This window comes from Calypte anna, chromosome 4B (assembly GCF_003957555.1).
Source record: "Calypte anna isolate BGI_N300 chromosome 4B, bCalAnn1_v1.p, whole genome shotgun sequence".
Taxonomy (NCBI): domain Eukaryota; kingdom Metazoa; phylum Chordata; class Aves; order Apodiformes; family Trochilidae; genus Calypte; species Calypte anna.
The window spans coordinates 21573173-21699067 of NC_044249.1; the positions used below are offsets into that span (position 1 = coordinate 21573173).

The following is a 125895-nucleotide window of genomic DNA, read 5'->3' on the forward strand; positions in this document are numbered from 1 at the left end:
ATACAAATGCAGTCACATTCAAATCCAGTTAAAATAAGGAATATCTCAACATTTTCCTCTTAAAAGACTCTCTTGGTGGAAAGAGAACTCTCTCTGTAACCAAAATGTTATTCTCAGCTTTTACAGCCTTTTTTATTCTTTCTGTGGCATGGATTTCCCTGGCAGTGTTGAAGGTTGGATGGGGCTTGGAGCAACCTGGGCTGGTTGGAGGTGTCCCTGACCATGGCAGGGGATTGGAACTGGATGATGTTTATTGAGGTTTTTGAAGAAGTCTCCCCTTTTTTGTCAGCAGTGGAAAATGTGCAGTTTTCTTTCTTTATATTTTTACCAAGGGATTTTATTTCATTGGGCTTTTTTTTCCCAGCTGAATTTCTCTTCAAGGAGTAAATTCCTTACCTGTGTTTCATTTAATAAGCCAGGCCTTTGAGCAAAGAGGTTTTTTCCTTCAGTTGAACATCTGAAATAGAAATGACATGAAGGTTTTTGTGCTGTGCTTGAGGAAGGTACCATTGCTTGGAGGCTGTGGGATTAAAAAAGGCAGCATCCAGGATTGCTCCAAGAATCCCTTTTCAAGTGATTTCACCCAAACCTATAGCTCAGTCTTCAAAGTGAGATGTGGACAAAAGTTTACAAGCAACAAGAAATCCCTTCTTGGGTAAAAAAAAAAACCCACTTTGGAAGAGAGAGTTGTTTTGGGGCAGTAGCACTGTGACAAAATAGCTCTTTTTTAGACTTTTCCTTTTGAATTCCAAGCATAAAGTTTGCATTCAAAGGTTTGCAGCTGGACATCTTGCCAATATTTAGATTTGGAGGGGCCAAGGGTAAGTAAAGATTTTTGTCTGCAGGCATTATGTGAGGTTGGGAGAGTCTTGACAGTTCGATTCTGGTTTTAAACCCTGAATATAGTTTAAAGGAGCTTCTTTTCTATGACTGATTTCCGTGGAGCTTTTTACAGCTAGAAGTGATTAATGTTGCTAGCCTTTGTCTCCAATTGATGACAGTAATTTGCCTGAGCTTAACTGCTTTTATCATGAAATAGCCTGGTTTTAACTTTTGTCTGAAGAGTGAGTTTTCATCTAAAAATTCACCAGAATTCAAGAAGTTGAGGAAAAACTGAACAGCCAGTTCCAATGTTTGCAAGAAGCCAAGTGAAGCAGAATTATTTGTGTGCTGTTTCTACCTGAAGCTGGGAGGAATTGAAATGCACCTTGGAGTTCTTCTTCCCATAAAAATGCCCCTTCCTGACTTGTGAGTTATGATTTGGCCCTCCCAGCTTGTTGGATCTTTCCTCATCCTCCTCAGTGCTGCCTCTCCATTGAAGGTTCACTCAAACCTTACAAAGCCTACAGGGATTTTTGCTGAAGTTATGTCAGAAGTTGCCACCTGAATTTGGACCTTAAGAAAGTCAACTGCATGGAGAACTTCTGTGCTGCAATGGAAAACTCAGGACTTGGGTGGAAAGCCAAGTGGAACTTGGATGGAAATAGGGTGGAAAGCTCATAGATCAACCTGAGAACTGCACTTGCCATTGCTGGGGCAGAATTACAAGTGGGAATTCCTTCTCTAACCTTCTGTGGAGGCTCTTTTGTCCGTGATTGAGAGGAGAGTTGGGACAGGACATCAAGATTTGTCAGAAATCATCTTTCTCCATCCTTTCATCCCAACCTCAAGCATGTCCCAGGTGGAGCAGGAGCTGTCAGGAAGGAGCATTCAGCAGCTCACCCCAAACTCCTCTGTGGAAAGAGAATCTATTGGGCCTTGAGTTCTTGCCTCTCTTTTCCTTTAGCCCAGCACCACCTTCAGTGCCTGCACAACTTTCTGAAGACCATGAAGGTGATCAGAAGGCTGTAGCAGCTCTCCTGTGAATACAGGCTGGGAGAATTCAGCCTGGAGAAGAGAAGGATCCTATGGGGAGACCTTAGAGCATCTCCCAGTGCCTGAAGGGGCTCCAGGAAAACTGGGGAGGGACCTGGGATAAGAAAATGGAGAGATGGGAAAAGAGAGAAAGGTTTCAAGCTGCAAAAGGGGAGATGGAGATGAGATACTGGGGAGAAATTGTTTGGGATGAGGGTGCTGAGCCCCTGGTTGCACCCAGAAGCTGTGGCTGCCCCATCCCTGGCAGTGTTGAAGGTTGGATGGGGCTTGGAGCACCCTGGGCTGTGGGAGGTGTCCCTGCCCATGGCAGGGGGTTGGAACTGGATGAACTTTCAGGTCCCTTCCAACCCAAACCAGTCTGGGATTCATCCCCACCACAGCCCTGCTTTGCTGTTCCTCTTGGTGCCATTTGCAAGCAAGAGCTGGGGCTGGTTTGTTTTATTTTGGCTTGGATTTGTATCTCTGTATTTTGTCTTTATTTTTCTCCTGCAAAATTGCTCCAATAATCTCCAGTTCTCTTACCACCCTTCCCTTCAGTGAGCACTGGCACCTTCAGTGTAGGGACAGAGCTGAGGATGGATGTGGCAGAGGTCTGGGGGAAGAGCTGATCTTTAGTTTTAAGGTGTTTGTCTGACATTCAGAAAAACTCAGCTGTTTTCTGGACCTGACATTTGGGAGTGTGTCACTGTAATGAGTAGGTGTGTGGGGTCTGATCAGAGATTGCTGTTCCAATTACTGGACCTTGCAGCACATCCTTTGCCTGGGCACTTCCAATGAAGATGAGCATCACTATTCAGCACCTGGCTGTTTATTGAACAAACACTTCCAACTTGCCAGATTTGTGTGGTGATTTTTCTGATGCAGAGAAAGAGGAGGGGACTAAATCTTAAGCACTCTTTGGAATTTAGAGGCACCTCTGCCCATGTTTGCTCTGCACAGCAATCTGGGAGCTCACATGGGGAGACAAAGCATTTATAATTGGCATTTCTGAGCCAACTGCTGACTGCAGCCAATTAGCTGAGAAGTGACAATTTGTGACTGCTGCAGGAGGGTGGCACAGGATTGGAATATAAATCGATTTTCCATCCCAGTAAAAGTTGAGAAGTGAACTTGGTTTTTATATTTGCACAGTGTCAAATATTTGGGCCATAAAACTCAGTGGCTTCGTGAGTATTGCAGCAAGTGAGGTGTTGGTAATTTATCTGTTCCATTGGTGCATCACCCAGGAGCAATGTAGTTCGTAGTAGAAGGTGTGAAAATCAAATTTTAGTGGAGATTTTCTTTTCACTTGTTGGCAAATGTAAATCTGAGCACGTGAAACCTCTTCAGCTGCACCGAGATGGCCAGAAGTACTGTGTCCAGTTCTGTGTTCGAGTCCTGTGTCCAGTTCTGGGCCCCTCAGCTCAGGAAGGAGCTTGAGGTGCTGGAGCAGGTGCAGAGAAGAGCAAGGAGGCTGTGAAGGGATCCAGCAGAATTGCTGTGAGGAAGGGCTGAGGGAGCTGGGGGTGTTGAGGCTGGAGAAGAGGAGGCTCAGGGGAGACCTCATCACTCTCTCCAACTCCCTGAAAGGAGGTTGGAGCCAGGGGGGGTTGGGCTCTTTTCCCAGGCAACTCTCAGCAAGACAAGAGGGCAGGGTCTCAAGTTGTGCCAGGGGAGGTTTAGGTTGGAGATTAGAAAGAATTTCTTTCTGGAGAGGGTGATCAGGCATTGGAATGGGCTGCCCAGGGAAGTAGTGGATTCTCCGTGTCTGGAGATCTTTCCAAAGAGCCTGGATGTGGCACTGAGTGCCATGGGCTGGGAACTGCAGTGGGAGTGGATCAAGGGTTGGACTTGATGAGCTCTGAGGTCCCTTCCAACCCAGCCCATCCTATGATTCTATGATTCTAAGTTTTTATTCTGTGAAACAGAAAGCAGTTTATTGGATCTGCTTGGGTGCTGGTTGGTTTTGGGAGCTTCTCATGCACAAAGTAATTAATTTAATCAAGGAGGAATAGCTCAATCTGGATTTACATCTGGGACTGCTCTGTGATCCACCTCTCCTGCACCTTTAGCTGTTGTAGTGGTTGTTTCCTACTCCAATTTGTCAGCTTTTAGTTGAGCATCACAACTCCTGATGTCTCCACCTACACCACCAGGTGTGTTGCTGACTCCCTGCTGTCAGTTTTTCAAGTTACAATTCATAGCTCTGAGACCTTTTTTCTCTCAAGCTTGTGGTTTAATTTTTCCATCTAGAAAGTTTTTCCCTGTGCTGTTCTTGCAGCTTTTGAAGGTTTACAGGGAACAAGGCAGCTTAAGTTTTCTTCCTAACCTCAAAATGTGAAGTGGAATTTTGCTGTTCATTTCAAATAGATCCATGGCGCCTCTGCAAGTGAAAGGCCCCATTGCCTTTGTGGTTTTGCATGGTGATGCAGTGCCTGGGAGCTTAATTTTATTTGTACAAATATATCTTTTTTTTTTAGTGTAAATGCCTTGTTTGCACTTAACTGGACACTTCACCCAACACAGAGCAAGGAGTTGTAATGCTTTCCTTCCCTTTTGGACATTCAGCATCCATCAAATAGCTTCATTCACTGAAATTCCTTCTTAAATCACCAAACTGTAAGTGGTGCATGTTGATGCAGTTAGTTTGGGTCTTAATTGAGACAGGGCATAGTGCTTATCAGCCCCTTCCCTGGTGAGGATGGACTGAGGGCAGGTGATCCCCTTGCATCCCAAAAGGATATCCTGCAGGATACTGGGACAGGATGCTCCTGAAGCAAAGCTGGTGTGTGGTGTTCTGGAGCACCAGAAAAGGGTTTTTTATGTTATTTTTGGTGTTTTTTCAGCAATCCATCATCCTACTGCATCTGTCTGTTACCTCTTAGGTTCAAAAGATGATCAGTGTCTATTTAATGTGTTTATTCTCTAACATTTTGTGATGCCTTAACCCCCATTGTCTGTGATGTAAATGCAGAGCAGGGATTAATGAACTTGTCCTTTCCAGGTGTGTTACACAGAGTTAAAATAGAGGGTGAGTAGTCTTTATTTAACCTGCTCTTCTCTACTTTGTGGTTTGCTCCATGGCCTAATTTGAAAGGAAATAGAAATAATGATAATAATAAGGCATTCCCATTCTGCCTCTATCCTGATGTGGGACATGCTGGTCAGGTCTCTGACTGCTTTTAGTTACTTTTCAAGGCTCCTCCATCCTGAATTCACCTAATTCAGCTTAGTCAGGTTTGTAGATTTGTATTTTGGGGTGAGGAGGAGGGGGATGCATGCTCTTTAAGCTGCTTACCAGGTTTCTAGAGTGAGCTTTTTGTAGAACCACAGAATGGTTTGGGTTGGAAGGGACCTTTAAAGATCATCTGGTTCCAATCCCCCTGTGTGGGCAGGGACACCTCCTGCTCAGCCAGGTTGCTCAAAGCCCCCCTGCCCCCATGTTTTGCTGCTCTGCATGAGGCTTACAAAGATTAAGGTCTTTTCCTCTCATCTGTGACTGGATCCCATGAATCACATCTGCAGAATTAAACAGATGCTTCCTCTGAAAAGTCATCCTGAAACCTAAAAGGACAGAGGCAATTTGAGACCCAAAAAGGGTCACTTTGCCCTGCTCCTTCCTGGGGTTGCTGCAGGGCTTCTCCCATCCCTCCATGAGCTCAAAAATACCAACACAAAGCCCTGAATTCCTACAGCCCCCTCTCTGCTGCCTTCATGAAAGCTTTGGCTCCTGAAAGATGCTCACAGAGCCCATGGAACAACAGCATGGGGCAGAGCTGGGCCACACTTTTAGGATGTGGAGCTGGCTTGCTAGATGGATTCAGCTTGGCCCAAGGCTGTTGGCTTTGGCTCTCCAAGAGCAATCTGAGTTTTTCTGCTGTGTTTCCCTCAGCCACATTTGTGTTTCAAGGAGAGCAAAGAGCAGGAACGAGGTTTCTCTTGAGCAGGGGAGCTGTTTTTCCCCCGTTGCTATCACAGAGGGCAAAAATGATGTTTTGATGACTCTGGCATGGCTCAAGACTACTTAGAAACCATTTGTTTTTCAGCTGGGCTTTTGACAGGAGTGCAGGCACTCAGCATTCAGGCCACAGCATCCCATTGCTGTGTCCTCGCAAGGTCAGATTGAATCCTTGCCTCTAACCATAAAAGATAAAAAAAAAAAAGAGCAAGCAGAGGAAGAAAGAGAGGAAGATGTACACAAATGTCATCTGCAGCTTGTTTGGCTGTTGGCTTTGTCTTTTTGGGAAGCCCTTGAAGCTCTCAGCCTCCCAGCCTTGCACGTGGGTTTTTGTTGTTGTTGTTGTTAACTCCTGGTGCTGGGGCTGTATTTAAATCAGAAGCAAAGCAGCCTCAAATCTCTGACATTTCCCTGGGTTTTGGTGCTGTTGTGGTCCTGTAGGCTTTCAAACCAGCAATGCTGGAGTGTTCTCCCACCTGCCAGCTGAGGTTAATGGATCTCACAGCAGAGACCCTTTTGATGCCTCCTGAATTCACAGCAAGCACCCAACTCCAGCAGCCTCCTTCTCCTTGCACCTTGTGTTCTACTTCCCTGGCTTCAGAAGTTAATTAGACTTCATTTTTTCCCTCTCCTTTATAATCCTCTTCTAGGATTGAGTCCTGTTCAGAATATCATTTCCAATTTCCCTTTTTTTTACAGCCCTAACATGGGGTAGGGTTGAATAGAAAGGCAGGACTGATGGGAATTGAGTCACTTGATACCACAGTGGAGAAAGGAAAAAATGCAGCATGGAAATAATCCTGAATTGTTAGCAGGGAAATCAAGTTACAGAAATAGTATTTTCTCTGATCATTTGTGTTTTCAAATGTATAAGATACTCAAAATGTTCCAAATTGTTATGCAAATGCTATACTGGAAATGTTCTTCAGTCCAGTAGCAGTTCTTCAGTTCCTATCAGTACTTGTAGTCTAAATGAGTTATGTGTAAGAAGTTACTTGAGTCTGGAGAGAGATTTGCCCCATCCCTCCTGGAGCTAATAGTTTGACTTTTATTTGTATAAAATAAGCAATAACTTTCAGGAGTTACGTTGTGCTGGTTTATCTGGACCTCTGTTAATTACAGATAAGTGAGAGGAGTGACTCAAATGTGTTTCTTGCTATTTTTAATAAAAAAAAAATTCTGTAGAGTTTCCCACTGGTTTGGTGATACTCTTTTTTCTTTATGTTATGTGAAATTCAGGTACTTTTTAATGAGTTCAAAGCAGCTGTAAACAAAAAGAGTGGATTTAGATATGGTTGCACTTAAAGTTGTTTCAGAATAAGAAGCTGACTAAGCATCAGCTGGACCTGCTTTTGCACAGAATTATTCTCTTTAAATTATTCTCAAGTTTCTTTTCTCTTGGAACACAAGCTGGGAACTAATGCAAACCAATTCCTGGTCCATAATCATCCCAATTTGTTTGTCAGGATTGATATCACTCCCAGGCTGTAGTTTAACTCCAGAAGTGTTCTGAGTTTGCAATACCAACTGGTACTGAGATGTCAATTGGGTTCAAATTGCTTTTCCTTTACACAAAGTATTTTGTGGCCAAATACTTTGTCATTAACTCCTTTGAAATCCTCGTGTACTGCTTTCAAAACTGTTGAACCTTTCAGATGTTGTTGGGAGAGTGAGAGGCAGCTGAATCTTTTTTCCTCAGCTTAGTGTTAATCCAGGGAAAGAGTAAAGCTTTTAATTAGGAATTTTTATCAGTCCATATAGCCAGTGATTTTTTATTTATCTGAAGAGCAGCCAGTTGTGGGGTTTTTTTTTTTTTTTGATGTTCCAAAGGATGTAGCATCAGAAAAAGCATGATAAGCTGCTGTGCTTTTTCAGGTACCTCTTCAGATCAGAAAACCACCACAGCTTTGTAATATTCTCTGGGATGAATGTAAATAATTTTCTGACCTGTTTCGATCTTACCTATTTAAAGAAAGTGCATTATTCATAAGACCATAGCATAAAACATCTTTAAAGGCCACATATGTTATGAAAATAGCAAGTTTTAAAGCTGAAGTTCTTCTCAGTACCTGGAGGAGGCTCTCCCAGTCCCCAGCCTGAGATAAATGGTGTTTTCCTACAGTTACACTGCTTATTCCTTTGGTACAAAATTAGTTTTTTGAGACTGGATAAATGAATCCTCTACTGTCATTTCAACTTAATTAAAAATCCATACTGCTAAGAAGTTTATGCCATATTTTCCCTGGATTCAGAATGAACAGTCTGCTCTTAACAGCTATTTCTAACCAAACTTTTAATATAACTGAATTAATTAAGCTCTAGAAACAGATGATATTAGAGGAAATTAAGGTCTAAGTAAGCAAACCATTAACAATTATGATACTAAATTGGCTGTGACACAGATTGGTCAGGTTTAATAGCATAAAATGTTTTCAGCTTGTGAGAAAGCAATTGCAGAAACCAACCTTGGTTGGTTTGGGTTTTTTTAAATCCATGTTTGAGGTCCTTGTATTGCTCCTTGGTTGATCTGTAGAGGAGAAGAGCTCCAACAGGTTATGAAGAACCAAAATCCCTGGGAAAGCATTCCAGGGCTCCTGTGTGAAAGAAATCCAACTTCCCTGTGTTATTCTTTTCCCACATTTGTTACCAAACAATGAGAAGCTCTCCTCTGGTACCAGTTTAGAGCTGACTTCAGTCTCATTAATCCTTCATAGAACATGGATTTTATTTATTTTGTTTTTTAAATTAGCAGGTACTTTTTTCTTCTTCTAATTGGAACAAGCTGTGGTTTCCATCCCAGAAGCTGCTCCTAATGATCCTCTGCAGGTTTCTTTGTTGATTCCTTTGTGCTTTTCATGTTCTTTTTTCTACAGAAGGCTTTCAAAAGATGAGCTGTTGATACGTAATAAAGGCTGTGTTTAGAAATGCATCTTTGCCAGCCTGTCAGCATCACAGTGATTTTCAGGCCATATTTCAGTGTATTAGATGGTTGCATTTTGGATTGTGGTATTTTGGGTAGGAATCTTTGCCTTCAAGCACTGCAAGAGTTGTGTGAATACAAAACCACCTCGGTTACCAGGCACTCAGTTTGAAAATAAAAAGTGAAATCATGCTCACTCTCCTTTTCTCATCAGGAAACAGTTGGGAAGCACTTTATAAGGAAAAAAATCAGCAAGAAACTATGTGGGGTTTTGTCTGTTGCAGGCAGGGATATTGAGGTCACAAGCATCTGGTCTGCAGGTTTTGAGTTAACTTTCCAGCAAAATAACTTATGCACTCTAAAGGAGCTTTGAACTTTGGAATGTTTCAATATATTTATAAGAAAATTATTTTTGTCAGCTTCTGTTCCACGTTCCAATGGCTGTTTGGAGCAAATGTGACAATAGAAGGTGTTCTGGAGCAACAGGAATCCAAGCAATAACATGTTCTGCATTTATTCATGGTTTTTGGGTTGTGACTGTTGCCAGGAGGAGAGATTTGTGTTTGTGTTAATGGTACCATGATGTGTAATTTATTAAGGAAAAAAAGCCAACAAATGATGCCTTGAGTGAACTTAATATCCGTGGAATGCTTTTGTAACAGAGGTGGAGGTTGCAGCTTCGTTTTGAAATAAATTCAGTTCCTTCAGGAAAGGGTTAATACCCTGTTGTGGTGCTGAGATTGATAAGCAGAGGAAATAGGAGGTACCTGGAAAGAACTCCTGATTCCTAATATTGCCCAAGTTGCCTTTCCCTTGGCTTCCCTCCCCTCTGCTTTGTTATTTTTAACCAGGCTCCCTAATCTTTCTTTTTGCCTCTAACCACCTCCCAATTTCCTGCTTGCTTCTTCCCTCTGGTTTTTGTCCAAAATATTCCCTTGTTTTCCACTTTCCTTTGCAATTGGAGAGGGTTGCAGGGAAGTGAGTCAAGATGAATGCCATGGCTGTTTTTACAGTATCTATTATTTTCTGTATCTCCTGCCTTTTTGCTGCTCTTGCTGTAAGTTGCTCAGCCAGGGAGATTTTGATGTAAGAATATTATTTGAATAGGAAGGTGGAGTTTGGGACTGGTTAATGATGCACTGGGGGTCGTTGTGTCTCTGATAATTAAAACTGCTCCACTTCAGCTCTTTGGAAAGAATGAGGTTTAATTTTTTGAGCTGGTGCTTTGTGCATTGGACTCAATTCCTTCAGCGTTGCTGGGAGAGGTGTTACTGGTTTGGGTTCATTTTTGGGATGTGTGATTGCAAAATAATGTGAATTTTTAGTTTGTTTTCTTTTCCCTCAGAATATTTCCGTTTCAAAACAGTGTTTAAAGATGCTCGTTGACTTAAAGACAGATTTCACTCTCATTTCTTGATCCCAGCAGCAACACGTTTTAAAAATGAGTTTTATTTTCAGGAACTAATAGAAAGCATTTGCTTTTCTTTTGCAGATTGCATTCTCACAGCACAGCAACTTTATGGACCTGGTACAGTTCTTTGTGACATTTTTCAGGTACTTTTAATTTAAAACAGCTTTTTCTTCAGGAAAGAATTTGGGGTTTTGTTTTCCAGGATAAGTGTTTGGGGTTTTGTTGTTTTATTTTTTTTTTTTTTTAATCAAGCATCCTGCTTACATCACAGCCTAGAAAATTCAAATCTCTACTGTGTTTAAAGTATTTAATTAGGAAATATATTAAGGAAATTGTCTGCTTATCTTTGCAAATGAATCTTGTCCTGTGCATGCAGGGAAAGGGAGGCTGGGGAAGAAAGAGGCTTTTTGGAATGGAAAAGTTACTTTTAAAGTGGTGTATGGAGTTGTCATACAAGTACTGAATGACTTGGGGAAATTCATCATTGTCAGACACAAATCCTAAATTAAGGAAGTGATTTGGAAAGGGTTAAGTTCAGACTCTTTAGGTAGCCCCTTAAAATTTTCAACTAAACTCTGAAAATAAGTCATTTGAAACAGAAACATAGGTTTCAACAAAGTTGAAGCTAAACACCCTTCTGTCAATCATGAGCTGTTAAGTAAAGTTCATTTCTTAGTGTGAAGGATTCCCTGGGAACCAACAGAAGCAATTTCAAGATTTGTTTCCTCTTCCAGCCTCCAAAAAAAGTAAAACCCTAACAAAGAGGTTAAATGTCTCTCACAGGATCCCAGGCCAGCTCTTCAAGTCTCAAAACCTCCCCTGTTAGAATTGAGAAACTGTTTTAGAAACTATTAATATTCCATAAATATAAATCAACACTTGATGAATAAAGAGAACTCCCACGAGGGAGGGATCATGGAGTAAACACTCCTCCAAGTCTTACAACCTCTCTTAGCATAGGCTACATTATGCCCCTTTTCAGATGAGCAGTGGGAATAATATCCTGCTTTAGATTCCAGGCTAAATTAATTAAAGCAAGGAGCTCCAGGTGGGTCCTTCAGATAAGTGGTTTCTATCAGTTTATTTATTGATTTATTTTTAGGAGGTTGATTGGACAGAGTGTGCTTTAATACAACCCCAGGTAAACAGCAGGCTTGAACCCCTCCCCTTGCTTCCAGGGATATGAAGTGTTTACTCCTACATCAAACCTCAACATTTGCTCTTCTGAATCCATCTCAGTCAAAATCTTTGTGGCAGGAGAATGACTTAGAGGGAGAGAGAGCAGAACTGGCTCCCTAGTTCCTTTTCAATGGCATAAGATCAATCCACACATTAAATATCCATCAAGTCATAACAGACCCAGATCCACCTGAGTTTGGATCTCTCCAAGATGAGGGTTTCCTCCAGCTCCATCACTGGCAGAGCATCAGGGTGTGGGGCAGAAGATGTGTGCATGAAATAGCTCAGTGAATCTGAAAATACATGGCCAAGCATTGGGCAAAGGTTGGAGACAGCCAGGAGTGATTTTCCTTCCCTCCATCACTGCTCTCACATGGATCTCCTTGAGAAGACACAATATTATTGAACATCCTAAGATGCCAGCAGAGCAGGAACCTGTGTCTCTGGGAGAAGGGAATTCACTGGTGTTTTCCAACCAACCTTCCATGATGCATTAAAAAAATCTTTGATTCTTTAACTGTAAATTCTGCTGAGCCCCTCTTCCAGGGTTAGATTGTACAGTCACTGTAACTTCCTAAATTACCTGTGGTTGAGTTTGTGATTCATCTCTGCTGTTTGTAGGGGAAATGCTTGAAACCCTTGTATTCCCAGTGCTCTAGGGTGGGTTTCATAATTCTGGTTAAACCCAAGTTAGACCACGCATAGGTAACATCTGACATCTGCCTGGATGGGAATGGGAAGGATTTGGCTGACAGTTTGCACACTGAGGCAATGAAAAGGCTTTCTGCAAAGCATGAGGACATTTGGTAAAACCATCTTGGAGACACAGGACACCAACCCTCAGTCAAAAAGTGGGCTGGAGCATCAGGGGGTGTTCAGCCTGGAGAAGGCTCCAGGGAGACCTTAGAGCACCTTCCAGTGCCTGAAGGGGCTCCAGGAAAGCTGGGGAGGGACTTGGGACAAGGGAATGGAGTGATGGGGAAGGGTTTCGAGCTGCAAAAGGGGAGATGGAGATCCTGGGGAGAGATTGTTTGGGGTGAGGGTGCTGAGCCCCAGGGTGCCCCCAGAAGCTGTGGCTGCCCCATCCCTGGAGGTGTTGAAGGTTGGATGGGGCTTGGAGCACCCTGGGCTGGTGGGAGGTGTCCCTGCCCATGGCAGGGGGTTGGGAATGGGTGAGCTTGAAGGTCCCATCCAAACCATTCTGGGGATCTCAATTCTTTGAATATAATGGAGGCAAAAAATGATTTTACTCTGGAAAATGACTGTTTAGAATGACTTTCTCTTGTCCTGGTCAGGGGTCTTGCTTCATATTGCCATTCTGAGAGAAAATTTGGAAAAGTTTTCTGTGCAGGTGATGTTGTGGCCCATTTCCATCTTCTAGAGGTCACTCTTTCCACTTGGCTGTAACCCCATCCTAAACGTGCTCTGCTGCTGGAAGCAGCAGCTTTACATTCAGCTGCCTGAGGAAAAGAGGAGGGAAAGATTCTTCATTTCATTCCTGATATTCATGATGCCTTAGGTCAAGTACTCAGCCCTGGTGAGGCCACAGCTTGAGTCCTGTGTCCAGTTCTGGGCCCCTCAGCCCCTCAGGAAGGAGCTTGAGGTGCTGGAGCAGGTCCAGAGAAGAGCAAGGAGGCTGTGAAGGGATCCAGCAGAATTGCTGTGAGGAAGGGCTGAGGGAGCTGGGGGTGTTGAGGCTGGAGAAGAGGAGGCTCAGGGGAGACCTCATCACTCTCTGCAACTCCCTGAAAGGAGGTTGGAGCCAGGGGGGGGTTGGGCTCTTTTCCCAGGCAACTCTCAGCAAGACAAGAGGGCAGGGTCTCAAGTTGTGCCAGGGGAGGTTTAGGTTGGAGATGAGAAAGAATTTCTTTCTGGAGAGGGTGATCAGGCATTGGAATGGGCTGCCCAGGGAAGTAGTGGATTCTCCGTGTCTGGAGATCTTTCCAAAGAGCCTGGATGTGGCACTGAGTGCCATGGGCTGGGAACTGCAGTGGGAGTGGATCAAGGGTTGGACTTGATGATCTCTGAGGTCCCTTCCAACCCAGCCCATTCTGTGATTCTAAGTAAATCCCTCCAAGAGGCACTGGAGAACAAGCTGGGTGGCCAAACCCCCAGGTGCATCTCCATTTCAGGAGTATCAGAGGCTCTGAGTGTGGCTCTCCATGGGACTCACAGAGCTCCAGGGACCCCAGGAACATGGCCCTGCATTTAAATAACATCAGGCACAGTGCAGCAGGACCAAATCTGACTCCTGGCTTTGATTTCCAGTTCATTTCTGGGCTACTTTGGGTGAGAGAAGGATGTGCCTCACATTTAGAGGTGCTTGGAGCTCCAGTGTTGAGCACCAGGTCAGGTGTGTGGCTGGATTTTACCCTTATTTTATTTAGCAAGACGTTAACATTTTATTTGCAGCTCAGAAAATGTCAGTGGATAAAGGTTGGGTAGAAGGGTGAAGTGATGGGGGTTTTAATTCTGCATTATAATTGGAGCCACAGGAGAAATGATGTTCTAACCATTGGTAACCTTTGCAAAGCTAAATGCACTGCAAGCAAACTGAGGGGTTTTTTCTCTGTTTCCTCCTCTGCTGTTCACAAAATAGGTCTTTAATTTACAAATCTTGCTGTCGTCCTTCAGCAGATAGTTAGAGCTATTTTGGTAAGCTCTAATCAACATTTTTTAGTATTATTTGTGCTTCCTTCTCTTGCAAAAAGAAAATCTGCCTATGCCACCACCCCTGTCTCTAATATGTATTTCTCCCCAGTGTACTTTTTGTACTATTGAATACAGGAGATGTGAAAATCTTTGTTGTTTTGAGTATTTGGCCTTCTAAACTCTGTTGAGTGATCCTACAGATATTTTATTTTCTCTTTTTGCTTATTAAATATTGAATTTCTTACTGCAACAGAATAACCTTACTAAATATGTGCCTAAAATACAGTCTAATCACTTTGGTTTTTTCTGAGGAAAAGAGGTTGGGAATATCTTCACATTATTTCTAGAAAGATGAACAAGTTTAGCAGTTCACATCTGGGACTTCTTTTTTGTGTTCTCCTCTTCACTCCTTCCTTCATCCATCACAATGGTCGCATCCAGACCCCAGCACAGAATCCCAGACTGGTTTGGGTTGGAAGGGACCTTCAGGACCATCCAATGTCCAACCAAGTCCAAACTCAGCTGCCTCTGGTTTACAGGGTGTCAGATCAGTTCTTCTTGCCAAAAAACAGGTTTTTAAGAGAGCCAGAAAAGAGAAATAAATGTTCTCACCTGCCACAGATAAGGTGGCTTTGTGGCTTGTTAAACCTTGGTGCCATCTTCAGCTGAAATATTGGGTCATTCATGTGTAGATCAGCTCTCCTGGCTGGCTGTAGGCTGCAGATGGGTGTTTGGCAAAGGCCAACTCTCTGCATTCCTTCAGCATTATTATCTACTTTGTTCCAATTATTTTGAGGTTTAATGCATCGAGGGCTTTAAAGATGTCCTATAACTCTCCAACATATTAATTTTTACTTCTAAATTGCCCTTAAATAGCTTCCAATTCATCAAAAGAATTTGGAATATGCTTCTAGTAATCATTGCAGTGTTTTCTGGAATTATTAGGTCACCTATATATGTTAAAGCTTATTAGTGGTGAAGCTGCTGTATTTTCCAGCATTTAAAGCTGCCATTCTTTACTAGCAATTGGGATGCTGAAAAACATTGGAGGGGAGTTTAATAATTGAGCCATAATGTGCCAAATGGATTTTCTTCTTTTCTCATGATAATTCATCCCATCAAAGTGCTGAGGAAGTTTTCTAGCCATTTCAAAATGAAAGCATGCTTGTCTGAAGAGCTTTAAGGATACCTGGGGTGGAGAGAATATCCTCTCTGCTCTGCAAAGGAGCTTAGAGCACAGAATAAAACCAGACAGGGTGTTTAAGTTCAGATCTTTGTGTCAGGGTGGGAATACCCTGTGGTACAGAATGCTGAAAGCTTATCAACTAACAATTAATGCATGTGTTGAGGCCAGCTAAGGGGAGATTACTTATAACCTCCTTGCTCATTTATTTTGCTTAAAGAATCTAATAAATAATTATTTCATTAAGCTATTTATCAAGTAGAATATTGCCCATAAAATGGAAATTTCACTTATGCCACTACTGCAATATTCATGCTTTAAAAGCATAAACTTCTATAACTTGTGGAAGCTGCACTTGGCAGAACCTGACCCAAAGGAGGAGTCAAGTTCAAGTTTCCATGGGTTAAAAAAATCTCCAGAGGTGCTGGATGCCCTTAGGTGACTTTTTTTCCTTGCAGTTTGGTTTCACATCTGAGTTTTCTGGTTTCCTCTTTCTGTGGGAGCTGCTCCCACACCCAACTCATCCCTGGCCTTAGGAAAATGAAGACCCAGCAGGTGATAAATGAGGTTCAGCTCCTGGATGTGCTGCTTTGCCTCTGGCTGACACCTGAACCTCTGCATCCAGGCTGCTCTGGGTTGCTAAAACCTGAGAACATTTCTCTCCTTTTTCCCTTGTTTTTTTGAGAGGATGGATGAGAACCAGTGATACCAAAGCATGGTGTGAGGTGGGAGGAGGTGTAGAGAGGGAATGAAGGGTGGATGGGAGGGTTGAAGGAGGCTTTTGGTGTAGGCTGTGGATTTTGGAGGAGAAAGCAACAGAAGGAGTTTATTTTTAAAGCAATTTGGAAATGGTTGAGTAGAATTCAGAGCTGGCAGAGAGCTGGCTGAGGCTGTTCAGGAGAAAGCAAGGCTTGACCAGGACCCTGCCAACCTTGGGCTTTCCTTCCAAACCATTTTCCAACGTGGCTCTCGTTCCACACAGCTGTTTCTTTCTGCTCCTTCCATAGTTCCACAGTTGCTTTCCAAGAGAAAGCATGGAGAACAACAAAAAAAGCCTCTTTAAAGCTACTGACAGGAGGAACAGGTCTTTTCAACATCCTTCAGGATGGTTTAGGCTGAGTAAGCCCAATAGATGCACCTTGACATCCCTCTACCCTCAGGGCCCTTCCAGCAGGTGATGGACTGAAGCCCAGACACTGATTTTTCTTTCTCCCTGAGTGCTGCCAAGGGAAGGTAGCAAAAGGGGGGAAAAATTCCTAAATGGCTTGATAGCTTTTGTGGGTATTTGCTGCCTCCTTGTGACAGTACCAAGTGGTATGGTGGTGCTTTGAAATGCAGGGGACTGTGGTGGGTGGTTTTAAAGGAGTTATTAGTCTTTAAATGTTAATTCCTCTCTTCTGAAAGACTTGCCTGTGGTGCCAGAAGTCAGGCAAGACAAAGAAACTCATTAAATACTCTGGCACATGAAGTTTGTGGAATGGTGGATTTCAGGAAGGGGATTTAATACAAGGATAAAGGTGATCCTCTTAGTTCTCTACCCCAGCTTTCTTCTCTAAGAGAATAATTGGATATGTAGGTAGGCACTGTGCTCAAATCAACCAAAAATAAGAAATCCATGCCTGACATTTGCAGCTCAGGAGTTAAATCTCCCATAAAGAGGAGCCATCCTCATAGGAACCCACCATGGTTTGATACGGATCTTCAGCCTGGGGTGGATATTCCTGGTGCTGTCTGACAGACATGAGGGAATGGGGCACATAGGTCTTGTAAGGGTCACCTGAAGAAGGGAGGAGATCTTAAAGACTTCCCTGGCTGTGCACAGCTTCATTTGTTAGCTTGACCTCCTAGAAACTCCTCCTGGAGGTCATTCTCCAAGATATGTCTATATAACACAGAAGGACTCGAGGTTGATGAAGCAGGTGGCACGTTTTCTCTGCTCTTGAGATTTCCATCCCTTTTCCCTAAATAAAAGGGGTGTTGAGGAGATAGACCCAGAAGAACCATGGCAATAGCATCTAAAAAGCTTTATCCTGAGCTGAGGCTTCTCAGTGGAGTCAGGAGGTGGAGGCGATCGATGGCCTGGCAGGAGCTGTGCCTTGGCAGCCTGGCCTGGGGACTCCTGCAGATGTTGGGAATATTGTTGTTTTCATGAAGCCAGGAATTAAATGTGGAGCCAGGAACACTTTTCCCTGCTGCCTTGAAGGTTTTGGTTTATTGCCACCCTCCCTTTTTGTCCAATGGTGGTAAAATGCTACTGAAAACAAAGCAGCTCCTGGGGTTGGCTCTGCTGGTTTTGCTTGGATGCATTTTGAATTTTTACTCTTCAGGGAGCACTGTCCTCTTTGAGCCTCTGAGATAAAGCAAACATTGCACCTTAGGCTTTGGAAATGGATTTTTTTTTTTTTTTTTTTTGAGAAAACTGGACCTTAAAAGAGGACCAAAAAAGATTCCCAAGGCCATTGAGTCAATGTGGTGGCAGTCATGCCACGGGGAGCTTAGAGGAGCCCAAAACAAATGTGGACACTGAAAAATTTTGCTTATCCATCATCCACTTGTGCTTTTTCAGGTGTGGCAAACGTGAAAATCCATCTAGTCCAAAACATGGTCTTGTGCAGGAGATAAATACTGTTTGCAGGTGGTAGAGAGACTCTGCTCCACCATTAAATAAAGCAGTGGGGAGCTGGGGAAAGAAAAGGAAAGCTGGAGATCCCAAATCCTCAGTTATCAATAATGCATGTGTAGCTTCTTTATCAAAACAGCAATTAAAGATTTAATGGATCTGCCTTCCTAGTTAATGAGAGCATGTTGTTTTTTGATTGTAAAAGTCAGTAGTAATCCAGCACCTCTCAAAAAGGAAATAAAAATACAGAATTGCTCCCCGAGCCCATTGGTGTTTGCAGAAAAATGGCCAGGCTTTTGCAGTGAACTAATGTCAGATTTTAATACTTAGAGGAAACGTGGGGGAAGTGATTTGGGATACAGACCTTTGAAAATGAAAAAGGCCAAACAAATCTCTCTGTGATCCTGCTTAAATTTATAAAGAAATAGGCACTGTAGGAGTCTCTAAAAGCCGTGCAGGCTGTTTAAAGCTGAAGCCACACGAGTGCCAATTTTTTAATATCATGTATGATGTGAGAGTAAAAAGTATTTCTGAAATATCTAAGCTTGAAAAATGTTATCAGGTTGCCCACTGGCTGCCCCTTGGATGCTCAGTCCCTTTTCACACACAGTTTTTATAATATATAAGCTATGGATAGTGACATGGAACCAGGAATGGATCCTCCTCCTTCTGCATCTCAGGGCATGGTTCCTGCTGGCTCTCCTTTTCCTAATGATAAATATTTCCAAGTCTTTGCACTCTGCTGGAGAATTTGATGTGGGAGAGTAGGATTCCCTCAGAGATGGGACAAAGTATTTCTGAAGAGAGGGGGTACTGGTGGGATGAGGTACCATCCCATCACCATCACCTGCATTTCTGGAAAAATCTGGTCTATGCAAAAGGTTGCATAATAAATAGAATTCTGTTTCCTGTAATTTATCTCTGAAAAAATCTGGTCTTTCTCATTAAATATGATTAGTGGCAATTGAACCAAATTCAAATAGTTCATCGAATTATCATTGTTTAAGTTGGTGACAATAAGAATAATATTTATATTTATGAATTAAGAGTGATTTTCTTCATTAGAATTGATCCTCAATATTTAGTCAGGGGTGCAATGGTGGCTTCACATCCAAGGAGAAGCTGTCAGGGTCATGGATGTTGGTGTGAGTAAGGGTGGGAGAGCACAGTGCAAACCACAGCGTTGCCTGGAAAGAGGAGGTTTGAGGCTCTGCAGAAAGGATGGATCTGGGAAGCAGAGACCTGAGGTTTTTTTCCAAGGGCAGGGATTACTGAGTGGTCACAGCCTTTTTCTGACCATGATCTTTCCTATGTGGATTCATAGAATGGTTTGGGTTGAAAGAGACCTTAAAGATCATTTAGTTCCAACCCCACCAGCCCAGGTTGCTCCAAGCCTCATCCAACCTTCAGCACTGCCAGGGATGGGGCAGCCACAGCTTCTGGGGGCACCCTGGGGCTCAGCACCCTCACACCAAACAGTTTCTTCTTAATAACTCAGTGTCTCCTCTTTCAGCTTGACACCATCCTCCCTTGTCCTCTCACTCCACACCTTATAAAAATGATAAAATGATAAAATTATTATAAAATTATAAAATGTCCCTCCCCAGCTTCCCTGGTAATGGAAGGTGCTCTAAGGTCTCCCCATTGGATCCTGCTCTTCTCCAGGCTGAACACCCCCAACTCTCAGCATGGCTCAGAGCTGCTCCAGCTCTCTGATCATCTTTGGATTTGGATCTCCACCTTTTTCCTGTGTTGGGGACAAACTGTCTTGGGTGTGGGTTTCCTTTGAGAGCCCCAGGATGACCAGAACCAAAGCATGCCCAGAGGTGGGGATAGGAGCACGTTGGTTCCCCCTTCCCCAGGAATCTCTGTTCACACATAAAGAGACCAGTGGGAGGTGTAAATAGTGCACTGTAGGAAATAAATCCTCTACTCTGGTTAATCTTCCTTTAAGCATTGCCTTTTAATACACACTGGGACCTGGAGAAGAAGATTTGGAGATGTTTTCTCCTGCCCATAAGTGCAATGCTTGCAGAGAGTTCACTGAGGTTTAGATAAACAAAAGGAGAAATTTTCCTGTTGGAAAGCTGGTGTGCCTTGAAGTTGCTCATTAGGTATTCAGTGTGATAAGATCATAACTGTCAATAAAGTCAGCTTTTATTATACTTGTTATTATTCTAACTGCTTTCTGTTGGATCTGCTGCTTTGCATTTTCCCTAGAAGCTGATAACTCTATTCATCTTCTCTTTAGAGTTAAGAAAAGCAATCTAGATTTGGGGAAATCAAGAAATGCCCCAAAGTTCTGCAACAGCCAGTTATAAAGAATCTGATGGCTATAAGCTCTGTCTTATTTTTGTAATTTGGGAAAGAAAAATACCTATTTTCTTTGCTTCTTTGGAGGCTTTTCTTTGTTGGGTTATCCTCTTGCTTTAAATATCACCACAGATAGTCAATACTGGCTTTTCCAATGTGATTAAATCTTTCAGCCTTACTGTTTTGATTTCCTAGTGAAAATTGGTGGGTGTCACACAAAGAGGTCAAATGGGGACCTTTGGAACAACAGTTTTCTCTGAAAATAAATGTACATTGTCCCTCACCAGGTGTCACAAGCAGTGAACCCTAGGAGACACTTTTCACTGCTGTATTATCTTCCATCAGAGTACCTCTAAGTATGATATGAACTTTTGAGCCTATTTTGGTTTTATTTGCTGGAGTTTTTCAGCTGCTTTTATGTTCTGAACGAGGACAATAAGAGATGTGTTTTGTTTTGTTTTTTCCTTTGCAGTTGTTTCCTGTCTTTGCTCCTGGTGGCAGCTGTGGTTTGGAAGATTAAGCAGAGTTGCTGGGCATCCCGACGAAGAGAGGTTGAAATGCCAACACTGAATGCTATCTCTGAAATGACTTTTTTTATACTTCTTCTCTCTTCTATTTGTTCACATATGCATAGCATTAACCTTCAGTTGGGGATAAGCTCCACTAATCTAGAAATGCTTCTGTTTAGGGATTTAATAGTGTACTTTTGATTACACTTGCAGTGACAAATGATGCCCTTTTAGTATCCTGATGCTGCACTTTCTGCAGAGCACATGAAATTGGGGTGAAATGTGCTGAGTTCCAGAACTCACATTCTAGACAGCATAGCTACAAAATGACCACAAAAGAAGCACTGAACCACATGAACTTCTGTTTTAATCTCTTAAAAAAAGGCTAATCCCCATTTTCAAATTAAAAGCTTGTCTGAAGGTGCTTTTTTTGGTTTGTTTTTTTTTAAATTATTTTGTTTTGTTTTTTCTCCAACATGGCAGCATAAGAAAAAGATAGGAGAAACCACCCCAATGTGGCAAGCTTGTGTCCTACTTCAAAAGGCAACTTTTAGTGCCAAGGTTTTATCCTTGTCACCAAGCCATGGACCACACCAGCTTCCCAGCTTTTGCTTGTTTGCAGCATGTCAAAACATTTCTGCTTTATAAAATACATTTCCTCCTTGTTTATCCTTGATGCATTTGGTGATGGATTCAGTTTTTTCACCAGCTGCTTCTCAATTGAAACTAATTTCATGTTATGCCCAATGCACTCAAGGTGACCCAGGGAGGATGGGCAACACGTTGTCACTCTGTAGCATACAGAATGGGTCTTTATTTTTCCTTTTTAAGCACAGATGCAGAAATATTTAGTAAGAGCAGCAAGCCCTGTGTGCTGCAAGGCAGATGATGCCACATTCCTGGGGTTTTCTTGCTGTGCTAAGCACTAAAACCACAGCAAGCAGAGCCCTGGACAGTGGACAGATATAGCAGAGGTCAGGCTGGGCTGTGCCTGGGATTATTTTTAGGAGTTTTGTCTTGTGGGATCTGTTTATTTGTGTGCAGAATGAGAGAAACCAGACTTGATTTAAGTGACTCCATCTCTGTGGAAGTGTCTTTAGGTTGTCACCCAAAAGGAGGTATCTTTTCCTAAGGAGTGTGCTGTGCTTCTTCCCCTGCTTTGGGATTTTTAGGGGGAATTCTGCCCATTCCCACAGATTTTCCTCTTATCTGTCCTGCAGGGATGAAGCTCTTGGCAGCTGGAGGGACCCAGACATGGAACTGTTCTATTCAAGGGTGTTTTATTCCTGTGTAGTAGTTGAGCAGGAGTATTCTGGGGATTAATTTTTACAGGGCTTCAATTCTGTGCCACTGCTTCTTTCCTGCATATCTTCTAAAATTTGTCTCTGGTTCTGCTTTCCAGTGGGAATAGTATAAATTTATTCAATCTGAGGATCTGCTTTCATATAATAAAGTAGGATTATGTCTGATAATTCTTTTCCTCCTCTTCTTCTTTCTGCTTCAGATGTTTTTACTCTTGCTAGTGAACTCAAATGCATAATACAGTCAGTGGTTTTCACACAGATAACCCTTAATCTTTGAAATAATTTAAGTCTTGGAGGTTTTTCTGTATTCTCTGAAGGTAGATAAATTTTTACTAGGGCAGCTGGGTTTTTTCCTTCTTGCTTTCTTGGCAAGAATGGAAGCTGGAGTCAGCATAATGTTCCCTGTTGGCTCCTGGGGTGAAATGTTATCTAGGAATGTATAAGGAACATGGACTGAGAAGTAAATACTCTGCTTGGGAGCTCAGCTGAGATATCTTAGCAGTGGCCTAAATGAAAGATGTCTCCATAAATGAGGTTACTCTGAGGCTGATGGAGGTTTTAAGGGAAAAAAGCTGTCACATTAGCAGCATAATTGTGTGTTTTACTCTAAATTCAGTTTACACGTGTGGCTCTTTGATGGGCAGGTAATCAGTCTGTTCTTTTCCTGGCAGGTTCCTGCCTTTTGCTGTTAATTTATCTTCCTCCTTCTTTCCATCTACTGATTCCATCTTGTAGTTCACAATCTCTGCTATTCCATCTGTCTGGTGTTAAAAATACTTGTAAAACTTGAGGAAGCTCTTTTAAATCTCTTGTCATGCCATTATTAGATAGATTAATAAGAATTATCTCCAGAAACAAAAGTCTGCCCCAAAATTCTTTGACTTTTTGGTATTATCTGGGATAATTTTATAGCTTGCAGGGGGCTTTTTATACAGACTCAATAAATCCTGTCAAGGTCCCCTTTAAACCTTAGTAGTTAAAATAATTAAGAGCAATTTGCTACACTGCAAGTTTTAAGTGTAACACAAGCTTACCCCTGTGTTGTGCTGAGGATGTTTTTGAAGTGTGGGGGTTTTAGATTTACCATTTTCCCTTCTTTTCCAAGTGGCTGCTCTCTGGGATTTTCTCCATTATCCTGACACAAGTCTTGGGTCAAAGAACTTGAGTCTGGACTGGGACAAATATTTTGGGGTTTATTGGGGTTTTTTTCCCCCTCTAAATTACTGACAAAGTCAATTGAGACCAAATTCAGTTCCTTCTCCATTATCCTGACACAAGTCTTGGGTCACAGAACGTGGAGTCTGGACTGGGACAAATATTTTGGGTTTGGTTTGGTTTTTTTTCCTCTATAAATTACTGACACTGTCAATTGAGACCAAATACACTTCCTTCTCCCACCATATTATAATTCAGAGCAGGGTGAAAGGCAAGGTGATGAAGCAGGACACTGATTCAGACAGCATGTTGGAAAGTGTAAGGTAATAAATGCAGTCCTGGAGGAAGGGATTTCTCTGGCTTGGGCTGTGTTTTTAAAAGTAGTCAGGTTACAGTCCTGTGTATCTTGTGGGTTGTGCTGCAGGAGTTCTCTGCTTGTTCTGGAATCTTAACTCAGAAATAAATAAAAATATAATGCAGTCTGCAGGTAATTCCCAGCTATCAATCAGTGCTTCCAGTGGAAGGATTGAGAGGGCTGAACTTCTTATCACAGTGCAGGGTGAAAACCAAGATAGCTGAAGGTTAATCTGAGATGTGCATAGGACAGGAAAAAGGGGAGTGTGTTGAAAGGTCTGGGAGTCAGAATTACTCAGACAAGTGTTCCTTGGCAAGTGTGCTGGGAGAAGCTGTACAGTAATGCTTGGTGTGTCAGGTAATGGAACAGAGCAGCATCATTTGGGTGAAACTGGATTTCCATTCCTCCTTACTGAGGAAGCAGTGTGCTACACATCCAGAATCTGCATCAGGATCCTGGAAAATGCTCCTGATTTTTTTTTCCTTGCTTTTCTGCAGCATTTTGTCCTGCTGCTTGCACGTGGCAGTGCTGATGTTCCTCAGCCTGAAGGCCAAAGGCTCTTCTGGTGTGCAAACCTGGTGTAGGAAACGTGGAGCTGTAGGAAAATGGGTTTGGAGCACTGAGCAAAAGTTCAGGCCTTGCAGAGTATAAAACTTGACCCAAAGTGAAAAATGGGAGCAATTTGTGTCATATCAGGCATGGAGGAGATGGGACTGTAAAATGTGTGTTTATTCCCTCTCCAGTGAGCATCAAGTTTAAGTATCCTCAGACATCCTAAAGAGGGAAAATGGAAATAAAAAGGCAGCTTTTATAGGAGGCTTAGGATGAGGTGAACGACATGAGGAAACAGGGATAGGAAACCTTTCTAGCTTGTCTCTAGGAAATGACACATTAAATCTATTAAGGTGGTAATAGTGAATAATGCACAAAATACAAGAGTGGCATTAGAAATTTAATATGCTCATCTGCTGCCCTGGATTTTCTGTCCTATTTTGTTTTATTTTAGCATCCAGCTCCTACTCTGTTCACCCTCAGTCTGTTCTGTCTCTTCCACTCTGAGCAAGAAATAATATTTCCAGCACGTGCAGTGGGGATAAGAGTTTGGCCAGGCTGGTGTAACTCTGTGTGAGGGTCAGCTGGATTGCCCTTCAGGATGCATTGGGAGCAGCCACACCAAGCACATATAGAGATAACTAGATTTGGGTGTCTAGTGCTCAATTACACCCTTTAACATCCATAAGATTGTCTCCATTTTGCCTCTTTTCTTGCCAAGGCTATGCAGGACTGAGCATATTTACTCTGTGCAGTTCCCAACTTATTCAGGGTGGGTTTTGTGTATTGATTTACTGCAGGGATTATCCTGCTCTTCTCTGACCTCATTGCTGAGACCTTTTTTTCCTCCCAAGTGTATTCAAAATGCAGCAGCTCTCCTTTTTTTCTCCAGTACCCTCTGTTGCAATGCCTGGGAACATTGAATACCATTCAGGCAGGTGGGTTTCTGTGCTCATTTTTACAGCAAAGCCTTTCCAAGGGATGTGGGCTGGGTATTATTTATTGCCCTGCCTTCCTTTGCTCCCCCTTCCTGTTAGTATTTCCTCCATCTCTTCTATCTCCTCTTTTAGGCTGTGATTTAGGGTATCCTTTGTCAAAGGAAAGGAGTCAGGATTGGAGTCTTTTCAAATTGCCACTGTAAATCCAGGTCTGCAGCAGTCTCTCCTTGGAAGGAGCTGGTATTGGCCTTCTGCAGGGACATTAAAAAGTCAGGTGACAAATGTCCCTGGGTTTGGGCAGCCCCAGGTGCTTCAGAAGGCTTCTAAGAAATGAGATGTGCTGGTGCCAGACTTTGCTGCTCATCTCTCCAAGCTCCCAGCAGTCATTTGGCATGTGGAACTTCTTGGTTGACAGCACCAAGAGTGCTGGGCAGTGTCTGTCAAGCCAGGAATTAAATATTAACTGCTTGGTGGTGTAGTTTGTAAAGGAAACAGGAATTGGAGGAGTCAGAAATCAGCACAACCAGGTTATTTTAGCAGGGCTTGTTGTGGCAGGCCAAGGAGTAATGGTTTTAAACTAAAAAAGGGGAGATTCAGACTGGATATAAGACTTTTTTTCCAATGAGGGTGTCAAACCCCTGGCTCAGGTTGCCCAGAGAGGTGGGAGATGCTCTCCCATCCCTGGAATATTCAAGGGTAGGTTGGACAGGGCTCTGAGCAACCTGATCCAGTTGGAAATGTCCCTGCTCAGTGCAGGGGTTTGGACTGGATGACCTTCCAAGGTCCCTTCCAACCCAAACTATGCTGTGATTCTATAATTCTGTGGTCAGCTCACTCAGTTGTCTCATTACAGGCTGGAACAAAAACTTGTGTCTTTATTTTAGGATGGGTTCACTTTGCAGAATACCTGTTCCCTGAAAACTAGACTGGGATGGTGATGACCATGTTGAATTAATAACTACATAAATTCCCAGTGCCTCCATTTGTGAGTAATAAAGCAGCAGTGTAGTGTTCATGCTGTGTTATTGGTCATTGGAGTTCTGTGGCCACTCTGCTCTCAGCAATGTCTTGGGTGTTGCAGAAGGTACAGAACAAAACTGCAGGATTAATTTGCTACCTGGAAGAGAAGTGAGGGACTGAAGCATCAGAAATCTCTCGTTTGATCCAAGGAAGAGTTTTGATTATGTGGTGCAGTGTCTGTGAAAAGGAATTGTAGGAGATTGATGGGTTGAGGGTCAGGGTCCAAAGGTGTAACACCCATCTAGGAGCAAAGGTGTCAAAAGATGGGGTTGTTTTTCTCTTCTATGGCAACACTGGCAGTGCCAACAACTTTTATTTTTTAGAAATGTGGTTGTGAGATCAGAATTTGGGTGCTTATGGAAGGACCTTTTCTAGGTCAGTGCAAGTCACGTGCATGTGGGGCTCACAGGCTGCAGTTCAATGGTTCAGACTCTGCAGGAGGTCAGATCAAATAATCAGAACTTTTTCCACTACCCCTAAATTTAAAATCTATGAATGGGAAGCCAGTCCCAGTGCCTGCAGGCTTTTTCCAAAATACAAAGGCTGTGTGCTCTCAACAGTGATCTGTGTGGCTTTGGTCACCAACTGAAGGAAATCACAGCAGAAATAAGAGATGCCCTGAAGAGGAAAAAACATCCCAAAACATTAATGTTGACGAGAGATTCCAGCTCAGAGGGGAACTGATGGTCCATTTTTGTTTGAACATGCTACTGTCACTTCTGTGCTTCCTGGAGCTCATCTTGGCTTGAACTTGCAGATTTGTAGCTTTAAAGTGTTGGGGTAGGACACCATCCTCTCAGGTTGGCAAAAACACAACCTTGGCTCTTCTCATGTCATCTTTGGGGTGGTGGCCACCAGTAGTGTGACCGAAATTGGGTTTAGTAAATCCCAAAAAAGACCTGTTGGCCAGTTTGGGGGATGCTGAAGCTACACTGTCAAGTCTAGGTCTAAGGGAGCCTCATTTAAAACAAAAAAACTCCAGAGCCATAGGTATGGTGAAGCTGTTGTTGTTTCAGGCTCCTGGGTCTCTCCCTGGTGATGGGAATCGGTGGCCCAGGCATCTAATAAAGGTATTTAGAAAAATCAGGGAGAGAAGGAATATTGTGCAATTAAGCCAGAAGAGCTCTAGTCAATCAGAAGTGCTCTCTGCTGTCATGTAATTACCTGGTGTTGGTACTGATTTCAGCCTGGGTGGACAATACACTTCTGGTCTTTTAAAAAGAAATTATATCTCACTCTTCTTATTAAAGGTCAGGTTTTCAGTGCCCTCCTACTGGGCATGATTATGATGAATAATTTACTTATCTTAATCAGCTCTGAATTAAATATCTTCTGTCATTTCAGCATGAGGCAACTTCCCAGCAGCTTTGCTTTCTGGTTTGTTGTAGTTTTGAAGTGTGGAAATGCCTGGTGAGAAGCATTTGAACATTAATTCTCTCCTCCTCTCTCTTTCCACCCAGCCTGCAAAGTCTCTTACAAAAACCTAATTAGTTCACATTAATATGTGCATTGCTCCAGGGGCTTCAAAACTTCATTTTCAGTGATGATGGAAGCTCAGAGAAAATTGTTTGTTTGTTGACTTACATGGTAGTTAATGTAATTGTAGCTAAATGCTTTAAATCACTTATTTCTGAGACAATGGGGCTCATCTTCATGGCACAGGGAGCTCTCCTCTCTTGCTTTCTTTCTTTCTTTGCTGCTGCCCCTTTTTTGTTTTGGAATTGGTAATTCCATTGACTTCTCCCCTTTGCCCCAGGGTCCCCAGGGAATTATCATGGAAAGCAAAGGCTCCCACACCAGGGTATTTGTGTGCACAGATGGCATTAGCAGAGGTGCCATGGCTACCTGGACATGCTGGCCATGGGTACCTCCTGGTGCTGCTACCCCTGGGAAGCAAACCTTCTCCAGAGGCCCTTGGAAACCCCAGGAAAATGATGTCCCCTTCCCACCCTGGGGCAGATGCCATTCCAGGGACAAATCCTCCAGAAGAGGTTCTCTGAGTTACGCAGCAGTGCCTAGAAACAGGGAGCTGATAGTTTGTGTGTGCCCAAAAGGGATGATCCACCTCCTGAATTCAAATGAAATGAAATTTATTTTATTTTTATACTTTGAATTAAAATTAAAATCCCCCAGAGGGATGCAAGATGTGCAGGAACAAGCTCAAAATGCCTTGTCTGCCAGTGCAACCAGTCTGCCCAGTGTGTTTTAGAAGGACAGAAGTGTTCTCCATCCTCTGAGCTCAGCAGAGTTGCTGTGACTTAGCAAGTGGCCAAGTGAGAGCTGATAAGTTTGCTGGGACAATTTTCTTACCCTTGGCATGGTGTGTGCAGTGAGACCTTTAGGTTCTGGACTTCAGAAGTTGAGGTTCTGGAGTGCGTCCAGAGAAGGGCAGTGAAGGGTCTGGAGCACAAATCTACCCAGGAGCAGCTGAGGGACCTGGGGGTGTTCAGCCTGGAAAAAAGGAGGCTGAGAGGAGACCTTCTGGCTCTCCACAACTCCCTGGAAAGGGCTTGGAGCCAGGGAGGAGTCAGACTCAAAATACAACAAAATACTCATGTTAAAACCTGAGTTCATTGCAAGTTCTAGAGAGCTGGTTTGCTTGTGGGTTTTTTTTCGTTTGTTTTTTTTTTTTTTTTAAAGCCATTATTTAAAAAGGAATAAATAAAATTGAAAACATGTGGTGTTCTGGAAAAATCAGCAGCCTTTCGTGGCTGAAAATATCAGAGCCCAAGCCCTGTGCTCATAAAAGAGACTCCACAGGGGGCAGTGATGGAGATGGATGGGAGCAGAGTGGTTATGCAGAGCCTGGTGACTGCTTTATTATCCTGAATAAAATGTTGAGGCTTTTCTTGTCAGAAAACACAGCATAGGTTATATTAGTCAATTAACCTGGTAACCTGACTAGCTGTTTTTCTTTTGTGTGAGAGCCTGTGCTACTGTATGGCAAGGTTTTTCCTCAATTCCTCTGGCAGTTTTTCTCCCATCAGTAGCACACTATTCATTTTGGATTATCCATTACTCAACTTGTAGGGATTTAAAGAATCGCTGGTTTGGAACGTTGCATGGAGCTCTTGGAACAAGTCCAGAGGAGACCATGGAGATGATCTTAGGGCTGGAGCAGCTCTGCCTGGAGATAGGGTCAGAGAGTTGGGGGTGTTCAGCCTGGAGAAGAGACCTCAGAGCATCTTCCAGTGCCTGAAGGGGCTCCAGGAAAGCTGGGGAGGGACTTGGGACAAGGGCCTGGAGGGATGGGATGAGGGGGAAAGGTTTCAAGCTGCAAAAGGGGAGATTTAGGTTAGGTTTTTGGTGTGAGGGTGCCCCCGGAAGCTGTGGCTGCCCCATCCCTGGCAGTGTTGAAGGTTGGATGGGGCTTGGAGCTGGTGGGAGGTGTCCCTGCCCATGCAGGGCAGGAACAGCGTGGCCAGCAGGTCCAGGGAAGGGATTCTGCCCCTGTGCTCAGCCCTGGGGAGGCCACAGCTTGAGTCCTGTGTCCAGTTCTGGGCCCCTCAGCCCCTCAGGAAGGAGCTTGAGGTGCTGGAGCAGGTCCAGAGAAGAGCAAGGAGGCTGTGAAGGGATCCAGCAGAATTGCTGTGAGGAAGGGCTGAGGGAGCTGGGGGTGTTGAGGCTGGAGAAGAGGAGGCTCAGGGGAGACCTCATCACTCTCTGCAACTCCCTGAAAGGAGGTTGGAGCCAGGGGGGGGTTGGGCTCTTTTCCCAGGCAACTCTCAGCAAGACAAGAGGGCAGGGTCTCAAGTTGTGCCAGGGGAGGTTTAGGTTGGAGATGAGAAAGAATTTCTTTCTGGAGAGGGTGATCAGGCATTGGAATGGGCTGCCCAGGGAAGTAGTGGATTCTCCGTGTCTGGAGATCTTTCCAAAGAGCCTGGATGTGGCACTGAGTGCCATGGGCTGGGAACTGCAGTGGGAGTGGATCAAGGGTTGGACTTGGTGATCTCTGAGGTCCCTTCCAACCCAGCCCATCCTATGATTCCATGCCCAGGTGAGCTTGAAGGTCCCTTCCAATCCATGGAATTCTGTGATTTCTGCACTGTGCCCTCCTGGTCCTGGACCTCTAGTCCTGGGTGCCAGCAGATGAGCAGCCTTGGTCACCCCCATCCCCTGAGCTGGTTTTGTCCTCCACCACAGAGCTGTTGAGTTTGTTTGGTTGTTGTCAGGGTTGCACCAAATCCTTCAGGTCTTGGTTTAACACTTCCCATTCTGTGGCTGCTTTAACTTATTGTTTGGAAGGCATTTTTCTACTGAGAAGGAAGGGAAAAAAAGAAAATCAATGGAAATGGAAGGTGTGGAGGTTCTCACAGTCTGCAGTTACTTAAATATTAAAGGGCAGTGCTCTGCTCCAGCACCTGCTTTTTTGATGGGTTTTAGTGTAAGCCTGTCAAACATTTTTTTTCTTTATGGTACTTTTCAGACCTAAGTGATACAAAATTTTCTCAGCTTGTCCTACTAATTGTGTGATCTGGAAACCAAAGGTTTGCATGGAAGTGCATTGAGGTTCATTATTTTAATTCTCAGAAAGCAAATCACTGGGAGTGAGGCTAAGCCAGGTTCTAGGGTTCCTTGATGTTAACTGCTGCTGATTCCTAATGATGTGCTCAATGTCTTGGCCAGGGCAATGCCACAATTTCTCCTTTACAACGTAATAACAGATTTTAATTAAAATTTTGACACACCAAACAAATAGCAAAGGGTCCATAGGTGTGCAGTTTAACCATGCACGGTGCCTGCCTTGGGGGAGAGAGTGACATTCTAGTTACACAACTATTATTTCTCAAATTTATTCTTAATTTGGGGAAGGGAATTGGTTTTGTAACATGCCTTGTACTACACCAGAAGCTGATGTTAGGAAAAGCACTTTCTCCTTTAGGCATTTGCTGCTTTGGTTGCAGCTCAGACCTTCACTTGGTTATACTGGGAATCAACTGGTTTGGGGACAACCTCAAAAGCCAGGGCTTTTCCTGGCCAGTTCAGAAAACACAAAGCTTGCTGTCAGCATCTCTTTTCCCACTGCTCATGTTGTGGCACTCAGGGCTTTTATTTCTTGATGCTCTTCTTGACTTCAGTAGGAGTCATGGTGCCAAATTGCCCATTTTCTTTGATAAACTCAGCTTCCTTCGAGGAGCTAATAGCTTTTAGTTCCTAAGTCTCTTGGACATCCTCATCAGGACAGCTTGTTCTCTGATTTTATAGCCATGAAACAAAGCACTTTATGATAGCTGAAGGGGACAATTGCAAGAACAACAACCCAGCAATCTGTTTCACACTTGCTGTAGTCTGCAATCTGCTGGTGTGCTTTAAATACTCAAAAACTCCTCCTGGCCTTCTACTCTTCTCCTGGTCTGTGAGTGTGAGTTCCACACAGGTTTGGTTGCAAATCCTTCCATTTCTGTGAATTCTTTGGCTTTTTTGCTATGTGGCAGTATCTACAATCTGCTCCAAAATGCCCCCCCTCTCCCCTTTGTTTTGTTTTTTTTTTCCCCAGAGATTAAGTAAACCTTCACCTCTTTACTTTTATAGAAATGCAATTTTTTATGGTTTTTAATTAGACTCAGAACCACTCAGTCTTCCACCCCCCTCCCCATGCTTAGTTTCATCCACCTCATTCTTACCTTCCTGCCCCTTTGCCTGAACCCCAAACTGCAGAGCTTTCTTCCAGCTTTCTGCACACAAAAAAAGCCTAAAACGAGAAGATAGCTTGGCAAAGAGAAGACTGAATTTATGAATTCAAGAAACTGATGATGTTTAACAGGTTTTTTTTTCCAAAAAAGTTGCACACTGGATAGTAGCAGCATCTTTTCTGCCTTGCTGATGGGGCTTGTTCAGGGCACCAGGCATTTAGTGGTGGGGTTTTTAGCAGTTTTTAAGCAGTTTTTGAGTGCTGGAGATGATGAGATAGAGCTGGGAAGTGTCAGATTTGCCCCAAGGAATGGGGAAATGCTGGTGGTCATGGTGGGAAGTACAGAGGGCATTTGGTGGTGCCTAAATCAGGCTTAAAAAGAGAATCTAACTAGTATTGGTGTGGCTGAGGGGTGGTGTGGGGTGTGTAGAGCTGCCTCCAGCAAGTTGCTGGGTTTTAGGGTAAGGCTGCTGTGTTCTTACAAGCTCCACAAAGTATAGGCTCTTTCCTTTATTAAGTAGGGGCACTGAGGAATGTCAGACCCATTGCTTCTGGGAATTAGGGTTGTGGCTTCTGCATCCACTTAGAGGCTGTGAGATGAGTGTTCAAGTGTTTCAGTTCAAGTTGAAATGCTCTTTGCAGCCCAAAGAGTGTTATAGGAAGGGTCTTTTTTTTGGGGGGTGCTGCATCACAATGTTTAAAAGGTGCTTAAGAGTCTTGTGTCATGAAGGCTTGCAGAGATTTACCCAGGGAAATGTTTTCTGCTTTAATAAAACATATTGCAACAAGGCCATGCTTGCCATTTGATACATGTGCTGCCTTCCAAAAGGAAACAAACAATAAAGAAGATGATTCAGTGGCAGCCTTTTGCTTCTGATGTTATAAAAAAACATTCAATTCTTTCTTACAGTAGTTACATAGTGCTGGTAGTTTAATTTTTAAATGGTTGCCACAAATCCTATAGAGCCCTGTCATGCCCCAGACAGGTGATGACAAACAACCAGGGCATCACAGTTTAAAATTTAAATAACTGCTTTATGGTGACTTAAAGGGATGTGTTTTCCCTCACCAATAAGTCCAGCTAAGCCTCTGCAGTGTATCTTTACTTGCAATCCCTTTTTAAGTCATAGTAATGTGAATATTTACAATTAGCTGTCGCTCCCCTTAAGCCTGCTAGAACACCAGGAGGTTGTTTTTCAGTATTCCTTTATCTCCCTTCACGTTGGGTAAAAACAGCTTGGGTGCATGGGGTTTGGGGCGTGTGGGGTTTTTTTTTTTCCTATTGTTGTGTTGGAACAATGTGATAATAATACCTTTGTGTTTCTGATCTCAGCAACTGCTCCGTGAGATGCAGCAGATGGCCAGCCGCCCCTTCGCCTCCATCAACGTTGCCTTAGAAACAGATGAAGAGCCACCAGATCTCATTGGGGGAAGCATCAAGGTGAGAGCTGGGGCTTTAGGATGGTCCTCACCACAATAAATCATGAACCCTGGGCAAAGCAGTAATCCCCAAATCCTCTCTTGGTTCTTGAGCTGCAAGAAACTGTAAGTCCCAGGGAGCCCGCCACTAGCCTTGGAGTTTCTTTTAATCCCTCCTGCTAGGAATTTGGGGCTGGTTTGGCTAAAAGTTAGACTTTGTAGGGGCTGAGAGTTAGTGTGTGTCATACTAGTGGTTAGGGGTTTGTAGGGGATGAGATTTAGTGTGTGTCATGTTAGTTTTTATGCCTTTTTAAGCTTTCCACGGTGAAACGTTTGGCTGGAAATAGATCTGGGTGCTGCAAGTAGAACCCATTGCTCTGGGGTATCTCCAAGCAAACAGGAATATCATTGGGTGTGCACTGTAAGAGAGTTCATGGTGTTCTGATTGTGGATATATATTCAAATAGATCTTGTGATGCACAAATAGTGTGAAAAAAAATCGTTGTCTTACAGCAGGCTGGCACATTCGTGGGTACAACACTGTGTTTTTAGGGAAAGGATATCTAAAAGGAGACTAATGAATTAAAAGATCTTTTTGATGTGATGCTTTGACTAGCAGACTTGTCTGCAAAAAGAAAAAAAAAATTAAGAACCTGAGAACACTGCTTATTTTTGGTGCCTGTCTAACCTGGCTGGGTTTTTTATTTTGTTTCGAGTTCAGCTTCTTGGAAGTTTTTCTCATTAATCCAGGCACTAAGTTTCTCACCTTCCATTACTGTGACAAGAAAGCCAGGTCTGCCTTTCTATTAAAAGATGTGTGGATTTTAATTATTGTAAAGCACATGAAAACAATCTGACCCTGGAACTTTTATTTGGTAATTAGATTCAAGTTAGATACCAGGAAAAATTTTGCACCCAGAGGGAAGTTGGAATAGGCTCCCAGGGAAGTGGTCACAGCACCAAGCCTGCCTGAGATCAAGAATCATTTGGATGCTGCTCTCAGGCACGTGGGGTGATTTTGGGGGGGCAGGAGTTGGACTCCATGCTCCTGATGGGTCCCTTCCAACTCAGCAGATTCTGTAATTCTAAGTCTTGGGCTGAGGATGAAGGAGAGCCAGAATTCAGGTTGCCTGTATAGCTTTAGCTCTTCCTGAGGAATGTGTGAAAATTGTATATCCTGGCAAGCTGTAATGCTTCTTCCACATTAATAATGTCCTGCCCTGTGCCCTGGGTGGATGCTGCATGGAAGCTTTTTGATAAATTGTCTTAGTTTCATGATTTTTCTGCTTATTTCCTGTGTTCTTTCCAAACCTTTTGTCCCCAGCATGAATGATTCCTGGGACTGCCTCTCATTTGAGTGCTTCTTAGACTCACAGACTGGTGTGTGATGGAAGGGACCTTAGAAATCATCCAGTTCCAGTTGCCCAGCTTCTCTGGGCAAACTGGGCCAGGGTCTCACCACCCTCACAGTAGGGAATTTCATCCTAAGATCTCATCTCAGTCTTCCTTTCTCAGCTCATCACTCCATACCCTTGTCAAAAGTTCCTCTCCATCTTTCTTGAGATCCAATCATGACTTTTCTCTGCAGTCAGGGATTATTGTCCCTGATTTGCAGAGCTGTACCTTGGAGCATAATAAAAATAGAGGAAAATATGCAAAGGCACTCAGTCATTTGGGGTAATCGTGGGGCAAGGCACTTAAACTGACCTCTCTCTGGAACCTCTCCTTGGAAGCTCTGAGTAGTTCTGCTTCCCACTGGCTTTTATTTTACTCCAGGTCATTCAGTTTTTCTGAAGTTTTGTAATTTCTGTACTTGTGTGAGGAGAATGGTAGGCACTGGAAGGCATTAGCTGCTAAGAGCTCACCAAGATTTGGAAATCTCTGCTTGTTAGCTGAGGTTGTCACTCACCAAATTAAAATAAGCCTTTTCCTCATTGCTTCATCCAAGACTCTGTGGGATTTGTGTGGATGTGGAGGTGGATTTGTGAGGCTGTAGCCTGACTGATGACATTTTGGGGTTGGAGTCTGTCTGTCTGAGAGCATTTCCCTTCCCTTCTTTCCATTTGCTGGAAATAACAGAGCTGAGCACACCTCTCCTGCAGGATCAGCCCAGCACAAAACTGTCCCAAACTTTTTGCTCTGAGAAGTTTGACTCCCCTCAAAAAGTCAAGAGGAGACAGTCAAGACTCCTCTGTGAGTCTCTTCTGTTCTGACAAGTGGTTTAGTTCTCCTCTTGTTCAGCTGGCAGTGCTTCTACCTTTTCCACTGGAGCTTTGTTCAGGTTCTCCTCTCTGCTTTTCCCTTTCTTCTCAGTGTCTTCTGTGATTTCAGGGATGTTGAACTCTTCTCTTTTCAAGTGCTTCCACAGACAGGATTTCATCTTTCTCTCACTTGCAGCTGAGCCTCCTTGTTTCCCATCTATGCTGTCATCTTATCTCACTTGTCTGACCTCCTTGGGTTACTCAGGAATGGATGGAGAAACCAGTTTTAAGCATAAGTAAAGTCTTTGGACAGATGTCCCTTTTCAGACCCCCAAATTGTTACCAACTGCTTGTTGCCCTCTGTGCTGACAGCTCATCCAAATGTTTCTTAATCCACTTGAAGCATAAAAGAAATCATCTGATTCAGGGAAATTGAGCAAACTGTGGACAAAAACCTGAAGGCAAGTGGGGATGGAGGACATGGGGGGGTTGTGCCAGCAGGTGACTTCATCTGCTGGGTGATCAGGGTGCAGAATGAGGATGGTTTTCTGTGGCAAGGGCACTCATGACATTGTGGGGGGATTTATATAGGTTTTTTAGCATCTTGGAAATTCTGTTTAGGTCATAAAAGTCTGGATAAAAGCCTGGAGTGTTTCAGCAAAGTGGAAGCCATGTGGAGAGGGGGGTTCAGGTTGCTTGTGGGTGGTGAGCAAGTTGGGGAATGATTCTTCTGAGACAGCCTGAGCTGTTGGATGCTGCATATCCATCAATTCAAACAGAAGTGGAAAAGCAGTCTGGATACCTACAGGGCCAGCTTTGGGTTTCCTTCTTATCCCTTTTGCACCTGCATGGGACAAAAGCTGTTAGCAGGAGGCAGCTGCAGGAAGATGGGATGCTTCAATACAGAAAAGGGGAATTTTTCCTTGTGTTTTGTCTTCTTTTTCACTCTTAGCCAAGAAAAAAGTTGGATTGCTGGACTGTAAACCCTTCTCCAGTTCTCTCCACTGTGTCAAAATTTGCCAGCCTCCTTTTTAATGCAAGACTTTAATCCAGGCTTGTGTTATCATAAATGCACTGATGGTTTTCTTTCCCTGTGTGAATCAAAGCCTTTGGTCCCTCACGAGTTTATTTGAGGGTTACAAAGGAGAAGTGGCAAAGGGAACATGTTGTCTGCAAGAGATTAATTTCCTTTTCCATTGTGCATAGCCAGTTGGCAGCCAGTGTCAAGCTAGTTCCATCCTAAGTTAATGTTTTCCAGCTGGACAGTATTAGAACCATGTTTTCAATTAGTATTTTTCCTGGGGTACTTAGAAGTAATAGAAAGTGATTTACCTGCAGGGAAACTATTCATGTTACAGGCTGCAGCTAGGCAACACGGAACTGGCTGCTTTGGTTTGTTTCCCACTCAACAAATACCCAGTGGATCACAAATCCACTGCTAAATTTGCTTAGTTATTACAAAATCCATTGGCTTTTCTCTGCAGCTTTTTGGGTGTTCTGAGGTGCTGCCTGTCAATTTATTTTTTTTTTTTCCCTAAACTTATTTAACATCCCTGGGTGTCTGGGATTCATCCAAGTATCTGAACTGGTATTACTGTAACTCTTGGTCTTGTTATCTAATTTATCTTGAGTTTCACAGTCTGGCAGTGATTTTTTTCTGCTTTCCTGAAAGAGTTTGGAAAGTTTATCAGATTGTAATTTTGTCAAGAGTTGCCAGGTATCTTGAAGCTGGTTAGGCATGAAGTTAACATTTTTGCAGGGTCTTGGGAAAAACACCTACACAGCATGGCAAGGAAACACTTGGCTTGAGCAAAACACCTACAGGATCAACAAGAAAACTGTTGAATTAGCAAAATTTATCCTGAAGTCAGAAAAAATAATTAGCTTGGGAACCTTGAGAGGATTTGAAGAACACTCTTTTAAAAGGGAGCATTTGCCTGGTCCAACAAGCAGCTGTGTTCAGGGATCCAACATGTGAAGCCCATGCTAAGGGCTGGTTATTTTGGCATCTTTGATGTCCACATCTCTGGTTGCTAAAGGGGAGTGGGAGAAGTATTTGGTGAGCAAAATCCTTGTGAAGTTCCTGTAGCACGTTCTGTACCTTCCCCATGCACATCTGATTCTGCTGTGTTAGAGGGCAGAGTAACTTCACTGGAAATCCTGATTCAGACATCAGCTCCCCAGGCTGGCTGATTCTTTAAAAATAGCAAAGAATTGATGGAAAATAGCATCTTACTCTAGTAATTAGTTTGCTGTGTTAGGGAAGAAAGTGCTGTCAAGTGGTTTAAAGACTGCCAGAAGGTCCCATCTGTTCCAGAAGCAGAGAGATGAAGTGCTGGGCTGATTTAGGAGTGGGCAAAGGATACCAGAGATTAAGATTTTCAGTCTCCTTGTACTTGGCATCTGAGCAGTGCCCTGGTGCCTTCCCTTTCACCTGGCAGTGAAGTTGTGACCCTCAGGAATGAGCAGAGAGGAGCCCTGTGCTGGGGAAGCTGCAGGGAGGGATGATTTGAGATGCAGCAGCATCCAGCTCCAACACTTCTACGGAGCCACTTCATTTTCAGCTCTATCTTGGGCTGTCCCATGTGATAAGAACAACCAAAGGCCAAGGAGCTGATTGTTTTTAGAGCTGTCATCCTGTTCTGGTTGTGACTCTTGGTGACTCATGTCCTCCTTGCTTCACATTGACCCATTATTAGTCCATCAGATTTGCTGTTGTCCAGCTCCTGGGACCCCTTCCTGACCCATTCCACTTAAAACAAGGACAAAGTGTCCCAGTTGGCTGTGCCACTGAGCTGGAACAGATTTGAAATCACAGAATCCTGGAATGGCTGAGGTGGGAAGGGAACCTTAGAGCTCATCTCCTCCAATCTCTCGTCCAGAGGTTGCTCCAGGCCCCATCCAACCTGTCCTTGAACACCTCCAGGGATGGGGCAGCCACAGCTTCTCTGGGCAATCTGTTCCAGAGTCTCATTTTTTCCTCATACCCAGTCTAAACCTCTTCTCCTTCAGTTTGAAACCATTTCCCCTTGTCCTATCACTGGACACTGATGAAAAGTCCCTCTCCATCCTTCCTGGAGGTTCCTTCAGGGACTGGGAGGCAGCTCTAAGGTTTCCCTGGAGTCTTCTCTTCTCCAGGCTGAACAATCCCAGCTCCTTCAGCCTCTCCTCCTAGCAGAGGTTCTCCAGCCCCTGGATCATCTTTGTGGCATCCTCTGGACTCATTCCAACAGATCTCTGTCCTTCCCATGGTGGGGACAACAGAACTGGACACAGTTCTTGAGTTGGGGTCTCACAGGTGGATTGCAGAGCTGAGCTGTCACATATAAAATCAATCTTAAATCAAAACATCCAAGCTCTCAGGATGCTTTGGGATGGGACAGAGCAGTTTAGGGGGTTTTTTAAGGCTGGTATAAATAAGCTGAAAGAAAGAATCATTCATTCTCCTCTCAAGGATAAAAGTGGGAAGAAGGGAATGAAATTGAGGGGGATGGGAAACATGAACTGAGGAATCTTAATCTGGTGTGGCAGCTGCTGGAACCAGCTCACACGCAGGCTGGTTTGGTTTCTCCTGACCTGCTCAGCCTTGTTAGCTTGCCTTTGGAAATGCAGTTTAATTTCTAATGCATTATTTCTGGGATTTCTAACATTGGCTGGCTCTGGGAGCTTTTTTTCCCTGGCATTCAAAGCACTTTCAGTGTGTGTGGAGCTGTCTCCCCCTCTTCCACTCTTCAGAGCTGGGACCTGTAGGTGAGTGGATGGCAGGAGCCTCCCCTTGCATCAGCCTGACAAGGGACAGACAACAAAAAGAGACATCCCAGCTTACACTTTAAGTTTCCTGTTAATTCTCCTTATGCTGGCCCACTCTCCAAGCCAGGGAAAAGTGGGTGATCCCCTCTAGATGGAGTTGCCAGTGGTCAGAAGGGAGCTGGGGTGTGTAAAAGGGATCAGCTACAGGAGAATTGCCTGGCTCTGATCCCTTCTGCCACAGCAACAACAAGAACAACTGATTAAACCTTCACCTAATTATTTTTTTCCAGTTAATTAGTGCCAAGTGTCTTGTTTTGAATTCTGTTGCAAAATTAAGGGGCTTGGGTGCTGGGGGAAGAGAAACTTTTGTCACTTCCAAAGTATAATGTGGAATATAAGTGCTTGGAAGGGAGTTATGATGAGATCAGCAGAGGCATCTGTTAAGGCTGCCTTGTGTTTAGGGTAGATTTGGCTGATAATTGTGATTTAACTAGTTTTAGATTTGAAAGTGTATTTATCAGCAGGATTTACCCTGATTTTAGCTGATAAAGAGGAATTTGCTGAAGGGGAGGAAGGAGCGTGAAGCTTCCCCCAGGAGAAGGTTTTTCTGAGCTCTTTTTTGTCTCCTCTAGTGCAAACCAGTGTCTCATGTGATTAAGGTATTAATAACATCAGCAGCTTCTCAAAAACATTCTCAGGGTCCTGTTTGCTTTCCTTTATGCCAAGAAGTTGTTTCGTGTGTCTTGTGTTTGCAGCCTTCATCCAATTCTCTTATTTCTTTGGAATTTTGTATGTGTGAAAACCATCCAAGTGGTTGAACAGAACCAGAAAAATCCTGCCTCTTCACCCAGATAAAATCAAAATAAATATCCACAGTTGGCCATATATATATATATTGCCTGGAGTTGATACCCATGGTCTCACCCATCCCATCTTCTCCCTGGGGCATCAGGAGGGAATAGAAAACCAAGGCTGAGCATCAGCTGAGGTTGGCAGCAGGGCTTGCAGCTGTCACAGGAGATTCTGTCATTTCAGGGTGACTGCTTTTGGGATGCAAACTTGCCCAGCCAAATCCTCTCCTTCACTGGGAGAAGTTTGTGTTTTGGCTGGACTGACAATGGGCACTTGAAACCAGAAAGCAGTTGTTAAGTGCAGTGGGAGCAAACTGGGTGCTCCACCAAGCTGGGGGGTGTGTGTGTGCTCCCATTTCTGGGGAATTCAGGGTGCTCAGAGCTGTGGTTGCAGTTCCAGAGGGTTAGCATTCATCTCAGGGCTTCAGAGGGGTTTTTATTTAATTCTTCACATGCAGGAACCCAGTGGTGGGGCTGAGTTGTGAGCAATTCATTCCCCAGCCCCTGTGTCACTTCCAAGGGAGATAAGTGGGACAAGGTAAATGTACATTTTTAATCTATACTCATTTAATGCAAATTACTGCTGGAAGTTCATTCATCTTATCTTGGAGGACATACAGAATACCCCAAGAATATTATTTTTTAAAACTTAATGTTCCATTTTTTATAGAAAACAGCTTGTAACTTATTTTACAAATGTTCAGTCAGCTTTTAATGGCACAATTTAAAAACTTGCAAATGGATTTTGACCCTTTTTGTACTGAGTGAAATCATCTGAAGAAGTGGAATAAAAGTTGAGCTGTTTCAGTAATGTTCCTCTTCCCCACCGTAGGATTTTTTTGCTTTATTTTAATTTCCTTCCTGAAAATTGAAAACCCTGGAAGAGTTATTTGATCAAACCATAGAACTACGTTTTCTTGTTAAGGGGGAAAAAAAAAAAATCTACAATATTAATTTTTCATATAAGTTTTGAAAGGCAGAATGCTGGCTGAAGTGAAATAAAATTGCTGTGTTCTTTAAATGACACAGAGTATTTATTGTTCTAGCAGTTAGGTTGATGTGACACATTATTAACCTTTAGAATTCGTGGAATATAAGCAGCGTAAATAGAAATAATGAGATGACATAAAAAAGGAAATGTTTAGGTTGAACATCACACCCTGCAACTTGATTATGGAAAGCACTTGGCTGTGAAATTGTCTCCCAAGGGAGCTGGTGGTGCTCCCCACACCTGGGTCTCCTAAAAAAAAAAACAAACAAAAAAATAGATAAAATCTTGGGAAATGCTCTGGTTGGTTAGAAAATCCTGCTGGAGAAGACAGAATTAGGTGACCAAATAGGTCTCTTACTGCTTTTAACTTCTGTAATTATTTAAACATTAAGTACATATCAAAACTCAGACACAACTTGCTTGCCTTTATATTGCTGGGTTTGGGAGTGAAGTCATCTATGGAAAAATAGTTGAGATCAGGTATCATTGCCTCCTGGAACAATGGGGCTGTGGCACTGCTTGGTAAAATACCTCTGACTTTATCTTTTCATCAAAAAAAAAAAAAGTTTTGCTGCTGTTTCCAAGCACAGCCTGACCCAGAATGTGGGGTAGAGCTTCCTGTGCCCCTTCCTCACCCTGCAGCTTGCCCAGTGAAGCCTGTTTAGCTCTGACCACCACCCTGAGATGTCTTTTACTGAGGTTTGGGGTTTTTTTTGGATATTGGTTGATACTTGCACAATGTTGATTTATTGGGTTTGGGTTTTTTTCCTGCCTTCCCCATTGCCAGCAGCTTTGCTGATGTGGGTGAGCAGTCAAAGGCCATCACAGAGATGTTCACCAGGGTAGGTTTAGACTGGACAGCAGGAAAAAAAGTTTTCCAGTGGTCAGAAACTGGGATAGGATGCTCAGGGAGGTGGTTGAGTCACCATCCCTGGATGTGTTTATCGATGTAGTGCTGGGGGATGTGGTTTAGGGGAGAATTTTGTAGAGCAGGGATGATGGTTGGACCCAATGATCCTCAGGGTCTTTTCCAACCTGAAAGATTCTATTCTAAGCTGTCAGTCCAGCTCCCTCACAGTGTTTCTTTGAGGACAAGCAGTAGCTTTAGGGAAGGGTTCCTGATGGACAGAACATCCTAGTTGCAACTTGACCTCCATCCTGGTTGCATCCAGAAGGCAGAGATTCTTTTGGCTGTGCTTTCCTTGCTGCTGCTCTGCCTGTTGCTGAGTTCAAGCATCTTTTGCCATGGGCTGTTGTCTGGTGGGCTGTTGGGTGGCACTTGGGCTCCATCACCATCACCAATAGTGAGGTCTTTATCCCATTAATTCTGTTTTTCATCCACCTGTCCAGCAGCTGGGCTCCTCTGTTCCCTACCCCTGATGTGGAATTCTGCTGCTTGGGCACCACACAGAGCAGGCATCGTGTGCCAAACGTCTGAGGGATGCACCTGATTTGCATAGATTTGAATAATGTCTACTTTATTGTGCCATTAAGCCGTCGATAAAAAGGAATTGCTTCTATAATTCAACCAGGGGTTTATCAAAACACTCCAAAATGCAAGTCTCTGGCAGAGGCTGGGTTTAACCATCTGATGAAAGGTGTTACAAAGCTTAAAGATCTGTGGGTTTATGGTTTCCTTGTTTTTATTAAGTGGGCCATTAAAAGGCACCTGGCAGACTGGAGCAGGAGCACTTAGAAGGACCTGATCCCTGGCTCCCAAATCCACTCCAAAACCTCTTGCAGAAAAGCAGCTTGGGCTTGTTCAGCCTGGAAAAGAGAAAGGGGAGACCTCTCTGTGGCCTTTCAGTACTTCAGGGGAGCCTGTGAGAAAGCTGGGGACAGACTTTTTAGCAGATCCTGTAGGGATAAGACAAGGGGGGATGGTTTAAACTAAAAGAGGAGAGATTCAAAAGCAGGTGCTTGGACTGGTGCTGTCAAAAATAAATTCCCAGCACCCAATCCCTGCTGCTGGGTTTTGCTGGGCTGAGCTACAGCTTGCCATTGGGTTTGGATGGAGCATTTCTTTCTCTCTTTTTGATTTAATCTGGAGGTTGGCTGCAGCCAGGTGATCTGGTGCCCATTGTATTCCTTCCAAATTAGCTTTGCAACCACCTGATGTATCATTAGAGAAAGAAAACTTCCTTGCTTTGCACCCTTAAAAGAGACAAAATTCCCTGTCTGGTGAAATAGTCAGCTCAGCTTTTCTGAGCAGGGGAAGGGGAGGAAGGAGGCTCAGAGGCATTTTCTCTGCCCCCAGCTCTCCCTGATGGATGAAGAAATCCACTGTAGCATGAGGGTCTGATTCACCCCTGTGAAATAACACCAAATTTTTGGTGTCAGCATGGCCAGGGTCTGGTGTCACTCAGCAGGGGACAGAGCTGCTTGGTCAGGGCTCTTTCAGCACCGGTGACACCTGTGGCAGGAGCTCCTCATGGTTCAGAATGGGATCAGGAGAGCAGAAAGGAGGAATATGGATGACCTTGAGGAAAAAATAAAATGAAAAATCCAACAGGAAGGGAAAGGTCGTGCCCACAGGGACTCATAATGAGAGTTTCTGCTGCACACTCATTAGTTGGAAAGGGCAGAGGAGGAGAAAGGGTGCTGCTCGGGGCTGAGATGATGAATTACCCTCCATGTCCCTTCAGCTCTGGGACTGAGAGCTCTATAATGAACTTTTCCCCTTCCTTAGCCTTTTGCCCTGTGCAGGAGAGTCAAGGTGGGTTTGATACCATTAAAAAAAAAATACCTCTCAGGTCAACCATGGTCCACAGCAGCAGATGAGGTGCAGGGAGGGACTCTTGGGAGAGCTGCAGATGAGCCAACCAAAGGCTGAGATGTCCAGTAAGGTAAAGCCCAGGGAGAGGGTTAAGGCTGGATGAATCAGGTGGGGAAAAAATGAGGTTGGAAAGAAGTTTCTGATGGTAGAGCAGTGGAATCACCAGTGGAATACGTGAGGTCCTTGGCTCTCTCCAAGATCACAACCAGACCTGGTGCTGGGGACTCCAGGGACTGTAGTTCTGCAGTTGCCTTCCCCATGCTTCCCCCATCACTTCTGGTAATTGAGTTGCCCTGGGGATGCAGCACCAGGGGATGCTTGGTTGCCTTGTGGGAAAAACATTATTTTGAGTTTGATCCCTTTATTGGGGGTGGGGAGAAGATGAAGAAATCTGCAGCCATAAAGCAGGCAGCTTTCGTCCTTGCAGCCTGGAGAACAGGAATTTATCTGCCTGGTGCAGACTAACAAAGTGTTGTGCAATCATTACAGTAAACATGAAGGATGAAAACAGTTTTAGGTTTCATTTTGCTTGCTGTCATTTTTTTTCCTTTCCTTTTTTTTTTTTTTTATTGAGCAGCAGTAATTCAGTACCATTGTTTGACTCCTGTTTGCTTTGTACGGGCCCTGACGTTGTATTGAGTTCCTGCTCAGCATTTCAGTACAGTCATACAATTTTCTGCCTAATGGAAAAAGCAATAATTATTCCATTAATACCAGGCTAGAATTTGTCCATGCTAAACAAGAAATCAGAAAGCACTGAGCAGAGCAGGGAAAAGAATGCTTCTCAGTGTTTCTCAGCTCTTTCTTTTTTTTCTTGGTGGAAAACAAGAAGCGGCACTTTCTTGTTCTCCCAGGCACAGACTTCCATCCTCATCAGACTGTTGTGCCATCCCATAATAATGCTGAGGGGGGTGTAAAATCAGGGCCCAGCACAGGTAAGTCCTGAAGAAGAGGGGAGGGTGCCACACACTGTCTGACATTGGTTATTCTCTGCTTTGCCCTCCCTGCAGACCGTACCGAAGCCGATCGCGCTGGAGCCCTGCTTTGGGAACAAAGCTGCTGTTCTCTCCGTGTTCGTGAGGTTGCCACGAGGGCTGGGGGGGATACCACCACCAGGACAGTCAGGTGAGGACCAGCCTTGGCTCTGCTGGCTTGGTGTTCCCTCTCTGCACCTTCCCCAACTTTACAGAGTCCCCCTATAGCTCCAGACTCCATCCTGCACTCATTGAGGGATCATTACACCCATCCCCAGGTTGGATGGGGCTTGGAGCACCCTGGGCTGGTGGGAGGTTCCCTGCCCATGGTAGGAGAGTTGGATTTTGGTGATCTTGAAGGTCCCTTCCAACCCAAACCATTCTGTGATCCTATGACTGCTGTACCCACGCAGCTGCTGAGGATGAGCTCGGGTTATTTTAAGCTCTACAAGCCTCCTGCCTGAGGTTTCTCTTTGATTTCTTGGGTCAGTTGATGGATGAATATTTAATATCTGGATTACGCTTGAACTTTTGGCTGGGGAAAAGGAGGCTCTGGCACAGATGGCTTTGCAGTAGTTACTTATGAAGTAACTTGCCTCTCTGCCTGTTCCCTCTGCATTCCCAGCTCCTTTTGTAAGGAGATATCAAGTCCTTTCAGAGCATCCGTGCTCTTCTCTTAGCAGCTTTGGGCAGAAAAGTTTTCTCCATCCAGCTTAAAATTCCCTTGTTCCCAGCCCCTTCTCACTGAAACCTGCTTGCAGGGCACAGAGATCTCATCTCCTGGCCAGTTTGGGGTTTAACTGGGGTTCCTCCAGTGCTGAATGAGCCAAGTAAAGCAGAGGATCTTGAAAGAGCTGGGGCTGAGTTGGGATGGTTTGGTTGTGGGATCTATGAGCTCAATCCCAAAAGACCAAGAGTGGGTTTTGGGTGGATCTGGCAGGAAGAGGTTGCAGAGGTGGTGGGTGTCTGCAAAGCTTGGTGAAGCCTCCAGATGCTTTCAGGATTTTTTCCAGCACATCTGCTGGAATCTCCCCCCAGTGTTATGGGTTTCACATCCATTAATACCCACACTTCTTATTCTCAGCTCTTTCTCCTGCAGTGGCTTTCAATCAAACACATATTTAAAAGCTTATTTCAGAGTAGCCACTAGAGTTTTAAGCTCTAAAACCAAAATGCTTCCCTAGTTTGCTTTTTTTAAAGAAGAACTCAAAAAATGATCCCAGTTTTGTGGCTCGGATGGGGTTTTTTTCTCAGCTGAGGGCTGGGGGGAGGATTTCTTTCTGTGACTCTTTTGTTCCTTGGCTTATTTTCTTTTGTGGTCTCAGGTCTTGCAGTGGCCAGTGCACTGGTGGACATTTCACAACAGATGCCAATTGCCTACAAAGAGAAATCGGGTGCAATACGAAATCGGAAACAACAGCCCCCTGCACAGCCAGGAACCTGTATTTGATGCATGGACATCAGAAACTGTTTAGGGTTTTAAAACAAAAGGGGAAAAGGAATACCCAGGAGGAAGAGGAGAAGGCTTTCCAAGTTGTGTCACAAGAGACTGGAAGCGCTCGGGAAAAAAACACGACTTCCTTGAACCCAACTTTTTCTCTCATCTACGTGCTAGTTGGCTTTCTTTGACAACTGCTCCACTTAAGTTTTACTGACACGTGGCTTCAGATTGCTCCTTTGTTTACTTCAAGTTTAAAAGTAAAATAATTTTCTTGCAGGTCCAGTAACATCTGGTTGCCTCCATCCATGGTCAGTGTAAATAGAACAGCAGCCCAATATGAATGACACTCAGGTTTCTACATGGAAAGTGCTTTGTAGTTCATGTGTTTATCAGACTGTACAAAGAGAAAAAAAAAGATGCAGTGTTTACAGGTGTCAGCTCTCAACACATAAACACTACTATTAATCTTGAAAGCATCTCCATCCTTTGTTTTCATTGAATAATCTGTGTTTATTTCCTCGTTCCTTAAGGGGAACTCTCTTCCAGATACAGTCAGCATGATCCACAGCACCAGGAATACAAAAGCTGGGATGGTTTTGCAAGGTGGATGCAATACCTGGAGAAGCTGAGTGTTGGTTTTGAAGGACTAGGTGTTTACACAGTCTTAACCTGCTTGGAGTACACCACACACAAGTGCCTAGACTTGAACAGATCTAGGGAGTGAGGAGACTGCTGCATCTGTTTCTTTTTAACATGGTTATGTTCCTTTTGAGTATATGTATGCACACATAGAGACTCACCCAAGGCAGTCTGTGTTCTTTGTAATATATCACATGCAGTCAGGGAAAAAATGGCATTTTCCTGACCAACAAACCACTCAACCAGGTGGAAATATCCGGAGGGAAAGCAGAGTTTCTGCATCTCATAAGAAAACTCCCGTTTTCACCAGGGCTTTTTAATAGAAAAGGTTTGTTTTCCAGGTCAGATCTATTCTATTTCTGATTTTCTCTGCCCATTTGGCTTCTTTCCCTCCCCTTTTCCTTCTGCCATTCTTCTGAGTGAGAGCTGAGCTGTGCCCAGGGCTCAGAGGCTTTGCTCCTCTGCAGTAAGGTTTGCTCCATCTCCTTACAGGGTGTCAGAAGCAATATTCCAGGTGCCAGATCATTTGAGAATGAAGGAGAAAAAGAACTTCAAATAAAAAAAAAAAAACAAAACAAGCAGAGCAGCCTCGTTTGGCCACAGGTTTGAGTTCTACATGATCAGTTACTGCTGTTTCCCATTGGGCTTGGACTCTCTTAGATGCTGAAGAAGGTGGCTTGTTGGTTGAAGGAAGGGACTTGCAAGCAGCAAGGAGAAGGTTTGGCTTTTGGGGGATGATATCAAACCATCTGAAGTACCTTGACTAGTTGGGATTATGCTTTGGGGTCTGAGATTGGATTTCACCCATCAGTCAACCTCTGCCTGATGGTGTCCAATGGCTTCTGGAGTCTGGAACGTGCCAGGGCCACCTAAAATTGTGGTGTGGGAAGAGGTTATGGGAAGGTACCAAATGAGGGGCCTAATTGCTGCTTAATCACAGTAAATGTGGTTTCATTCAGGTCACTGAGTTCCTGAGGAGGACACTTTGTGATGATGAAATGGAGAAGTAACAAACCAAGGGGAGTGATGGAAAACTCCTGACCAGGTAGCACCAAAATGAAACCCAAGCCAACTGCATCTTTTTTTTTTTTCATTCTTTTCTCTTTTTTTCTTTTTTTTCTTTTTTTTTGTGCACATTTTGGTGATGGATGGCATGTCAGCCACTTGGTTTTCTTGGTGTTTTGTATTTTGAAGAAGCTCTTGGGAGCAGGAGGACATCACACCCTGAATTGCTGCTTATGTCTGGATAGCAGTGGGGGGGGGGACACAGCCTGCTGGGTTAAAAACCAGGAGGATTTATCATTTTGGTTCAATGGGTCACTTAGCAAACACAACAGGACTGCAGGAAAAGCAAATACTGTGGGGGGAAAATGCATTTTTTACATCTATTTATATGTATGTGTGTTGATATGCATTAAAAAAAATGCATTTGTTTTTAATTAGAAACCTAAAATGGAAAAAGAAATTCTGGGAGGGAAAGGGGTGAGCTTTGCCTTTTAGTGTGAAGGGATTCAGGCAATTTAAGGTTTAACTGATGCACCATTTCCCTTGGACAGCTTCATCTCCTGGAAAAATGTTTCCTGTGTGCACAGGGCTAACCTGAGCTACAGAAACCAGGTTGGACCCAAATCCCTCCCCTCTCACCCCATGTGCTGCACATCCTTATGTTCAGAGAGGTCTTCTGGCCTCTGCCAGACTTTTTTTTGGGAGAATTGCCAGCCCAAACTGAGGAAGTGCTGAAGCCTCCTTGTTCAGCTTCAAGTTGTTGATTTGGTTTTTCTGAGCAGAAATTTCTCTTGGAATTAATAGACCTGGAGGGGTGATCAATCTAAATGGGTGAAAAAAATATAAATGTGAGGTTTGGTTTTTATTTTTTGTTTTTTTTTTTCAAGCTTGTCTCATCTCACAAGCTTCTGGTGGAGTCTGCCCAGAAGTGTAGGCACCAAGTTAGGTGTCAGGTGTTGGAAAAATGAGCAAAACTGATCAAAGTTGGAGGTTTAGGAGAACCAAACCAATGTAAATAGAAAAATGGGACTTTCTTTATATAAATACACTGAAACAGCTCCTTTAGGATGTAACTCTCCATACTGATGAGGGAAAAAGAGAACTCTCATACATATCTGCTGCCAACAGTTTCATCCCAGCTTAAAGGTAAAACAGAGACCAAGGTAGGAATGGATGGAGGGGGAAGAAGAATTGCCAGTGGTTTATCACCAGGCCAGTACCAAAAGTGAAAGATTTGTGGGTTTATTTCTTCTGGAGGTGTGTGGGGGGGAAAAACAACTTTATTTCATGGGAGAATCTGTAAATAAATGAAAAATAACAGGGATTTTGCACTTGTACATACCTATCCAGTAGCGTGCAGAACACTGAGAGATTTGAAGTGTACATAAAGCAGAGAAATATTGAATGTATTTTTGATGCATTTTAAAATGATGTATGAGTTTTGTCTTAATATCTTCTTCGTCTGATGATGAGTATTAGATAACTTTCCAGACCTTTAAAGAACCATCAAATTATAGCCGTGATATCTTGCAGTATAAAGCAGGGAGGCAGAACTTGCCTTTTATTTATTCAAATGCATTTCACTTAAATGTTTAAGCGAAGGAAAATACAGCTCTTCCATTTGAAAGTGGTAAAAAAAAACCCCAACACTTGAAGGCAGGTAATAAATGTACTTGAAGTGGTCGTTACTTGGAGGATTAAGTCAGCAGTTTGAGCCTCTACCATTAACGTGGTGCCAGTGATTTCCAGTCTAAATCACTATTTCCCAGTGGTTTAGAACTGGCTGAAATTCAGCACTCCAGGTCTCAGCCCTCAGAATTTTTCTGTTAGCCTCTAAAAAAAAAAAAAATTAATTAAAAATAGGAAATATTGGAGCCTTTTTATTCCAGAAAGCAACCATTGGACCTCCAAATAACACTTTATTTTATTTTTTTTTCTCACCCTTTTCCATTGTTTTTCTTTGTTTGGGGTTTTTTGGTTTGGTTTGGTTTTTGCTCACCCTTTTCCATTCTTTTTTTTTTTATTATTATTTTAGCCCAGGATTTTTTCTGACCTGTAGCATGAGTCCCTGCCATGGAATGGGTCAGGATGTTGCATATGAGAAGATTAATGGGCCCCATTTGCCTCCTTTCCCCTCTCCTTGGGCTAAAACCAATTTATATGGAAAGAGCCAAACTCTGTGCATCTGTAATGCTGTGATTGGTGTAAAGTCCTAGCTCAGAATGTACCAAAAGGGGATGGTGTGGCACCATGACAGGCCCTGGGGTGACTCTGAGGCGTAGTTTGTGTTCTAACCATGGTTCAAAAACATCCTTTTCTCCAGGGTAAAGTTTTACCAAAATACACAGAGATTGGGTTTGCAGTCTGGTTGGGAAATGGCAGCACAGCTTGCTTGGCCCTGAGGATGCTGACAGGAGCTTTGGATGCTGAAAGGACCCAAGAGGCCAAAATAAAACTTCAGGCTCATCCCCTAAGGTGCTAAGAGCCCAGTCCTGCAAAGATGAGGCTGAATCCTCCTTAATCCTTAACCTGCTCCCCACCTTTTGCTTTCCCATGGGACCTCGAGGTGGGGACAGAGCATCTGCTGCTCCTCTGAACCCATCAAACCCTTTTTCCTGCAAACAGGGATTTTTGGGGAGTTTGCCAGGAAGGAAGGAACAGACCCAAGGGGCGACTCCAGCTCATCCAGCCAGCTCCCAGTAAGCTCTGGACACCTTTTTCCACTTTTTATCTTCATTTTGGGAATCCCAGAGGGGAAAGGGAAGGAGGAGGGGGTGGGTTTTTGGAGCCTTCTTCAATAGGAGCTGCTCCTGGAAGATGGTGATGGAGCAAAGGGAAGGGAGGGGAAGATGCTGCTTGGATTTGGCCACAATGTTGGCAGTTTTAGTTCAATTCACACTTTCTGGTCAGAGCTAGATGAGTTTCCCATGCTAGGAATAGGGCAGCAATGTATATACACTGAGGTTTTCTCTTTCTGCTTCTCCATGGGTGCAGGTTTTGTGCAGCTGATCCCTTAGTTCTAACACTACACACCTTTTTCTGCATCTTCCAGGTACTACAGTTCTTTAGTTTTTCATTGACTTCCACAAATCTCACCAGGAGAAAAAAAAATTTAAAAAAAAAGGAAAAAAAAAAATAAACTGTGGAGGAGTGTAACATGTCAGTCCATTGCTGGTATTATTTTTAAAAGCAAAATGAAAAGAAAATCAGAGTTTTAGATTACTCCAAAATTCGTGCACAATAAATGTTCCTGAAGATCCTTGACTGAATTGTATTCTGGGTTTATTATTATTTTTTTTTCTTCTTTCTGTTGTTATTTCTGCTCCTTACCTGTATTCAGACTCCAGCTTCGTTTGTGAATATGTATAATTTAGCATTTATTGCATTCATATGTAAATACAGGCAGGTATTGTAAAGTATTTCATCGCTGGGGGTTGTGGGTGTTATACATACACACATTTAGGACTGCAGTTTTTTGGTATAATTTTTTGTATTGTAAAATAACAGCTAATTTAAAGCAGGAAGGAGGAACTTACTGGGAGGTCTGTGCGTTTTAAATACAAATGTGAAGTACATGTATATAAATAAAAGTAAATAATGCAAATCTTTCCTCTGAAATAAAAAGTAGATGATCTGGTTAACGTTTTTCCCTCCTTGCTTTTTTCTTCTAAGTGTTTTTTTTTTTTTCCTTTTTTTTTTCTTTTTTTTTTTTTTTCCTTTTCTTTTTTTTCTCCTCTCCCTTTCTTAAAACAGGAGGAAGAAATCACCTGGGATCTTTTAGACACCTGCCTGGGGTGAGGGTGAGTCCTGCTGTGGTGGTGGTGATGGATCTCAAGGTATTTTTTTCTACCTTAATAGCTTGGGTTCACCCCATCCCAGGGACCAAATCTGGGAGGAAGCAAACCACCAGATATGCTCCACTGAACACCAGGGATGGCAGCTTTAAGCTCATCCCTTCCCAATTCCCACCTCCTACAGCCCAGGTTGCTCCAAGCCCCATCCAACCTGGGCTTCAGAATTCCAGGGATGGGGCAGCCACAGCTTCTGGGGGCACCCTGGGGCTCAGCACCCTCAAAGAGTTTCTTCCTAAAATCTCAACCCAATCTCCCCTCTGTCAATTTAAATCCATTTCCCTCATCCCAGCCCTCCATTCCCTTATCCAAAGCCCTTTCCCATCTTCCCTGGAGCCCTTCAGGTGCTCTCCCTGGAGCTTTCTCCAACCCCAACTCTCTCAGCCTGGCTCCAGAGCTGCTCCAGCCCTCAGATCATCTTTGTTGCCTAAAATCTTCCTCAAATCCCTCCCAAATCTTTGCATCCCTCACCCCACATGCAGCACAAGCACCCCCAGGGCTCCAGCTCCCTTTCCTGGGGGGCTCTGATATCTCCTCATCCCAGCAGAGTTGTTTTTTCCCCAGCTCCCTCTCCTCCCTGCTCAGCAGCAGATCCAAGCTGTCTTTCCAACTAAATACAAGGCATCTGACCCCATCCCACTACTTTACCACCATCCCACCTAAAAAAAACCCACATCCACTCCCTCCCTTATTTTCTTCCAGCTGCCCTTATGGCACAGGAGCAGTTCCCAGCCATGGCAATCAACAAGGACAGGGACAAAAGGGTGAGGAAAATGCACGTGTGCTTTATTCATGGATATGTTTGGATATTGAGATGTACAGAAGAGAGAAGCACAGGTCCAGCAGGAGAGGCAAAACTCCAAACAAACCCCCCCAGAGTGCAGACACACAGGGCTTGAGCATCCCCCTCCTCCTCCTCCTCCTCCCTGTGGGGTTATTGCTCCACCCTGCCCACCAACCACTGGATCTTGGTATCTCCACAATATTCCACAGGCTTCCAGGTCTGCCAAACCCCTGGGAATGCAGCTGAGCAGCCAAAAAAAAATAGGGTTTGTTGGATGTAGAAGTTTTTCTGGGTTTTTTCCCTTTTTTTTCTTTTTTTTTTTTTTTCTTTTTTTTTCTTGATTCTTTTTTGTGCTTATGAAAGCCCCCAGGGATGGAGGGATTCCTAAAACAAAATAATAATTGTCTCCCTTTCTCTCCCTTGGTCCTTCACTTTTCCAAGCAGCTTCTGTGGCTTTGGTGGTTTATCAAGAGGCTTAAAAAATAAAAATAAAGTAGATTCTGTTGTTCACGGAAATCAACAGAGGTGAAACTGCATCTGAAAAACATTCCTGACTTTTCATAAGGGTTTAAAAAAAAAAATTAACCTGTGTTTGGGAGAGGAACTGGAATGGAATTGGGGTCCAAAGGACTGCTCAAAACCCAGCCCTAGCCTTGCAGAGTTGGATGGGTGACCAAGGCTTGGAGGGAGGATTGGCATTAAATATTGGCAAAAAAGGGTGAAATGAACAGGAAAAAGTCAGGTAGGTTTGGGGATGGGGTTTTTTTGTTGTTTTTCTTTTTTTTTTTCCCCTTAAAATTCTGCTCCAGGTGTCTGCCCATCCCACCCCTCTGCTTCTTCCCTGGATAGGGCAAGGATTGCTCTGGATTTTCCTCACTTCATTAGGAAGCATCTCCAGACCATGGGGAACCCCCAGGACCTGGCCTGGGACATCCCTTGAAGGATGCTGCATCCAAACCCCCAGCTCAGGACGAAGGCTGAGGACAGGGGCTGCATTTTCAGACCTGCAACCTCAACTCCACAAATGACTTTGAGCTCCCTCCACCCAAAAAAAAAAAACCCCAAAAAAGACCTCTCCAGCAGCCACCCATTTACACAAACTCACTGTGCAATTATTTTTTTTTTTCCAGGGATCCCAGCAGAACATTGCTCTGGATTTGTGACCTTCTCATGCTCTCAGGGTACAGCTCTTGAGCTCCCACCCTCCCAAACATGAGGCCTTGGGAAGACACCACGATGGGAATCAAGACTCTTGTTGGCCTGGGATGCTTTGGGATAATGAACACCCTAAGGAGTCCTCAAAGCAAGGTACACATCCAGGGGAGGTGGGGATGCCTCTCATTGAGATTTTTAAAGGGAATTGAAGATAAATCTGCCAGAAAGTGTTCTGGCAGTGCTCTGTTTAGAGCATTGGGGTCCTGCTGTGGGATCTGGTAATGGGCTGGGTGACCTCTTCCATCTCCTGTCCTCTGTGAGCAGATTTTCACCACCCAATTTTCCACCCCAGTTTTTCCCAAGGGATGTCACAGTCCTCAGGGAGGTCCTCAGTGGGGTCACCAGTCCTCCTGACCCCCTACAAAAGCTCTGTCCCTGCTGGCTGTCAAGCAGAGAAGGAACCAGCACCCTGGTGTCCCCACTCCACCACTAATGATGGGATGGAGCCAGGAGAGGCTGCAGGAGTAGAGGATACTCCTGGAAAGCAGGAGTCAGGATAAGGGATATTCCTGGAAAGCATCTGCCATTTCCATGCCCAGCCCAGGCTGAGGTTCAGCCTCTGCAAGGAGATGAAAGGAGATTAAAGCTCCTGGCTTGCTGGGGCCAGGAGAGCTGGGAAGTGGCAGAAGAAGGCAATGGTCAGCAAGACCTCATGGTGCTGAGGTGATTCCTTTCCTTGGAAGAATTGAGCTTCAGGGCTGGATCCTTCTCAGGATGCAGGGGACAGCAGCTTTCTCGGGATGCAGGCAGCAGTCGTGTCACTTGGTGCAGAGATGGCTCTGAGAGGACATCCCCTGGGTAAAGGGGAGATGCTCACAGCAACACAGGACCATGGGCACTTTGAAAGGAGGTGAGAGACTTTCCTGCCTGCTTGGCTGAGCTGGCTGAGCCTCCTGGCAGTGGAGATTCAGTTCGGGGTGGGGGGAACCCCAGGACCATCCCAGCCTGGTTCTTTGCACAGCCCCAGGTGAGGCCAACCAAGTGCTACAGCCCCAAGGACCACAAGGAGCAGAACCTGGGAGAGGATGCAGGCAGGAGGATTTCTGGGGGTGTTTTGCACATCCACCAGCATCCATTTAAAAAAAAAATAAAATAAAAAAGGGAGTGGTTTCACATTGGACCAAAAGGCAAGAAAGTGGCTGTGGTTTCTCAGGAAAATCTGAATCTAAAAAGCAAGGGAAGATGTTCTGCATGTTCTGCAGGGGAATGAAAAGCACTGGACTGGGCTGTGCCAGCTGCTGCTGAGCTTTGCTCTGCATCCTATGGAACTTGTGACTCCTTGAAGGAGCACAACCCAAGGCTGAAAATGCTCAGGGAGAATCTGAGCTCGTCTGGCAGCTCCTGTGGTGGTCAGGCCAGGTAAGCATTTATCCTGGGGAACCTTCTCACCCATCTTCTTTTTCGGCTTCATTTCCACATCTTGGATGGGTAAATAGCACTTGGCAGGAGGCAATGTCCTTCAGGTGCTGGCCTGGCCATCAGAAGTTGCTTCCACCACCTCTTCAAGGGGGAGAACCTCAGCACTCCCCTCCCTACCCATGACATGATCCATGACTTGCCATGCTCAGAAACATCTGGATGTTTGTGTCCCCAGGGTGGTATCTAACAAACCTTTTCTCTTTTATCTCTTCCTTCCATAATTAATGGACCCCCCCTCAGCTTCTCAGTGGGATTGGGGGATGCACAGGTAGCAGGTGGGAAGGGGTTGTGTTGGGCTGGCATTGAGTCCCACCTGAGGGCTCACAGGTTCATCCCACCTGGAGAAAGGTTGGCTTGGAGTGGGACAACATTGGCCTCTGGTTTTTCAGATATGACCCCCCCAAAAAAAACAAACCAAAAATCAAAAAACAATCCAACAAAACCCCACCCCAGATGCTTTACAGGACCAATGAGTAGAGCTGCAAGTTGGGGACTGAAGAAATCAGGTGTCAACAAAACTCAGGACACATGTGTCCTCCTCACCATCACTGATCCGTGACATTATTTCACTAAAAAGGAGGCTCTGAGGGGTGGGTGACAGCTTGGAGACCCCACACTGCCCACAGTTTCCTGTGGGTGGATGATCCCTGCTCAGCAGTTTGTGGTGTGGTTACTTGGTCCACCCCAGAGGTGCTTCAGGATCCTCCCTGGTGAACAAACCCCAAAACCTTCTGACTGGTGCTGTGGTTTCTTCAGGCTGAAGCAGGTGGGTTGTCCTTTGGGTCTGAACTCCACAATGTTTGAGAGGCCCCCTCAACATGAGTCAGGGCTTCAGGAAACTTCCTGACAGCTGATCCATCAAAAGGTTTTCACCTCTTGACCAGAGCAGGCAAAAGAATTCCCTTTGCAGCTCTCGTGTCTTGGCTCAACTCCTTCCTTCACCTTTCCCAAGGGAATTGTCCATGGCTCCAACCTCATCCAGAGAGAGCTGGAGAGACAACAACCAAGCTGTGGGGTGGCAAGGTGGCCAGGACCAAAAAAAAAAATGAGGTTGTCCACGATGCTGATTGTATAAAATCAAATAAATTGGCAGAGGGATGAGGAGGAGGAGGAGGAGGAGGAGGAAGGGACACCCCCACCCTCACCTCCCTCTTCCCCTTCCCTCCCTCCCGAAAAAAAGTTAAAGGTCTGGTTGCTTTGGAAAGAAACCAACACCAAGAGAAGTCTCTGCCTGGCGTGGGGCCACCCAACATCAGATCATGGAGAGGCTGAGGGCAGCCAGGGCTGGGAGAAGCCACGTCTGGAGCAGAGAGGGAGCTGCTGGGCTGGAGGGTCCCGAGGACATCCGAGTGGAGCCCCGCAGGAGCCTCTCCTCCCCTGCCACCTGCAAGGGAAAGGAGACAGCACGGGGTGAGATGGCTGCCTGAACCTCACCATGAGCCTTCAGGAGATGTGGGGCCTGGGGACCAAGAAGCTTTCAATCTGTGTGTGTGTGTTGGGGCAGAAAAGGACCTGGGCATGCTGGTCATGGGTTGGCCAATAAAAAGGACCTGGGCATGGTGGTCATGAGTTGGCCAATAAAAAGGACCTGGGCATGGTGGTCATGGGTTGGCCAAGAAAAGGACCTGGGCATGGTGGTCAAGGGTTGGCCAAGAAAAGGACCTGGGCATGGTGGTTAAGGGTTGGCTAAGAAAAAGGACCTGGGCATGGTGGTCAAGGGTTGGCCAATAAAAAGGACCTGGGCATGGTGGTCAAGGGTTGGCCAAGAAAAGGACCTGGGCATGGTGGTCATGGGATGGCCAAGAAAAAGGATGACCAGAACATTTCAGATTTTTTTTTCTAACTCTTAGGAAACCTTAGTCAGATAAACCTCAAGGATCCTCATCTAACCAAGGAGGAACCTGTGTCCCAGGCAGCTGAGATCCTTGTCTGAAGCCCTGCAAGAGGGTAAGGAGCCACACCACTGGTTATGTTTTCCACTCCTGACAGCCCGTGGATATCTCCAGTACTTCTAAAACACCCCATATCTCTCCTTGTATCCATGGAAAAATAAAAATGATGGTGACCAAGATGCAGGATCAGAGGTAGGAGCATGCAGCCTGGTGTTGATTTGGGAAAAGAATAAGTTGGGGCATGAAGAAGAGGGAGAATCAGGGAGATTGGATGTCTGAAAGGACACAGATGGAAGAGGGATCTGAGGTGAGGTGGGCTGGAGGACATGGAAGAGGAGGACATGGCCAAGCATCTCTTTGGGCCAGGTCAGTCCTCTCCTACCTTGGTGGGCTGGAGGTGCTCAAAGATGTTCTCTCTGAGGGTTGCCACGGCTCTGTTGGCATTTCTCTCCTGCTTGTACATCTGTGTGGTGGGGGGGATGGAGGGGGCTGTGGCTGCATTCAGGTAGGTCCCATTCCCAAAGGCCAGAATGGCATTTTCTTCACAGGGAAAAAGAGATGGAGGGAAATACTTGTCAAGGCAAAGGAGAGCAGACACATCCCTTCTCCACCCTTCTTTGGCTTCGTCCCCCAGGTATATGCCTGGGGGGTCTTCAGAGCTTTTTTGTTGCAAGCCATGGACATTTCTGACCAGAAATCATCCTCCAGAAGCCCCAGCAGCTCCTGGGGGATGCTGAGCCAGGAGGTACTTACGGAGACAGATGTTGTCAGTGAAGAGGTGGAGGAAGGTCTCACACTCTTCCTGCCTGTTGCCACTGGCATTGCAAGTGCACCAGGGAGCAATGCTGGAAGTTGAGTTGTCGATGTAGTTGGGGGTGATGGGGCTGCCTGCCAGGAAAGATGGAGAATTGTTACCCCGAGGATAAGACCTCAAGAAGGGAGAATGTTTTTTCCCTCCTTGCCTCCATCCTAAGTTGCTCTGCTGAGCCCCAAGGTGATGGCAGCAACAAGAGAATCCTTCAAGTGCTGGTGTCCCAGGTCTGGTTTGATCCCAGGGAGGAGAAAGAGGCAGTGGTAACCCTTGTGGTTACGCCCAAAGCCAAGGAGAAGATGCCCTCAGCCCAAGGAGTGGGCATTTCCTGGGAACCCAGGTTCCCTGAGGACATTCCAAAGCTGTGTGGGAATGTGCAGAGGGGTTTCCACACTGCCACTGAAGGAAACAAACTCGACCTCCTGAAGGGTAACAAAGGAAGGATTGAAGCAGAATGAAATCTTGACCCCAAAAGCTGCCAATCGATTCCACCCATCAGCAAGGACCATGTCCAATGGCCACTGGTGCTTCTCTTTGGGCTCTGGCTGGCTTTGTGCTGACAGCTCTGCAGCTTCTGAAACCTCAATTTCATGCCCTCTGAAGCCAGCAAGGTGGCAGGGGATGGTGATTTCCAGTGGCATCCCTGGTGACACATCAGGGAACCCTTGACGAGCAGATGCCCTGGAGCAGCCCATCCATTTCCACCTGAGAGAGAAGCTGGGATCTTCCTCCTTCCATCCTCAAGTTATCCCATACTCATGGCTCAGCTTTCTCCTCCAGGCAGCCCAGCACCTCCTCCAGATCTCACTCCCAGCTCTACCTCTCCCATCCCTCAGCACTTCCAGCCAGCAAGAGAAACTTCCCACCCAGGGGAGATGTTCCCTGCTCAAAGAGGGGGAGAAAACCCAAGGAAAGGACTCAGCCTCTTACCTATGATCCCCGTGTAGGCCAGCAGACAGGCAGCAAAGCTGTCCCTCCTGCAGCCACTGGCAGTCTGCTGGGAGGGCTGGCAATTAAACTGGAACTCGGCGTAACGTGACCTGGTGGGACAGGAGAAGAGACCAGGAGGGGTCAGCACAGATGCTGGGGACAGAAAGGGACATCCCAGCAGGAAAAACCCTTTGCAAAAGGCTTTGCTGCTTGTCATTTGAGGAGACAAAGTGCTGCTGTCCAAAGGCAGAGTAGTTCCAAAGAATGTTTATCAATACGGTGATAGGGGCTTTATATAGATAAAATCAAAATATTTTATTTTTATAATTAAAATTCTTTAAAAATAGTTTGTTATTCCCCATCCCTGGCAGTGTTGAAGGTTGGATGGGGCTTGGAGCAACCTGGGCTGGTAGGAGGTGTCCCTGCCCATGGCAGGGGGTTAGAAAAAAGATGATCTTTAATGTCCCTTCCACCCCAAACCAGTCTGGGGTTCTGTGATGATTTAGGGGATGCAGGCTCTGTATTCTTCATGTCAGCAGAGCCCACCCCAAGCTGGGAAATTCAAGGGGTTGCAGCTGTGGAGAAGCTGCCAGGGGATGAGGCAGTGCAGGCAGGGTTAGCCCTGGAATATTTCACTTTGTTCCTGGCTCTCCTGGTGGTTTCTGCACCGCTGGCTGTGAGCAGGACACACAGCAACCCCTTGCCCCCACCGTGTCTCTGGAGGGGGTTTTATATTATATATGCAGAGACCAAAGGACCAGGTAATTAACAGCTGTGCTGAGCACAGGAAACTGTTTCCATCCTTCTGGGAAGCAGCACCATCCCCTCTGAACTTCTTCTGTCCCTCTGGGCCCACTTGTCTTGTTAAGGAGAGGGCAGTGACCCCTCCAGCTCAGATTCCTTGGGTAGCCAGGGGGAAATCTGAGCCAGAGCTGGTGTGGCTCAGGGGTTTGGCATCTCTCAGAGGCAGCTTCAGATGCCCAGCTCAGTTTTTCTCCTCCACCCACACATCTGGGGTGCAACCCCATGGCTTCTCAATGGGATGGGTTCCTCCAGACAGGATCCTTCAGCTGAGCACCTGGATGTCACTGCTGCCCCAACCCCAATCGACCTCTTCTCCTTGACCCCCCCCTCACCTGCAGACATAGTTTTCCCTGCAGGAATCCAGTGGTGCCAGGCAGTTGGGTTTCTCCTTGGACTCGTAGGAGCAGGCTGGGACGATGGTTTGGCGCCGGCGCTCGGCACAGGCGGTGTCATCACAGGGGCAGAAGAGGAGCTCGTGGGTGTACTCTGGGGGCACACGGTCAAAGAACTTCCTCAGGGCTTTGTGGCACTTGGAACGGTTGCAGGTGTCAGCCCGGGCCAGGCGGCGGATGCAGAAGGAGACGTACTCAGTCCTCAGCCTCTGGCACATCTCGTCCACGTTGCAGGCTTTGGCGGCGTCCAGGCAGCGGTTGACCTGGGTCACCTCGTTCTCTGAGCCTGCCAGGGGGTGGGAGATGGAAGGGGGGAGGTTTTGTGTTGGTTTCCCCACCAGCAGAACCAAACTGGGCTGAGATCTTCACCCCCAACCCACCTTCATCCATGGACTCGCCCAGGAGGCCACCACCAGCTCTAGAAGGGGGTAGCCATGGTGATGTCAACCTTATGGCCACCATCAACCCTAGAAAGGTGGTGGCCAGGGGGACATCAACCTTATGGCCACCTTGTTGAGGCCACCACCAGCCCTAGAAAGGGGGTGGCCATGGTGATGTCAACCTTGTGGCCACCATTAGCCCTAGAAAGGCAGTGGCCAGGGGGACATCAGCCTTATGGCCACCACCAGCTCTAGAAATGGGGTGGCCATGGTGACATCAACTTTATGGCCACCACCAGCCCTAGAAAGGTAGTTCCCAGGGGGACATCAACCTTATGGCCACCACCAGCCCTAGAAAGGCAGTGGCCAGGGGGACATCAACCTTTGCTCTCTGTGTCCCAGCAGGGCCAAATCCTCTGGCCCTACTCACCTTTCTCAGGAGGTGCCATGGCCACCCAACAAACCTCACAGCTCAGTCCTACCCCTGCTTCTCCAGAACCATTCTATGATTACCATTTTGCTGCCCAGCCAGTTTTGCTCTGCTTCAAAATCCTGCCAGTGTGTTAACCATGCATAAAAATCCCCATCCCTGGTTTTTGGTGTGCTCCACAAAGCCCTATAGGACTTCAGTGAAAGAGGAAAAGCTCCTGTAAAGAAGGCCATGACCCAGCAGAGAGCTCTGTGCATGCTTCACTTTCCATGCTCAAATCAGTCAAGTGGAGTCAATCAGAAGCTGTGAGGTCAGGGAGCATCCCCTCCTCCTCTCACTGCTCAGAGTGCTGAGGGCTGATGAGTCCTGAGCTCATTTGCTCCTGGATGTTTTCACCTAACGAGTTCCTTGTTATCCTGGGGACTGCAGACATCCAGCCTGCTGCTCCTTACACCCTCAGCATTCCAGCTGGGAATGCCACCCCAGGCTCAGGTGAGTGTTTGGGAAGAGCTACCATGGGATGGGTGGTTTGGGAGCAGAGACACATCAGGGGTGTCTCTACATCCTCCCAGGTGGGGCATTTGGTAACAAAAATCACCACTGGAAAATGGTGCACAAGCAGAGATGAAGGCTGAGGGTGGTGGCATCTGGGCTGCTGGTGATGGATGGTTTAATAGCTGCCACCTTGACCTTTTAACTGCTGAGCTGGGGGTTCATGCCCTCCAGGGGGTTAAAAAGTGTTGGGCAGCTCTGGTGATGTTATTAAGTGGATTACCTGATGCAAAGCAGAAGGTGGGGGCTGCCCTCAGAGCAGGGGGTTAAAGGCTGTGGCTGGGGTCACCCAGCAGGTTGGGTTATTCAGCGTTTTTCCTGCAGAGTTTGATCCTGTGACTGATGGGGAAGTGAACTGTGATAGCACAACCAAGCAGCCCCTCTTTGGCAGTCATCCACCTGCTGTGGAGAATCTCTGATGGCTCCTTGGAAGAGTCCCTCAGCCCCAGCCCTTCACAGACATGAAAAAAGCCAAAGAATGAAACCCAGGAGTGTGAAAATCACAAGGACGTGTCCTTCCACCAACAGGTCAGCCCAGGAATCATTAGCAGCTTCTACTGCAAGATCTCAGCACTGCTTTGTGAAGAGAAACAAGTCCATGGCACTTGATCCCTGTGTGTCTGAAGCAGCCACCTACCTGCAGTGATGGACGCCAGCCGGACGTAATCAAAGCCTCTGATGAAGGGCTCATAAGGGGAACTCTCCAGTACATTCATCCCTGGGTCAAAAAGAAAACTTTGTGAGAAGGCAGCTGAGGCTCCTGAGGGATGTCTGGGATGGACAAGGTTCCATGGATGCAGTGCAGGTTTGCCTGCTGGGTCCAAGGGGATGTGTGCTCTGAAAACCATCAGTAAATGGATACTCAGAGTCCCAGGAACTGATGTATGGCCCTGTCCTTAGAGAAGGGGCTGGGATGTAACAGGCTTTTAAAAATACATCAGAGGTGTGGAGTAGGACAGCCTCGCAGGGAACTGTTGAGTTGCAACCCTCCACAGCTCAAATCCTGGGCTCTGTGTCACTGCTAACACAGGGGGATTGGATCTTGATGATCTCTGAGGTCCCTTCCAACCCAAACCTTTCTATGATAATCACTGAGCTCACCAGACTGGGGCAGAGTTCAAACCACCAGCTCCCTATACCTGGGTTTCCATCACCAACCTTGCCATTTCCCACTCCTCACCTCTCCCTAGGTGTGGCAACCCATCCACCTTCCTATTTATTAACACCTCTCCTCTCCTCCTTGCCAGGAGCTCTTTCTTTTACTTGTCAGAGAGCTAATGACCCACAGCTCCTGCAGACAACTTCCCTGCTTCATTTTGAAGCTGCTGGGAAGCTCGTTTCATTCAATCAGTGCTTCTCATTCAGATGCTCAAGGGGCTGTGATGCTCCAGCACCCTGATGGATACCACAGGACATTAAGGAAGCAAACAGCATAGAATGATTATTTATTATTATTATTATTATTAATCTGGGGGGAGATTTTTTGTTTGGTTTTTGGGGTTTTGTTGGTTTTGTTTTTTTTTATTTCATTGTTTTTGGGGTGGTTTTTTTTTGTGAGTCATTGAGATGGATAGGGAGAGCAGCAGCAGATGCACTGGCTGGGATAAAAGGACTATCAAACCTCATGCTCCAGGCATATGCTGATCACCAGCTGTGGTCGGGATGAAAGAGCTCCCAGGGTAGGCAGCCCTGTGCAAAAGACCAGGGGTGCATTACAAGGCAGTTTTACACCTTCCTTGAAATATCTTCTGTCATTACTGGCTGGAGAGGGGCCCATTTGGATGTTGGAGCAGTTTTATGTCCTGAGGATATAGCACCTTATCAGAGAATTGTTATGGGGTTGTCAACGTGTTATTGTGGCTCCAAACTTGTTGGGGGGGAAGAGGAGGGAGGTGGCTAAACACAGGGGTGTTCAAGAGGAGCTGAGTCAATACAACGCTCTGTAAATTCCCTGCATGGACACTTCCACAATTGATTGATTTATTTTTTTTATAAGAGGGCTCCCAGGAAGCTTTTTGCAGCCTCCTGGATACGTAGGACTGAGAGGCAAAGCCCTTTCCAGAGCATCTGGGTTGGTTTCCTTTCTCTGTCAATTAAACATGGGGAAAAGATCTGAAACCTGAGGCTCTGATTAAATATTATTTCTCCAGGGAAATTAAGGCTTGGATGTCAAAAAGCTTGGGAGTGTAAATCTGCATTGGAAGTCAACCCAGTGCTTGAAAAAAAAGGGGGTCCCAAAGTGCAGGTCCCAAGATGCTGGGCAGGAAGCCCATCCAAAGGGGCCCACCCATCACCCACCTCCTGCTCTGCATCTGGAGAGCCACATCTGGATGTACCCAGCACTCCCTGACATCCTCTCCTTGCTCTTCCAGCAGTGTTCCCAGAGCTGGGAGTATTCCTGACACCTCTGTCCTGAACAGATGGACCATGCCCAAAGCTTCAGGCCAGGAAGGTCAGCAGGGAAGGAGTTGCAACTCAGCCTGTTCAGCTGAAGGGAGAAATTGGACTGCCTCCTCTTCTCCAAGCTCCACTTCAATGGAACAGCTCATCCAGAGAGGTGGGAGATGCCCCATCCCTGGAAACTGTAAAAGTCAGGTTGGATGGGGCTCTGAGCAACCTGATCTTGCTGAAGATGCTCATTGTAGGGGGGGTGGAACTGGATGAGCTTTAAGACTCCCTCCCAACCCAACCCATTCAATGGTTCTATGATTCTAAGCTCACCTGGCAATTAATGATGAGGAAGATTGGATCCTGGAGGTCTCATTTCTCCAGCCAGTTCTCACCACCATTCCCTGCACCCTGCAAGGTTTTCCAGGAACTTGGCCAAGCAGCTCCCTTCCTGACAAGCCTGTGCACGATGGTTGCCATCTTCTTCATTTTGCTTGGCCTTTTGGCCTGTGTTTTCACCCCTGCACCTTTCTTTTCCTCTTTCAGCCAGCAGTGTTTTATTAATCTATTTCAGACTCTATGGCTGGAAGGTTCTGGTTTATTCCCCATTTTAATTTTCATGGTGCATAAAGCACTCACCAGCCTGACAAGGAGGAGTTATGGCCACTGAGGTCTACTTTTATGATGACTCTTAAAAAACGTCAAAATCTAAACTTACTAAATACTGGCTCTGGGAACACTTTAAATTCCCACTTGATGTCACCAGCCCCAGATCTTCACTAACCCAAAGACACTGGTGCATTTGAGAGCCTCCAAAAGAGTGATTATTTTTTTTTTAAGTTCATGCTGGCTTTTTTTTTTTTCCCCCCTCAGTGCTCGTGTTCTGTAGACTGTTTCACAGCTTTCCTGGGCTTGCCTAGCAAAACAAATCACACATTTCCCCAGCAGAAGATCTCAAAGCAGACTGGGAACATCCTAAAAAAGTGGCCAGGTTAAAAAAAAAATAAAAATAAAGTGTGTGGGGTTTTCAGGACTGCTTTCCCCAGTGTGCCATTACCATGGGGGGTCAGTAGAGCTTGAGCTGGGCACAGAGTGACCCTTCTTTTGCAGCCCCTTTGGTGCTGGGGAGCTCTAGAGAAAGCCCCAGCAGGAATTCCCTTGGAGGAAAATCATCAGAAAGGAGCAGCCAGGCTCAACTGACCTTCCATCAAGGTGTGGTGGATGCTCCAGTAGACACTCAAGCAATGCTTCTCCTTTTTCATGCCTCTCTTGCACTTGCAGCCATAGAGCTGGCTGGAGAGCAGGGCGGTCACGGTGCTCCGGCACTGGTTCTTGGCATCTGGACCCAGTTTGTTGGCTCCATTGCCAGCAATGCACTGACGGAGGGTCCTGAATTTGGCACTGCAGATGGGGTCGTTGGTGCAGGACTCTCCTGCTTGAAGGCAGTCCCTGCTGGAGCTGACAGCTTCTGCCATGCCTTCTGCAAGGAAAGCGGAGAAAGAAAGAAAGGGGGTAAGGGTGATGGAACAACCTCAGGTGGGAAAGAACTGTGTCTCTCCCAGGAACTGGATGGGGCTGGGATGTCCATCTTGACATGTGGAGATGGAAATCCTGCTCATCACCATCCACTCTACAAGCAATGAGCGTTCTTTATAACCATAGAAGGTTTTGAGACCTCCAAGCTCATCCAGTCCAAGCTTTGACCAACACCATAACCTAACCACTAACCCACATCCTTAAGGACCAGCTCCAAACACCTTTTAAATACCTCCAGGGATGGTGACTCCACCTCTGTCCCGGGCCATTCCAATGCCTGACAACCCTCTCAGTGAAAAAATGTTTCCTACCATCCAGCCTAAGCCAAAGGATCCTCGAAGTGGGCAGATCCCTCCCCAGAGGGGCAGCTGGAAGGTTGAGCTGCCCAGGCTTGACCTCCCACTCAGGGATTGCCAAGATGCTGGGGAGCACTGCCTGCTCAAGGAAGAATAAGAATCCCAGAGTCATTTTAGTTGAAAAAAAGACCTTTAAGATCAAGTCCAGATGTTAGCATAGCACAGTGCCAAGGCCACCACCAAACCACGTCCCTCAGCACCACATCTGCATGGCTTTTGAGTACCTCCAGGGATGGTGGCTGGTTCCTAACATAATTTGTCTTCCCTTTGGATAAGGACACCTTACCCTTGATGGGGTAGATAAGGCAGGAGCACCTTTTGGGTTTTGATCCCTTCCAGGCTCTCTGGAGAAAAATGTGGGGCTTGGATTTCCAACTCTGAGAGCTTCACGAGATCTCCCCTCTCCCCAGGAGTCCATTGAACCCCTCAAAGTCCCTTTTTCCACCTTCCACCTGCTCTGACTTTCTGCACCTGCTTCTGCTTCCCTCCCAGCTCAGCACTTGAGCCCAGTAAATCCCATTTTCCACCCTCAGCAGTCAGGGGGGGTTGTTAAGGAGCTGCTTCTGATGCTCTTGATTAGAGGAGGAGGCAGCAGCTGGAGTTCAGACATTTCAATTATGTTTATTACAAACTTTGGGTGAACCCACCAGGAGGTTTCCTCCTGAAATATCTCAACTGCATCTCAAATGCAAAACCTTTCCTCACACTCTAGATTATTTTGAAGTGCCTCATGGCCAACATCAAGCTTTCAGTTATTTCAAATCTCCCAGCACCTCAAATTTGAGTTCTCCTACTCTTGATTTATTCATAGACCTGGCTTATTTAGCACTCAAGGCTTGTTTGGATCTGCCAAACGTGGAGAAATTATTTCAAACGTGTAGGAAACTCTGCCTTGGGCTGTCACATCTTGAAGAACTCTGAACACAAAGGAACCAGTTTCCTTGAAACATCATTTGGGCTGCAATTTCACTGAGATCCATAAAATGAGCTGGAGCTGCTCAGAGTCTCTGCTTCCAGACACCACTGAATTTGCCATGCACATATCTGAGCAGAATCCATTGGGATTAAAAAATAAAAATCATAAATAAATAAAAAAAAGTGTTTGAATTATTTTGCCCTAGCTTAATCCAAAGGATCTCCTCTGGACAAGTATAAAGCATGGCAGGTTTTATTCTAGAAGGGATGACTTTGTCAGTGTCATATCAGCTGCTAGAAAAGTAGGTTAAAATAGAAATTATGACCCTTCTTCCCCCCTCCCTGCCACATCAATTGCAGAAGATACTCCCCAGGATGGTTATAAACACAGCCAGCCTGGTAAAAGCAGTGAAACACTTTGGGATCTCACTTTCAATAAATCAAGCAGATTGACCAGGGGAGAAATTTTCCCTGCAAATGTTTAAGTAAATATATCCTCAAGCTGAGAATTGCTTCATAGAACAAAGGCCAGGGGTGAATATTGACAGCCCAAACCCCAAGCATAAACCTGCCCCCCCCCCCCCCCATCCTTCCAGGCTTTAATGACTGAGGGGCTTGAAGTGGAGCATTACAAATGACCCATTCCATAATCATGTCACTTAAAACCCAAATCATTCAGGGGCTTTTATTGTTAGTGGTGTCTTTGCCACTGAGACAACATAACACCACGTTTGCCTCCTTGCACTGCCCCTGAGAGAGTGATTTTATGCAACATTAACAGAGAGCCTCTTAGGAAGGGAAAAAAAAAAAAAAGAAGAAAGTAATCTCTGTGACTTATAAAATAGATGGGGCTTCTTAAGAGGCAGGGATTAATGCAAAAACAGGTTTTCTCCTCCCAGATTTATGCTCTTTATGGGTTGGTCTTCAAAAATAGCATCTTGAGGGCTCTCTACCATGGGCTTCTCCTCCACCTCTGCCCCTGGGGCTGGGGCCATGCATGGCTTGGGCTTTCTGTGCCTCTGCTTTTCTAAGAGCAGCCCTCCCAGCTCCCTCTGCTCTCTTTAAAAAGCCATTTGTCTGGATTTTTATTCCTCACTTGCTGCTAATTTCACGCTGTTTACGGTGGGCAGATGGAGTAATGAGTTTATTTTCACATCCTGTTTGTAGCTGTGCTCACAGCTGGTTCTGCTCTTGCTTACCTCAGTCACACGTAGGGAAAGTTACTCCTAACATGTAGGAAAAAAACCCTGGCTCTTCCCACCCCTCTTAACAGCCCCTCAGTTCCTATACACATACCTCTGATACAGCACTAAATATTAAATATTAAATATTTAATGATATGGATTATCTCCCACCCAACAAACTGTTGAACAAGGGGGTCTGACCCCTCCAAGGAGACCATTCCCTTCACCAAGGAAAGGCAGCTGTGCCTGGGGTACAAAAGTGGGGGGGTCACCCCCTGTGGAAATGATGAACAAAATGCCTGGAGAGCACCAGCTCTGCCCTCCTGACCCAACCAACCCAGGGGTTCCAGGTGGAGGAACCTCACTGGTTCCCATGGTGCTGCTCCACCTGGGCCTTTGGGTTGTGTCCCCCTCTCCTCCAGGTTTTGTATGGATGAGGGGTGAATCATTTCAGAGCCCTGACTCATGCAGAGTCCTTGGGAGTGATGAACACTGTTATTAGTCCTCTGACAAGCTGTTGACTCCAGAATGTTTGCTGTTTGCTTTGACAATATTTGCTGCTAAGAGGAAAATAACCACAAAAATAAAAAAACCACACCAAAAAACCACCAACAAAGTCAGAGGAATGGTTTACTACCCCTTTAGGATAGCTGGACATCATTTACAGAACTTACTGAATCAGAGAACCAGAGCTGGCTGCTGGAACCTTCAAGATCATCTCATTCCATGCCCTTCCACCAGCCCAGGTTGCTCCAAGCCCCATCCACCCTTCAGCACTGCCAGGGATGGGGCAGCCACAGCTTCTCTGGACACCCTGTTCCTCCTAAATCAAGTCTGTCAAATCCTGCTCAAGGAGGACAAGGAGGATGCAGAAGGCTCCTGCCTTTCAACCTCCTCATCCTGGACCTCCTGCCCTCCTGCATCCTTCCCTTCTCCTCTTCCAGAAGTTTTTTGCTGCCCATACGTATGACATGCAGCATGTCCTGCTTCTCACAGATCAGCACCTGGCACCTTGATCCCTAGGGAGAAGCCTGAAAATTTGAGATGTCCTGCTGGCCAAGGAAATGGATGAAGAATTCCACACCACTTGTCCTTTGGCTTGGTGGATCCCCAGGAGCCAAATGATGCTTCTCCTGGGCTGTTCTGTGGGGACTGCCACTGCAAAGTGAGTGTGAAATGTGATGGCCACAAGTGTGAAATGAAAGCAAGGGTGAGCCAAAGAGGCTCAGGATGAGCCAGGTTATAGACATCTGCCAAAATGAACAATCCTTGGGCTGGCTGGGACAGCCCTTCTCATCTGCAGCTCTCTCAGCCATTTACCAGGGAGGAAAATGTCACCTTGACTTTGATGAAGCCTGAAAAGATGAAGCCATTTATTTCTGTGTCCCCTCAACAAGTCAATGACTAGAATTTGACTGGAAAAAAAAAAACCAAAAAATAACCATGGGCTGGGGCATCAGCTGCTGGATTGTGCCTGCAGACTTTCAAGATGGAAGAAACTCCAGAGGCCTCTGGGTGTCTGCAGTCTGGTGAAGTCACATCATGCCTCCATTTCCTTAAGGAGAGAAGAACTCTTGGTAAAAACCCTCCTGACAACTCGGGGTGAAGTTTCCCTGGGTATCATTAATCTCCTACACTAACACATCCCTTCTGACAAGTCTTCAGCCTTTGTTTTCTAAAGATGCCTCTGGAATGCCCTGGCACTGGGCTGACTCAGCCAGACTTACCCCTGGATGTGTTGGAAACAATATTCTTGTGAAAGGATGATGCAAATCAGACCCCATGCTCAGACATGAGCTGCTTGCAAACAGGCTGCAAATTTTGGGGCTCCCATCAAGCCTCAAACTCAGCACACACCTTTCTGAGCCTCCTGCCACACAACAAGACCCAAAGTTGTGCAGTGAACATGATCCATGACACTTCTGTGGCTTGGCCAAAACTTGGAGACACTGAGACACTGATATCTCAGGGGGCTTCAGTCCCTGGATCCTGCTGTAACAAAGAGAGATGCTCTCCCCATCCCAAAGTTATATCACCAACAGGAGTAGCTGGGGGGGTTGTGATCACCAGGATCTACACCTGGGTGCCTAAAAATAAGCATCCCATCCTGGGGGATAACTGGATATCAGCTCCTTATCTGGGAAGATGAGAGCACATCCAGCAGAGAGCTGGAAGGACAACTCTGAGGCTGTGAGGTCTCACGTAGAGGAGATCTCCAAGTGCTTAAAGGAAAAACATACAAGACCACACGTTTCACCTAAGTTTGGCTTTAAAATGTCCTGATCACATAACAGAGGCATTAAGAGTCTTTGTTGAGGCACAACAAAGGAAATCCAGGCTCAAACCTTCTCCTTTTCATGTCTAACTCATGCTTGGTCACACCAACTTCTCTTCTGTCCTCTTTCTGACCTCTCCTGTTCTTCATCCAGAGATCTCCTGTGTGCTGGGCTGGGCTCAGACACACCATTATCCCCCCAAAACCTGACTTTGCAGGCATCCCATCCCTAAAAGAGGAATCTGAGATTTTCATGGAGAGCCATGGACCAACGAGGCAGCCCAAGTGGCCATGGCCAGGGGGAAGCCCTACATCTCCTGGGAAAACTCCTTCATCTCCTGGGAAACCTCAGCCTGATCTCTCCAGAGAGGAGGGAAGAGAGACCACCAGTGTGCACCAGTGTCTGTGTTTCTGGAGGGCTCTGAGAAGTCCAGTTCATGCCCAGCATTTATTTTGTTTTTTCCCCACTCAAAACCACAGCTGAGCAGAACACGGGTGGGCTTTGCAGCACTAAATGTGTTGGATGCAGATCCAAATCCTTCCAGTGAAAGCTGGGGATGAAGGGGGACTCATTATCACTCCAATTGGTGCTGCACTGGGATGAACTGGACCATTTACAAAGGATTGCAATCACTGATAATGCTCCAGGGCTGGAAGGGGGGGGGGAAATTTCCATTTTGCCCCATCCAGACCTAAAACTCTTCCTCTTCCATGTCCTTGGGAAGTGTGTGTGACCATCAGAGCTCTCTGCAGCCATGGGCAGAACAACAGCTCTGATGAGGTCTTTTCTAAGAGAGATCTGGCTGAAGCAGCTCCAAATCCATCCCTCACTGCAGGGGGGAGAATGGTTTTAAGTGCTTTGTCACCCTGAATGGTGACAAAAAAAAAAAAAAAAAGGTAATTTTAGACAAGAAGGCAGATAATAACAGGACAGTTAGGGTTGGAACAGACATTTAAAGCTCAGCTGATCCAACCCTCCCTGCAGGTTGCTCAGAGCCCCATCCATCCTGTCCTTGGGTGGTTCCAGGGCATCTGCCACCCCTCTGATCAACCATTTACAGCTGCAATATTTGACTGACTTCTTTGTGCTACCATCAAGAAGCCAATGACCTTGGTCTTCAGCTGGGTTTGAGACACAGAAAGGAAATTAAAAGTCCCAGGTCTAAGCCTAAGGTATGGAACAAGTAGAGCTTTGAGCAGATGCAGGATGAGTGGGGCAAGGGTGGCACAAACCTCTGTACAGACACAAAACAAAGCATAGGATCCCAGACTGTTTGGGTTGGAAGGGACCTTCAAGACCATCCAATTCCAACCCCTTGCCATGCCCAGGGACACCTCCCACCAGCTCAGGGTGCTCCAAGCCCCATCCAACCTTCAACACTGCCAGGGATGGGGCAGCCACAGCCTCTCTGGTCTTCCATGGAGTTTTATCTATCAGGGGAGCAGGAGAGCTAAAAAAGAATTTAAAGCAGTACCCACGACATCAGGAACACATTGGACCTTTACAAAAGTCTCCACCACCTGGGTTAGATACTCGAGTTCATGACCATGGGGCTGATTTTTCCAGTCTTTAGAGGAAAGGCAGTGCTACAGGTACAGATATTTCTCTGGTGCTCCTCCAGGTGCTCTTCTCAAGGCAGAGGAGTGACCAAGTCCCTGCTCCTTCCCTCCAGTCACTGACATCCCCAAAGAGCCCACGACTGCAGCATTTGGGCTTCCTCAACAGCCCAGCCCTGCAGCATGATTTATATTTAAAGCAAGTATTTCCCAGGCCTGTATTTTGCTAAGAGATTGGAGGAGGTGCTGATAACATTGCCTCCTGCTCTCTATTTCCCAGATTAACCTCAGTTTAAGCCTTTTACAAAGGCTGAAGCCTTCTTGCAAACTGAAATTCTTGCATCCCAGTTCAGACTCAGCTGCCACTGAATGAGCAGCATTCAGGGCTCCTCAGCCTCCCAGCCTGGAGGAACCAAGCTCCTCAGCTATCATTTGATTTTTCTACCTGGATTTTTCTACATCTTCCCACCTATCAGTGCCTCAAGATCAGCTCAGCTTGCCAGCCCAGCTTTGATAAGCAGAGCACAGTCAGATTAGCAGCTTTTGGAGCAAAATCCCAGCCAGCAAGGATCAGTGCCTTGAAGGCAGCTGCCTGAAGTCCAGCAGATACTTTTCAGAGCCTATAATGGTTTTATACCCAGAGAAACATACAGATGTGTTTTTCAAACTCCCTTAACTTCACTTCGACTCATTTCCCTGCAGAATCCTGACATCCCCCAACTCCTCAGAATCCTGCCAAGTCCTGGGAGTTAAATAAGGACTGCTGTAACCATGGCCATTCCTGCAAGCCCTTATCTGCCAAAAAAAAGGTTTACTGTTTCATAGCATGGTTTGGGTCCTAAGGGACCTTCAAAACCATCCATTCCCAACCCCTGCCATGGGCAGGGACACCTCCCACCAGCCCAGGTTGCTCCAAGCCCCATCCAACTTCAACACTGCCAGGGATGGGGCAGCCACAGCTTCTCTGGGAAACCTGTTCCAGAGTCTCCCCACCCTCATACTGAAGAACTTCTTCCTCATACCCAGTCTAAACCTCTTTTGCTTCAGTTCAAATCCATTTTCCCTTGTCCTGTCACTGGACACTGATGAAAAGTCCCTCTCCATCCTTCCTGGAGGTTCCCTCCAGGTGTTGGGGGGCAGCTCGAAGTTCTCCCTGGGGTCTTCTCCAGGCTGAACAACCCCAGCTCCCAAAGGTTGTTTCCTGCAAGACAACTTAACAACAGAGTCTAACAACACCCTCTCAGAGTGCTCTGCCTAATCCAGCACTACCTGACCCATCCACATCCTTTTCCCTAAGGCAGAAAGAAATTGCCCCATTTACCCATTTCCATCATTTTCCCCAGCCTCACAGAACACCCCAGAACACACCTGGGCTGCAGTGTTTTGGCCACTCCTGATTTTCTCACTTCACCAGCACTTCCACAAAGCTCAGCTATGAAACCAGGCACCATTCCTCCAGCCCAGAGCTCTCTGCAGCATCTTCTCTTTTGCCACAGCCTCCAGGAGTTTATTTTCCCTCCTGTGTCTGAGAGGAGAGAAATCTCTTCCAGCAGATTTGCATCTGTTATGCTGCTCCCTGCTCAGGAACAGCCTCCTCAAAGTCCTCACATCCTTTCCCTGCATGGATGCAGCTGGAAAAAAAAAAAAGAAAGCTGAACCCCCTGCTGCTTTCTGGCAGCTGGATGAGCTTTTTGCTTTGGGAACAACAAATCTGGGAGCCATTCCCCCATACCTGAATGTTTCTCTTTAATATCCTCCTGCAGCCAAGACATCCCCTCTGGGCATTAAGATGCTTTCTGAAAAGCAATGCCACCAGGCTGCAAAGTGCCCAGGAGTTTTGTCACACTGTCCCAAGCCATTCCCAGAGGGATTTAATGGCCAGGTGGTTCTCCTTGGGGTGACACAAGTTGCCAAAACTCTGCTGCTTTCTTTCTGCTCTCTCGGACTCCCCAAGCTCCCTGTTTCACTTGGAGTCTTTCTGTGTAACATCCCCAAAAGAAGAATTTTTCACCTCATTTTATTCCAGGAACCAAAAATCTGCAAATCTTTATCTGCCAGAACAAGATATCTTTCATCACTGGGCTTTGGCCAGAGTCTGTCAATTCACTTGCACTTTCTCCCAAATATCTCACATTTCTGATTTTAAATTGGGTTTCTCCTGCCATGCCCCATTTTCTGATGCCTTTTCTTGTCTTCCTCTTTCGCTGTCCCCCTCAGTTTTTCAGGATATCATTTATGTGTACAGCAATGCCCTCATTTCCTTCAAAATATTCTTGCCCTTTGCTGTCCAAAGTCTCAAGAACAAGTTAAAACCCAGAGGAAAATTTGTAGAAACTTTGAAAATGCAGCCTCTCCAAGAGTTCTTGGTCAGGACAACTTCCAAAGACCCAAGAGGAGCAGCTGAGAGCTTAAAAAGAAAGGAAGATTCTCCAGCCATTGTCTTAACAACATCTCCCTTGGCAGGCAAAGGCAAATGTTTGAATATTCCTATGGAGTTCTTTGGGATCTAATCTCAGTCTGAGGGACTCGTCCTTCTTTCTTGCTGTTCCTGGGGGCAGGCACATTGCAGTAGCTTCTATTTTTAAATAAAAATGATTTCCAGTGTTAGCAGATAGTCCAAACCCTTCCCCTTGATGGCTGTCTCAGGAGCAGAGGAGCATTTCTGGGGGCTGAAGCACTTAGGATCTGACAGCACAGAGTTCTCTGCCTCATCCCCCAGCAAAGACATGAATACTGTTTCCTTTTCCTTGGATTTAGTTTTTCTAAACCAGATTTCTTTTTTTTTTAATGACCTCACAAGCCAGAACTTCATCAATTTCTTTGTCTGTGATCCACCCACACTGCTGTTTAATAAAGTTTTAGCTTAATTGAGGCCCCCTTCATCCCTCCATCCCTCCATCCCCATCCACACTTCTTTGCAGCCTCTCATTTCCCTGCTCCTGGTACCCTCTGCTACCAGAAAAAAGCAGCTTTTCTCTGCTTCACCAGCTTCCAGCACAGCTCCTGAAGTGCTGCACCTCTCTGCCACCAAACCCAGCAAAGCAGCAGCAAGGGGTTTGGTTTCCTAAAGAACATTTTGGGACCTGCTGGAGGTCTGTGCCCTCCTTTGCCATCCTCACCAGAGAGCTGAGGGAAGGGCAAGCTGAGCCCCCTTGTTCCCTCCCCAGCATCCCTGCAGGTTTGATGTCAGAGGAGGCAGCATCCCTCACCCCCCAGCAAAATAAGCACAAAGCCTTCAAAGACAGAGGGATGGCTTTGGTACAGGACATGGAACAGAAGCTCAGAAAGCTCTCTGAAGGAGCCCTGATGCCCACTGCATCAAAAAGTCCTCAGAAAAAGTTAACAGGGTTGGTTCAGCAGGGGCCAGGCCTCATTTTCAGGTTTTCTCACTGTAGAGAAGCAAAGAGAAAATGACTTTTTTTTTTTTTTTTTTTTTTCATTTGATCTCCCTCGCTTTCTGGATCAGGAAAGTCCACGGGTGTTGAGCTTGAATTACTGCCAGGCTAACAACTCTCAGCAAAAATGGACAGCATTTGGCTCACACCTTCAGTGGTTTCAACACCCTCTTATCTATCCCACACATCATTCCATGGAACTAAGCATTGGAAAAAAAAAAAAAAACCTCCCAGCTCTGCCTGGTTTGCAAAACAGGAGAATATCCAAGATGGGCCAAGACAACTGTGCAGACCTTGAATGTTCATTGGTGAGCAGAGAATCTCACCCATTTTTAAAGGGTCATTTATCAATGAACTCTCTTCTTAATGCACCTCTTTAAAGCAGTGAAATGCCTGTGCCTTCTGCACTGCACAGCTCCCAGAGAGAACCCAGCCATGTGGCAAGCAGGAACTGTGACCCCTTTTTCTCTGATGAAGTTCATTTCTGTTCCATCCACTCTTTTTTGTACATGATTAACTGGTGAGTAATAATAAAAGAAAAAAAAAAAAGAAAAGCTCTCTTTTTTTTTTTCTCTTTTTTTTTTGCTTTGCAAGGGCTGGAACAGTTTTAATCATATATAATTCAACGCTTGCTCTGCGATTTGCATTCCCTGCTTTAAGAGGAATTTGGCATTAAGCAAGCTCTCAATTATACTCCCCCGCCTCTGTTTTCTGTGGAAGTCACAAAATTGATTCAAACAAAAGCTAAAGCCCCCTGAAGTTTCATGAAGATGAATGATGATTCAAAGCAAAGCACAAGAGATCCTTCTCCTGACTTCACGAAACCGGGGCATCCCGATAGATGGTTCTCCAGTGGCATTTTTCCAGGGAACCTTGGTTTTCAAAACTGTGCACATGTCTCTACCAGCCCAGGTCATGGCATCTCTCCACCTCCCCTTCTCACTCCAAACTTCTGGTTTTTTGCTTCTGCCCCTTGGTATTAAATGTGAAGGCTGAAGTTTGCAAGCCTAAAGCATCAAGTGAGGATGAATAAGGCAGAAAAACTGAGATTAGAGGAGGGAGGCAAAAAGGAAAAAACTGGAGAAGCTGAAGAGGAGAGGAGAAGTCAGTGAGAAATGGGCACTGCTGCAGGAATTCAGGTATGCAGCTATTGATATATATTTACATCTAGAAGTATGCATTTAAATGCAAGCATTATGTAGGCAGCTGTAGAGTATGAAGCATCTCTGCAGAGAGCAAGTCAGCACAGAGCTAATGAAGAGTTAGGAACCCAAATGAAGTGCTTGCAGTCACTCTCCAGAAACACTTCCATGCCTTTCCCAGCCACAGGAACCTCTTGGCTGTGACCAACCCCCCCCCCCAGGCAATGAGGCTGAGGAGGAGAAAACAAACATGGGGTGGGAGGTGATGGAAGGGGAAAGGCAGATGTGCTGGGAGGGCAAAACCCTGGAGAAGTGACACTGAAATACATCAAAACCCACACTGAAATAAATCAAAATCCACACTGAAATAAATAAAAACCCACACTGAGATAAACAAAAATCCACACTGAGAGAAATACATAAAACCCCACACTGAAAGAAATACATAAAACCCCACACTGAATGAACACTGAGGCTGGAAATACAAGGACTGACAAACTGGGCCATATCACCAGCAATCCAGGAGCTGAAATTCAAGCTTTCCCATCCCAAACCAGCATGATGGGATAATCTACACCAGTGCAGTCACATCAGAGCTCCAGCCTATGCATTAATCCAACAGGAGTGTTTTCTGCTAATCTACACTGCCCAGAGCAACAGGGGCTCACTGCAGGTTAGACCAAGAGGTGCTGTTTTAATAAAACTATGGATAGGGGAAAAAAATCTCCTTTGGAAGCAGTGCAAGCATCCCAGTTGTGCCTCCTGCAATATTTAGGGGGCTGCACAGAGTAGGATAAAGCAGCATTGCAAGGTGGAAGCAGCTTGGTCCATCTTTTTCAAATACATCTTCTAAAAAGCAGAGTGAGAGAGGGAACTCAGTAATAAAAGACATAAAACCAATTGCAGGCTGCAGGACAGGGAAAGACAGTGGAAACAATGAGAAAGGAGGAAAACTGAGCATGTCTTGAGGTTGTTCCCAAAGCAGGGGGAGAGATTCCCTGCCCATGCAGATGCTGAGTTGAGGCACTGGGCAGGAGATGGAGGGCAGGGAGGGAACCATGGGGGGACTGTGTTTAAAAAAAAAAAAAAAAAAGGAAATAGAAACCAGAATAAAAGGCAAATCTTTGTCACAGAAGGGCTGTGCAGGGAAGGAAATATGGTGGGACAGAGTCCCATGGGAAGTCTGGAGTAGCAACTGGAAACCAAGCAGAGCATTAAGGCAGGGCAACCAACAGACATCTAACTTAAATTAAAGGGATAAAACTCTTGGAGCTTCATCCTGGTGACACAGGACCAGGCTGTTGGCTGGGGGTGTGCTGAAACACAAAGAAATGGCAATGAAAATCTAAAGTCCCAGGTGCCAAATGTGGGCAAAGCAGGGCTCATTAACTTCATTGTCAGAGGAAGCAGCAAGCTGATTAAAGAAGAGACCTCTGGCTTGTGTCAGGAATTAAATAAAGCATCTGGAGCCAGCCAGCTGGAGGCAGAACTTGCTTAAGGTGGGAGGTGGGTTTTTATAACTTAACAGCAGCCAAGTGCCAGCAGTGTCACCTGTGTCACTGGGTCCCTTGGAAAACAACACTCCTGGAACACCAAGGAAGGGAAGAGCATCCTGAAGTCACAGTGTCCTCACCTGAGTCAGAGCTGCATTTATGGCAATTACCTGTTCCTTCCATCCTAGAGATCCCAGGGGATGGCAGGAAATTAAATAATAATAAGTTATTAAGCAAGGTTTGAACCTTCATGTTGAACCTTAGGGCCTCCCTGGTTCTGTTCTGGAAATCTCTTTCCAGTCTCAGCTCAAATGAGCACAGAATTTTTGCTGCAAGAAATGATTTTATAATCCAAGACAACTTGAAGCATACAGAGGGCTGGTAACTTGCTCAAAGCCTTTTCTTACCCTTGTGAAGCAAAAGTCCACCCAGGAACAGGAGCAGAATCCAAAAAATTAATTACTGGCTGCAGTACACATGCAATTATTTCTAAGACACTTCCAATGATTATTGGAATCATGGGCAGGGGGGAGAAGGTCACCAGGTTGCAAACGAGCCTGAAATTCAGAACTACTTTCTGAGGAGATCTGGGGAAAGTTATGATGATGGATCATTTAAGAGAAGAGCAGAAGGGAAATTGATTATGAAGGTTTACCAGGAACATGTGGGCTATTAAAAACTCTATTGCACATCAGTGAATTTCAGCCCCTTAGACTGGCAGAACCTTTAAAGGGGAAACACATTTAACAGAGTTTCTCTCCTCCCAGCAGTGTGGGTAGCAGGGAGTTTGGTCTCTTCCCTGCTCACTGTTGGCTTCAAGTGGCTGCTGTGAAAAAGTTCAGTGTTGAATCAGGTATAAAGTGTCACAGAGGTTGAAGGGACCAGTTGAAAAAGCCAGGAGTCATAAAGTTCAGCTCTCCTCTGTGTCTGCACAAAGCCCAGCGAACCTCAGCTCTCCTCAAAACACCATTTGCTATTCCAATAACCCTTTCCAAGCCCCACTGGGGAACACTGAGGCTGCTCTACTAAAGACAACCCAAAAATGTGCCAAGATCTGACTGGAAGGAGACCCTGCCTCCATCAGAAGGTGAAAAGGAATCCAGAGGGGTTTGGGACCTGGGCTGGGACTATAATGCCACTCAGGTCCTGTCCCTTGTAGGTCCATCCTTGGGTTGGCAAGTGCCAGGGGCCCTGGATCTCTACACAGATCCCTGGATCTCTACAATCAGACAAAAGGGCTACAGCAGCTGCTTGTCACCTACCAAGTGTCCTTTCAACTGCAGAGAAACTGCCCAAGGTAGAACTGAGCTCCTACAGCATTACCCCCATGGTACCAGGAGCAAAAAGCTCCCAATGAGCTGAAGATGCTTGGGAATCACCAAACCAGGCAGTGATTGCAGTGTCCTGGGAAAGGAAGAGTGCCACAAAAAAGCCACAGAAACCACGGGGGAGAGAGGACAGCCAGGTTGGAACAGGTATGATAGGGACAAGGGGCAATGGAGTTAGTGATGGGACAAGGAATGGCTTTAAACTGGAAAATGGGAGAGACATTAGGACGGAATTCTTCACTGTGAGGGTGCCCAGAGAAGCTGTGGCTGCCCCATCCCTGGCAGTGTTGAAGGTTGGATGGGGCTTGGAGCACCCTGGGCTGTGGGAGGTGTCCCTGCCCCTGGAACTCAATGATCCTGAAGGTCCCTTCCAACCCAACCCATTCTGTAATGAATCAATTCCATGAGCCCACGTCCCAGCCATCCCCTCTAAGGCAGAGCTGGGACAATCCCAGAGGAGTTTCCTCCTGAAAAACGAATGTTCAGGATGTCAGTGGGAGTGCAAAGCTCTCCTGTGTGGTCCCATGGTGTTGTCAGCAGCTGTGCTGGAGCAAATGAGGCCAAGGAGAGGCAGCAAGTGAGGGCAGGAGTTGGGATTGGAGGAAAGGTTTGGATGAACAAAGAGTGAATGGTGGATGAGAACAGAGATCATTTAAATCATTCAGAAGTGGGTCAGGGTGAGGTTATTTGAAGTAAAACAACACCCATGGGTGGATGAGGGGAAAGGTCTGGAGCACTTGGCTGCTCCTCTGTCAGGACCTGAGTTACAGCACTGGATGTCTGAGCATCACTTGTGGGGTCAGCACGGAGCTGGTCTCTCTGAGCCCTGCAGAAAGCCACAGGATTCACAAGTTCAGAGGCCAGGAGGTCAGAGCTGACCCCCTCCTGTACACAGGCCAAGGATTGCATCCACTGACAGGGGTAATGACCCTGTCTTTGCCTCAAGTGTATTTTCCAGAGAAGAATCCACCCCCCTTGCTTAGGAGACCTCAAGAGAGAAAGAAATCTGTCATCATCCTGGGAAATCTCTGCCAAGGGCTCATCACCCTCCTTTTGGCTCCTTGGGTTGTATCTGGCCCAAGTTTTTCCCCCACCCATCTTTGTTTCTCCTTTCTTTGTCTTGTGCAATATTTTCCCCCCCTCCTACTGAAAACATTAAGGTAACAGATTCACTGCACCCCCCCTGCAAGAAAACCTCTCTCCCTGGAAGGTCTTGGCAGAATTACAGATAAGTTCCACATTACTCCACTGACCCAAGAGATCAAAACCTGCCCTCCCAGGCATGGCAAGTCCCCACTTTTTTTGCCACCCCCCCAAAGCTGTGCTGCTCCTGCTCCATTTCTGTGTCCAGGGAAGGGCTGAGTCCTGCACCCATCACCCTCCCAGCAAATCCTGGGGACTTTCTGTCCATGTGGCCTCGAATTCTTCTCTCTGCCAAAATGTCAGCGTTTTGTGACAAGGGATTGTGGTTTTCCTCCCATCCTGGAAGCCTGGAGCCTGCACCCAGGTAAAGGGAAAACTCCTGGCATCTTCCTCAGTGACTTTACCTCCACCCTACAGATTGTTACCTTGCCCAAGAACAGTGTCAATATTTTTAATCATGCAATTAAAGACTTTATCAGGATGGATATTAAGCAAGGGAAAGGAGTTCAGCTGCCCAGCATGGGATCTCTCATCCCTTCATCTTCTGCTTGGCTTTTCTACCTGAACCTTCTCTTCTGAGACCAAACCCATCTCCCTCTCCTTCCCAACCAGACAGGAGGAAAATCCCTACAGCTAAAAAGATGGGATCAGTCATGAGCATCCCATTGCTTTGTGTGGCACAAATTCCAGGTGGGATGGTGAGGTCTGCACAAAAGCCTCAGAGAAAGGTTCCTGGTTTCATTCCAAGCAATGAACTGGAAGTCCATCAAGCTTTGGTTTTCCCACCTCTGGAGATGTTGGGATCTGCACAGGGAGCTTGGAGACCTCAGGTTTACAACCAGGTAAGTGACAGCCACGAGGTGTTTGTTTCTGGGGGGTTTGGAGTCAACTTGGAGCACTCCAGATATCACAGGTTTAGCCAATAAGCAGGTGAGAGATGCTCTGTTATTCCAACCCAACTCATTCTATGATTCTATGTGCACCTAACTTGTATTTTCCACATCTCCATGATGTCCACAGCTCCACCGTTTCTCTTTCCCAGTGCTCAGACAGTTTTTGTTGAGTCCTGATCTTGCCTCCTGTTAAGCCCATGACTTCTTGCCCTTTTTAAAAGGTTGCAAGTCATGGATTATCTCCTCTGCTGCTCAAAACCCTCCACCTCTTCTCCAGGCTAAACAAACCCCACATCAACACTATTTCCTCTTGGCCTTTGACAAGAGCTGGGGCCCAGGATGTCCAAGCCCATTGAAAATGAGCATTTCTTCTTGCAGCCCCAGATATTTGCCATTGTTACCCCATTTTGCTGGTGTCACTGAGAGCCATTTCCAATCACAAACCAGCACCAGAAGCAGGAAAACCCAGAAACTCCAACTTTGGGAACTGCTGAGTCTGCCTAGTGTAAGAAAACCAACCCCAGTGCCAGGCAAGGTTTGGCACAACATCAGAACCTCTCCATCTTCTCATTGCCACCATCCTTCCAGCTAGCCCAGGGCAGACCTAGAGCAGGATCCATTTCCAGACAAATCACCCTCCAACAAATCACATCACCCAGACAGATCACACCCTCCAACAAATCACATCACCCAGACAAACCACATCCCCAACAAATCACATCACCCAGACAGATCACACCGCCAACAAATCTGCCACCAAAGGAAAATCCCCTTTCCACATCAGCTCCCTGATTCTCCTCTGCTCCCTGGATAACCTGCAAAAAAAACCTAAACCAAACAAAACCCCAAACCAGGGAGAGCACCTTACAGAGAGAATTTGGTGAGGCAGAGCTTGCTGAAAGGAACTTTGTGCTCCCTTCCCCCCTTGGCCATGGAGAGGGAGCAAATGTGCTTCTCATCTCCTTAATGTGGTTTGAAAGCAGCAGCAGTGGATGAATCATCTGAAGCAAAGGGAATAGTTTAGGGAATAGATGCATTTTCATTAGCCTAACTTCTCCTCCAGCACTATGTATTAGCAAGGAATTAACCCATTAATTCTATTGATTTCTATTAATATTGTGCATTCCATCAGTGCTCCAGTCCCCACGGACTCCCCAGCCCTTTCCAACCATCAGTAGGAGGGGGTTTGTTTAATCAACGTTGCACAACTGCTTGAGGAGATGGTTTGGGTCATGAAATGAAGAAGAAAATTGTTTGTAAGTGAGAGGGAGGCAGGAAATAATTATTAGTGCCAGAACAGGGCTGGGATTGCAAGGATCACACTCTGCTGCTCCTGCTGGAAGTGCCATGGGAGGTGTTGGAAAGCAAGGGGAGATCATTCCACGTGTTCTCCTGGCCCCAAATCCACTGGTGGGAAATCTTGGCCCTGCAAGTGATCAGAAAGGTTGCTGCAGGCTGCCCTGCTCTGAATATCCAATATTTACACCTCTTTTTGGTGCACATCAGGTGTCAAAGATGTGAACGTGGAAATCAGGACACTTGGTTCTTCATCTGTGGTTTCAAACTGGAAGAGGGGAGATTGAGATGGGATCTGAGGAAGAAATTCTGTGGGATGAGGGTGCTGAGCCCCAGGGTGCCCCCAGAAGCTAAAATCCCCTGGGTGGATTTAATAATAAATAATAATAATAATAATAATAATAATAATAATAATAATAATAATAATAATAATAATAAAAATAAATCCCCTTCTCAATATGAATCCACTCCTCACCATCTCCTGTCCATCTGTCAGGGGCATTCAGCAACCACCATCACAGCTGTCTCTGACTCCATCCCCCTCATCTCTCCTCTCACAACCCCCTCTTTGCCATTTCCAGACTCACTGTCCCATTTCTGGCCACCTCCTCCCCATCGTACTGGCATTGATGGGGATGCTGTCTGGGATGGAGTCACCAAAAAAAAAGGATTTTCTCCTCCTCAGTGGTGAGAGGAGGTGTCCAAAGGTCCATGGCCCAGTGGAGGAGAAGGAAAAAACATCCCCTGGCTCTGCAGCACCAAACACTTTGCACTCTGAGACCATATCCAGGGCATTATTTTTTTTACAGTGCTCTTCCAGCAATAGTTCCTCCCAAAGTGTCTGTGCAAAAATATCTCTTCATCCCCCCGACATAAGCCCTGACCCGTTTCCAGCAGCAGGATGAGTCCTTTCCTTTGCATCCTGCCCCAAATATCCAAATAATAATAATAATAATAATAAATTATATAAAATGTAAAATACTGTTATATAAATAAAATTTATAGATATAAAATAAATAGATAAATATATAATAAACATAAATATCTAATAAATAAATAAAATAATATTATATATAATAATATAATAATGTGTATAATTGACTAATAATATTCAACAAATAATAAATCATTTGCTGCTATTTTACTCACAAAGAGAAGGATGAGTCTGCTCCGTTAGGCTTCCAATCCCTTTTATGCTCAGCCTGACATTTAGGGAGCTGTTTTATTACAGCTGACCCCTGAAAAACTGACCCCAATGGTGGGGCTGACCCTAATTTTAGGGATGCAGGCAGATGTCCAGAGGTTTCAGCCAGAGGTATCCTGAGGCTTCTCACTGCCCACCCTGGGAGCTCCCATCCCTACCTGGCTGGGGAAATCTCCTTTGGTTGGGTTTTTTCCTCACTGCCCTGAAGCTCAGAGATGTTTTTCTGAGCAAGTGTTTGGCAGCCAGCTAAAACAAACACACACCCCCAAAAAAACCCCAAACCCATTAAGAGAGAAGAATAGAATGGGATGGGTTGGGTTGGGTGGGGTGCGGTTGGGTGGGGTGGGTGCAGTGGGGTTGGGTGGGGTTGGGTTGAGTTGGGTGAGGTTGGGTTGAGTTGGGTGGGATTGGGTGGGGTTGGGTGGGATGGGGTTGGATGGGTTGTGTTGGGTTGAGTTGGGCTGAGTTGGGCTGAGTTGGGCTGAGTTGGGCTGAGTTGGGCTGAGTTGGGCTGAGTTGGGCTGAGTTGGGCTGAGTTGGGCTGAGTTGGGCTGAGTTGGGCTGAGTTGGGCTGAGTTGGGCTGAGTTGGGCTGAGTTGGAAGGGACTCTCATCCCAATCCCCTGCCAGGAGCAGGGAGCAGGTCTGGGAGATGCTTTGCCCTTTCTTCCTTGCCAGTCAGGTGGCACCAACTCCTACAATTTCCCATCAGGAGAAATTCCCCCCCTTTTCTTCTCCCAGCACCACCTGAGCACCTTGGGACAAACCCCAAGCATTTTGGAACCCAAAATCCCAGCCTGTTCTCATCCAGCTGAGGCCATGGTTCCAATTTTGCTCCCTTTCAGTGCTGAAAAGTAGAATTCCTTGTGCTGAGGGTACGTTTGTAGTCTAAAACTTTCTTTAAATAATAAAAAGGAGAAGCCATTCATCCCTCCATCCTTTCCTTTCCTTTCCTTTCCTTTCCTTTCCTTTCCTTTCCTTTCCTTTCCTTTCCTTTCCTTTCCTTTCCTTTCCAGTTTACAAAATCTCCTCTAAACCCACACAAATCTCAACCATTCAAGCATCACCACATCCATCCCCTGGGAAAATCCTTCCTGGTGTTGCCAAGTGGTCCTGGAGCATCCCTGCTCCCAGGCATGTCCACAGAGCTGACTCCACCACCTTTTTCACCTCCATCCTTGCCCAGACCCGAGACATCCCAATAAGAACCCAGTAAGAACCCATGGGATCACCCCAATGGGGCTGGATCAGCTGGACTGGGGTGGGATGGAGACAGCTTGGTGGGTTCAGAGGGGGATCATTAACTTTGCCCCCCAGGAATGGGTGCAAAGCTCTCCCTGAACTTTGATCTGAGGGACCAAGAAGTATTTTGACTCCAGGCACATCAATGGGGTCCCTAAAACCTCTCCTTCCCCTGCCCCCAGTTACTGACTCAGGGCTCCCTGCTGCTGCCATGGACCTGGCTCAGGGTTTTTGTTCCCTCCTCACTTAGGACTCTCACCCCAAGAGAGAGTTTATTTCTTCCTTTTTTTTCCCTTTATTCCTTCTTCCCTCACCTGCCTGACGAGCATCAGAAAGCCCTCAAGGACTGGTCCCTGCAAACCCTGTCTTCTTCTTGCACACTGACACCCTCCCCCTTGTTTGCATTTTTTTTTTTTCCTTCTCCCATTCTCCTCCCTGTTCTCCAAACATTTTCTCCTCCTGCTGGCTTTGTCTCTCCATCTGTTGTCCATCCCTGCTGGGCTGGAAGCTGCTGCAGGCACAGGACTGGGATCCTGCTCAAGTCGAGCATCACTGAGCCCTTCTTCCCCCCCAGCATCTGCTCTGGGGAGTCTGGCTGCAGCACGGCTTGCAATTAATTTCTTACAAAGTCAGAGAGTTGGCTGCAGAGGCAGGATGATCCCGGGGAGGTTGGTGGTTTCTGATCTGTGGGTTGGGGTTTGCTGTTTCAGCTCCTCTGCAACCAAACTGCAACCTTAACTCTCTGCATCCTTGGGAGCTTGGGCTGGAAGGACCCAAAAAAGGAACCAGCAGAGCAAGAGCCCCTGGAATGGATGCCTGGAACTGAAGGCACAGCACCAGCAAGGGGCTGGACACAACTTCTGAGTGAGGAATCATTTTGGTTGGAAAAGACCTTGAAAATCATCAAGTCCAAATGCCCAGGCCACCCCCACCCCATGTCCCTCATCCCCACATCCCCAGGGCTCTGAAACCCCTCCAGGGATGATGGGGACTCCTGGGCCAGGCCCTGACAACCCTTGCCAGGGAGAAATTGCTCCAAAATTCCAACCTAAACCTCTCCTGGCACAACTTGAGGCCAAAAGTTCCTCTTGTCCCATCCCTTGTTCCTTGGGAGCAGAGCCCGAACCCCCCTGGCTCCAACCTCCTCTCAGGGGGTTGCAGAGAGCCAGGAGCTCTCCCCTCAGTCCCCTTGGTTGCTTGGCATGGAAAAACACAAGTAAAAAGCAGGATTCTGACCAGAAAGCATCCTTGGCCTCATCAACACAAACTGCCACCTCCAGATCCACTTGTTCAGATTAAATTCGAAGTCATCTGAGCCCAGGGCTGTTCCCATTGAAAGGAGGAGAAAAATTCCTCTGACATTTTACATGCCATAAGTTTGATACTGAGAGGAGTTTGATACAACGTGCAAAACAAAGTGTAATGCAGACTGCAGAAGCCTCCTCAAAAGATTGTAAATCGAGCAAAAAATACAGAAAGGCTGAAAAAGGAAATAATGTGGTGGGATGCCAACAGACTTGTCCTCAAACAAGAGGAAAAAGAGGGGGAAAAAAACCTTGGATGATTTAATTACTTGGCTTTGGTTACTGGATCTTGTCTGTGTAATTTTGGAAAAAACGAAGTTGAAGGGAAAAAAAAAAAATCAAGAGATATTTGGAGTGGCTGCAGGACAACTGGAACCATGAGTAAACCTTTCAGTATCACTCTCTCTGCTCTAGAATCAGACCTTTGAGGGGAAAAGAAGAGTGAAAATGAGAGTGCAGCTACAAGGGAAGAGATTGCAAATATATAAACCACAAACTGTTTCTGAGCTCCTTGCTCTGGGGTTTGAGGACTGTCCCAGAGCAGCCTCTGCTTCCCATCAGGACACGGAGAAGAAAACAACCTGGACATCATGACCCCAAACTAAAGAAACAACCTGCCAGCAGTTCATGCTCATGCTTTGGCACAATAAACATCCAACCCCAGCCCTTAAAGCAGGAATTGTCAGAATCCTGCATCCATCCCACCCCTCACCACTGCCCTCACCCAGGGGGAGAATGCAAAGGGAGCAGCAGTATTTATTAATTTGGGTTTTCCCATTATTGATTTGGGTTTTCCCTCTATTAACTTGGGTTTTCCCACTATTAACTTGGGTTTCCCTGTAGCTGGGGCACGGGGATGCTCCTCTCCTTTCAAATATCATTAGGTTTCTAGTGTCAGGATGGCTGAGAAAATCTGCATTAAATAAACTCTGACAGCCCCCTGGGGTCTAACCTTGAAAGCAGCAGCTTCTCCTCCCCAGCCTTTCCTTGCTATTAAAAGAGTGTGAAGGATTTCTTTATTTTTTTTTTTTTTTCCTAACTTCAGAAATGGGTGTGGAGATGAAGGGTCTCCAAGATGTCCCCCCAGGACCATTTCTGATGGACCAGAGCCCATTTCTGCCCAGCAGCTGCTGGGTACTGGGTACTGCCTGGGCTTGGGGGTTTCAGCAGGTGCTGAGCTTAAAATCCCTGTTTTCACAGAACCACAGAATGGTTTAGGTTGGAAGAGACCTCCAAGCTCACCCAGTCCAACCTGTGCCCAACACCATAACCCAACCAGTACCCCATGTCCCTAAGGACCAGCTCCAAACACCTTTTCAGTGCCTTAAAACTCATTTATTCCTCTGCCCGACCCAAACAGCTGCTCCCATCACAGCCCTGGAATAGCTTTAACCATTCTCACAGCTCAGTTTGCACACACAGCACTTGGATTTCTGCATGGATTGCCTCTTCCTAACACAGGTTCCTATCTTTGCTTACAGAGCAGATGAAAAAAAAAAACCAACCTCCTGGAGCAGAAGCTTGCAAGGAATTGTGCATGGCAGCACTTCTCAAGCAGAGGATTTGGGGCTAAAATGAGGAGGAATATTGCAAACTATTCCAAAACCTGGAGAATAATTTATTGGGACTTCAAGGTCTAAATAGAGGCAAAGAAACCCCACCAAGCCTTCAGAAATACAATTGCTGCAAACACAGCCAGGTGTTGGTGCCAGGAGAGGTTTTCTCTCTATTTCCTCTCTATTTAAGGCTCTGGTGGGAAGGAGTTTTGTGTTTTAAGGGCAAACTTATGACCTTGTCAAATTTTGATGCTGATAATTGGCAGAGTCATTTTAACTGACCTGGAATAATTCCTCTTTCCTCAGATAGCAACATCAGAGACACTTCTGAGTATTCATAAAGTCAAAGGAGAAATGTTTCTAAAAGGAAAAATTATTTCTTTTCTTTCAGAATGTTAAAAAAAAAAAAAAAAAGGAGGTTTCTTAGTTTCTTACCTTGTCAGTGTGAGCAAGCAGATTTTGTGGGGTTTCTCCAAGCAACACATGGGCTTAGTAACAAGTGGGCTGGGGAAAGTTAACAGGTTTTTGTAGCACCCTGATTTGTGCCGAGTCCTTCCCCTCCTCTCCTCCCACCTGGGTATCACCCCTGCCACATGCTTCAGAAAATCCTCTGGCTGAGATCTTGCCTCCAAGTGAGGGATGGGATGGTTTGGGAGCTGCTGGTCTGGGTGGGCTTGGGGAGGGGATCAGGGAAATCTTCAGCTGGATCAGGGTGCTCAGAGCCCCATCCAACCTCACCTGGGATGTTTCCATCCAGGGATGGGGCATCTCCCACCTCTCTGGGCAGCCTGGACCAGGGTTTTACCACCTCCATCATGAAGCTTTTCTTCCTAATATGCAGCCTGAATCTCCCCCCTTTGATTTTAAAACCATCACCCCTTGTTCTGCCACTCCAGACCCTGTTAAAAAATCCATCTCCATCTCCCTCACCCCCTTGAAGTCCTGCAAGTTGTAAATGTTGCAGAGGTTCAAGTGAAAGAGTTTAACCTCAGGAGACAGCTGGCTCTTCCTCTGTGGCTCCTCCTGGTTTTACACCTCCCACCTTTGCTTTTAAAAGCTCCCAATCTGTTATCCCATTCCCATCTCTCCCTTCCCAACCAGTGCCCTAAGAAAATCCCAGCTGTAAACATGTGCTCTGAGCCCCCCCCTAAAGAAACCTTTGCTTTCAGACCCCCCCTCTCTGCAACAACCTCTTGGATCTCCAAAGGCTCACCAGAAATGCAGAAATGGGGCTTTCTCCTTCCAGGGACCTGGAGGGTTCAGAGCCCCCAGGAAGCTGCCACGAGCCTGTGCTGGCTGATAATGAACCAGAGCAGCCAAAGTTCCTTCAGGTAGGAAATATCTCAGCAGCATCAAGTGGAAAGCTCAGGTTGAGCAACAAAACAGCCCCAGTGGGGCTTTAATTAATGCCTCAGACTTTCCTCATTTCTTCTGCCAGTTCAGTGAGTAATTTTTGGAGTGCCTGTCCTTCATTAAAATAAAAAAAGTCTCCAAGACTTGGGAACCTGAAGCTCCTTTATTTTATTTTTTTTTAATACACCTGAAGATCAAGGCTCAGGTATTTCAGACATCCTGTTGCTAAAATGCTCTGGAAACTGCCCCTGCCTGTGTCCCTGGCAGCATGGTTCTTCTCCATCCCCATCTGAAAACAGGGGTTTGATCCTCTCGACACCTTTGAGGCAGTCCATGTGCTGTGCCTCCTTCTCAAATCCTTCAGATATTTCCTGACTGCTCTTGTGAAGCAGCAGAGCCAGGGGTCATTCCCTTCCCCTTCATCCCAGTTGCCTCCTCAGCTGTGTTTCCTTACACAAAAATCTTCCAGCTGAGAGATGGCAAAGAATATTGAGAATCCCCTCCAGCCTCCAAGGGGATGCAGAAACCAACTCCCCATGCTTCAGTTTTTTAGGGAATATATTGAATCATCCCATGCTTTGAGGGCTTCTCCATGGCATGTGGTGGAGAAGGGAAAAATCTTCTCCTGGGACAGCAGGGATGCAGTGGGAGAAGCAAAATCCCCTGGAAAGGGATCAGCACAAGGGAAAGGTTCACATCCCAAAAGGAAGGGGGTTTTGCTTCCTAGCATCTCTCCAGGTGTATGACAGATGGCTGCTCAGGAAAGATATTAAATTCTTTTTTTTTTTAAGCACCTGATTTCAGGAGCTGAAGCTTCCAAGGAGAAATGCTGGGGCCAGGCTTGAGAAGGGGGAATCCACTGAGACTCCCAAAGAACTGCAGCAGCCCCAGATGAGGCTTGGGGTGGTCTCTGCCCATGAGCTGCATGGCAGAGTGATGCTCATCCTCTCTTTGATAATATTCTGTGGGAAAAACGTGGGGAAAAATCCTGGGATTTGGAATGGCGTGCTGCATTTATGTAAATAAAGAGACAAAGCAAGACTTCTATTAATAAAAGGATTTTTCTGTTCTTAGCCAATTCAAGTCTGATCAGCTTTAATAATGGCCCTGCAGCACTTCCCTTGGTTCCCTCCTGTTCAGTCTAGAAGCAGCAAAATGGGGAAAAATGGGATTTCTTCTTCCCAAGGGCAGGGGCAGGAGGCATTGTCCCACCCAAAACCAGGACAGGGCTCAGTTTCTGTCTGTACCCCCCAGTCTGGCACTGAGCTGTGCAAGCTGCAGTGACTCTGGCAGGTACCTGCCCTCTTATTTAGTGACTGTGAGGAAGAACAACTGCTGCTGTCTTTTGGGTTTTAATTTTTTTATTTTTTTTTTTTTTAATCCTGCCCTCAACCCCGTTTTCCATCACGAGGTGGAGTTGGAGGAATTCAGACCCTGCAATGAACATGGGATGGGGATGTTGGTACTTGACAAGGATTGTGAAGCTCTGAGTGATGTGCTGGGCAGTTAATGAAACCACTCAGGAAGGCTGATGTATTTGTGTTCATGTTAAAAGACAATAATCATCATAATTTGGTGCTGTTGAAAAGTGCTGCTCTGACAACCCCGGAGAGAGCCTCTCATCTGAACACAGACACAAAGCAACCTCTGAGAGAGCAGCCTGGGGTTGGACAGGGCTGCTCCCTCCTCAGGAGAACCTTTTTCCTTTTTCCTTTCCCCTTTCCTCTCCTTTCCTTTCCTTTCCTTTCCTTTCCTTTCCTTTCCTTTCCTTTCCTTTCCTTTCCTTTCCTTTCCTTTCCTTTCCTTTCCTTTCCTTTCCTTTCCTTTCCCTTTCCTTCCTTTCCTTTCCTTTTCCCTTTCCTTTCCTTTCCTTTCCTTTCCTTTCCTTTCCTTTCCTTTCCTTTCCTTTCCTTTCCTTCCTCTCCTTTTTCCTTTTTCCCTTCCTTCTCCTTCTTTTCCTTCTCCTTCTTCTTCTCCTTCTCCTTCTCCTTCTCCTTCTCCTTCTCCTTCTCCTTCTCCTTCTCCTTCTCCTTCTCCTTCTCCTTCTCCTTCTCCTTCTCCTTCTCCTTCCTTCTCCTTCTCCTTCTCCTTCTCCTTCTCCTTCTCCTTCTCCTTCTCCTTCTCCTTTCTTCTTATTCTCCCTCCTTCCCCTTCCCTTTCCCTTTCCCTTTCCCTTTCCCTTTCCCTTTCCCTTTCCCTTTCCCTTTCCCTTTCCCTTTCCCTTTCCCCTTCCTCTTCCCTTTCCCTTTCCCTTTCCCTTTCCCTTTCCCTTTCCCTTTCCCTTTCCCTTTCCCTTCCCCTTTCCCTACAGCAGCTCCCCCCCTACCCCAGGGCTTGGTGGGCACCTTTGCAGGTGGGAAAAGGAGAGGGGAGGAACCCAGAGTGAGCAAGAAGGAGGAGAAACACCCAGAGAACTCAGGACTGGGGTGATCTCTGCCCAACGATTGTCTCTAATAAGGTTTGACTGTATTAATTAATTGAGATGTGCCTGGGAGAGCTGGAGCTGCTGCTGATGGAAGTCAGCCAGGAAGAAGGAAAAAAAATAAAAATCTCATTTTCTCTGCAAACCTGCTGATAGACCAGAGCTCTGGGGTTCCCTGGAGCAGCTTGTGTCCTGGGGACACGGGCAGCTTGTGACACTGCCACAGGGACTGCCAAGGGAGTGGGCAGGGGAGGAGGAGGAGGAGGAGGAGGAGAACCATTGGCAGTGGGACTGAGCTGGGTCATTCCTTCACCCGAGCTTTTGGGTTTTTCCCTAGAGGAAGCCACAAGACATGGATTTTCCTTGTGTGCGTGGGAAGGAAAACATAAATAAGGATCTGTGTCATTCAGTAGAAGCTCAGGTCAGTGGTAGAACTCCAAAGTCCTTACACACCATGTTATGGTGTCCTTACACACCATGTAGTGATGTCCTTATACACCATGTAGTGATGTCCTTACACACCAGGTAGTGCTGTCTTTACACACCACTTTATGGTGTCCTTACACACCACGTTATGGTGTCTTTACACACCAGGTAGTGCTGTCCTTACACACTGTCCATGGACAGGACCAGTAACAACTCCCACATGGACCTCCCATATGGACCAGGGCCACAAAGGTGACCTCCTGGTTTTACAGAAGCTCTTCCAACCCCCCCTGTACATCTTGTGGAGCTGTGCTCCAGCTGGGTGCAAGGTCCCCAACGTTCCTATCCCAGAGGACAGGCAGGAAAGGTCCCCACGGGACAGGGGCTTGCAGGGAGTGTCTGCAGTTTTCCAAGGTTTGGAGAAATGAGCTGGAAAAGATGGGCTGTGCATCTTTCCAGTCTAAAGCACTGGGCAGGGAGTGGGCAAAACCATCCTTTCCACCTTGGCTGTGACACAGGGAAACTCTGCTCCTGGCTTTGCAGGCAGCCTGGGGGAACCAGCAGGGACCTTTCCTGCCCTTGGTGGCTCAAGAAACACCCTGCAGCCCCTTGAGCTCAGCACTGGTGCAGTCTGAGGTTTAGACACAGGAACAGGCACCCGAGTGAAAAAAAGAAATAAAATCCCTGTGTCACACTCAGTGCCTTTCTTCCTCATGTGATTTTTTCTCTCCAGAGTTCTCACAGGGGAGCAGAAGGAATCCCTTAGATAGCTGCTCACTAATCCTGTTTTTTTTTCCCCCTAAAAAATGTAACTCCTAAAGCTTCAGTATCAGGGGCTGCCTTTAGATCACACAGAGAAAAAAAAAATGCTGCTACCACCCCTTGTAACTCCTACTACAGATTGTAGAGCCAGGACTTGAGAAGATGCTGGAGAGAGGTGAGTGCTGGATGGCAGAGGGCTCAGATGTGCAGGGAACAAAAGAGATTTCTGGCCAACGTTGGGATCCCTGCCTGATTTTTTCCTTTCCCCTTCAAATACAATTTCAACACGCTTGGAAAGAAAATGCCCCAGTTTTTCCACAGATTCTTTTTTTCTGCTGCAAAAGGAAAATAATCAAGACTGAAACTACTTCCACTAATTGTCTCACTTTGGTAAATCTGAAATGCTGCCAAGTTGCTGCTTGGGAATTGTTCAAGCAGCTTCTCCTGCTGCCTGGGCTCCTCAGCAGGACTCCTGCATCTGGTCTGGGGCCAACTTTGTGTCATGGGCAGGGACACCTCCCACAGCCCAGGGTGCTCCAAGCCCCAACCAACCTTGGACACTGCCAGGGATGGGGCAGCCACAGCTTCTGGGGGCACCCTGGGGCTCAGCACCCTCACCCCAAAGAATTTCTTCCTAAAATCTCCTCTCCATCTCCCCTCTTGCAGCTGGAAACCCTTCCCCCTCATCCCATCCTTCCAGGATGTCCCAAGTCCCTCCCCAGCTTTCTTGGAGCCCCTTCAGGCACTGGAAGGTGCTCTGAGGTCTCCCCATGGGATCCTTCTCCAGGCTGAACAACTCCATGAGAACTCCAAAGTGTGTCAAGACCCTTGGGTCAGGAGGAGCCAAACCCAGGCCAGGGAGCTGATGAATAAAAACGAGGGCTTGAGGATGTTTAGAATCATGGAATGGTTTGGGTGGGAAGCTCATCCACTCCATTCCATCTCAAGCTCATCCATTTCCAGCTCATCCATTCCATTCCCAAGCATCCAGTCCATTTCAAGCTCATCCAGTCCAACCCCCTACAACTGGATTGCTCAGAGCCCCGTCCAACCTCACCTGAAGGGTTTCCAGGGATGGGGCATCTCCCACCTCTCTGGGCAACCCCTTCCAAGCCCTGTTGACTGTTTCCCATCACCAGATGTGACTTCTGAGTCTTTTCAGGATTACTCCTGCTTTACTTCAGGCTTGTGAGCTGTGGGAGAGGTGTGAGGAGAGGCTTGGACCCAACTCCAGCCATACGTCCAGGTGTAGGTACTCACTGAGCGTGCCAGCCCCACGGGGAACCTGCTTCAGACTGAAGAGGTTTTTTGCATTAAAGCATAAATTAAAGTCTGACTGCAATAATAGTTAAAAGGGAGCCCAAAAGAGAAGGGAGAAGATTAATTATGTGCATATTTTAAGTGCTTTGTGTCCGTGAGTGTTTATTTGAAAGAGAAGAGCGAGCGGGAAGCGCTGACATTACAAATAAAAATAATATAGGGAAATACATCTCTTTTATTATTAAATTAGAGATTAAAATAGGGAACGGGGGGGGGGAGGGAATAGAGAAACATCTATCTCTTTCTAGAGGTTTTCTATAACAATCAGCATAAAATAACGTAGCAGTACCTGACAGCTTAAATAAAGATGGGAGCCTCAGCTCCTATCTACACATTTATCTCCTCTGATCCAGACAGGGTAAAGAGGCATAAAAGGCTCAGATAATAACATCTCCTCTGCACATCAGCTCCCAAACGATCGGCAGATTTTATACTCGGTTACTCCACATAATGTCAACATTGTTAGAAAACAAAAGCACCATGAAGAAACATTTTTTCCCTCCCCCTCTCTTTTTTTTTTTGGTTTTTTTCCCCCCCTTCCCCTTCAGATCTTTTCCCTTGCTCTGTCTCTAGGAAATCCCATGGGGCAGAGCCAAAGCTCTGCACCCAGCCCCTGAATTTATGGGGCAGGAGAAGGAGCAGGAAGGTTCAGGGGGGTGCACACAAATCCCATGCAGAGAAGCAAAGCCAAGCATCAGGCAGTTCACTCCATCCCTCTCCCTTCTTTGCTGCAATCTGTCACAAGATCTTTTATGGTCAGGAGCTATCGACCACGGGGGGCCATGCCATTAACCTCTGCCACCCCACACGTCAGGTGATGGAGATGCAGGAAGCTGGTGTCACCTCTCAGCCCAGCAGCATCTCAAGGAGGTGCAAGGAGAGCAGCTGGGGGCTGAAGCTGATGAAAAGTCTTCCTACAACCCTACAACCAGGTGTTCCTTCTTGCCCACCCTTTGTCCAACATAGTGGACTTCATCCTAGGAGGCTCTGCCCTTTCCCCATGGAATCTCTGAGGACCAGCCCAGACTCTGCCCCATTTCCTTCATCCCTGGGCACTTCCCCTGCATCCTTGGTGTGTTCAAGGTGACACCAATGTCAAGCAAACCCAACCTGGGGGAGTTCCCACAGGTTTCCATCCTGATATCCATCTCTGGGCAGCCCTCCTGACAGAGCATCAAGGTCCTAGGCATCAGGCATCACATTAGCACCCACATCATTGCTGCTCTGCTATGGTTGATGCCCACAGGACCATTCCCTTTGACATCGCTCAGCTGCAGTCCTGGAGCCACATCAAGTCCTCACTTTGCTGTTTCTCCCTGGATTTTCAGGCTTCAGGGATCCCTGCATGGTCCCAGCAAGCCATTTCTTTAGCTCTGAGCAGATCTGCATCACTCACTTTGCTGCTCAGCCAGGAAAAAAACCTGAGGAGCAGCAAAAAAGGAGCCTGGCTTTCTGCACCTCCTTTCACATGCACCTTTCCTGCTGAGAACTTCACTGACTTTCCCCACACTGGGAACACCAGGAGCTCATTCCCTTTTCCACAGCCAGTTTCACATCAATCTGTGGGATCTGAACACCAGACGAAGCCAACCCAGCCACGGGGCTCCAAAACTATTTGGGGGTGCCCAGACTGACAGACAGACAGACACCAGGTTCATTTTCTCAGAAACCTTCATTTGCTTTTACTTTGAGTTGAATCAACTTGTTAATTGTTGCCAGACTGAAGGGTTTTCCCCAGGGACACCTTACACTTGGCCAGCTGACTTGTTAGGAAAAGAAAGAGTTCTTGGCACTTGCTCCAAGAGTCAAGGGAAGAATTTTGGCAGCAGCTGCCCAGATTTTTTTGGAAAACATTGACTTTGGAGTCCCAGCATAATGGAAGGTGGCAGTAGGAATGATTGCCCAAGCCTGACTTGGAGCCAAGCCCCTCAGAGGTTACATCAAAGCTTCTGCCTTCCTCATCCCCATTCCCAGGGAGGATGGGACCAGGTCTAGGAGCAAGAGGTGGCAGGGAGGATCTGGGTGATGGGGAGAGGTTGAGAGGAGGTGTGAGGCATCAGGAGCAGTGTGGATGTATTGGAGAGGAGGAAAAACCTCCTCAGCACCCAGTAACAAGAAGCAGAGCCCAGGGCTGGCCAAGACTCATGGCTGAGCCAGACTCATCATCCATCCCTGAGCCACCTCCCAGCTCTGGCAGCAAATAACCATGAAGATCCTTGGCTGAGCATCACCATCTTTCCATGGTACCTTCAGTGTGTGTGTGGGATGTACAGAGTACAGGAAAAGGGGAGTGAAAGCACTTGGGCCAACCCTTACTTCCAAGTACAGGAGGCAGCTGGGTCACCTGGCATGTGGTGACACTCTGGGAGGTTACACAGGTCCCTTGATCAGTGCATGGATGCACCTAGGACTGCAAATCCTACTTAGAGATCCACTGCTTAATCCCCATGCCCACAACATATAACTCTCCTAAAAATAAAATAAAATAATAAAAGTGGCATCAAGCCTCAAGCCAAGCTCCAATGGAACACTCCAATTTCTTTTCCTTGTGAAAATGAGAAAGAAAAATAGCCTCAAAATTTCACTCCTAACACTCAAAACCTTTTCTTCCTCTGTTTCATGCTGTTGCTCCCTCTCCTCCCCTCTCTGTCTTACAGAACTGTGACTAATCCTCTTCTTTCCCTTCCACTCTTACCTTGAAGGTATTTATAGAGTGTGAGCGTGTTCTCTCCTGTGCCTTGCTTCCCTTTTCAACCCTGGATAAATCAACCTTCCTCAGACTCCTCTCATGACTTTTCTTCCACCACCAGGTCATGTGAACTACAAAAGGCAAGACAAGAAAGGCTTTGCCTGCTGGAGAGGACCCTCCAGAGCCAGCACAGCTGCTGCAAGGAACTTCTGATGGGCTCTGTGCACACCTCCAGCCCTGGCTGGGGCTGCATCCAGGTGGGTTTGCACCCTGTGTGATCAGAAATGGGGATTTGTGGGCATTAGAAATGGGGATTTGGCTGTCCCTGAACTAAGCAGCCAGTGCCACCACCTCTGTCCTGCCTCATGTCACTGTCAGGGCTCTGGGGGCAGCAGAAAGGAAGGTTGGGGGGGGGCATTTTTTGTGGGGTTTTTTGGTTTTTGGTTGTTTTTTTTTTTTCTTTAGCCCTTCTTATTATAATTAATACTTCGTGGTAATTTGATAGCACATAACAAACCCAACCAGAGATTTGGACCCCCTGGAGGCAGGTGCTTAATTACTAAGAGGTTTCCAGCACCCAGTGAGGCTTGGCCAGGCTGGGGCTGTAGGGAAGGAGAGGGAGGTGGGATCAGGAGAGGGGGATAAATTCCAGTGCCTCCCAAGCTGTGTTTCCCAGGATTTGTCTCCATGCTGATGGATGTGTCCCTGAGCTGTCACCTCCCCTGCATTCCCCCTGCAGGGACTCATGTCACCTTTTGGGAATCCAAGCCTCAGGGTTTTCCCAGCTCTGGAATGGCTCTCGGATCTCTGTGATCCTACACATTCCACCACCCAGCTCCTGGATTCCCTTCATCTGCATCTCCTATCCAGCCTCTCAGGAGCCCTTTCTCCTCCACTTTCCACCTCTCCAGACCAGAACCAGCTCAGGAACTTCTCTGCTGTTCCCTTCCCACAACTTCTGGCCCAGATGGAGAACTCTTGTGTTGCAAGTTGGACACAATTCCTGATCCTTTTCCCCAAAGAGCAGGAGAGCCCCATCAGGCTTGATCCTAGAGGAAGTTCCTCATCTGGGTCTCAGGACATTTCCTTTAGTTTTCCCCTATAATTACCATCCTAAATCATCACAAAAAGGGTATGAGCTTTCCAATCAAATAGGGAAAACCAAGAACAGGGAACAGAGCACCCCACCCCCTTGCAGGAGTTCCTTAGGGCAGCACAGCTTTCAGCTTTCCTACTGCCTACAAAACCTGACAAGCCCCCAAGAAATCCCATCAAATTCCTAAAGGGAAACCTGCTCTTCTCCTTCCCATAACTAATCAGATGTCACAGAACCACAGAATTGCTCTGGGTAGCAAAGACCTTTAAGATCACCAAGTCCAACCATTGATGTTGTCCTGGTTTTATCCCCAACACCCAACTGAGATTCCTCCTCTCTCCCCCTCTCTCCCCTCTCTCTCCTCCTCTCTCCCCCTCGTCCCAGCTCCTTGCAAAGCAGGGAAAAACTCCTCATGTTACCTTGAAGGTATTTCTAGGCTGTGACCTCCAGGGCTCTTTTTCCCACACTGGAAGGAAAGCTCAGCTGGGATGACTTTGATTCTGCCCTCTCTGCAAAGGATGAGGTGGCTTTGCCAGGCAGGCTGAGGCTGCACTTTGGGTCTCAAACCTCACTGGGTTTATGTTTCCTTATCCAGGAGGAAGAAACCAAACAGAACTGCTTGGATAAAGGATATATTAAAAAAAAAAATGGAAAAAAAAGGAAAAAAAAAACCAAACCACAAACAAATCTGCCATGAAATTGTTCTAACTCATGTGTCAAATCCAGGGCATGAATCAACTCACCCTTGCAAGCAGGAGTGCAATTCCTCACCGTGCAGAGGAAACACTCAGGCACACTCAGGCTTGGCTGGGGCTTTGCACAAACAGGTCAAAGAGATTTGATTCATTCCAAGCCCTGTCTAATAATTCAGCAGCCTGGTTTGCTCTCCTTTCCATTAGTGGATGGCAAACATCATCCCAACCTGCAGCCTTTATTACAGAAGGCTCAGCCAGCACAGATTTATGTCTCCTCATGCCTTGTGACATCTTTTTAAGGTGCCTTCTGCCGTACACAGCCAACATCAAAGGGAAACAGAGACAGCAACAGAGGGGAAAAAAATGTTCAGTGCTACAGGAGACATCTGCTCTCTATTTCCAGCTTGCAGGTAAGCGAGTCAGCTGTAGAATATCTGAGAGATGTTGCCATGAAGGCTGTCATGGGGAGATGCATTTCCCTTTGCGTGCACGGGAGTTAAAATCACAGCAGCAACACCTACTCTGTTATTAAGGCTTCTTTCTCCTGAGTCAAGCAGACAAGGAGCTCTGAGGAGCTCTGAGTTTCCTCCCTAAGGTGAACCCGAAGAAGGAGGCAGGTTGGCTGCAAGTCAAATGGTTGGACCTATAGCCATCTCAGGTCCTGGGCATCAGTTAGGGGTGATGCAGGCTGTAGGATCCCAGACTGGTTTGGATTGGGAGGGACCTTCAGGATCACCCAGTCCCAACCCCTGCCATGGTCAGGGACACCTCCCACCAGCCCAGGTTGCTCCAAGTCCCATCCAACCTTCAACACTGCAAGGGATGGGGCAGCCACAGCTTCTCTGGGTACCACTGGTGAAATCACAGGGTTACACCCCAGGGTTTCATTCACAGATGAGCAGTGGACAGGAAGAAAAGGTGAGGTGCAGTCATGGGGGAGCTGGTATTTATGGGGGATGCAGGATGGGCAGTAGGAAGAAAAAAAAAATCAAGCAAAGTGATGACTAAAGGCTGACAGAGTATAAAAAAAAAGAACTGAGAAATTAAAGAACTTTTACCAGTGATTTGACTGCTTAAGTAAAACTCTCATGGACAGGACAACATGGTCCCTCTAGGAGTGCTGGCCCAGACACCAGGTTTGCTCCAAGAAGTTCACAGCTATCATCCAAGTGAAGGCTTCCTTCCCACGAGGCTGGAGCTGCCCTGTGTTTCCATTGCTCTGATTAATCAAGGATTTGGGGATTTCCCAGCTGGCTGCAGCAGAGGCACCCCCAGCCTTTTCTGAGGCAGAACTTGAAGCAAAACCTGCTTATTGTGCTTAAATTCACCCTCTCAAGGCACCTGGAACCTTCCTGAGACCTCTCCTGAGTGTTTGCTGGTTCCAGCTGAGTTCAAAGCCTCCAGAGACGTGAAGTGACAGAAAGAGGGAATTCCAGAGGTGTTCCCATTGCTGCTATCTGAAGAGCTGAGCATTCCCACACATGTGTGCAAAGCCTCCTGAGAGGTCTGCAGCATGGGACACTCCTGGTTAAAGCAGCTTGGACAGAAGTATTACCACTGAGTCCTGACTTGACTGATGTGCTTGGCCTTTTTCTGCTTTGTGTAAGTAACAGGCAAAGAGCAAACATCCCCAGGTTCTCAGGTTCTTCACTTGCAGCCCTCGACCATCTGGTCCTGTTTAAAATCCCATCCCAGCCTGGGTTGCCATGCCCTTGGGGACAAGGGATGGATGGCTTCACCTGGTGCTGTGTGACAGATGAGCCATTTGATCCTGCCTGGGGAAGAAGCCTCAGCAAACCTTCCCCATCCCTCCCTCCTCCCCAAACTGGAGCCCTGAATGTGAAACCCACAGGAGCCCCCAGCCCAGGAGTGATGCTCATAACTCTGTCCAGGAATCTGGGGGGAAGCAGGTATCCCAGACTGGATTTTCCAGTTGGAGGCAATAAATCAAAACCCCAGCACAAGTAACTTTGGCTGCATCTTTCATCCAGACTGCTTCCCGAGTGGCTTTGGATAAGGGAAGTGAGTGGAAGAGCTGCCTGGGGAGGAAGAAGAGGGATTTGCCTGGAGGGAGGTGGGAAGAGAGGGAACTCAGGAGTGACAGGACATTCCCAAAGTAGTTTTGAGCTTTTGGGAATGTAGATCCAGCCCAGTGGGAAACACTTTTACTCCATGAGGACAGTCAAGCTGTGGCCCAGGGGCTCAGAGTTTATTTGGGCTTCATTTCTGGGATTTATTCATTCCTGCTGCAGACACCTAAATCCCAGTCCCAACACCTCTTGTCAGATGGACAGGAGAGTCCTGGGAAAGCCCCAGAGGTCTGGCCATGCCCTGCTCCTGGTCTGGTTGTCATTCCCAGGGGTAGGAAAGCTGGGGCAGTGCTGGGGGCTGAAGGATCCCTAAGGAAGAGCTGGGTTGGATTTCTAACCAGCTCAGCTCTGTAAGATGCTGGAAATATTCATGAAGATAAAAACCTTTCTTCATTTCTAACAAGCTGTGGGATTATTTGTTATTAAACCAAAATCCTGGGGGAGTCAGAGGTGGCTGAAATGTGACCTTAGAAGGTTCCTGTGCTTCCTCCACACTCAGTGTCCTTCCCCCTGGCAGTCTCAGAGATGAGGGATGGAACGTGGGGTGCTGGAAATGTCCCCCCAGTCGTGTTTCCCCCCTCACTATCCCTCAGCTTCCACCATCAGTGCCCCCCGGTGCCAGGAGGTGTGACCAGAGGGGATTTTGATGACAGAAACAAGGGAACTGCACTGAACTCAGTGTCAGGAACAAGCTTTTCATACTTTTGTTCCTTTTTTTTTTTTTTTTTTTCAGTGAAATGTGCCCTTCTAAAAACTTGTTTTAGCAGGAGAACTTCCTTGGAGTTTGTCCTCTTCCACTTTTAGGTTGAGAAGAAAGAGGTCTTTTTTTCCCTTTCTTTTTAAAGAAGCAAAAGGACTACAAAGTCAACTGGAGGGAACAAGAGATCCTGGATATCTTGGTCACAGTTGTGGAGTTTTTTTTTTTTGAAAGGTAGCAAACTTTAGCAACATTAAAAGTCATGCTTAAAATGACCAAGTGGAAAGCTACAAAAATGATCAAGTCCTGTGAGAACAGGATGAAAGGAATTCCAAGCAGGATAGAAGTGAAAACTGCCATGTGAGCAGACAAGACATTTCCCTCTCCAGAAGCAATAAAGCACTATTCACAGTAATTAATACCAATTATTAGACTTAACTAGTATGAATTTTTACCCAGCAGAAATTACTATTTAAGGTCCCAGAGCTCTGAGGGGAAAAAAAAATATATTTTCTGGGTGTGGTGAGATCCCAGCAGAGGCATTTGTAGAGTGTTTGAGGACAGCCTGTTGAGGATGAAGTTTTATTTCTCCTCCCCACCACCAGTGAGAGACATAAATATCCCCAACAATACCAAGAGACACACATACCACATTCTTATTGATGCAAGAAATGGATTGCTGCTGTCAGCACGGACTCAGGCACTGATTTAAGGAGCTTTTCCCTCTCCCATCCACACAGATGCAAATTTCAAGAGGATTTTTTTTTTTTTTTAATCTTCTCCACCCCAGGATTTGTGTTTCCAAACCAGGTGAAAATCTGGCACACAATCTCTTGTGTCTGCTTCTGTGAAGAGCTTGTGGGGAACATATGCCAGGAGTTGTGCTAAGGACTAAAAGGAGTAAAACTTGCCAGGTCCAGGCAGCTGTTGGCAGCAGACAACCCAGATGCCATTCCAGGATCCTGTTCTCCATCGCAGTGGTCCAGAAATGACTCTTGGTCCCACAGGGACTTCCCACCAACTTACAGCTCTCAACTCTAACCCAGATTTTTCATTCTTAGCCTTTAATTATTATTTTGTTGGCACAGGGAACTGATGTGTCCTCCAAAAGCTGCACAAGGGATGGGCGATGCTTTGAGAGGTGGCTACAGGTGTGACCTCGTCTCCTTGTAAAATTAATTATATTATTTATATTTCATTATTTCAGGGCTTCCTTGAGCATTGGGGTTTTTTTCTGAAAGTCTTCCTGAATGCCTCACCAGTGTCCCTCAGATGGGATTTCTGGCCCATGCCACATATACAAGCAAATACCAGGGGACACTGAGATATCAGTGAGCTTCCTCAAAGCTACGTCCTCACCCCCAGCTGGGTGCTCCTGTTCTGTCCTTGCCACTGGCACTGCTGTTCATGTGGCTGAGACAATGAGCTCCAGGTCAATGAGCTGACCTGGGGACAGGTTATTTAGGAAAATAAACTTAAAAAAATCAAATTATCTAAGTTGTCATGTCCAGACAGCTGCCTGCCCTAGGTCACCCTGTGTGACTGTGCCACCAAAGGGCTGAAGTGGCAGCAGCAGCTCTCTGTCCAGGCTGGATGCTGGTGACACTGCCTATTCCCACCTCAGAGAGCCCTCATTTCTCCCAGTCCTGCCTCCTGCACCCAGGCTCATCCCCAGGACATGGAAACACAAAGCAAGGTGCTGACACTTCAGCCCAGCATGGCTAGAGCTGGGAATTGCCATGCTGGACAGACTGTCACCTCCTGCCTAGCACCCCTGATCCTGCTGAAGGATCTCCCCAGCTCTATCTAACTGAGCAGCCCATGGTGATGGAAACATCTAGAAGACCTCTAGAGACCAAACTCAGGGCATTAAATGAAATTGCTGGGATGGTGCTGAGCCTGCAGGGGTCAAGTGCTAGTTTGGAGATGCAAAAAAAACCCTTCTGGAGACCCCAGGGTCAGAAGGCCAAGAGGTGAACAGGAGCTGATGCCTTTGCTCTGGCTTGGAGTGGGGGTGGTGGGTGTCCCCCTAAAACCAGTCCCAGGTGTGTTGCTGATATGGGAGAGCTGCCATCTTCTCTTTTAGGTCCACTTTCTCTAGAGAAAATCAATCAGTCCCCCAGGCAGTCAATCAGCCAGTCAATCAGCCAGGCAGTCAATCCCAACAGCTTGGAAAACAGATCCTGCAGAGACCCCGACTCCCAACCCCGAGGCCCTGTGAACACCACAGGGAAAATTTCCATCTCCAAAGGGGGCTGAGACCTTTCCCAGCCCAGGGCACAGCTCCAGCCCCTGCCAAGCAGCAGCTGTCCCAACCTGGGGCATATCCAGGGCTTGGTGCTCCTCCAGATCTCAACTCTTTTGACTGGAGATGGCTCCTCTTTGGGGGTCGAAATCCCACCCTACCCCCTCCTCCCGCCTTCTGGGACTTGCAAGAGCTGCTGCTGCTGACATCTAGTGACAGGGACAGCCGCGAAGAGAAGTCACCTGGAGCTCTGACAAAGCCTTTCCCACCCAAGGAATAAAGGAAAAAGGATCCGCGGGCAGCGAGCTGACAGGAAGGATGCTCGGGAGGCAGCGCGGGGCCGTGCTGGGATGTCCCAGACACTTCCATCCATCCCAAGAGCTTTTTCCTCCACCAGAGCCCACCCAAAAAGAACGGGAGCATCCTACACAGCATCCCCACAGCCTTTCCTTGCTTATTTAAGCCCAGACTTGGGTATTCTATCTTCAAGGAGCATAAGAGAGGGGGGGGGAAGGGGCAATAGTACCCTGAGGGATTGCAACCAGGCACTGGAGCATCTTCCAGCCGTGGCTACCTGCTGCCGGGTGCTACTAGCCCCCGGGGCTGCAGTCCCTTCCCGCCCGGCTCTTCCCGGGGAGCCGCGGGAATTGCAGGCAGGAATTGCCCCAGGCTGGGGAGAAGGAGGATGAGAGGGGGGGATGCTGGAAGCAGGGGTGCTGCAGAGCACACCCCCACATCCCACGGGGGACAGCGACAGTGGAGAAGGGGGCACAGACAGGGATGAGGACACACCTGGGGTCCGTCCGTCCCCACCCCTCCGTATAAAATAAAAATGAAAAGCACAGTTTTGGAGATGGGGGTCGAGGAAATCTGCAGCGGGAACTCCAGAGCACACACAGACACAGGGACACACTCGGGTCAGGACACCCGAACCCCGAGATTTTCCAGCTTCACCACCACCTCCCGTGCAACATCTGTCCCCACTCCTCCACATCCCTACTCGCCAGACATCCCTTCAAGCTCATCCCCGGCATCCAGTGCCATCATCCCCGAGGTAAAAGGAACGATTCCCGCGGCCAACAACAGGACAGCAGATCCCAGCTCTCGGCTCCAGAGCAAGGAAGACAACAGAAAGCTGGGGTGATGCCCCCTCTGCTCCTGGGGTGATGCCCCCTCTGTTCCTGGGGTGATGCCCCCTCTGTTCCTGGGGTGATGTCCCCTCTGTTCCTGGGGTGCTGCCCCCTTTACTCCTGGGGTGATGTCCCCTCTGTTCCTGGGGTGCTAGCCCTGGAGAAGCCCTCCCGTGCCCGGGGTGGCCGAAAGGTCCCCAGCACCGAACCCCAGCAGAAAGTTGTCTGCGTGTCCCCGTGTCCCCCGCTTCTCCTCTCCGCGTAGAGCCGCGCTACTCACCCAGGAGGATCAGGGTGCAGAAGTAGAGGATGCCCCTCATCCTACCGCTCGGCAGGGCTGGGATCACACCGACTGGGCACGGTTGGGACCCCCCGGCCCGGCACGGCCCGCCCAGGCGGTGCCGGAGGATGCGCGGAGGTTGGGCAGGGCGGGGGGGCGGCCCCGCCGTCCCCCCCCGGGGCCAGGGCTCACACCGCGGCCGCTTCAGCCCCGCTCCGCTCCCGCTTCATTCCCGCAGCCGCGCAGGGCACCGCGGGCTCCCGCCAGACGCTCTTCGCCGCATCCCTCCGGGGGAGGAGCAGCTGCGGAGAGAGGCGGTGGGGAAGAAGCTTCCTTTATTAATTAATTTTTTTTTTTTTAATTGCTGTATTCCGTTTTTTTTTTAATTATTATTATTATTTTTAGATTTATTTAATTTCTTTTTTTTTCGGCAGGAAACTTCTGTCCGCCCGGGCTATGGCTCCGCCGTGCCCCAGCAGCCGGGCAGCCCCCGCCGCCTTCCCCGGGGCTGCCTCCGCCTCTCCTCCGCCTCGGCTCCGCGGGGAGGGGCTTGGCAGCCCGGCCCCGCTCCTCCCCGGCCCCGCATCCCGGTCTCCGGGGACAAGGAGGGGTGCGGGGGTTCCTAGAAGGCTTGGAAGGGACCTGAAAGGTTATCTTGAAGGGCCACGGGGATGATGCGAGGGATGGAGCAGAGAGAGCTGGGGGTGTTCAGCCTGGAAAAGGCTCCAAAGAGACCTCAGAGCATCTTCCAGTGCCTGGAGGGGCTGCAGGAAAGCTGGGGAGGGACTTGGGACAAGGGCCTGGAGGGATGGGATGAGGGGGAAGGGTTTTGAACTGACAGAGGGGAGATTGGGATAAGATCTTAGGAAGAAATTCTTTCCTGTGAGGGTGGTGAGAGCCTGGCACAGGGTGCCCAGAGAAGCTGTGGATGTCCCATGCCTGAAAGAGATGAAAGGAGTTTGGAGCAACCTGATCTAATGGAAAGTGTCCCTGCCCATGCAGGAGGGGTGGGAACTGGATGATCTTTCCACTTCGTTTTTTCCTTTTCCCTTAATTTTTTTTCCTTTCATTTTTCCTCCTCTCCCTCTCTCTCCTTCTTCCTCTCCCTTTCTCCCTCTCCCTCTCCTTCTCCCTCTCCCTTACCCTCTCCCTCTCCTTCTTCTTCTCCCTTTCCCTCTCCCTCTCCTTCTTCCTCTCCCTCTCCTCTCCATCCTTCCTCCTTCCTTCCCCATCTCCTTCCCACCAAGGCTCCTCTGATGACTGAGGGAAGCACTAAGACACCTTTTGCCCACTGAAGGCTCAAGAAGAGCTTTTGAACATTTGCAGCCAGAGCTTTTCTCCACTGCAGGATCAGGTATTTTACCACAGAGGTATTTAATAGCTCTGGGAAGATTTTGGTGTGGTTTTATTTTATTTTATTTTATTTTTTTCTTCACTGGAGCTGTTCAGGGTTCTTAACTTGCATTTCCTCATGGCATCACCTCATTAATCCTCTAGCAAGAAAACCAGAGGAATTGCACATTTTGATTTTTCCATGAGCAAAACAGAGAAGGGGAAATAATTCATACAGCCCTGGTAGGTGTTACACTTAGAGCACAACTGACTCGAGAAAATACTTCTTTTTCTTCTCCTTTTTTTTTTTTTTTCCTCTTGGAAAATCAAAAGGAAAGTGTGATCCCTGGCCTTCCTCTCCTTTGGAAAGTTCCTACCAAGTTCCAGTCTGCAGCTGTTCACTGAGCAGGTTTTCTACTCCCTTGTCAGACCTGAAGAGTTGTAAATAACTGCATGGCTTTAATAACTGTGTTTCACATCGAAAATGAGCATTTCCTGAGCTGCTCAGTGGGGAATAAGAAAGTGTTAATAAAACCTCATTTGGAGATTAAAAAAGAAAAAAAGCATTACTCTTGAGACAGGGTTTTTTTGGGTTTTCTTCTTAAAGAAGGGGATGATTATGTCTGAGAAAACTTCAAAATGCAGTTGCAAGGAGGTTCAATTGAAACATCTAGCAGGGAAACTGGGGAAGTGATTGGATTTTTCTGCTTATTATTATTTTTAATTATTTTACAGCTTCTTTTTTTTTTTTTTTTTTTTTTTTTCTTTTGAGGTAGCTATTTGCCCAGGAAAAAAAAAATAATATCACTGCAACATACGTGAGTCTTTGTGGGGGTTTTTTGATTAATTAATAAAAATATATATTCTCTTTGGGAAGTGTCTGCCCTTCCCTCAGGAATGAGATATTCTGATGGCCTTGGTCTGTGGTTGGACTTGATGATCTTCAAGGTCTTTTCCACTCAAAATGATTCCATGATTCTTAGGGAGAACCAGGGAAAGGACATCAGCCTCCTCCAGTGCAAATCCCTCCTGGGCTGAGGAGCTCCAACCTCCCCCTCCAGACAGTGGGAAGCTGTAAAGGATGAGTGCTGTCAGAGCAGCCTTTTTTTGCTTAGTTTGAAGAAAAAAACATAAGACCAGGAGGGTTTGGGGATGGGGAATGTCCAGACATAGACAACCCCCACTGCCCATCCCAACTGGGAGGCATTTCCTGCTTTTTCTGCAATTATTTGTGTGAGGCTTGTGGGGGAGAGGGGGAAGGAGTCCATGGACTGGGAAAAACCACCCTGTAAAATAAAAAGTGAGGAGAGAGGGATCATTGTTCCTTCTGATTTCTCAGATCTGGGCTTTCTCCCAATGGCTGGGTGGGTGCCGAGATGATGAGAGTCAAGTCAAAAGCATTCCTCCCATGCACAAACACACACACACCCCTCCTAAAATTACCTGCTGGCTTGCCTCACAAATGAATCAAGGTATTGATTAGTCAGGTGAAAGGAAAAAAAAGAAAAAAACACAAAAAAAACAACGAGGAAAAAGCACCACCCATCGTTACTCATGTTAGACCAACCCCAACAAGCTGCTCCCCAGACAATGGGTTGAGCAACAGCAATGAAAGGAAGAATTGTTTGGGTAGGTCCGTGGAGAAATCAGTGGGCAGGGCAGGAATATAAAACACAGTGATAAAAAGAAATGCACTTGGGAGAAGGAAATTGGTTGCAGTGGAAACTGGAACAAAATTTGGTCTGTCCTCCTTGAGTGAGAGCACCCTGCAGGACCCTACCATGCACCCTGCCATGACAATGGATGGGTCCCCAACCCAAAATAACCCAAAAACAGCCTAAAAAAACAAGACTGTAGCTGTGTCCTTTCCTGAATGGTGGAGTGATGACTGAGAGATTAAGGGGACACTAAATAGTGAAAGGAGGGAAGAGAGGTAATCCAAAAGATGCAAGAGATGAAGATCTCTGCTCAGAGCTTCACTGGGCTGCAAGAAATTAGGGAGGAAAGGGGGCACTGAAGACACAGGGAATGGCTGAGAGATGGTATCATGCAAACCTGTTCTGTTTGTATTTCTGTAGGAAAAAACAGCCCTATGAAAATCCTCTTTTCTCTGGATTTTAATGAGAAACCAATGCAGTGCCACGGGGAAACCTTGTTATTCCAGAGGGAGAAGTCAGAGTCTGCTGAGGGAACCAAGGCAAAAGTTGGGAGGTGGCTAAGGGGGAAATGGTATTGAACTGTGCTGGATGGGGGAGTTTCCCCTGGGTCTGTCTTGCAATTGATTTGTTTAAGGTTTGTAATAACAACGTTGGCCCCCAAGGTGGAAATGAAGTGCTAATGAAGTCTGTTGGTGGAATAAAGCTGAGAAATCTCTGGGAAATGGAGGAGGAGCTGAATACCACCCAAGACCTGGAGAAGGAGCAGTTTGAAACAGTACCAAATGTCATGTTATGGACCTGGAAGTAAAGGTTTCCTTCAGCAGGGCACTTGTTCAGCCACTTCTCCATTGGAAATCATTCCCAGTTTGAGCCAGGGTGACATAAACTGGTGAAGAACACTTGAGAGTCTGAGGGACATTTCCTCATCCCTGGAGATACCCAAGGTGAGGCTTGAGGAGGCTCTGAGCAACCTGGTCTGGTTGGGGGTGTCCCTGCTGAGTGCAGGGGGTTGGGCTGGGTGACCTTTAGAGGTCCCTTCCAACCTAAATTGTTCAATTATTCTGTGATTTCTGGCTGCCTGACTAAAAGGAAGCATTCAGACCACAGGAAAACACTGGAGGTACCAGAGCACAGTGCAGAAGATGCCAGAAAAGTCAAACAATCTCCTGCTGGGGGCTTCATCTTCATCCTGCCATCACCTCCCTTGGAAAGGGTAAGGGGAGGAAGGACTATTTGGGGAAAATTCCCTGGATTAGACAGACCCAACTGAGTGCTGTCCCTGGCAAGATGTGACAGGGTGTCTGGTCCAGCCTGCAGCTCCTGAGATGGAGCCACCTCTCCTGAATCTACTTAAGATGTGCAAAAAAGCCCTGTGAAGAGCAGCTCCCCAAGCTGTGTGCTGATCTGGGGCTTTCTCATGGTTGCAGTAGCCTTGGTAACTCTCAGGAAAAAAAAAATTGCCTAATTTTCCCTTTCATCCATAAGCCAAACCCTTTAATTTGCTTTCAAGTGAATTAAAATAAGCCTCAATTTTTCAAATTCCTTTATCCTGATTTAAAAGTACTGACATTTATCACAGGAGTTTTCCAGATCTCCCCTTTTCAGCTCATTGTTTTAGTAGTTTTTAAAATAAAGCAGTGGCTGACACTTTTATTGCTGCCATGCTTTCTGTCCCTCCTCTTTTTCTTAATAACATGGTGACAACATGGCCATGCCCAAACTTCCTCCAGTAACAGGGAGAGCACCCTGTGCCCTGCTGCATGACCCAGGTGAACATGGTTTAGAACAGAGATACCTGATTAGGGACTTGTGTGATGCAAGAGGATCTTTGGAAGCCAAAACCCCCACTTATTTAGATGTCCTGAATGCCACCTTAGCCCTTTTTATGTCCAGTGCATCAAATGACCCATGGTGCAGCTTGTGAAGATATCAGAGGTATCAGAGAACAACCATAATTCTAGGCAAGCAGCCAGATATAAACTCCAGTTTTGTTTGCACTTCCCCACAGAGCAGCTGCCTGAATAACTTTTATCCTGCAAAGTGGATTTGCTCCAAAAGATGAGGATGAAGTTCACTCACCTCTAGGTGACAGCTTTTCTCTCCAGTCAGTGTTATTCCTCACTCCAGCACCACCCTGACTTTCAGCAGCTCGTGACCAATCTCCCTTTTCCCTCAGAATTTGGGGGTTGGATTTTTGGTTGCTTTTCAACAGCCATTTTCCAACAGCCATCCCATCAGGGATCAAGAGCATCTGACCTTCCATCTGCCTCAATCCTGGGGCTTGGCATTTGGGGAGAAAGGATGGGAAATTCTCAGCACTGGATCTCCTTCAACATCTCAGGATATTCTTCATGGGACACCATTTCCAAGCTGACACACAGGTTGGGTTATTGTCAGAGGGTGAGTTAAACCTGGGAATAAAGACAGAGCCTCAGAAAAGAGGAGAAATGGGTTTAAGAGCAAACATAAGCCTTGAGAAACCCCAAATTTCCTGCCTTCCATGAGCAGTGCAGAGGAAAGGAAGAAGAGCTGAGCATGGGACCTTTGACCACTGTAGCTCTGTTGCTACTGAATCCACCTGACCCAGGAGCTGAACTCCAAAAGGAAAAAAAACAAACCCATGGATGTTGTTTCTCCGTGGACATTTTCTGTGGAAATCTCTCTGCAGATAAGAATTTTGCTTTACTGAATTGGAAAATACCCTTTTAAAAGTAAGATTTCAGTTTCTCCTGGTAGCAATTAGGCATACAGGGTATTGGTGCCTTTGAAAAGTGAACCTCTTATTTAACTGTCTAAATACAGATTTGATTTTCCTGCTTTTGGCACCTAAGCTTGAAAATTTCCTTCTTACAAATGAAAACAGAACATTATAGAAATTGAGTCTGTGCCATTTGTTTTCTGCTTTGTGGGGAAAAAAAAAAAAAAAAAAAAAAGAAGAGAATTTATCAGTATTTGTACCTCTCTCTTATTCTAAGCACTCTGAACCAAAATCCCTCATAAATATCAGCCCTGGGCCACTCTGGATATACCAAAAAGGCTTTTTTTCCCCTCAGAATCTGAGTTACCCAACTCAAGGCACTGGGCAGGTGTTAGTTGAACTGTTTCCCTCTGGGGTCTCATCTCCCATGGATGGGGCTTGGAGCACCCTGGGCTGGTGGGAGGTGTCCCTGCCCATGGCAGGAGGTTGGGAATGGATGGATTTGAAGGTCCCTTCCAATCCAAACCATCCTGGGATTCTGTGAAATCTGCCCTTTTTTTCCCCAGAGCCAAACCTCTGACTTCCCATACCAGGTGAATTCACTCTAATTGCAATAATCTGCTGCCTGTTAGATCTGATAGCTCTGTTATCCCTGTTAATAACAACTAATTAGAGAGGCTGTCACAGAGGGTGGTTCTGGAAGGGACAGTATTTGTCCTTAACTTCACATCAAATCTCTGTATTAAATCAGAGGAAGCACAAAGCTTCAAGGGCATCAGCACTCAGTAACTTTTAGTCCCTAGAACTGAAATGGAAATGCTCCACTGGCTTCTCCCAGAGGGGCTGAAAAAAAAAAACCCACACTGGAAAGCAGTTACCAAAAGCCCTAAATGGAATAAAAAGGAAGGAAAAAAAAAACAAAAGTCAGGGTAGGAAAAGGGATGGAGAAAGCAGCAGGGTGCAGGCAGCTCTGGGGAGGTGTGGGGCAGGGTGGGAAGGAGTGATTAGAAAGTGGAATAAAAGGGGAAAGGATTCTCTTTTCTTGACATGGTTGCAAATACCAAACCCCCGCCACAGCTCAAAAGATTTGTTGAAAGCCAGCAAAGGTTGTCACTGAAGAGCAAAGGATGTTTTCAGTTTTGATGATAAAACGTGAACACTTTTTCCCCACAGTCTTTTTTTTTTTTTTTTCCTGGTGAAAACCTGCTTGCTAAAAAGATAAAGAATAGCTCAGGTTTTTCATTCTTAATTCTGCAATTTCCTCCTTGACCCCAAACCTCCATAAAGCAGAAGCTGAAGAGCTGATTTGTCAGAAGGGAGGCACTGGAGAACAGATGATTGCTCACCCCAAACCCTGACACACCTGACTTTGCAATGGGATTCCAAAAACCTCCATCAGGTTTCTGGGTTTGAGAAATTTATTCCCAAAGCTGCTGCAGCAGGAATATGGAGATGTTCAGAGGGAAAGGCAGCAAAGAAATAACCCCCTGAAGCCTTTTTGTCAAGTGACAAAGGGACAGTATGTCAAGGGACGTGTATTTAGGGGCTGTTTCACATCACAGCCAGATGAGAAGTGAGCTGGATGAGAAAAAGCCATTGTCCAACCAGAAGAAAAGCTACCAAAAATAAAACCTCCTTCTGCCCATGCAGATTCAGGCTCCTGAGGAGAAAGGACCCCTCTGTCATCCATCACAGGTGCTGATGAACTGAAACTCCTGCTTAAAGACAGCAACAAAGCCCTTAAGCACTTTGGCATCCAGTGCCTTTGCTTTTCCAATACTTGATAAAAATAAACAAATAAAACCCCAAACCTTTCCTGTCTCTCCATAACTGGAGCATCAGCACTTTGGTGAGATGATGGATGGTCCTGTGAGGTCCTCACCCTGCTGGCAGGTTCAGGGGGTGAAGCTGCTGCTTTGAGTTTGTTTTCCCTGCTGCTGCCACTTGGGGGGTTTTGGCATCTGGTTTCATTTGTAAGACAAAAAAAATAAAAGGGCTGGTCCTAAAAGCTCCCTTAATGGATGTTTGGGACCTTGTAAAGGGAAATGGTTGTGTTAAAAGATGCCACCAGGGACAAGCTTTTGGTTCTGTCCTTTCATCTTCCTCTTTTCTGTTTTCCTCTTACAACAGGAGCCAGCAGCTCACCTGCAGCCAGTATTTTCCCTTCCAAACAGGAGGGGGAGGAAGATGAGATCCAAAAGGTACTATTTCTACTTCTCAAAGGGCTGGCCTAAGCATTAGGTGACAAAGATCTATCCCTTTGCTTTGCCACCCAGGGCTCCACATCCTTTGGCTGCCACAGCCTGCCTCAGTTTCCCCAGTTATACAAAAATTAACATTTCAGACAGGTGCCAGGGACTTGAGAATTCTGAAGAGGGTTAGAAACCATAAGATGGAAAGGTGCTGCTGCTGGAAGATAAACACACACCCCATACAAGTATCACAGTGGTTTGGAACCCTTTTTCTTCCCAGAATTATCCAGAGCTCTCCCCTTCACGTGTCCCTGCCACCAGCACGTGCAGATGGTTGTGAAAGAGGCAGATACTGGCAGCCTCTGCAGAGCAGGAGCAGCAGAAGTGCCTCTCTGCCAGGATTATTTCTGCTTCCCACATCTTGGCCTTGCCCTGACGTGTCTCAGGGTCATGCCTGGTGGTGTCTTCTCTGGGAAACAGAAGACAAAGCTGGAACTCAAAGTGTGTTGCAGGCTGATTGCTAAAGAGTGCCTGAGGTTTCCCTTAGAGGCAGACAGGAGAAAGAGGGGGGGTTAGGGTGAAATTCTTCTTGTCCCCAGCTACAAAACACAGATCTGAGCAGGAGAGGCTGAGAGAGCAAAGGAGACCAAGGGGAGAGCTTCTGGCTCTCTGCAGACCCCTGAGAGGAGGTTGGAGCCAGGGGGATTGGGCTCTGATCCCAAGGAACAAGGTCTGGGACAAGAGGGAACAGCCCTGGGTGCTCTGGTGCCTCTTTTTTGAAGGTCTTGCCTGAGAGCAGGGAGGTGTCTGCTGCAAAATACAGATCTAGGTTCCATTTCCAAGTGCTTGGGTCTTCTCTTGGATTGAGAGGAATCTGGATCAGCCCTTGGCAGCCATCTGCACAAATGTGGGGAATTTGGAGACAGAAACTGGCATCGATTGCAGAGCTTTTCTTCATGGCTCTTCAGGGTCTTGATGTTAGCAGCATCCATTGATTCATTATCTCAACCAAAGGCAGGTTGGAACTGAAGCTTTTGAGACCTTTTCCAGATTTTCAGACATATTTCAAGACCTTACCAGCCTGGAAGGTGAATGTGGCTGGCTGATGTTTTGTTCTTCCCTGAAAACAGAGAAAGTCAAAACAGAAAAGTTTCTGTTCTTTCAAGGGTAAAAAAAAATCAACCTTTCACTGAACCCAGTGAAACCTCTGTGAGGTTTTGGCAAAAAGCTTCCCCGAGTTCAGTCTTCAGTGAGAAATGTGTCCATTTTCAAAGGAAACAGACACTTTGCACACACCAGAAATGAATAAACCCGAATTGTTTCGTTCCCCTCAAATCCCCCTTTAGAAATGGTGCAGCTGTAAACATCTCAGCAGCCGTGCCCTGGGTTCAATGCCACTTTTTCATGGATTGAATCACCTTCCAGGAGAAATCCTGCCCACCTCTGCTTTTCTTACACCCTTACTGCCCAGACTCCTCCATCCTGAACCAAGTGGTTGATGGATCCCATATCCACGGATCTCATATCCACTTCCATGCACACTCAGGCAGCTAAGAGCATCACATTCCCTGCTCCTTCCTCTTGGCACTCCCTGTTCTCTGCAAGCCCAAGCTCAGATAACTGTTCCTTTGCTGGCTTCCCATCCCCAAGCTGGGCCAAATTCCCCCCTCCAGCTTCTCCTGGGAATGGTATCACTGCTCCAGAGAGTGCTTTCCAGTTTATTAGCTGGGAATTTTCCATTCCACTCATCAGTTTTTATTGTGTTTGTTGGCTTTAGGTTTTTTTTTTTTAACCACTGCACCCCACATTCTCCAATTAGTGGTTCCAATAACCACTCCAATAGTGAGGGAAAGAATTATTTTCAAGGCCTGTGTTCTCCCACATCTTCTCTCACAGCTTTTAAAATGAGGTGTTATTATGACTTGCCCCCAGGGAAGCATTTGAGTTTTCTTGTTTCCAGTCACAATTATAACACATCCCCTTGTAGCTCATCTCCCCCCTGGGCTGGAGGATCTGAGAGCAGCAGCACAGCCTCCTACCCCACCATTTCCTCAGCCAGGAGAATTTTTTACCTACTCCAGGAAGCCAAACAGAAGCAGAGAGAGGTGCCAGCAGGACATCTGCAGAGTTATTTTTCCTCCTTTGTACTCTTAAAAGATCCTTCCGTGGTTTGGAGGGAAAAGTTTCTCAGTTCTCCCCCTTATCCACTTATCAGAGCCCCTGATTTTCCACCTCTGGACTAATTGTGATATTCTACCACTGCTTTTCCAGCTTTGTCCCAGACCTTAGAGACCTCTAAGATCTCCCTGGAGCCTTTTCTTCTCCAGGCTGAACAATCCCAATTCTCTCAGCCTTGCTCCAGAGCAGAGGGATTCCAACCCTCTGTGCCCTTATCATCTCATCCCATCATCCAAAAAAGAGAGGAAGGATTCCTCTGATCCATGATGGTGCTGAAGGAAGAGCATATGATACACTAAATAAGTTGCTCACTGAAACTTCAAGCAGCATCAGCTGATCTCTGATGACTCCTTCCTCCTATTTATCTTTTAAGCTGCCTGGCACTCCACCTCCCTCCCTTTATTCCTGGGAAACAATAAATCAGGATTTGGTGTTGTCTCTATAATGAGAACCCCAGGTGTGTAACCTCAGCTGGTGTCAATGTTTGTACAACCAGCAGCTCCCCTGGAGTCACTGTGAACTCAGGGTGAGCACCCACACCCTTCCTCCTGCTCCTTCTGGTTCTCTCTGGAATGCTGGAAAATAAAATGCACACCTAAAGAGATGTCTTTCTTTTTTCTCTTTTTTTTCCCAGGCATTACAGAAGAGCAATTTCCTCAAAGTGCTCTCTAGAAGCAGTGTCTAGGGTGGCTTGATTAGTTTGCAAACTACTTTTTTTTATTATTTTTTCTTTCCCCTGTGGTGCAGCTGCCCAGAAATCAGGCTGAGAGAAAAGAGTGGGAAACTTTGCAGCTCAGCGCAAAGAAATTCTGCTTTTTAGCTGCTCTTTTGCCTCCAACTCTCCTCTTTCACTGTGCTGTCCCTCAGGAGCAACCGTTTTCTTAATGGTGTTTTTTGGTTTGTTTGTTGCATGGGTTTTGTGTTGTGGGTTTTTTTTTTAAACCTTTTCTGTCTTTTTCTATATATATAAAACCAGTGTATGAGAAGAGGAAAGGTGTTGAGCATAAACTCAATACTGAGCTGACAAGACAGGACAGAGCCCTCTCTCAGGAGAATATAAATGTGCTAGGAAAGGAAATCCCAGATTGTTTGAATTTCAACTCTAAGAGCCCCAAATGAGTGAGGCTTTTAGGGAGATTTAGAGGAGATCTGGTTTGGGGTGCCTGGAAATCTCCTCCTCCCACCTTCCCACTACAACTACTGAGAGCCAACTCCCCATGAGAATCCCAAAATCCCAGACTGGTTTGGGTTGGAAGAGACCTGAAAGATTTCCCATTCCCACCCCCTGCCACCTCCCACCAGCCCAGGGTGCTCTGAGCCCCATCCAACCTTCAGCACTGCCAGGGATGGGGCAGCCACAGCTTCTGGGGACACCCTGGGGCTCAGCACCCTCACACCAAAGAATTTCTCCCCAAGATCTCCTCTCCATCTCCCCTCTTGCAGCTGGAAACCCTTCCCCCTCATCCCATCCCTCCAGGCCCTTGTCCCAAGTCCCTTTCCAGCTTTCCTGCAGCCCCTTCAGGCACTGGAAGGTGCTCTGAGGTCTCCCCATGGGATCCTTCTCTTCTCCAGCTGAACAACTCCATGAGAACTCCAAAGTGTGCTGAGACCCTTGGGTCAGTAGGAGCCAAACCCAGGCCAGGGAGCTGATGAATAAAAAGGAGGGCTTAAGGATGTTTAAAATCATGGAATGGTTTGGGTGGGAAGCTCATCCACTCCATTCCATTTCAAGCTCATCCACTTCCAGCTCATCATTCCATTTCCAAGCTCATCATTCCTCAGTCCAGTCCATTTCAAGCTCATCCAGTCCAACCCCCTGCAACTGGATTGCTCAGAGCCCCGTCCAACCTCAACCTGGGGCTCAGCACCCTCACACCAAAGAATTTCATCCCAAGATCTCCTCTCCATCTCCCCTCTTGCAGCTGGAAACCCTTCCCCCTCATCCCATCCCCTCCATTCCCTTGTCCCAAGTCCCTCCCCAGCTTTCCTGGAGCCCCTTCAGGCACTGGAAGGTGCTCTGAGGTCTCCCTGGATCCTTCTCATCTCCAGGCTGAACCCCCCAACTCACCCCCTGGCTCCAGAGCTGCTCCAGCCCCTGATAAGCTTCGTGGCTTCACATGGACTCACTCCAACAGCTCCATCTCCTTATGCCAGGGATCCTGGAGCAGTATCCCAGTATTCCCCAATACTGCAGGGGGGGTCTCGCCAGAGCAGAGGGGAAGAATCAGCTCCCAGGAAGCTGGCAAGAAGTTCATAAAGCTTTTACTCCTCACTGGTTAGCTGGGTTTGGTTGGTTGGGTTTTGTTGCTTTTTTTTTTTTTTTTTAGTTTTTTAGTTTTTTTTTTTTTTTTTTTTTTTTTTTGTTTTTTTTTTGGTTGGGTTTTTTTTTTTTTCTTTTTTTTTTGGTTGGTTTGTTTTTTTCCTCTCAAATCTCTGTGTTTTCAATTACTGCCTATAAGCACAGACTATTTATAACCAGGAGAAGGTACTTCACCCACACTATGGAGAGATGCAGCATGGTTCAGAGCAAGGCTCAGAGCTCAGGAATTATTCTTTCTCAAGTCTCTGGTTTTACTGGAAAATCAATAAAAAAACAACTGATGTAAGTCCAGCCCAACTATTCCCCCTCTGATTTGCAGAGAAATAATAATTAAAAAAAAAGCTGGGAAACTGATCACTTAGGGTCAACCCAAAATATTTCCCTTGACCACCTAATTAAATTTTTTTTTTCTTCATTTCTAAGTTATTAAAACCAAACAGGTCCCATCTGAGAGAAATTCCACTTTGCAATGACAAATAGAAGCTGAAAGGTTTTGCTTTGAAATCGCTCTGGTGTTTCTGATGTGAAACACAAGACAGGTTGAAAAGAAGCATTTTGACATTTCCCTTCCATCATCCCAGCCCTTTTATTTTCAGCTGGAGCCATCAGCCACACTCAGCCCACATCCACAAATAAACAACTGCCCCCACCCCTCCACTTTTAATTGAATTAATTCTTTGTGAAAAATGACTCACTGGACTCCACACAACACCCAGTCCAAACCAGTCTTCCAACTTTTTCATTTCTGCTTTCTTCCCCTGGAGTTTTCTGCTTTTCCAGGACAGTGATGATTTAGTGATTACAGCTCAAAAAAGAGAGGGAAAAAGAGAACGTTCCCCTTCTGTGTGAGAAAGGGAAGGAAAAGGAGAGAAATATTTTTTTTCCTGATCAAAAACCCAAGGCAGGAATCCCTGGAGGACTGCAAAGCTCAACCCATCCCCAGGTGGGTTTGACCCATCAGGCCCAGGCAGACTGAAGAAGAAACTGTGTTGTGATGGCACCTCCCTGGCCCCCACACCTCAGCACTGTCCCTTCCAATAGATTTTAGGTTATCCCATTAGAAGGAAGAGTTTCCCACGAGTGGATGGATCTTGCTCGTGATCCTGGGGTTCCCAAGGGCAGGTGGGAATGGGTCTTTGGTAGCCCTGACCCTACAACAGCCCCAGCTTTGCTCAGCCCTCACTGGAAAGGAACTGTGATCAATTAAAAGCTCTGCTTGCTGCTTATTCAGGGAACTTATAAATCTGTAGGGTCTGACTGTGCCTCTTGGGCTGCCTTTGGGAGACAGAAAACAAAGGCAGTGCCAACTCTAAATCTGTCACATCTCCATGTTCCCAAGCTCAAGTGAGTCTGACAGCTCTGGTAAGCTGGGAGAAAACAAGAAAAGACCAAGAATTGCAGGGGAGGGGCAAAAAAAAAATCACCTCTTATTAGCTCTGAAGGGAAACTATTTCTTTTTGGAGCTGCTGGAGGGCTCCAGTGCTGCTTGTTGTCAGGTTGAAATCCAGCTGTAAATACCCAAAGAAGCTTCTTGGTCAGATGCAGTGGCTCAGGCTGGGGAGGAGGTGTCCCTGCAAGCTGCTAGCAAGCAGCTGCAAATTGGTTGTAAGTGGTGGGGGATAAAATCCTTCTCCCTGGAGGTGACTTCCTAACTGGGAGCTCCTCCTCAAGGACACTGGGCAGAGAAGGGACCTGCCTGGGACACTCTTTTGAGGGTAAATGCAGGAGCTTGCTTTCCCAGCCTGTCAGTGTGACACTTTGGAACGTGTCCCACCAGCCACTTAAAACAAATAAATCAGGGCCAGACCAACTTTCTCATGCTGATCAACCCATGAGAGACAGGGGAGACAAATGGTGTGGGCTGTCCTGTGCTCACCAGGGAGGGAATGCACCTCCTGCCCCTGGCTGAGGCCAGACTGGTAACATGGTGCCCAAAGCCTTGCCGGGATCAGCACTGCTGCCTGCTCCAGAGCTTTGTTTGGAAGAGAATCATAGAATCATAGAACTGGCTGGGTTGGAAGGGAGCTCAGAGATCATCAAGTCCAACCCTTGATCCACTCCCACTGCAGTTCCCAGCCCATGGCACTCAGTGCCACATCCAGGCTCTTTGGAAAGATCTCCAGACACGGAGAATCCACTACTTCCCTGGGCAGCCCATTCCAATGCCTGATCACCCTCTCCAGAAAGAAATTATTTCTCATCTCCAACCTAAACCTCCCCTGGCACAACTTGAGACCCTGCCCTCTTGTCTTGCTGAGAGTTGCCTGGGAAAAGAGCCCAACCCCCCCCTGGCTCCAACCTCTTCTTTTTTTCTTTTTCCTTTTTTTATTTTTTCCTTTTTTCTTTTTCTTAATTTTTTCTTTTTCTTAATTTTTTTCTTTTTTTTTTTCCTTTTCTTAGTTTTTTCTTTTTTTTCTTTTTTTCCTTTATTCCTTTTTTCTTTTTTTTCTTTTTCCTTTCTTTTTTCTTTTTTTTTTGTTTTTTTTTTGTTGTTGTTTTTTTTTGTTTTTTTTTTTGTTTTTTTTTTTTTTGTCTTGGTTCTGTTCAGTTTTTTTTTTTTGTGCTTTGTTGTGGTTTTTTTTTGCTGTTGCTGCTGCTGTTGTGTTTTGCTTTTCTCCCCTATCTCCCAGCACTGAAAATTCATTAGTCACAGGGCCGGGAGGTTAAACAGCACTGTGTGCAAACCACATTTCAGTTGGGGTTGCACAAGCTTCACAGAACTCCTGCCTAACGCTTCTGCATTCAGTGCTGCCCTCCCCTCCTCCTTCCCATTATCCCTGTCACTCTAACAATGACCAAGACTCATCCTGCTCCCTGCTTTCCCAGCCCTGCTCCCTCCCTCCCTCCCACCTCTCACTTTACACCAGGTTTTTATTCTCATCCAACAGGAAAGCTTCAAAAAGCCCAAAGGACCGGGAGGGATTTGCTTCCCAGCTGCCTCTGTGGAAGCTCAGGTGGTTTTGTGCCCTTGAAGTCTCACCAAAACACTGAGGAACTGGGGGATCTCACTCAGATCTCCCAAATAATCCTTCCATCCCTCTTCCTCTGCCTCCCTCCACCTCCCCTTTGGTGCTTAGGAGTGTGGAAGGCAGCAGCAGGTTCCCCCAGGCTGGGAAGCTGCCCTGGGATGAGAGTTTCATAGCAGGAGCTGCAGCTTTGGCTCTCTAATTTTATCCCTCTTCCCTATTTCAGGAAGGGAAATGCTGGGAAGTTTTCCCTTCCTACTGATGCTGCCACAGCAGCCACGTGGATTTTTGGTGTTTTCAGCTGGAATAACTATTTGGCATAAATTGACCCAGGCACCCACAAGCTATGGAAAAATCTCCTTTGGAAAACGTTCTTGAGGAAGCAAACTGGGGAGGGAGATGGATGGGAGAACAGTTAGAGGCCAACCATGCACTCTATCAACCTTAAAGGAATGAGCTGTCACATGGATATATAGAGAGTGGGACACAGGTTAGTAAATTAAAGCCCTGACAGCTCCTGACTCCAATCCAACTTGCTAATTGGAAAGACTTCAACTGTTGCTGTCCTCAGAGACCTCGATCTCCATCACAAACCCTCCCTCCCCAGGTCAGCCCCAAGAGCTGTTCCCGTTTGCTGCCTGGTCTTTTCCTGGAAGAGGCTGAGGAGGATGAGGAGGAAAGTTTGGTTTTCTTTACTCCTACAAGGTTTCTCTGTGCCCTGCTCTGCCTGAGGAGGTGGCCTGATCCTCAGCACTGTGGAGCTGCTGCCACCATCCAAGGAGCTCTGCCAGTCTGTGCAGGCTGGAGCCCTTCTGGTGGTGGCTGATGGCAGAGTTACTCCACTGGGAGCTGAGAGAGGATCAGTCCTCACCAATAAACACTGAAATTTCACACTCTTAATTAAGGCTGTAATTGATTCCACTATTACTGGTTAAGTACCAATTATGTGGATTTACAGCAGCCTCTGGCATTGTCTGTAGCCAGCATCTGATGGCCCAAAAGGACCTGGAGAACAAGGCCTCAACCAGCAAGGTGCTACCTGAGGTCTTGCTCCACCAGCAGGAAACAACCTGGGAGCACAGACACAGAACGTGACTTTCTAACAGGGGCTACTTGGATCCATCTCATCTTGGTTCATAAAATCATCCCCTTGAAGGGTACAGAAACCTTTGACACCCACTGGGTGCATTTCTGGGCAGTCACTTTCTCAGCTGGTTTGTGTGTCACCAAACTGGACCCAGGGACTTTATTATTTAACCTCTTGCATTCTCTTGACTATAGAGAAACTTCTGTGAAGTTACAGGGAAAGTTGGCAACGTGTTTTTTTTGATCTCATAACCTGAATGCAGATGTGATCGCCCCACTCAGAAGTGGCCAAGGAATGCAGACAAATCCTCTGCTTCTTCCAAGAGCTACAATTCCCCTATGAAGTGAGGACCACAGCTCCTCCCCCTCATCCCCTAAAAGCAATTAAAGAAAATATTCCTCTGCTTCAGCTGAGGCTGATGGAAACTTTTCACACCAACTTATTGTAGTTCCATCTCATTGAAACACTTCCCCTGTGGCCTCTTAGAAAAGGAGCGTTTTTTGGTGAATCCTTTTTTCATCTGAATAAGAGAGAGCAGAGACATTTTTGCCTCTGTACAATGGTTACAGAAGCTCGTGGACAATGCCACCACAGTGGGATGGAGGAGATAAAGGTTTCCTGCCAGGTGTATTTTTCAAACCCTCCGTTCAAGCTGTATTGTTGCCAGAGAGTCGAGCTACTCAGAGAGCTTGGCTCTGTTATTTAGGGAGAGGGGAGTAAACACTGCTCCAGAGGAACTCAGTAGGAGAGCATCTCTGAGAGCGTTCAAAGAGAAGATGCACCAGGGTGGGAGGTTGCTGAAAGTGCAGCTAAATGCCACTGCCCCCTGTTCCAATCTCACACCAGCTTCACACGGGTGGATTCAGGCATTTTGAGAAGGTCTGGGAGTGAAGAGGTGAAGGGAAGGAAGGGGGAGCTGATCCCTGTATTTGGGGTGTCTCAAACACCAAACTCAATAGCTTGGCCCCTGGCAATGACCTCCAGGTGACAACCCAAGTAACACAGGCACGGATCAGACTAATACAATAGAAACAATCAAGGAACCCTCACCCTCAGGAGCTTCCCAAAAGCCTATGCAGTATTTCCAGGACATCTGTGAAGATCTACTCCTGATTTGCACCCTGGAGTAGAAGCATCAGGCCTGGATTCTACAAAGCTGTGCCCGTTACAGAAACCCCAAGAGAAGGAGAGCACCCTCTGCCAACCAACCCCATCCTGCATCACCCACCCCTCTTGCCACAGTTCCCAACACAGCTTCCCAAGGAAGAGAAACATCCCAGGACCCAAGCTTTGGCTGCTTCTCAGTCCCTGAGCTCCTGCCATCCAGACTCTGGTTTTTCCAGAAGTAGACAAGCTGTTGCTACCACACTGCTCCAGGTCTGGAAAGCTGTAGCTTAGAGCTGCTCCAGAGGCAACGAGAGCTCAGGCAGGAGGCACATTCCCACTCCTGAAACAACCACTCAGCTGCTGTGCCTGGGACTTCCCCCAAGCTGACCCCTGACTGAGTGTTCACATTTGGCTTTTAATTACTGTTACAATCAGCATTGGTTTCTTGGCTTCCTTTCCATGCATCTTTGCAGGGAGCAGCAAAACGTAAGCCACTGCTGCCAGCTCACTGTGGATGGAGGAATGGGAAGGGATGGGGAAGAAATGAGCTGAGAACCAACACAAGAAAACCTGTTTGAGGGTTCAGCACCCAGAGAGAGGGACTAGAAGGGATCTGAAAGGGGGGTATGATCCCTTGAACACAGCTGCCCACACTGCATCTGGAAAAACAGACCTGACTAACATGTACTGATAAATAAAATGCTGAAAAGCCCCCTCCATTGCTTCCAGATGCCTGTGCAGTTCTCTGACAATGCACTCAGGGTTTGTTCCCTCCCCTCATAGCTCCTGACTGCTGAAGGTCTGACGTCCATGAAGGACTCAGGGCTGGGATGAGTAATGCTGCTGCTGCTGCCACCTCACTCTGTGAGCAGCAACCAGTCACACGAGGAGAACCAGTAACCATACCAACTCTCACTGTTCTCCATCTCTCAGCCACTGATCCCAGCTCTAGTTGTTTCACTGATCAACAAGTAAACCACACAATAGTCCTCTCCACCCTGATCTTGCAGTTCACTGCTTTTGTTTCAGCCCTACAGAAGGCCTTGGGAACCCAAAAGCTCCCCTGTTCCTCCCACACACCTGCAGCTCCTGCGTGAGTTCAGGATGTTTGCCCTCTCCCTACCACCCTCCTTGGTGACTCAGCTTTGGGAACCAACCCAGCTTTGCCCTGGGTAGTGAGGCAGTGGTGATGCAGCTGGGTGCTCTCCCCACAGGGCCAGGGACTCTGCACCATGACCCCAGTCACAGCAGCACTGCCAAGGAGTGCCAGTGTACTGGGCATTTTTTTTTCTCTTCCCCTGCTGAAAGCCTTCCCAGAATGATCCCAGTATGGATCTTCTCTGACTCTGACTAGGGCTGGTTCTCTGGTGGGCCTTGCTCAGGCACAGTCCCACTGCTGGGGCAACAGAGGGTCCTTCTGTGAGGCCTCTCTCAAGCACAGCCCAGCAGAAGCTGTGTCCACAGCCCTGAGGAGGTTCTGAGCTCTGCTCTGCATCACTGTGGCCAACTCAGTAATTCCACAACCAGGATTTCCATCATTGCAGTGAAATGGGAAGCACCTTTCAGCCACCCATCAGAGTCATTTCCTAAGATCCCACCAGCACCTTGCTTGCTGGGATTTAAGGACAGTTACTCCAGCTACAGCCACCCTCCTGGTCATGGGAGCCCAAACTGTCCCCCAAATCTTCACCACGGTGGCTCTGAGACCTCACTGCTATTTTCTGGCTGTGTCCTGCAGCGCTCAAAGGGTTACTGTGCAACCAGGGAGTTTGTGGTGTGGCAAGGACACACAAGGAAAGCATTAATCACAAGGAAAAATGTGAGGAATGCCACCCTCTGTAAAATCAAGCCCTTGTTATCAGTTTGAAGGACTACCACTCTGGCACAGGCTGGGGTTTGTTTCCCTGCCCGACCTCCATCAAGTCAACATCATCAGCACTTGCTGACATGAGGCATGATTTACCTTTCACTCTGCAGGCTGGGGACTTACACAGCCACCACTCACCCTGTGACTGCAGTGACAGAGACCTCACTGCCTTGTGTCAGGCCCCCAGGGACCTGCAGGGATTTGGACTCTCAGAAAGCAGAGTGACAGCAGGACAGGGAAAGCAGGCACCAGTGTGCCTGGGAGGAACGGCTTGTGCAGGCACTGGTGCTGCTTGGAGGTCTGAAAGAGAGAAAGAGAAAAAAAAAGGAGAGAAAGAAAGAATGAGCTCCAGAGTTGGGACAGGCGGAGGAACACGGGTGGCAGTAGCTATGAGTTTGGTCAGGTTGTGGGGGAGTTGTTGAGAGAAGGCGCAGAGCTTCCCAAAACCAGATGGATGGGTGTACCAGGAATGTTGTTCCTGAGTCAATCCTAAAGCCTTCCTTTCCTTGAGACATCAGCTGTTTTCCTGGTTAGAGGGCAACATCCATAAAATACAAGTAGCTTCCCAGAGATCCCCCAATGGAACAAGAAAAACCCTGAGAAACTTCCAGGCATGCAGAGACCCTTCAGAGGGTCACTCGCACACCTTCCACCTCATGTTTAAACCCAGCCTCACATCTTTCCCTCCTCAGGGTTTGTTTGGGCCCCCTAAATCCCTCCAGTTTGCTTTGCGTCCTGGTGATCCCCCCAAATGTCACTGCAGGAGGCTCAGGATGGGCACCTGAAACTGAAGCTCTCCCTGTGGCAATGTTTCTCAGTCCTTGCCCAGAGTTGAAGGGGCAAAAAGCAAATGCCCTGCCTGGCAGGTCTGGCCCTCAGTGATTCTGGCTGAACACTGAGCTGCTGTGGTGCTCTGACTCCTTCCCTCCTGTCACCATCAGGTGGCAGAAGGAGCTTCTTGCTCTCTGAGCTTTAAACCACAGCTCTCCTGTCCCTTTACATCTGGAGAGGACATGGAGAAGACTTTGATTTGCTAGCAGGAATGTTTTGTCCTGGTGGTGAGCTTCACCCGGTTGCATTATTTCTACAATAAATTACAGACGCGAGGATAAAGGTTTTAGAGAATAAAGGTGTCCCCCCTGGCTTCTTTGAAGCAAGCTTGGCCCCAGCTTATAGAGCAGAAGCTGAGACATAGATAGGTAAAAAGCTTTCATGTAACTCAAGCCCTCACCCTTATCCCTGGCATAAGAGAAGACAGAAGAATGTCCCCTTGGAGGGACTCAGTTGGACCCAAATATCCTTTCCCTTGGCTCTGGAGAACAAACACAGTTGGTAGCTGCCCAACAAGCCAGGTCCTTGGCTGACCCAATCTCCAGACTTTCTGTGGAGCAGGGAAGAGCAGCACCTCTGTGCACCCAGGCACCATTCCCAGGATCCAGCCCTGGGCACCCGACTTCTCCTCCCTGCCCCAGGGATGTGGGGATGTTGTAGGACAGGAGCACGAGACAGGGTGAAAGGAGGAAGGAGAGAAGGGTGTTGTAGGACAGGAGCAGCAAACAGGGTTGAAAGGAGGAAGGGGAGAAGGATGTTGTAGGACGAGGAGGCAGGGTCAAAAGGAGGAAGAAGCCTCTCCACACACACACGGACTTCGTGGTGTGACCCTCAGAAACCCACAGCAGTTGCAAAGTCACTTGGTTCACAGAAAGGAAAATTCAATCAGGTCTATTAAGGTAATAAACAAAAAGTAAGTGTTGAAGCTGGAAGAGAGGAGGCTGAAGGGAGACCTTCTGACTCTGAGAGGAGGTTGGAGCCAAGGGGGTTCGGTGCTCCCAAAGAACAAGAGATGAGAAAAGAGGAAAGAGGCTCAGGAAAGGTTTAGATCAGATATTAAGAACAATTTATTCAAAGAATCGGTTGTCAAGCCCAGGCTGCCCAATGCAGCGGTGAAGTCCCCATCCCCGGAGGGATTTCAAAGCCGTGTAGATGCAGTGCTGAGGGCCTTGGCTGTGGTCTGACC

At 46.6% G+C, this 125895-nt stretch overlaps 2 protein-coding genes across 2 annotated transcripts in view; one reads left to right on the forward strand and one right to left on the reverse strand.

Moving 5' to 3' along the window:
- The window catches only part of ATRN (attractin), a 152979-nt gene extending 102266 nt beyond the window's left edge, over positions 1–50713 (forward strand). Inside the window, exons 26-30 of the mRNA XM_030450914.1 lie at positions 10225–10286; positions 20563–20641; positions 32889–32996; positions 44554–44668; positions 45843–50713. Coding sequence (XP_030306774.1) covers positions 10225–10286; positions 20563–20641; positions 32889–32996; positions 44554–44668; positions 45843–45967 — 489 coding nt within the window. The 3' untranslated portion in view covers positions 45968–50713. The remainder of the gene's footprint in view (positions 1–10224; positions 10287–20562; positions 20642–32888; positions 32997–44553; positions 44669–45842) is intronic.
- Positions 50714–56090: 5377 nt separating this feature from the next.
- Positions 56091–104585, reverse strand: GFRA4 (GDNF family receptor alpha 4). Its single transcript, XM_008491085.2, has 8 exons — positions 104474–104585; positions 64652–64930; positions 61700–61780; positions 59641–59986; positions 58505–58614; positions 57517–57651; positions 57146–57303; positions 56091–56255 (listed from the first exon to the last, which is right to left on the reverse strand). The coding sequence occupies exons 1-8, from the start codon at positions 104511–104513 to the stop codon at positions 56124–56126; spliced, it is 1281 nt and encodes a 426-aa protein (XP_008489307.2). The 5' UTR covers positions 104514–104585; the 3' UTR covers positions 56091–56123.
- Positions 104586–125895: the final 21310 nt, after the last annotated feature.

Excerpts from the sequence above, each read along its gene's own strand:
- GFRA4 (XM_008491085.2), bottom strand. The coding sequence starts at position 104,513 with ATGAGGGGCATCCTCTACTTCTGCACCCTGATCCTCCTGG. Across the intron at positions 58,615-59,640 it reads AGGGAAAACTATGTCTGCAG|GTCACGTTACGCCGAGTTCC; the intron begins GTGAGGGGGGGG and ends CTGTCCCACCAG. Across the intron at positions 57,304-57,516 it reads CACTGACAACATCTGTCTCC|AAAATGCCATTCTGGCCTTT; the intron begins GTAAGTACCTCC and ends TTCCCTGTGAAG.